General features: G+C 41.7%; 7 protein-coding genes across 16 annotated transcripts; 5 read left to right on the top strand and 2 right to left on the bottom strand.

The window, feature by feature from the left end:
- Window positions 1–729: 729 nt before the first annotated feature.
- LOC140543536 (ataxin-2-like protein) lies at window positions 730–13,348 on the top strand. Of its 6 annotated transcripts, none has more exons than XM_072666610.1 (24): window positions 730–833; window positions 1,333–1,525; window positions 2,169–2,205; window positions 2,529–2,585; window positions 2,689–2,760; window positions 3,209–3,404; window positions 4,096–4,217; window positions 4,301–4,392; window positions 5,016–5,246; window positions 5,335–5,690; window positions 6,009–6,095; window positions 6,495–6,623; window positions 6,739–6,816; window positions 6,956–7,020; window positions 7,150–7,526; window positions 7,684–7,753; window positions 7,866–8,003; window positions 8,106–8,169; window positions 8,285–8,487; window positions 8,629–8,767; window positions 10,249–10,358; window positions 11,249–11,425; window positions 11,747–11,924; window positions 12,584–13,348. In XM_072666610.1, exons 2-24 carry the CDS (start codon window positions 1,419–1,421, stop codon window positions 12,640–12,642), a joined length of 3,144 nt encoding a protein of 1,047 aa, XP_072522711.1. In that variant the 5' UTR covers window positions 730–833; window positions 1,333–1,418; the 3' UTR covers window positions 12,643–13,348. The 6 variants fall into 6 exon arrangements, with proteins under 6 accessions (XP_072522711.1, XP_072522714.1, XP_072522713.1 ...); XM_072666613.1 differs by having other exon boundaries at window positions 2,526–2,585; window positions 3,209–3,365; window positions 6,959–7,020; window positions 8,285–8,469; XM_072666612.1 differs by having other exon boundaries at window positions 2,526–2,585; window positions 3,209–3,365.
- Window positions 13,349–14,103: 755 nt separating this feature from the next.
- adprh (ADP-ribosylarginine hydrolase) lies at window positions 14,104–24,606 on the bottom strand. The gene is made up of 8 exons (XM_072666778.1): window positions 24,200–24,606; window positions 22,437–22,551; window positions 20,658–20,766; window positions 20,444–20,542; window positions 19,422–19,527; window positions 18,789–19,055; window positions 17,815–18,029; window positions 14,104–15,782 (listed from the first exon to the last, which is right to left on the bottom strand). Exons 1-8 carry the CDS (start codon window positions 24,205–24,207, stop codon window positions 15,634–15,636), a joined length of 1,068 nt encoding a protein of 355 aa, XP_072522879.1. The 5' UTR covers window positions 24,208–24,606; the 3' UTR covers window positions 14,104–15,633.
- Window positions 24,607–27,316: 2,710 nt separating this feature from the next.
- Window positions 27,317–37,876, bottom strand: LOC140543661 (ADP-ribosylhydrolase ARH1-like). Of its 2 annotated transcripts, XM_072666777.1 has the most exons (8): window positions 37,555–37,876; window positions 35,551–35,656; window positions 34,731–34,839; window positions 34,554–34,652; window positions 32,398–32,503; window positions 32,032–32,298; window positions 31,650–31,864; window positions 27,317–30,595 (listed from the first exon to the last, which is right to left on the bottom strand). In XM_072666777.1, the coding sequence occupies exons 1-8, from the start codon at window positions 37,560–37,562 to the stop codon at window positions 30,447–30,449; spliced, it is 1,059 nt and encodes a 352-aa protein (XP_072522878.1). In that variant the 5' UTR covers window positions 37,563–37,876; the 3' UTR covers window positions 27,317–30,446. The 2 variants fall into 2 exon arrangements, with proteins under 2 accessions (XP_072522878.1, XP_072522877.1); XM_072666776.1 differs by lacking the exon at window positions 37,555–37,876 and having other exon boundaries at window positions 35,551–36,002.
- Window positions 37,877–54,118: 16,242 nt separating this feature from the next.
- On the top strand, window positions 54,119–103,545 carry LOC140544525 (double C2-like domain-containing protein alpha). Of its 2 annotated transcripts, none has more exons than XM_072668125.1 (11): window positions 54,119–54,462; window positions 68,097–68,416; window positions 71,764–71,843; window positions 75,407–75,481; window positions 79,355–79,464; window positions 87,576–87,702; window positions 88,425–88,484; window positions 93,328–93,536; window positions 95,674–95,755; window positions 96,623–96,719; window positions 98,820–103,545. In XM_072668125.1, the coding sequence occupies exons 2-11, from the start codon at window positions 68,101–68,103 to the stop codon at window positions 98,954–98,956; spliced, it is 1,293 nt and encodes a 430-aa protein (XP_072524226.1). In that variant the 5' UTR covers window positions 54,119–54,462; window positions 68,097–68,100; the 3' UTR covers window positions 98,957–103,545. The 2 variants fall into 2 exon arrangements, with proteins under 2 accessions (XP_072524226.1, XP_072524227.1); XM_072668126.1 differs by lacking the exon at window positions 54,119–54,462 and adding an exon at window positions 64,396–64,424.
- Window positions 103,546–104,894: 1,349 nt separating this feature from the next.
- Window positions 104,895–108,621, top strand: LOC140544199 (uncharacterized). Its single transcript, XM_072667623.1, has 2 exons — window positions 104,895–105,108; window positions 106,422–108,621. Exons 1-2 carry the CDS (start codon window positions 104,922–104,924, stop codon window positions 107,156–107,158), a joined length of 924 nt encoding a protein of 307 aa, XP_072523724.1. The 5' UTR covers window positions 104,895–104,921; the 3' UTR covers window positions 107,159–108,621.
- A 1,138-nt stretch (window positions 108,622–109,759) lies between these two features.
- Window positions 109,760–114,938, top strand: LOC140544198 (uncharacterized). The gene is made up of 4 exons (XM_072667622.1): window positions 109,760–110,138; window positions 112,567–112,763; window positions 113,087–113,673; window positions 113,968–114,938. The coding sequence occupies exons 1-4, from the start codon at window positions 110,098–110,100 to the stop codon at window positions 114,238–114,240; spliced, it is 1,098 nt and encodes a 365-aa protein (XP_072523723.1). The 5' UTR covers window positions 109,760–110,097; the 3' UTR covers window positions 114,241–114,938.
- Window positions 114,939–116,322: 1,384 nt separating this feature from the next.
- On the top strand, window positions 116,323–122,046 carry LOC140543911 (sesquipedalian-1-like). Of its 3 annotated transcripts, none has more exons than XM_072667226.1 (5): window positions 116,323–116,767; window positions 117,098–117,214; window positions 117,549–117,693; window positions 119,447–119,750; window positions 120,557–122,046. In XM_072667226.1, the coding sequence occupies exons 3-5, from the start codon at window positions 117,613–117,615 to the stop codon at window positions 120,955–120,957; spliced, it is 786 nt and encodes a 261-aa protein (XP_072523327.1). In that variant the 5' UTR covers window positions 116,323–116,767; window positions 117,098–117,214; window positions 117,549–117,612; the 3' UTR covers window positions 120,958–122,046. The 3 variants fall into 3 exon arrangements, with proteins under 3 accessions (XP_072523327.1, XP_072523325.1, XP_072523326.1); XM_072667224.1 differs by having other exon boundaries at window positions 116,323–116,997; XM_072667225.1 differs by lacking the exon at window positions 116,323–116,767 and adding an exon at window positions 116,790–116,804.
- The last annotated feature ends 641 nt before the right edge of the window (window positions 122,047–122,687 follow it).

The raw sequence follows: 122,687 nt of genomic DNA, 5'->3' as shown, positions 1-122,687 counted from the left end.
AACAACGTTGTAAAAAATAAACATAAAGTATTAAAGGTGCTATTACTTTTGCACACACCACACTTATTTTTATATATGCACATTTTCTGAGCAAATAAATAGGTATGCTTTGTTATGTAGTTATGTAATTATGCATTAAAATGACAGAAGAGTGTTTTGTGTAGATGTAAACAAATGCAAAAATTATTATTATTATTATTTATTATTATATGGACTATATAATTGCCTATATAGACTAGCATTTGTCATATAAATAAATAAATGTCGTTGTATAATAATAATAATAATAATAATAATAATAATAATAATAATAATAACAATAATAATAATAATATTTTATATTTGTTTGGTAATACGTATATTTGTTTGGTGTTTATTATTCCTCCATTTTCACGCCTAAAACCAAGCGCTTCCCTTCCCTCGATCCTGGAGAATTAGCAGCCCCTGGGTTTCAGGTGCTGAACTGCAGGTAAAACTCCACCGAAAGAAGCAGTTATGTGAGTAACGAGTGTGTCGGAGTTGCACGTTACGTGGCGGGCGAGTTCACGTTGTACTTGAGTTGCGGATGTTTTACTGAACCGTCGTTAATTAACGATCATTCTTAATACCTAGTTAACGAAGTACTTAGCATTACGAAGCTTTTGGGAAGCTGACACCAGTTCGAATCAGTGAATCGGTTGGAGAGGTTTGTTCAAAAGAACCGATTCGTTTACGAGTCGGACATCACCAGTCTCGAGTCCTACCGGTGTAACGGCGGCGGACCGGGTTTGGTTTATTCTTGTTTTTATCGTTTTCTTTTGTCCTACAAGCTGAGGAGAGCTCGTACCCACAAGGTAAGGGTGTTGTTGAGACGGACGCCGTTATAGGTTAATTATAGACGGTCAGTTAAAGTGGAGAAATTCGCGCGGAGTGGACAGGTTAGCTTAGCATGCTATGGCGCTGTAGCGGAGTGAGTAGCGGGGTAAAGGGCTAATGAGGCGGGAACAGAGATTGGAAATAGTCGCTAAGGGTGATTTATATTTTTGATCGACCCGAAGAGCGTGTTTAAATGTCTGCTGGGGTTTGTACAGAAACACCGAGACACAGGGGGGGGGCGACAGTGGGGAATAATCGGAGCTTTGATTTAGCTAGGTTCAGTCGCGAAGGGGAGTGTGAGGGTCCGGGTGGATGAGGAGGAGTGTGAGGGGCTTCAGGTGGGAGAAGGAGCAGCTGTTTGCTTCTAAGGGAATGCGGATTAAATACCATGGCATGCATGGGGTGAATAGATGAAGGTGAACTGATGCTTGATTTGTTTGCCTCGGCCTGACGCTGTTTGTTTTTCCTCTTTTGCAGCTGTGAGTTCGGCTCTGCACCGCACCGTGGCCGCTCGGGCTCGTCTCTCCGCTCCGCCTGTGTGGATCTCTACCTCCCGCTCGCCCATGTTAAAGGCGCAGAGCGGCCCCGGCGGCCCAGGCGGCCGGAGACCGGCTAATGGGGCTCCCGGCCCCTCCGCGCCCGGCGCCGCCAACAGGACACCAGCCGGCAGGTGAGTGAGGGCGGGGCGGTAGCGGAGTCAGGAAAGTCCGCGGATTCACCCGCGCTGGACAGGCCTACCGGTGCACCGCGGGGTGGGCGGGGTTGCTCCAGAACTCTAGACCAATGAGAGCACTCAGGGTTTGATTGGCACAGCAGTCGACCAATCAGTGTGCGCAAGTAGCGTAGACGTAACCAATCTGCAAACTCAGCAGAAAGGGCGACGCTGTGACTGACGTCTTTTTAACCAATGCCGAGCAGCGCCGCACTTCGTGGAGGCAGGCCTTATTAGAGTTATTCGTTAATCGGCTCTCCGCGACATGTTCCGCTAGTGAGCGTTATTATGCGTTTGTGGTGTTTTTGTGTGAATTTAAACCGTCACGAGAGCCATTAAATGAGGACCATGTGATTTTAAAATGTAGCATTAAATATAATTTATTTGTAGCTAAGTAATTTAAAATTGATGTAAATTAATTTGCATCTTACTTTCCAGGTTTTGTGAATTTTCCACTATTGTATTTCATAACAGTGGAAATCTTTTCAGTCTTTATTTGTTAAACTACGGCTGTGCTAGTCTGTAATGGCTTTACCTAGCTAGGTTAGTGCTAGTTATTTGGTTTATCTTTGGATTAAATTTCTGATTTTGCTTCTGACAGGAATCGTTCTGTGAAAACTCCTCTCCACACTTCTCAGGTACTTCTCATCTCCTGTTGTAACTTGTCCTGTCAATAAATGAATAAACAAATAATTCATTATGTGAAAATGTGTTAAATATGTGGAAGTGGCAAGATATGGGTATTGATACTAGTACTACATACAGACATAGCTACTTTGATAGTTGACCCCCCACATAAAAATGTCAGTTATATAATTATAGTTCTATAATCTAGATGATAAGTATATATATTTTGTATGAAAAGATTAGATGTTTCGGGCCAAAAAAAAAATAGTGAGCATCCATCCTCTACCTGTCAGTTTCCTTCTTGTTTCTGACTGTGCTGTCGTCTCTTTAGCAGGTGTTTGAGGGGATCTACAACAACGCTCGCATGACCCACTTCCTCACGGCCGTCGTGGTGAGTAAGCGTGGTGAGAAGGTTGCCAGCACATTAACTCTGTCCCAAGGTTTTGTCCAAGCCTTTTTCAAACCGCTCTCTTCCTGTGTTCCGCCACCCGTAGGGCTCTACATGTGACGTCCGAGTGAAGAACGGCACTGTGTATGAGGGCATCTTCAAGACTCTCAGCTCAAGGGTCAGTACTAATGTGTCTGATCTTGCACACACCAGCTCTGTGCAGATAAGATGGGACACTCGTCCTGATGTGATCTGATGAGTATTGGATCGTAATTGCAGCACAATATAAGGTCTGAGCATTGTTATTGTAATGTGCACATGTGTTTTAAGTTGTTTTACCCCAGACTAATGTGGCTTACAAAAATGTGGACAACTGTTATGTTGTCCTTGGGGAACAAGTAGGAGTTTACAGAAAATTTAACAGAACTGAGCAGGGTACACCTGAGTACTTATTAAATACTCTCTGTATTAAATACTATTGTCTTAATTAAACAAGTTCTAAGATGAGCTTAGATATCATTATATTTCTAAAACAGCTCCCAGCCCGTCTCCTGCAGCAGTGCTAGTTTCTTGGTTGTTTTTAGGTGCACTGATGGGCTTGCCCTTGTGTTTCTGTTTCTCTGCAGTGTGAACTGGCGGTGGACGCTGTTCATAAGCGTTGCGAGGAGGACGGCTCTCCAGCTCTTCCGAGGAGAGAGGAGATCACGGACACCATGATCTTCAGCCCCGCAGACGTCATCACCATGACCTGCCGGGATGTGGACCTTAACTACGCTACCAGAGGTGGGGGAGGGGGGGTGCCAGGGACAAAACTAGAGCTAGGTAATCAGCAGATCCTTATTATCTTAGTTATAAAGTTATTTTAAATCTGATATATTTTCAGGTGACAATCAAGCGAAAGCTGTCTGTTTCAAAGTGTTGTGTTTTGACCAAATGGGGGGTTACATACACTGATGAGCCAAAATGATGACCACTCAGAATAATGTAACAGTGAGACATGTGAAGATGTGGGCTACTGAACAGTCGGTTCTCATAGTGTTGCATGTTGGAAAAATGGGCAGCATAAGTATCTGAACCACTTTGACGAGGGCCAAATTGTTATGGCTGGAGCATCTTGCAAACATCAGGGCTTGTGTAGTGCTCCTGGTTAGCATTTGTAAGTACCTTCCGACAGCGGTCTGTCTCCAGACTGTCGTCAGGCTGTGGGGCACCCAAGGCTCATTGATAGGCGAGGGCAATGAAGGTTATCCCATCTGGTCTGACCTGACGGAAAGGTACTGTGACACAAGTCTCAGAAATGTTTAATGATGCGAGGAATGTGTAACAACGCACCGTGCTGCACTCCCTTGCTGCAATGATGGCTACTGAACTGGACCTCTGCATATTTGGTTTTATGTTTTGGCTCATTTGTGTGTGTTACTATGTAATACCCTGTTAGGTCCTATGAGTTTACAGAAAGTCTTCATTCGAAGAACTGTTGATGTGCAATGATGTCTGTCTGTTTGTTTAACAGACACTTTCACTGATGTGGCTATCAGCTCCACCCGGGTGAATGGGGAACACAAAGAAAAAGTGCTGCAGAGATGGGATGGTGGTGATAGCAATGGAGAAAGCTACGACCTGGAGACGGATGCAGTGAGTGTTCTGTACACACGTGCACATGCTGTGTGTTCACTGATGCGCATGCATTCATTATGTCCGTGTTAATTGCCTTGCAGTCCAACGGCTGGGACGCAAACGAGATGTTCCGCTTTAATGAAGAAACCTATGGCGTCAAGTCCACCTACGACTCAAGCCTGTCCATGTACACGTAAGTGTGTGTTTGCGTGTGGCATTGGTTTCACAGCAACCAATAATTAGTCATTACGTTGACAGATTTTTTTGACTTGTCAGTTGTGTCAATCACGTTTGATGGTCTGGTGTGGGCTGCCTGTTACGCCCCGCACATCTGTCTTCTCTCTGATTAGTGGATCAGTCTTAGCAAATCAAGTTTTTCCTTATTTTTATTCTTTATTTCCTACTGTTCAAAATAGATTTTGTGTGTGTGTGTGTGTTGGGGGGGTGGTCATATTCAGGGAATACTTCATATGTTTTGAGTTCTGTCCGATCTGTATCTCATTGTCTCAGTATATACATGTATGCATTCTTGTGAACAGCAGTGGTTTTACATCACTGTGTTCATTAAAACATCTCCAGTTCTTTTCTCATGAGAGCCTAGTATTATTCATAGTTCTCATCCAACACCTGGTTTGGTAAATTGGCGTGTTGATTTTAAGTCAGGTGAGCTGGTGATGGAATTGGACACCTCCATGCTGGCTGGGGGCATCCAGAAGAAATCTGGAACCCAACTTTGTTCTTCAGACTAGCTCATTAAATCTCAGTTACTTACTTTATGCAGTTTTTGCAGTGACAACAATTCTTTCTCACGCCTAGGACTCCTCTGGAGCGGGGCAGTTCGGAGGGGTATAAGCAACGCGAGGCAAGAGCAGCACGGCTTGCAAATGAGATCGAGGCCAGTGTTCAATATCGACACCGGGTGGCGCTGGAGAATGATGAAGGGAGGAGCGAGGAGGAAAAATACAGCGCAGTGCTGCGGGATGGGGGCGAGAGAGAGGGCCCTCGGGAAAGAGAGAGGGGGCGGGATAGCCCCAGCAATGTAAACAGGTAAACAAACAAACAAAAAAAAAACTGAAGTATGCTAATGAAGTGTTACACTGTCTTTTAATAATTTTTTTTTTCTGTTTGTATTTAGGGAAGGGAAATATATCCCTCTGCCCCAGAGAGTGAGGGATATGGGTGGTCCAGGAGGTGGCGGCCGGGACCGTGGGGGTCGAGTTGGTGGCGGTTTCACTCAGAGTCGGCCCACACCTGCTGGCTCTGGCCCTAGGCCCCCTCTACCCTCAGCGGGACCACAGCCGGAGCGCAGCAGCCCCATGACCAACAGACCAGGGTTTTCCCCAAACACACACACCAATGCATCCTCACCACGAACCAGTGAAACTGTGGGCTCACCAAGCAGTCCAACAGCACCAGTCACGCACACCGCCATGCCGCACTCGCACTCCCTACCCCACTCCCTCTCTGACGCAGCAAGACCTGTCAATGGGGGTGAGTGGACCATTTTTCTCTAAATGTCCTTTTCTTTTATTATGCATAGTTTAATTCATTACTAAAAAATCTGGTTAACTAGACATTTTGGACATTTTATTTCAAGACAAATATACATAGTGCAGTTGATGCTCATTATAAACATGTAACATATAAAGATTTATTTAAATACCCCCTTGCAAGTGGCATCAGCAGCCAGCACAGTATGAGCATTTGTCTCTACAAGACTCCTCTTGAAGCTGCTTGACGGGATGTCAAGACTGTGTAAAGCTGCTAAAGAATCTAAAGCATAAAAATATTGTTTGTTTTATCCACCAGTATCTTCCAGAACGTCTCCCAAGGCCCAACGCCCCCTACCGGCCAACAGATCTGCTCGCACGTCCACCACCCACCTTCCTGCTACAGGTACTGCATGCCAGCTACCATACACACTGGATAATTGCTATCGATATGGTATGTAATCTTTAAGATAGGAACTACTGCTTTTGCTTTAAGGTTGAGTGACACATCCATAGTCTTATTACAGTATATTGTTCTAAATAAGTGATTATCAATATTATATACCTAGTGTATAATTTTAAGTTTGAATAGTATTAGAATGCTGAATAAAAAAGGCTAATGTGGTGTAATATACAAAAATTCAGTTGGTTAGAGCCCCTCTAGTACCCTCACTGCAACCACAACCTACATCCCAGCAGGTGTTTTAGTCCATCAAAGTAGCAGTTATTTAAATATGCATTCATTAAAAAAAATGTCCTTCCTTGTTTTTTAGTAGTCACCGCTTTCTTTTCACATTCTTTCCAGCCTCTCGCTCTCCCAAATCCGATCCTACACATGATTCCACCAGTCCTGCCGTTGCTTATATCGATGCCATGCCCGTTTCCATGGCTAAGCAGATGTCTGCAGGCCCAGCCCCTCTTTTCCCAGTTGATGGTGAGCATTAACTACATGGGGTTTAAATAAACAGTAATGTCATCCAGTCTGACAGACATGATGTCTAACCCCCTTGCCCTTGTGCTTCTTTTTAACTCTTTCTTCAATTCTACAGTGAATGAAATCCTGAGTGCTACAGGAAAGGACAAACCTGTGGAAATTCCTTTAAGCACAGAGGAAGCCAAGAGTAAAGGTGTGTGTTTGTGTGTGATTAAAGCCTGTCTGAAGATGTTTTGTAATTCATCACTGGCATGCCTTTCTGTTGTTTTGAGCAGCAGTCTGAACTCGAGCAGAATTCATCAGTTTCTTGTTTTATTGACTTATTTATTTAGCAGCCCCCTCAGCACAGCACAGATCGCAACTTGAGGAGCTTCGTAAATTTGGCAAGGAGTTCAGGGTGAGACAATTTTACAGTTGCCCCTTCTGCACACATGGAAAAACATTTGTCTGTCTAAAAGCTGTGATTCTCTTCTACCCAAGGAAATGGTTATCTAATGAGTATCTACCTCCTGTATGTTCTCTCTAGCTGCAGCCCAGCCCCAGTTCTCCAAGCTCTGCATCAGCCCCTGGTGCGACTCCCCTCAGCGCCGCCCACTCTGGATCCGTAAAACCTGCTCCACAAGCGCAGAGCCCTGCTGCTGAACCCAAACCCAGCCTGTCCCCCAATATCACTCCTAGCCTATCCCCTAACCTCATTCAAAACCTGACACCCAGCCCTCAGCCCCAGCCCCCTGCCCCTGCATCACCTGCAGAGGAACCATCTAAAGAGAGCACAGCCCAGTCTGTGCCGCCCACCGGAAGCCTTCCTCTTTTAGAAAGGCAGTCTGCAGGGACGCCCCAACCTGCTAGGACCCCGGGAGCGGAGGAGGCTAGAACAGAGTCCGCAGTGGAGGGTGTGACTGAGTGAGTTCTGGGTGGCGGGTGTGAAAGTGTGTGTTTGGCACAGAGTAAATGTATAAGGATGTACAAATGTTAATCCTAATGTGTGGTTTTGCACAAAGCTGGTACTTCCTTCCCTAAAATCTTTTTTTTTTTTTTTTTCTCTCTCTCTCCTCACAAGTCAAGTGAAGAAGTCTACTTTGAACCCTAATGCGAAGGAGTTCAATCCCAACAAACCACCCTTGGCCCTGGTAAGCAAGGCATGAGTTAAAAATTTGACAGCACAAACAAAACACTTGAATGTCATTTGCTCAGTTTTCATTAATTTTTCTTTCTCTTTCTCTTACTCTCTATCTGTCTCAGTCCAAACCCTCCACCGCCCCCACTCCTCCTCGTCCGACTCCTCAGAGCCCATCTGTGGTTCTGCAACATCCACCAGGACAAAACGCCATCTATAACCCATCGTACCTGAGCTACGTCTCTCAGATACATTCAGTACAGGTAACTGATGCCTTCTCGTGCACACAGTGAGGGGGGGAGAGGAGAGAAACCCCTGCCTTTTAGTACTCCGTATTGATGTATGTCTTTCTGTGTCTGCACCAGGCCCCTCAGATGTACCAGTACACCATGTCTACAGTCAACCAGGGCAAATATCGGCCTCCGAAAGGTATGGTACTGTCCTCTGTCTTTATGTACCATTTGGGAGCGATCGTGGATTAAGTATGTATTCCACGGTTCAATGTGTTACAATTTTATTCATGTTGTGTTCTGTTCATGTTCAGGTTCTGTTGTTCCCCATCCTCCCCGGTCAGACCATGGATCCTCAGCTCCTACTGTGCTTCATGCTGCTCCAAATGCAGCTGGAGCTTCACTGGTGGCCCCGCCATATCCACAGTCCTATCTGCAGTACAACCCTCAGCAATACAGCCAGCAGCAGGTCATACAGGCCATGACTCCGTATGGGCAGGTACTAGGAACTTTTCAGGCAAGGTCACAGGCAATGTAGATGCAGACTACATATATTGCATGCCAATGCTTATATTGAACAAAAAGTATTTGAGACATTTGTTGTTTGAAGTATTTCTGTACTTTCATGACCACAATTTCTCTCTTACTTTCTCTTTAGCCTATGTATTCAGTGCTGCAGAGTGGTGCCCGTATGTTGGGGCAGAGTGGAGGTCACCCTCAGACTCTTGGCCCACCAACAGGTCCTCAGTTCCCTGGACAAACTGAAGGCCCTCAAGGACCACAGCAAGGCTTGTATGGTGAGAAGTACACATGCACACAAAAACGTGTACCCCAGAAAAATCCTAGGACGGGCCCTGCAAGTATATGATGTCGGCAACCAAAAAAAGAGAATTGTGGGAGTTGAATTGGCAGCTATTCGTTTGATTGTTTCCAGTGATTAGGAACACTATTGTTAAACTGTTTGAGCTTGGCAAAGGACTGTTTACCTGAACTTTCTCTGCTGTTACTGTGTTTTGACTTGCTAGTTATGCTGTGGAGCTGTGAGGGAGATGAGAGAGCTGCACGTAGCCCACCCTTGCGCTAGTGACGCACAGTAATCTCGTGACGGGTGGATTTAAATCCATTCTGTTCAAGTGCCGAAAGTCTTAATAACTCCTTTGACTTGGGTCCCCCCACCCCAAGACATCTTATAATTCCGTCTTCTGCATCTCTGTGCCGCTACAGGCAAATCCGCTTAACTGCAACAATTACACATCGTATATGATGTGTAATTGGGTAATTAAAAATAGCACTAAAAAAGTGAAATGATTGTTTGCCCAGGCCTCTTTCTTGCCAAGTGTTTTCTCTCTGCGTAGTGTGTGAGCTTTGTTTGCGACTGGAGTTCAGCCTTGGGCGACTGCAGAATTATTGTTTCTGAGCACAGAGACGTTTAGAGAGAGTTTACAATTGTGTTGTAGCCTTAAGGCCGTCCTTCTGCAACACAATTCAAGTTGATTTTCGTGTCTTATTTTGTGACGGCCCACAAAGCTGTCGTGATTTCCAGCTACATTAGGTAAAGGTGCACATATTTGTCACTGTACAGTGTGCACTGTACAGCAAAATGTGTCCTCCGCATTTAACCCATCTGTGGTAGTGAACACACACACACACACACACACACACACACACACACACACACTAGTGAACTAGGGGCAGTGAGTACACACACACCCAGAGCGGTGGGCAGCCAACTGCCCAACAGTGGCAGCCTGCCAAACCCGGGAATCAAACCCACAACCCTGTTATCAATAGCCCGGCACTCTAACCGCTGAGCCACCGCTGCCCCTACATTGCCCCCCCCCCCCCCCCCCCCCCCCCCTTCTGTTGGAAATGTCACAAATGGGCCTCATGTATTGTTTAGGGTGTTCACATTCCTACATGTAGTTCATTTTAAAGAACCAAATTTAGCTCTGTTGAAATGAACATGTTTTTAAAGTTATCAGAGAACAACTCTGTTAGAACTAATGGTTTGTCTGAGTGCTCATTAAAATGGTATATTTACCTGATTTACCTAGAAGTACTTCGACCTGCTTCATGTTGTTTTTTTTTGTTGTTGTTTTTTTTTAATGCAAAAATTAATCCATTCATTTTTTTTTTGTACGGGTCTGTTTAGAGGGATGTAGGTAGGTTTCTTCTCCCCTTAGATGTACCCTACCAAAAACACAACTAATCAGATGAAAGTGTTGGTGAGAATGTGCTTGCTGATAGAATATTAAAATTCTTTCTCCCTCTCCTCCAGCTCCTCAGTCATTCCCTCATCATTCAGGATCTGTTCATCATCCTCAGCCATCGAGCACACCCACCGGCAACCAACCACCACCTCAGCACACAACACCCAGCCCTGGACAGGTAACACTCATGCATAAATACATTTTAGTCTTGTATGTGTAATTGTTCAGTGCATACAGACAGTTGAGTTTTATTTGCAGTAGAAAATGTTAGAGGGTGTAGCTGCTGATTTACAGCTTAAGAAAATGTTAAAGGGTATGGTGTTCACAGAACAGTCATTAGCTCTTCAAACCTTGAGTGTGAATAAGGTGGTAGTAATTTCAGGCTCCTACAGATGGCATTGCATGAGGATGATTTGACTACAAATACCTGCGGGATGTGTGACTGAACTCCTAGATTGAGATGAGGTGGTACAGTGCAGCAAAGCAGGTGTTAATATTTGGCAACAAGGAGTCAATCCCAGTCTACAGGAAATTCTTGTTGAAATTGTGGCAGAAAGACGGAACTGACAGAGATGGATGGAATGAGATGGAATACTCCTCAGGGAACTGCCACTCATTAACATATGGCACGCCATAGGCCTTTGCTCACTTCTGCTCAAGAATTCAGGAGAATGTTCGGTAGACTGGGATTTCTGCCATTGCTGGTCGGCCGAAAGACCGCGCGCTTCCATACACCTGCAAAATCAGCTGCTTCCTTTAACACTATGGCCTTTGGCACACCTAAATGCAGTCACTCCTTTTTGCCAATAATTATCGTCTGCCTTGCAACCCATTTCCACACATCCATTCACTGCACTGTACCACCTCTTCTCGATCTGTGAATCCTGTCACACATTCTTGTGCAGTGCCATCTGCTGGTGCCTGGACTCACTACCACTTTAAACATGCAGGGTGACAAAGTAACTTAAAGGCTTAGCAAAGTTTGATACTGTAAATGCTCACTTAAATTCTGAAATTATGAAGCTGTTAGTTGTACTCATTTCTTTTTCTGCCTCTTTGTCTTTTTAGACTCCTCAGTCTGGTCCTCAGTCTTTGTATCACTCAGCTCCGCTCTCAGCTCCAACTCCGCCAAACCTCCCCCCGGGTCACTCCTCCCCCCAGGCCTCTTACCCTCTGCAGGGTTACAGCCTGCACGGCCACCAGCCCATCACACACACCTACCCCACTCTAGGGCAGCTTGCACAGGTGCGACTTTCCATCAATCACTGGCATTTTTGGGCTTGACGTCATGTACTTTTAAGGGGCGAATATGTGAGAATATAGCTTAACATTAAAACAAAGGGAAGGACTAATAAGGACCTTTTTATAATGATCAGGTATGTTTTATTCATCAAGTGTGAGAATATTGGCCCCCTTGCAAACATTTAACTTTTGCCCCAAGGCAATCAGTTACAACTACCATTAAAATGTCCAAAATATTTAACCGTGTAAGGCTTAAACCTGAGCCTTGTGTTGAACTGTAACATATGCTTTGCAAATAGTTAACAATGTTTGTTTCTGTGTCAGGCTCATGTTCCGGGCCCCATGTCGGCTCCTCATCACTCAGGCAATCATGGCCCTCCACAGGTCGTCATGCTGCATGCCCCACCCCCCCAGGCCGGCCCTGGCTCAGCACCACAGCACCCACAACATGGCCCCCAGCAAGGACCTCCGCAGCACTTTGCATATATAGGACATCCTTCAGGTATGGTACATGAATGTGCACAAATGTACATCTGTGAACCTGTGGGACAGGTTTGTGCTGTAGTGAATGGTGTATAACTGGTGTGGTCTTTTAATCATGCTCATGGACCCACTTGATCCAACTAATCACCCCTCCTTGAGCCAATCAAAAACTTCTGAAAGAAGTAAAGGATTTGTGTTGGAGTCAAAACCTGTAGGGCACCACTGACGCAGTGTAGAATGGAGCAGCTGGAGTCATTACTGCCCTTAATGTTTGTTAAAAGACAATCACTGCACCTAAATAGGTTTTTTTTAACCATTCAATCAGCTGTATTTTTAGTTTCCCTGATTTTCTTATTGATTTTCCCTAATTGCTGGGTTGGTATCTATTATGTACAAAAGCAGTTACAAGCATTTCTTTTGCCTCAGAATTTCTTAGAAATATCTTATCTGATGACACTTTGACTTGTATTGAGAATGGAATCAAACAGTTGGATTTTGCACAGAGTGGATTGTTACACCCCTACTAAATGATCAAAGGGATCACATTCCTTAATGCCCCCTCAGGGAGACCATTAGTTTGCTTTGTTTATTTAGGAGACTCTTCATGTTCCTCATTCCCCTCAGATGATTAACGTGTGTGTGTGTGTGTGTGTGTGTGTGTGTGTGTTTATTCTGCAGCTGTACAGGTTCAGCCTCATCCTTCACAGCAGATATCATTCCATCCTCCAGGAAACTGATTATACTTTATGAACTGAAACTGAAAAACCTAAATTCCTGCGCCCACCTCCAGACGGACGAGGAGACATGGACACAGAGGGAAAGACAGAAGGAGAAAGGGTAATGGAAAAATGAAGCAAGACTGGTCCCCCTTTCTTCTTTTTCCTACTCTTTCACAAAGGACTGCCCAGTATGGCAGAATCTGCCATCAAGACATGGGGGGGGGGCGGGGGATGGGGGAACCTATAGAAAGGGGAGAAGGACGAAACCTATAATTGAAGTCCCTTTTTCTTTTCTTTTCTTTTTTTCTTTCTTTCTTTTTTTTTTTTTTGAGGACCCTCATTAAAGTTTTCTTTCTTTTTTTTCCATTAGATTTTATAAAAGACAGCATCATTTTAAATGAGAAGAACCCACAAATGCAGCCAGAAATAATTTTAGGTGGATGGTATCTTGAAGACCCTCTAGACTTAAATGACGTCTTTGGAAGTTGTGTCTGAAATAGCAAATAAAACCAGGATCTCCATGTTTGCAACGGAGGGCAAAAAAGGATGCTTCGATTGGGGGATAAATAACGTTTTACCTCTGCCCTGTAACTACCTGTTTACTCTCCTTTTCCACTTTATCCCTCCTTAACTAGGGAAAACAACAAAACACGGAACACAGTGAGGAGGAAAAAAAATAAAAAAAACCCAACAATGACCAAAAAAATAAAAGTTTTAAACTTCATATCGTTTATGCATTTTTTCTGCGGGTTTAATGATTTTACTTTATGTGGTATGCTGTATTTCTACCCAACAACATGCATAACATCCTGACATTGGCTTTAAATTATATTACAAGGAAATTACATCATTCGGATCCAAGCACTAGGCACCATAACATCCAGCAAAGCACAAATGATGGTTATGTTTCAAGACTGACCTCAGTTATAATTACATTTTTACTCATTTTAGACTGTGTGTGTTTTACCTTTTTATTTACCCCCTTGCGAACGTCCGCACTGCTGAGAGTAATGTCTCTTAATGCCGCTCGAAACTGGATTGGAATTAACATACCCGATAATACCCAATCCACTGGACCACCTTGGGACATCCCTAATTACAAGTGCTGACTTTCAATAGATTTACAAAATATTTTGTAACAAACTAGTTATTTAAAATGCTAACATAGCCTTCCATTTTGCAGTTAAGTCTCAAGCCATTAGCTGATAGGCTGGTAGTTTGTTTACATTTTGCCTTGAGGCTTAGACTTGTTATATAATGCATTAGCCTTTAAGCAATAATAAGTCTGAACAAAAATCTGAACAAAATCTAAAGTTCTCAGCTGGGTCACACCTGTTTTTTTTTTTTTTTACCCTTGATTTCCATGTTCCTATTTAAGCCACAACACCTGACTTTATTAACTTTCAGTGCATGCTCACTGAAATGCAAGAAAAATGACTACAAAGACTGTGATATTGGTATTTTATTTATTTATTTATTTTTTTTGGAGAGCCAAAAAGGACGTATTTTCATTAGAGCACAGCAGGGCTGCCACGAAGTGCTGACAGTTGGGATCAACAAACCCCAGCGGTGGTCAGTCACCCCGCTGTTCTGCATTTCAATAACTCCTTCCTGTGCTGAAAACATGCTAAATGGTCTTTAGCATGTTAAATTTGTTACTAACCAAACTCCAGATTTGAGGGCAAGTTTACCAATGTCACTTCACAGTAACTACAGAAATCTGTGTTAAATAGAAGCTAGGTGAAACATCATATGAAAATGATTAATCACCCCAGATGCGGCTGATCAGCGTTAGCATGTTAAAGATGTGTGCATTTTTAGCTTACAATAGCGGATTAGTAGGATTAACGGATAGCGGATTAACTACATAATTTATGACATTTGTCTGACACTAATTTTACATTTGAATCAGGTTACACAGGTAGGAGAATGTGGATTTCCCCAATGGCTTTTTGGTGCGCGTGCTTGCTTGCTTGGATGGGGAATCGAACCCTAGTCTGCTAGTAGAAGTGTTGTTATCTACAGTGCTACACCAACCGATATCAAAATTAGGCTAATGTTGCTAACAAACACTGCAAGAAGCAGAGTGTGTGTTTATGCATATGAGATTGGTGACCGGTGCAATGTTAGCCTAGTATCATATCTTCTTTTAACGTAAAGAAGAACGCAGTACAGGGCTGGGCCCAGGGATCACAAATTCGAATTGCAGCCATGCTGCTTTGCCATCAGCACTCTGCGTCAGTGAGAGCACAACTGGTAGATGGTGATGTAGACCAGCGATGTTGGCTGGTGCAGTGGAGCTGGGGCCCCTGTACTTACCCTGAGTGGTCGGCTATCTGGCAATGCCGCATCGGCAGCAGTTCGAAAAGAGGTGGGGTTGCTGGCTTTGCATGTATCGGAGGAGACGTGTTAAGTCCATTCTCCTAGTGTTGGGAGCCCTGCTAGTGTTAGGGGGGCGCTACAAACAAGTGGGTTAATTGGCAGTCCCAAAGTGGGAGAAAGACAAATTCAACAAAAAATGATATTACACAAAGAAAAACAATACATTCCGAGCATGTCTTGGCTGATCGACTGGATCTAGGGTCAGTGATCAGTCTAGTTCAGAAATAACTGGAATTAACATCATTTAATAAGCCTCAGTTGTGGCAGTGCATTACATTAAGTTAATTAAGCCCTGCACAATCTGGGTAATGCAATGCTACGATATCAGTACTTAAAAAGCTAACATTGTGTTTAATAATTACCAAATAATATACTGTGCGGCACGAATTATCATCAAAACAAAGGAACTAAGTCAATCGTCTGACTGACTAACCAATTCTACCAATTCTACTTTTCAGTTAAGACATTGTTGTCCTTCCTGTTCTTCATAGTTTAAAAGTAAATTCACTGTTTAGCCAAACCTTTAAACTTTTTGCAGTGTCCAGCTGGCTCATTCTTAACATGCCCTTTAATGAGACATGAGCAAACATGATCTCATGTTGTACAGAACATTTGAGGTTCTCTGCTTCAGTGTGACAGAGTGTAAAGTTTCTCCGCACTGCTCTCCAGTCGGTCCCTGTACTCCAGGCTACTGTAGTTACACTCGGGAACTCCCTCTGTTCCATACAGCAGCCCCCAACAGCAGCAGGCGATTACGGCAGTACTGTCACTGTCTCCTACACAGAAGAGAACGAAGATCTGGTCAAAACCTTTTACATTGCCTGGAAAGGCTACCCGCCAAGGAAGAAGACCCTGTTCCAAAGTTGGCACCTTCAAACTCAAGCTTTATGGTCAGGTCGACAAAGATCGATTTCGTTTGGGCGCAATGGACAGACATATGTTTGGTGGAGTAAAGGTGAGTCATTTAATACCAAGAACACTGTACGAACTATTACACGTGGTGGTGGTAGCATCATGCTGTTGGGATGTTTTCCGATTAGTGGTAGTGTATGGAATAAAGGAGGACAACCTTTTCAGCATGACCATAAATCACCTTACTTTGCAATTCACCAATAAAGTTGCCATTCAGATTTTGTGCTGCAGTTTTTTGTACTGGTAAATATTTTTATATGGCTCCAAATACTTTTTAATATTTCCTGCAAAATCAATTCTGTTTCCAAGCATGCAGATGTAGGAAGAGCTGAGTTCCCCAGCTATGATATATACATACGTGGACAAAATTGTTGGTTCCCCTCAGTTAATGAAAGAAAAACCCACAATGGTCACAGAAACAACTTGAATCTGACAAGTAATAATAAATATAAATTCTATGAAAATCTGACATTGATTTTGAACCATGCTTTGGTTCATGCAACAGAATTATTTAAAAAAATAAAATAAAAAAACTCATGAAACGATGATACAGAAATGATGGTACCCCTGAAAATAATGTGACCAAAGGGACATGTTAAATCAAGGTGTGTCCACTAATTAGCATCACAGGTGCCTACAATCTTGTAATCAGTCAGTGGGCCTACATATAGGGCTACAGGTAGTCACTGTGCTGTTTAGTGACATGGTGTGTACCACACTCAACATAGACCAGAGGAAGCGAAGGAAAGAGTTGCCTCAGGAGATTAGAAAGAAAATTATAGATAAGCATGTTAAAGGTAAAGGTTGTAAGACCATCTCCCAGCAGCTTGACGTTCTTGTGACTACAGTTCCACAAAGACGAATAATGCGAATGGTAAAGCTCAGAAAAACTTCTCAAGAGATTAAAGGTGAACTTCAAGCTCCAGGAACATCAGTGTCAGATCGCACCATCCATCGTTGTTTTGAGCCAAAGTGGACTTCATGGGAGACGACCAAGCAGGACACCATTGTTGAAAACAAATAATAAAAAAGCCAAACTAGAATTTGCCAAACTACATGTTGACAAGCCCCAAAGCTTCTGGGAGAATGTCATATGGACAGATGAGACAAAAATGGAACTTTTTGCCAAGGCACATCAGCTCTATGTTCACAGATGGAAAAATGAAGCATATCAAGAAAAGAACACTGTCCCTACTGTGAAACATGGAGGAGGCTCTGTTATGTTCTGGGGCTGCTTTGCTGCATCTGGCACAGGGTGTCTTGAATCTGTGCAGGGTACAATGAAATCTCAAGACTATCAAGGGATTCTAGAGAGAAATGTGCTGCCCAGTGTCAGAAAGCTTGGTCTCAGTCGCAGGTCATGGGTCTTGCAACTGGATAATGACCCAAAATACAGCTAAAAAAAACAAGAATGGCTAAGAAGAAAACATTGGACTAAAGTCTGAAGTGACCTTCTATGAGCCCTGACCTAAATCCTATTGAGCATCTTTGGAAGGAGCTAAGACATGCCATCTGGAAAAGGCACCCTTCAAACCTGAGACAACTATAGCAGTTTGCTTATGAGGAATGGGCCAAAATACCTGCTGAGAGGTGCAGAAGTCTTATTGACAGTTACAGAAATCATTTAATTGCCTCAAAAGATTGTGCAACAAAATATTAAGTTAAGGGTTCCATCATTTCTGACCAGGCCTGTTTCATGAGTTTATTTTTTTTAATAATTCTGTTGAAGCATGGTTGAAAAGCAATGTCTGACTTTCACTGGTTAATTTTCATAGCATTTTTATTTATTATTACTTTTGTCAGATTCAAGTTATTTCTGTGACCATTGTGGGATTTTCTTTCATTAACCGAGGGGTACCAACAGTTTTGTCCACATGTGTATTAGAGAACACTGACCTCCGTGGAATCCTGCTCGACTCATTAGCTCCTCCCAGTCTGAGCCCGCCCCAAGAAGGGCATCCAGTGCTATCATTGGTGCATCATGGCCACTGCGTCCTGCCCACCCAGAAAGACTGAAGCTCTTGTACACCTCATCACGCTCAGCCGGTCCATACTGGTCTGGCCAGTCCACTGGTCCGGTCCCTGATGCTAAACCCCTGAAATTGAGATACCTGACAGAAGAAAACAAGCACATTCTGTTAGATTCTTAAATTTTGTCAACCAACAGTCTTTTATTTATGAATGAATATTTTTTTGCTGCATAGCTTTTCTCTTCAGCTCTTCGGCTCCATCAGCAGCCAGAGCCTGAAAGAGCACAACTTGGCTCACTCTCTCCAGGTGGGTAGATGGTGCACTTTCTTCTCACATCTGTTCAGTGTGATGCCTGGCTGACACAGGCGTCTACCAGCCACTGCATCAGAGCTGGTTACCCAGCGCTTTCCTTTGAGCATGTGGTGATGTTGCATTGGTTTAAAAAGAAGCGGTGGCTGGTTGTGCATGTGTCAGAGGAGGTATGGTGAAAATTCCAGTATTTTATTTATTTATTTATTTTGGCCCATTTTTTTCAATACCGTGTAGCCCTACCAGCTAATTTTTTGGCGTACATATTAATTCATATTACATAGCATGTGGCAATAATTGGGGACCAAGCATTACATGCCTATATGGAGCGAGTAGAGCACAAATAATAGGCACTCTTCTAAGACTGGCTTCATTGGCACATGGCTTCTCAGAAGGTGATTTTTGGACATGACTTGACATTTTAGCTTCAGTCAGTCACTTTAGTCATGATGCTGCAAGACCCCACTGCAGGAGATTTTGTTACAGTTGTCTATTTAGGCCAGAATGTCTTTTTGGTGGGTAGAGGTACAGGTCGAGGTCAGTTCAGGTGGGTAACCTATTCAGGCATTCATCAGGAAGGCCTCACTCACCATTCCCATTTCTCAGTGAAGTATCCCCAGTCTCTCTCAGTCTCGTTCACGGCGTATCCCGCTGTTTTCACAAAATTCCTTGCTACTGGACACGCTTCCTTCACCAAGCCCAGTCCCCAGGTCGTGATCGGACGCCGCTGGACAGCGTAGGCTGTGAACAGTGCTGAAGCCACAGCACCTAAGAATCCTGTGGGATGTGGATGGGTCATTCTCCCCGTCTCCACTGCGACAGCCACCAGTGAGGAGAGCTGCTCAGGCCGAGGGTACCTGGCACACATAATGGGTGAGTCTTTTGACAGCAAGTTTGAAAGAGGGTAGCTGGAAGACTGATCTCTCTCTGGAGATGTTACAGTTAACTAATTATGGGCTTCCGAGTGGCACATCTAACCCCAGCAATGCCAGAGCCAACCGTGGTCAGGGATGACAATCACTTGGTGTGAGGCTAGCCGAAGTGACCATCTGTTAGCTGCCATAACAGAATTGGTAGGTAGTGTTCTCGCTTTTTTTTTTTTTTTGCAGTTGGCTGGCAGTTTAAAAAGGGTCAGAGGGTTGGTTTCCCCAAGCACTGGGTTGAAACAAATTTCAAAAACCTTCAAACTTCAAACAATGTAATAGCATGAAACTTGTCCTCACCTCAAACCAATGCACATGGACCTCATAGCGGCACCGCATCCTGTACCTTCTGGATTGTACGCCACTCTGTAGCCCCCTTCAGTACCTGGTTTTAACTGAGACACACCTATAAATAAAGAATACAATTACCCAGACTGTAACATGTAGAAAACACATTAACTAGGTTTCCATTGACTTGATGTGCATTTTGCACTTAAATAAAAGTATGCTTAGGAAATGTACACAAGTTTTGTATCCATTGACTACAGTGTTATTTAGACCAGACCAAGGTCCAAAGATGGATGAGAACAAAACGAAAAAAGTGTACTACTATTATACTACTACTATTTTTATTTCTTATTCAATACGATTATTTTACTTGAACTCTGCATGTACAGTACTAGTTTTTGTACTTTGTATTTAATTAGCAAAAATATGGGAAAAAGAAAAATTATTTGATGAGTGAGTGGTCCAGCGGAATAAAGTGCTGGCACTATGACTAGGATTGTTGTCCTGGTCATGCTGCTAGAGCACAATTGACCTTGCTCTTTCCAGGATGGGTAGATGGCTTTCTCTGCCCACATGACTCCAGTGCAGTGCTAGCCGGCAATGGCATCTGTTGGCTGGGGCATCAGAATGGGGCATACAACACTTTCCTTTCCCACTGGTTGCCTGGTGACGCTGCATCGGTGGTGGTTTGGAAAAGAAGCGATGGCTGGTTGTGTGCTATGTCTGATGAGGCATGTGTCAGTAGGCAGTGTCGGGTGCATTGCATGCGTTGGAGGGCGAGTATGCATGGAAATAAAACTTTAATTAATAAATATATAATTAAATATTTGCATATTTACTATTATTACTATTACCATTTGAAGATTTCATGACAAATGGACAAAAAGAAATGCTCAAATTAATTTATCTATTTTTTGGACCGACAAAATATATTTGTTATTTATTCATTGGCAAGATTATTTTTGGATATGCAAGGCTTGGATATACTGCTATGACATAATCCCTTACATAGAACTCCCCCTCACTGAGTTTACCCAGAATGCTGGAGGGTCCTGGCTTTCGTCCCTCCATGTCCTTCATCCCCTCCACATAACGGGAAGCCACTTCATGCAGAAGCTCCTCCCCTTCCTTTCCTACAAGAAAGCAAAGAGACTTACTTAATATTTTACCACAGAACAAGCTGAATTATTATTATTATTATTATTATTATTAACTGGTTTGTGCGATTTTTAACATATCTAAAGCTACCTGTTGCTAAAGCTTCCGCAGTGGCCAGGTGGAGGACGGTGTCGTCGCTGACTGGCCAGTCGGGCAGTTTAGCTATAATGTTCTTTAGGCCTCCGAGCTCTTGCAATTCCTGCAGTTATAACCAGCTTAAGTAAGTGCACTCAAACAGCTTTCACTGTCAGACCATACAAACTACACACACTGCAAATTCATACTGGAGTAAATCACTCCACAACTACCGGTCAGATTCATACAGGGTTAATTTCTCTCTATTATTATTACTGTCAGACTGCAACAACTACACACCACAGATTCATACTGGCTTAATCACACTGCAATTATTACTGTGAAACTGTACACACAAAAACACCACACACACTGCAGATTTATCGTGGATTGAAATGACTTCACAACTGTTCCTGTCAGACTATAAAACTGCACACACTGCAGATTCATACTGGATTAAAATCACATGTTCCCAGTGACCACTTGGGGAATTACAGAAACTACTACTCTGGTCAAATGAAGGCTTTAGAAATGGATTCATAATGGTTTGATTTGGATGAACTCAAATTTCCATGACAAAAGGCCCAAGATTAAATTTGAGACCCGCCAGCGCTGCATATCAGAAACAAGCTGTCATCCTAGAGCCCATTTTCACCCTCACACAATCTGCTCCTCACACCCATAGAGCCAGACTAAATCCAGGAGCTAGATACATTTTAGAAAACCCATGTATTTCATCTAACGTGGTTTTCAGCAGCCATAAACAAACGCTGTCTCTTATGATCCAAATATTAACTTGAGACTTCTGTGTAGCTCTCAAATGATCCTTTCCTTTTGGAGAGCTACACAATACGTTTAAGGACAGTCTTGAACACTTTCTCATTTTATTCAGGATGTGGAATTTTTACAAGCCAGACTGCTACTTCAAACAAATTGAAATATTTGATTCCAGTGGCGAACTGTTGCCTCAGGCTTGACACCTGTTGATCATAAGCCATGGGCATGGTCATGCATTCAAAGTAAGAGCTGATTCTGATATGAAGGGATGACACTAAACAGAGATGTCTGCTTGTATATATGGCAATACATAGTTTTCAAATCTATGATATACACTATATATAAAGTACTGGGACACCGGCTCATCCATTGTTTCTTCCTAAATCAAGGGTATTAAAAAAGTGTTTATCCTTTTTTAGTAACTGTCTCTAGCATTCAGGGAAAAAGGCTTTCTGCGTCGGATTTTATTGCTTTCGGAGAGAACCTTATTCCCACCTCATTCCTACCTCATTCCCAACTCCCCTGCTCATCCCAAAAGTACTGGATGGAGCACCCTCCATCATTTTAGAAAACACAGTTTCACTGCTCCACAGTTAAAATCTGGGCGCTGTATATCCCTCTAGCCCACGTCTGGCATCAGGTTCATGTTTATCTGCTCCAGAGAGTCCTATTCTATTGGCAGTACTTCTATACAGGGACGAGACAAGCTGTGTGTGTGTGCCCATTTGCAACATATGTGTCAGCAGTGGGTTACCAGATTCTGTGGGTTACCAGATTTTTTGCTCAGAATAATGCACACCAGTCCTGATGTGGAGTGATGGCACAAATGGACCGAAATAAGCTGTCAACAACAAGCGTTTCTCAGAAATCACTAAACTTACAAAGACAAACTTTGAATATTAAACGAAAGAGCAAACAAACAAGTATTCAAGTTGTAAACAGTAAACAAAAGGAAATGTGTTACAAAAGAACATGCATAAAGAGCCACCAGTCCATTAGTCTTAGTCTCAGACTGACCTGGTGTATGGCTGGGCCAGACTCGTTGTATTCCCAAAGCTGGTTCCTGTAGCCAAGAGCATCTCCAACACCACTCAGCAACATGCCAGCCTTGTAGTGCTCAAGAGACGCAGGGCTGGATTAAGGAAGAAGTATAGTTAAAGACAAAGAGCGCATACCCTACTGCAAAAAGTTTTTGTTTCTCATTATTGACAATTTCTTTTAATTATGAGAAAGTATCTTATGAGAAATTATCTTTAAAAATGCACAGTATCTGTATCTCAAAATGTCAGTTTTATGGCAGTATCATGTCTGTATAAGAATCTGCAGTGTTTAAATACTTATGAAAATACTACTGACACTGCTTAGTGACACTAATGTACTGTGATTGAAAATAATTTGATTAATTCAATCAGCTGCACCTAAGTCAAGTCTAAAAGATGTTCTAGGCTGTTTAACATTATCAGATATTTTCATATAATGACAATGTTCTCTCGTAATTGTGACATTTAATGACAACATCTAATAACGTGATACTTTCTTGTAATAATAAGATGCTCTGTCATCATTGCAAATGACATCTTACCATTGTGAGAGATTTCCTCGTAATTACATTATGCTCTGCCAAGATCAACTTACGACATGCCAATTTGTCGTATTGTGATGTGTCGCAATAATGAGAACCTTACGTCATAATTAAGCCATTTGTTTACAAAATATCTCATATTGAGATACTTGTAATCACAAGATGCTCTGTCATTATTACGTCCCTTTTACAACATATAACAGTGAGATGTAATTATGCAATGTGTCACTATAATGAGAACGACACTTTCTCGTAATTACAAGACGCTCTGTCAGAATTACAGAATTGTTATGAAATCTCAATATCGAGACACTTTCTTGTGATTACAAGATGTCTGTCATTTTCACATCTCATAATAACAAGAAAGGCTTTGAATTATGGTCTTTCATTACGTAATTTTCCCAACATCTAATACAGAGACTTTTCTGTAATTACATAATACTTCATAATCATGAGAAGTTACTTTCTTGTAATTACAAGACATTCAGTTATAATTACGTAATACTACGAAATATCTCGTGATATCGAGATACTTGTGATTACAAGATGCTCCGTCATTATTACATCATTTACGTGACTTTCGACTATTTACATAACGCGTCATAATAACGAGAACGTTACTTTCTTGTCATTACAATTTCTTCAGTCAGAATTATGTCATTTTTAATGACAATATTATAATAGTGAGCCACTTAATTACAGACCTTTTAAGAAATATCTTATGATATCGAGACTTACAATATGTTCCGTCATTATTACGTCATTGTTACGACGTATAATACTGACTTTCTAGTAATTTCATAATACTTCATAATAATGAGAATGTTACTTTATTGTCATTATAAGATGTTCAGCCAGAATTACATGTAATTTTTTATGACAAAACAGCTTATGATACTTTATCGTAATTACAAGATGTTCTACACCACATATTTCAGATTTTCGATAAAGTCGTTATGCAAATTGCACCGAAGGCCGACCAATCAGCAGCGTCGTAACTGCGCGCAGTTTAATATCCTCGCTAAGGCTGAACCAGCTGGACTTGGTGCGAATAACGGTACAAATAAATGATTTAATAAACCATTAAACACTGAGATATTGTTGTATTAAACAGTATGACACCTTTATGGAAGAAATCCGAGGGAAAACAAACTGCTTTTGGGCTCAATATGTGAATAAAACATGCTGACTAGCTCACCGAGCCATGCTTGGGTTTGTAGCCAGATTTAGCGTCCTGCCAGCCGGGGAGGCGGCGAAGGAAAGTGCCTCGGATCCAAACTCGCTCTTCCCTTCCCTCTTTAAATCTGTCAGTATTTCTTTAAAGTGGCTCCACTGGACGCCAGGGGTGAAGTGTGTGTGTGTGTGTGTCCTCGCCTTGGTCGTTTTAGCTCTGTTTGTCGTTATTTCGCCGCCCACCCTGTCGGCTCTTCAGTTAAATATAGACCGTTTTAGACTCCGGAGAAGCTGCCAGCTGCAAACGAAGACAAAACACGGAGATACTTTAGACTAATGAAGCTTATTTAGATGACAGGAAATTACACAGTAACTACTCAAGACGTTACTTCTGATAGCTGATAGCTAAAAATACAGAAATCAAATCTGCACAGCCCAGAGTTTTAAGCTAGTGGGAAACTTTCTGCGGGGTGTAAATGCGGACATGGCCGCTAGGTGGCGGTGTTAAGGCGTTGTAATTATTAAACTGGCGCAGCTTTGACAGTGTGACCTGTGCTTACTGTGTACCTCATTAGACACTCTTCCCTTTAGCTGTTCTAAAAGCTCTTCCTGAAACTGGATTTGACATTGTGTCCCAAGGCCTCTGCTGACAAATTCAAACTAAGACCAGCCATTTCTGGGAACTGGATTCATATGGTCAAGGTGGTTGAAAAGCTGCTGCTCTTTATCGATTTGGTGAGGTTAGTAGACTAACTTGACCAGCACTGATGGTTCTTGAAGTGGGCTTTAGGGATTTAGGGAGTCATTTGATGTACAATGACCACTACATCCACTCTGGGTGTACTGAAAACATTGACCGTATAGAAAAGAAGCCATAAATATGGTCACAGCAATCTGATTGCCACTATGGTTTTGTCCCCTTCCTCTGGGATCTCTGGCGAGCTTGTCATCTTGCTAGTGTACCAGCTTGGGTATGTTGCTTATGCTGTGTCAACCAACTTGGTCAATTAGGTTATTCTGGCTGACTAGATCAAGTCTATTGGACTTGTATCTACCTTTAAAACTGTTATGTCAATGTTAGATATGTCACTAAGGGGCAAACAGTAACCAGGATGTTATTGTTTTACTTGTTTTATTGTTTTGCTGTTCAATTCATATAGATTAAGTTTTTCATAATTGTGATCTATACAAAGTTTGCTCACACAACAGTATTACAGCCAGTCCGCCACAGAGGGCATTCATACTTGTGCACAAGATAGGGGGGATAGATTGTGTATCTGGCACTTGCTAGCTATGTGTTGAACTACACGCGTTGTCAAGGAGAGATGGCCGAGAAACACCCAGAAAGGAAAAGATCTTGTTGCTCTGATTCTGCTGGATAGGTGGAGAACAATGACTTTGGGGCTACACTTGTGTACAATTGTAACATTTGTAGCTAACCTAGCTGAAGCCAATTACTTGCACGTTGTATTGTGGTATGTGATTGTACAACATTTGTGAAGGGTTTTATGATCACAAATATCTAAAAAAAAGATGGTTGATTGGATGATATTTTTGTTGTTTGTTGTTTCTCATATAGTTCACAACAGTCACATCAGTAGTAGTCATAGATAGTTGATTAGTGATTCAATGTCCGTGAAAGAAGTCGTTGAAACAGCGTTGACAACCAGTTTTATGTCTCTGTTTTTCAACTTCTAGATGGACATATGGAATTCTTTAAAGAGAAGCAAGGGACTGAAAAGGCCGGTCAGGTGGGAAGATTTTGCCTGAAGATTTAGAAGTTGAAGGAGAGCATTGACGTCATATTAGATCTGTGTATAATCCTGACCACGAAGATCTCATAATGTTTTAAGGCCTTTTTTCATTTATTTAATCCTCTAGCAAAGACTTGGGCCCCCCCATCCATAAAGCTACAGTCACACCGACTGGGAATGAAATCGGCTGAGAAGGCACTAGTTCAACTGTGAAAAAACGTTTAGATTGGGAGGGACCTGTACCACGTGCCTCTACCAGAGCCGAGCTGTGGCACAGGGCCTTTGTGATCAGGTATGTTGCCAGATTTTTTTGGGTCCCATGAAAAGATATTACCCTGGGCCCCACAATTCTTCCCAAATACTCAATTAACACTCAATACTCAATTAGGGCCCCTTTCAGTCACAGGCCCTTAGAATCGGCCTGACTGCCCCAACTGTATGGCGCACCTGTTTGTGAGTGACAAATAGAGGTAATGGGAAAAGTACCGCTGAAAAGCCGCCACCAGTCTTTAGCGTAGGTTTCTCTTCCTTGCTGTGGCTTAACTCTCTAGTGACGCCCTTGCCTGAGGCTTTTTAGTCACTCGCTTGCCTTCGCAGGCATATGAACTTGAGACATCCTGTTCTCATCCGAAGGGTTGAATGCAGTCAGACAAGTGTTGTTCTCCTGGCAACCAGCAAACCCAGACCTCATCCATCAGATTGCGTGATTCGTCACTCCAAAGAACACGTCTCAGCTGCTCTAGAGTCCAGTAGTGTCGTGCTTTGCACCACTGCATCCAACGCTTTGCATTGCGCTTGGTGATGTAAGGCTTGGATGCAGCTGTTCAGCCATGGAAACCCATTCCATGAAGCTCTTTACGCACTGTTCTTGAGCCGTCTAGCTCAAAGCAAGGGCCACCCAGCACGCTTAGTGCAACTCCGATACTCCGATAGTGATTTTTACTCAAGATTAGCTGCACTCCGTTCAGTTAAACAACACTAAATTATGAATGAATTATCCTGCAGTGTTCTTGAACACTGAACATATCCACAATACGCTTAGAACAGTAAACTGTGCATCACAATGACATAGTCATAAAAAAGTAATACGGCCCACCCCTGCTTCACCCCAGCAGAGCCAGTGAGAGCAGACAACAGCAACGCTGAGGGAAACATGTGAGATGTGTGTTTACAGCATTTCTTGACCCATTATGTAGTAAAACCTAATTTTCAGCTGTCAGACACATGTGATGAAGTCAAATGCACAGTGTTTGCCACTGCTATGGTGTGAGCGTTTAGATATTGTGGTGGGTATTAATTTGTACTTTGATGGGATGGCTGTTACATTGTCTGTATTTCAAAATGCACACCAGGACACTGAAAATAGAATAATGGAAAGAAAGACACAATGCTGTTAGCAATTATTTAATTAAGGCAGTGCTGTTCTTGTAGAAAACCTTAGCACAGTGCTGTAGATTTTCATCAACAGGGCATCCAACTGCAAAGTCATAGTGTAATAGTAATTATAGGCAGGTTAGCGTGAACAGTGATACAGCATTTTCTGTAGTAGCGTAGACGTAGTAGGGATGTCACAATACCTACATTTGGATAGTCTGTACCAATGCAGCAAAAATTCTATGATACTTGACACAAATTTTTAGAAAAAAATAAACCAGTTCAATTTTAACATGAATGACTGTCCTCTATGTGGTCCAATAGGTTTCCGTATTTAATATCATGAACGTGTTCCGCCAGGTCCTATGTTTACAGTCCAGTATTTTTCTACCAGGTGCTATATGTACAGTTCTGTATGTGTTCAGCCAGTGCCCTGTATCTACTGTCTTGGTATTTCACCAGTGCCCCATATTCTTTTTGTGTCTAGTTCTATTTGACTAGTTCTATTGGATTACATACAGGACAGTACAAAACAGGTTTTCTTATATACCATCATGAATTTTGTCCACATGGTTCTATATCTGCTGCCGTGTATGTGTTCCACCAGGGTCTCAGTCTGCCATCCTAAATATTTTCCACCTGATTTTATATCTGTGGTCCTGCATGTGTTCCACCAGTGCCCTAAATCTACTGTTCTCTTTGTGTTCCACCAGTTTCTCAGTCTACCATTCTGAATGTGTTTCACCACGTCTTTTCTGAACTCATGTTATTGTCTTTCTATGAATTCATAAACAACAGTATAATTTCAGTTTCAGAACATTTCGATGAAACTCGCTCATCTCGAATTCTGTTTACAGATCTAGAGGACTGTCTTTGAGTTGTTTCCTCCTTACATTCCAATTGCTTGGTGACGCATTGGCATACTGAATCAACTCCCGATGTTATTCCACAAGTTGTTATAGTTACCATCCTCCTTCTTTGCCCTCTACATGTGTAGGATTATTTTGTTGCCCCATCAATTCCGTAGAAATCACATGTACAGTGGTATGAAAAAGTTTGGGCACCCCTGATCATTTTGATCCTTTATATATCATTAACTGTTTGGATCAGCAATTTCATGCAATTTCATGAAGTTTATAGGAATTACAGAAAGTGTGCAATAATTATTTAAACAAAATTAGGCTGGTGCATAAATTTAGGCACACTTGTTTTATTGATTTAAATACCTTTAGCACTAATTATTGAAACACAAAATTTGTTTTGTAAGCTCATTGACTCTTGACCTACATACACAGGTGAATTCAATTATGAGAAGGAGGTTAAGGTGGCCAATTGCAAGTTTTTCTCCTCTTTGTATCTTCTCTGAAAAGTGGCAACATGGGAGACTCAAAACAACTCACAAATGACCTGAAAACAGATTGTTCAACATCTTGGTTTAGGGGAACGATACAAAAAGCTATCTCAGAGATTTCAGCTGTCACTTTCCACTGTGAGGAACATGTTGAGGAAATGGAAGACCACAAACACAGTTCTAGTTAAGGCCCGAAGTGGCAGGCCAAGAAAAAACTCAGATAGGCAGAGGCAAAGGATGGTGAGAACAGTCATAGTCAACCCACAGACCAGCTCCGAAGACCTACAACATCATCTTGCTGCAGATGGTGTCACTGTACATCATTCAACTATTCAGTGCACTTTGCACAAGGAGAGGCTGTATGGGAGAGTAATGCAGAAGAAGCCTTTTCTGCGCACATGCCACAAATGTCGCTGGAGGTATGCTAATGCACATTTGAACAAGCCAGCTTCATTTTGGAATAAGGTGCTGTGGACCGATGAAACTAAAATGTAGTTATTTGGACATAACAAGGGGAGGTATTCATGGCGGAAAAAGAACACCACATTCCAAGACAAACACTTGCTACCCACAGTAAATTTGGGTGGTGGTTCCATCATGCTGTGGGGCTGTGTGGCCAGTGCAGGTACTGGGAATCTTGTTAAAGTTGAGGGTTGCATGGATTCCAGTCAATATCAGCAGATTCTTGATAACAGTGTTAAAGAATCAGTGACAAAGTTGAAGTTGAGCCAGGGCTGGATACTTCAACAAGACAACAACCCTAAGCACTGCTCAAAATCTACTAAGGCATTCATGCAGAGGAACAAGTACAACGTTCTGGAATGGCTATCTCAGTCCCCAGACCTGAATATTATTGAAAATCTGTGGTGTGGTTTAAAGCGGACTGTCCATGCTCGGAAACCATCAAACCTGACTGAACTGGAGATGTTTTGTAAAGAACAATGGTCCAAAATACCTTCACCCAGAATCCAGACTCTCATTGGAAGCTATAGGAAGCATTTAGAGGCTGTTACATTTACATTTACGGCATCTAGGGCCAGTGTAGTGTTAGGAGTCTTGCCCAAGGACTCTTATTGGTGTAGCGCAGCATAGTCACCCAGACCGGGAATCGAACCCTGGTCTCCCACATGGTGTTGTAACTCATTGGCAGGTAGTGGTGTTATCTGTTGCGCCACACCAACCAACCTGTTATTTCTGCAAAAGGAGGATCTACTAAATATTGATGTAATTTTTCTGTTGGGGTGCCCAAATTTATGCACCTGCCTAATTTCGTTTAAATATTTATTGCACACTTTCTGTAAATCCTATAAACTTAATTTCTCTTTTCAAATATCATTTTGTTCGTCTGCTCTATGATATATTTAACTGAAATTGCTGATCCGAACAACCAATGATTTATAAAGGAAAATCATCAAAATGATCAGGAGTGCCCAAAAATGTTCATACCACTGTATCTATGATGACTGTGGTAGTTTTGGTTCCTTTCAGTGCCCTAGAAAACTAGTACCATCCCTTTTATTTTTAGAATTTGGTATACTTCATACCAAAGTATGGGTTCTCATGGCATCCCTAGGACGTATACAGCATCTCATAATACAATCATATGTTGAAGGCATACTCGCAAATCTAAAAAAAAAATAACAAACAAAAAAAACCCACACATGCCAGTCAAGCCCTCCAGACAAAGGTACATTCTTATTAATATAAGTGAAGATTTATACTCAGTTATGTGCTACATGAAAATCAGTTCCAGGAGCCGGTGCTGAGTTCCAAGGCATGTTGGTTATCCAGTTTCAGTGCGACAGGTCATAAAGCTTTTTTGCGCTGTTCTCCAGTCTGTCCCTGTACTCCAGACTACTGTAGTTACACTCAGGAACTCCCTCTGTTCCGTACAGCAGCCCCCAACAGCAGCAGGCGATCACCGCAGTACTGTCGCTGTCTCCTGCACACAAAGGAAAGAGAGATAGTTATGTAACTCACCTTTCTGGTGCAGTGAAAAGCCTCATTTCGATCCCTCATAGACTTTAACAAAATTCTTTCACAGTTTGTAATGACCTTCATGACTCCAACCCTAAACTGGAAGTTACAATCCAGGCCTGCATTCATGCTGAACTTCTTCACCGCCATCTTCAAAAATGAATATCCTGTATGTGTTTCACCAGTGCTCTATATCTACTGTCCTCTTTGTGTTCCAACAAGTTCTATATATCTGCTTTATCTACTGTCCTGTATCTGATCCAAAAGATGTCCTGTTACCCTCATAAATGTGCTCCACCAGGTTCCATATTTACTGAGCAGTATTTTTTCCCAGTAGGTTCTATATCTACAGTCCTGTATGTGTGATCAATCAATCAATAAATAAATAAATATTTAATAATTTATTAAACTGTCAGTCTGACAATTACAAATGCTAAACTGCTCTCAATCAGGAAATAAGCTGGTTAGTCTTATTAGTCTGCTTACCACAGAATACATTCAGGTCTGGCTGACTGAAACCCCAATTATACATGTTTAGACGAGGAAGATTTGAGCAGCTGCTGCTGACAGGACAGAAAGCTGAATTTTAGGTTTTCCCCTCATAGTTATGGATCTGTAGATCACTCTCTAAGATAGCCTTTGCTTAACTACCTCAGCTACAGCTCCACCAAGTATCAGAGACAGCTCAGTGCAGCTGCTGTTGGTTAACTGCTGAGCTCCCGTCACAAGTTCTGATGCTAAAAACACCACAGCACAGGTTAGAGGATAAAACTTCATATCTGAGAGCATAAAGTCGAGTCAATGGTTCACTGTTTTCAGGCATATTGAATAAATCGGTTCATCCTTGCTCTGTTTTTCAATCAAACTTGGCATCGCTAAAATTGCAACTATGGTGGGCTTGTTTTTTTCCCACCTGTTTTAAAAGCATGACATCACCAGTCAGTGAGCTCCCATTATTATCCCAAATTATTCAGCTGTGATCTAAGAAATACACCAGAGCGACTGAGAAAATTGCTGACCTCCATGAAATGCCACTCTGTCCATTAGCTTCTCCCAGTCTGAGCCAGCCCCCAGAAGGGCATCCAGTGCTATCATTGGTGCATCATGGCCGCTGCTTCCTCCCCATCCACTCCAACTGAAGCTGTTATATTCTTCGTCTCGTTCAGCTGGCCCATACTGTTCAGGCCAGACCACTGGTCCGGTCCCTGATGACAAACCTCTCCGTTTCAGATACCTGGGAGAAAAAATATTATGGTGAGGTAAGCACTCATCTGGAGCTGAAGGTTTGGGAACAAATAGTGGTAATGATGTTGGACGATTAGTCCTGCCACTCCAACTCAGTTCCCCTACTCCACAGCCCAATGCCCAATGCATATTTGAGTAGGAAAAGGTGCTTCTCACCATTCCCATTTGTCAGTGAAGTATCCCCAGTCTCTCTCAGTCTTGCTCACGGCGTATCCTGCTGTTTTCACAAACTCCCTCGCTACTGGACACGCTTCCTTCACCAAGCCCAGCCCCCAGGTCATGATTGGACGCCGCTGGATGGCATAGGCCGCGAATAGCGCTGAGGCCACGCCGCCTAAGAAGCCGGTTGGATGATTGTGGGTCATTCTTCCCGCCTCCACAGCAACAGCCACTAGAGTTGACAGCTGCTCCGGTTTAGGGTACCTGGCAGAATGATCAGGATAGGTCTGTCATGAAAGCAACCAAAAATAAAAAAGGGACTTGGCTCATGGCTTATTTTATGGTAGTTACACTTCCTCTTACCTCAAGCCAATGCACATGGTCCTCATAGCAGCCCCACATCCTCCACTTCCTGGGTTATAGGGTATTCTGTAGCCGTCTTTATCCTCTGGCCTTAACTGTGATGCACCTATGGATAGATAGGTTATTCATATTTTTTCGCTCCTTCTCTGGCAAAGCTACAGCCATTTATGGCCAGCGGTCCAAGAGAGCATCATTGACATCACTTTCTGTATTTTCTCTCGGTGTATATATATTAAGTCAAGTCAAGTCAAGTGGGTTTTTATCGTCATTTCAACTACATACAGAGTACACAGTGAAACGAAACAACGTTCCTCCAGGACCATGGTGCAACATAGACAGTGCATACAAAACACAAGTGCAACACAAACAAGCGCGGACAGACAACACAACACAGTACAGACAGAGAATAATAAATAATTGGGGGTAGTGTGCAAATTATGCAGCGTGTAATAAATTTTGAGTCCAGTGAGGTAGTAAAGTTATTAGTGCAAATGCTTTGTGCAAACAATGCTTCCCATTTTATCTGGGGTAAATGGTTAGAGAGAGAGAGAGAGAGAGAGAGAGATGCATGTAACAGAAAAGACATCAGTTCAGAAGTTGAGTTGAGTTGAGAAGTCTGATGGCTTGGGGGAAGAAGCTGTTGCAGAGTCTGGTCGTGTTGGACCGGATGCTGCGGTACCTTCTTCTTGATGGCAGGAGGGAGAACAGTCTGTGTGAAGGGTGGGTGGAGTCATCCACAATGCTGTTTGCTTTGCGGATGCAGCGGGCAGTGTAAATGTCAATGACGGAGGGGAGAAAGACTCCGATGATCCTCTCAGCTGTCCTCACAATGCGTTGGAGGGTCTTGCGGTCAGAGGCTGTGCAGGTCCCAAACCAGGCAGTAATGCAGCTGCTTAGGATGCTCTCTATGGTCCCTCTATAGAAGAGGGTGAGGATGGGTGGAGGGAGACGGGCCTTTCTCAGCTTCCGGAGGTAGTAGAGACGCTGCTGGGCTTTCTTGGCTGTAGAGATGGTGTTCAGGGACCAGGTGAGGTTCTCCGCTAGGTGGACACCAAGGAACTTGGTGCTCTTAACGATCTCCACAGAGGAGCCGTTGCTGCTGAGTGGAGAGTGGTCTTGTCTTGTTTTCCTGAAGTCAACAACCATTTTCTTGGTCTTCTCTACATTCCAGTGAAGGTTGTTGACTGTACACCAGTCTGTCAGCTGCTGCACAATTTTTATTACTTTCTTCAAACTCAAAAGTTTAAATACATTAAATTAGTATTTGGTACCACTGTTCTTAAACTGTATGACTTGGGTCAAACATTTTTAGTATCCTTCCACAAGCTTCTCACAATAGTTGGCAGGAATAGTTGGCTCATTCCTCCTGACAGAACTGGTGTAACTGAGTGATGTTTGTAGGCAGCTCTGCTCACACATGCCTTTTCAGCTTTGCCCATAAATTTTCAATAGGCTTTGTGATGGCCACTCCACATTTGCAAACATTAATCTGGCTTTTTGTGTTTCTTTTGGAGTAATGGCTTCTTCCTGGCAGAGTGGCCTTTCAGCCCATGTGGATACAGTACTCGTTTCACTGTGGATAATGACACTCTTACCAGCTTCAGCCAGCATCTTCACAAGGTCTTTAGCTTTTGCTCTTGGGTCGATTTGGGCACATTCGTACCAAAGCACATTTGTCTCTAGGACACAGAACCTGTCTCCTTCCTGAGCGGTATGATGGCTGGATGTTCCCATCTTGTTTGTACTTGCATATAATTCTTTGTACAGATGAACGAGGCACCTTCAGGCATCTGGAAATTGCACCCATGAATGAGCCAGACTTGTGCAAGTCCACAATTCTCTTCCTGATCTCTTGGCCGATTTCTTTCGACCATGATGTTACACAAAGGAGCAGTGCGTTTCAGGTGTGCCTTCAAATATTTGTCTCTAATTAACTCAGAAGCTTCCAAAGACATGGCATCATCATAGGGTCTGTCCCAAATTGTTTAAAGGCACAGTAATCTTAGTGTATTTATTACTTTGAAGAAAACAATACAAATTTCCTTTAAAAAATTCATCTCATTATTCTGGTATTTAGCAAATACAAATTTTGGTAATCCTAATTGACCTAAAACGAAAAAAAAAAATGTCAGTGAGAAACTATTGTGTGTTCTCACCAGTAATGGTAGTGCCACCTGGTGCCCTCCCAGTCATGTCCCTCATGCCCTTCACATAATGGCGAGCCAATTCATGCAGAATCTGCTCCCCTTCTTTTCCTAGGAGAAAGCAACAGCAATATCAGCCTTTCCCACAGGATGAGCTGAAGAATTGATTAGCTGGTTTGGTAAAGATACCTGTTGCTAAAGCTTCAGCAGTGGCCAGGTGGAGAACGGTGTCATCACTGACTGGCCAGTCGGGCAGTTTAGCTGTGATGTTCTTCAGGCCTCCAAGATTTTTTACAGCCTACCAAATAAGATTTAAGAAAGATGTGATATTTTTCAGTACTGATTCAGCTTCCTTTATGTCCAACTGCAATTCCTTTAGTAGCAAACCCCCACTTTTACACTGCTTTCTAACAGTTGGAGTAAACTGAACTATAAAAGATCCAGTCTGCTAGTCAGAAGCAGGCTGTCATCATCCTGCCAGTCTATGTCTCCATGTGCCATCTGCACACATGTTGTGCCAGCAGCTAAATCTAGACACTGGATGAGAATCCACTGTTTGTGATGCTTTAACAGTGGCCAAGCCATCTAGTTTCTTCTAGGACGCTGTCATCAATCTTTTAGAATTCAGTACCCTTAGCGCTCAACACCCTTCCTACCAGTATTACACCAAAGAATTAGGGATGTAACAATACAGCATATCATATTACATTGAATTGCATTGTACATGCCTGAAATGCATAGTTCTATCATATGTCATGCTAGCATTTGGCTAGTATGATGGCTTGGGGCTAACATACTTTTGTTTCAATTATTGTACTCTAGTAAACTACAAAACTGACATTTTACACGATTAGCGTGATTATGGTGCTATTTTGCTAGTTAATATGCTAGCAGTAATGCATGAATAATGTAGCTATATACTTACTTGTTATATACTTACATGTTCATTGTTTATCAGAACTAGGGCTAGGTCACAGTTAATCAGAAATAATTTCACCAATACACTAACCTGGTGGATGGCTGGCCCGGAATATTCAAACTCCCACATGAAACCAATGGCATCTCCAGCACCACTTAGCAGCATTCCGGCTATGTAGTGCTTGAGAGTCGCAGAACTGGGCCAATAAGGAGAGTGTATTAGTTTCTTCTGAACATCTCGTAACATCTTGTAATTATAACTCCAGTACAGGCTACATTAATGTACTGCAGTGATCATGTAGGTATTCACCCCTCGTGACCCTTAATTGAATGTTTTTACTAATTGTCCAAATTTACCTTCTTTAATTTAGTGCTAGAGGTAAGAGGCTAATGTGGACAAATGAGTGTTGACTAAATTGTCTGTCCCCAGCAGTCAACTACATCAGTATCTATATCTGATCATAGGTGCATGTTAACAGAAAACCTTTGGGTGACCATTGAGTGTTTGTTAGCCTTGTAGTTCTAAGTACAATTTGTACACTAAACAGGTCTTGGCTGATCAACAACATGCATTTGAATTTTCACCAAACCATTCCTTTAGGCTGTGGATGCTTATAAGAACTGCTGTATTTAGCATGCAGTAGAACCACAGCATCTGGATGTGGACGTATATTTAGCATCCAGTAGAAGGTTCCATTACAGTTAGCATCTGAAGCAACTGCATTTTAGTGTAGTTTAGATGCACATTGACCGTAGTATTATCACAGTCACTTCGACTGCATTAGCACATTTTACACAGCTGCTTCTCAAATAATTCCCCACAGCCACAGTCTGGGTCTATTCTGCCTGTTTTTATCCGGCGGTACTGTCAGTTCCCATCACTGCCACCCACTCACCATCACAAAGCAGCTGTTATAATATGGTGTTTGAACATGCATTTCCCAACGCTTGCTCCTTCCTGCAAGTACAGAGGAACTATATCCTTCCTCTGTCTCTCTTGATGGCAGAACCCACCCTTTTGGCCCCCCCTTTACCATTAGCTGAGCTGAGCTGAGCTGCCAGAGACTGGCTTTTGATTGATCAATACCTCAGTGTCATTTAAAGCAATCATATGGGGAAATAACCATACAGATTTTCCCAGTTTACCTGAATCATAGTCTAAATGATTAGTACTACACAAACTGCATGCGAGTTGTGGATGTGCTAATGTGAGAATCATAGTTCAGGTTATTTTAATAAGCTCGAAAGACTCAGGCCTCACTCTCAGAGCCTGAAGATGTAGACCCCATATTTACTAGTTTTTAGATGTGTAGGGCCCAGGACCTCATGAATATAGCTTCACCACATCAGCACTGCTGGCGAGGCAGCAATGCTAATGCCACGAAAGGTATGTTACCACCTCAGTAGCGGCGAGGCTGGCAGTTTGCCAATTTCAAACAAGGGGACCCAAACCTCAGATTACATCTCCTCTCAGCATCACAGACATTTGTTAGCTTTGTGGCTACATGTAGTCCTTAGACTGTCTGGATTTGCACGTCATGACTTAGACTAGTTTTTTTTTACAGCACAAATATAGTCATTTTATTTACCATCCCAATCCACCAATGAACCTATACAAGTATATTTAAAACCATGTTTTTATCAGGGACCACCTTTCTGTAAAACACCCTCCACCATGAATGGTTTCATAACATGTATATATTTTCGGTAATAACTCTTATTGTGAGAGAGCTTTTGCTTAAGATGCCTTAAACACAGACTTTAGGCGTCTGGTTCTATTGACCACCACTCTAAACATGTTTCTCTAAAACAGGGCTTTGAAATGACTTGTGCATTGAGTCTATCATCATTTTAATCAGGGACCAATAGTGTAGAACACATTCGTCCCTAAAAATCCTTCCCTACCACACCCACAATAACAACAAGAATGTTCTGGTAATAATCAGATACAAGGCCTTGTTAGCCTCAAAAAACATGAACATGTACAGTACAAAACAAGTTACTGAAAGGAGTAACTCCAACAGTGTTATAGTGCATATTTAGTTACAAAAAGGCTCCAGAGCCCATGTGGAGTGCTAGCCCCAGGCCTGCTTACCTGTCCATGTTGAAAGTCCTTCTGGGGGTTGCCAGATTCTCATGCAGTAACAGATGAAAGCCTTTCCAGAATAGCACTTCAGCACAAGGTTCATAGATCAGAAGCTATCCTGTTCCGGTTGTGAAAGACAAAACAATGTGCTGTTGTTTCAGCAAGTCACCACTTCTTCACCGTCTGTCCAGCTGTAGGTTTGATCCTGAACATCTGTCTGGCCGGTTTGACAGAAGAGAACGTCTGCATTGCCTTTTAGCCTGCTATATTTCAGCAGACTTGTCGAAACAAGCATGAGGCCTACACGAGCTCACTGTTTACAAGCAGCCTTCCTTCATTTCCGTGAAGGGAAATATCCACCATATTCTCATGGGGGCGCCATTTCTCCCCTAATAAAAACAGACTCATTTATTTCCCCCAGCAGAAGCCAGAGTTTTTTGAGAACCATCATGTTCCAGAAATGTAGCAGCTATACAGCAGCAGCATGTGAGGTTACATTTACAACACACTTGCAGTTTCCTATAAGCAGAAACAGGCTTATTATGTCAGACAGTGTGGATGTCACAGCTCATTATGGTCTCAAAGGAACCTGGGCTGTTTACTACAAACCTCTACACACCAGCCACACAGCGTTCAAGTGCCAGGAACTACACTCAGATAGGAAGTGCACAGTGAAGAATTACCACAGGTTTTTGGCTTGTATCTCAGGTCTGAGATTGGTGACAGTCCAAGTCCAGTGTTTGTTAGCAGTGTTAGCGTAGCATCTCCTGTTCTAACCTAAAGAAGCCAACGTCACATACCAAACATATATTGGCTGATCGACTGCAGTAGCTTATGAGATATTGTTGATCTCCTTGTTTGCCGAACCATACTTTTAAATTTGCTTAAGCTTAAGTATATTGATGTGCCAAATTCTGAAGGAGTTTTTCTGGCCAGTGTCACCGTTTGTTTGCTCACTGGGGGTCTTAGATTTTTCATGTCTTTTTATGTTATTTATTTTTTTTCTGTCTGTTGTAAAAAGCACTAAATAAATAATTTGAACTGACTTGACTTGACTCCCCAAGGGCCCTCAAACTGTTATTGAATGCTATTAAAGTGATAAAGGATGCTGTATTTACCTGTATACTCAGAATTAAACCTGTTAGCTCGAGTTAGCCTGACTGTGTCGGAGTTAATCCTGTTAACTAGGGTTAGACTGTCTTAGCCGGAGTTAAACCTGTATCTAGAGTGGTCCTGTCTTAACCAGAGGTAAATTGGTTTGCTGAAGTTTTTTTGTTTTAGCCTGAATTAAACCTGTTAGCTAGGGTTAGTCTGTTTTAGCCAGAGCATTCAGTTGGTGTAGTTGAAGTTCTCAAAAATATTTCTGTAGTTTAGTCTGGCACATTCATACATACTTCTGCCTTTTTAGTTCCTCCCAGAGTCACTGATTGACTACTGTGTTATGTATGATTCATCTGATCCCACTAAAAATAGTGACAGATAGAAGTGAGATTAACCCTGTTACTTATTTAAACCCTGATCTCTCCTGCCTGCTCTACCATTAGGCCCAAAATGTTGTAATTGGTTAGATAGATAGATTGAAGTAGTGGTTTCTAATAAACTGGACAGTAGGTAGAAAGTGTACATTTACAATATATAGCAAAGTCTTATTACAGCCAATGTTTTTTTTTAATCATACATGAGGTAATGCGAATTCTAGAGGCTTTAGATATTCATAAATGCAAAATCATATCATCTACTCTTGACAGTTCACTCAGCAATGTCACAGGAAACTTATGAATATGCATTAATGCATTAAACAGGCAATGCTTACAGACATAGCAAACAACTTGACTGTACCAGCAGCTCCCGCTGACACTCAGTGGCAGCTCTCCAGAAGTCCCGCACTGCGCCCGGCTCCTGTTGGATGAAAAAGGCAGAACCGTGTTTGTTTGTGTTTTTATAAGCACTACATGAGAGGCGGGATGGCGAGGACGGATAATTGAGTTGGCTGGAAAAAAAATCACACATGAAATGTTTGGCCTCAAATGAGAACAATGCTGGACACTAGGTGGTGTGAGGACTTTTATTCCTCCTGCCAGCAAATCCACCCAGTATTCACCACACCAGCTGCGTATTCAAAAGGCACCTGAAACACATTAAAAACACTAGTTTGGTGAATAAAACACATTTACACAGTTTGAAACATTTGCCCCAAATGCAGTCAATCAGCAGAAACATGTTTGGTGTCTGAGGTTTGCTTGTTTAGTGCTGCACTGTAGCACTGTAGCAGCAAGACTAACATCGTCAACAAGTAGTAGAAGTTCATAAACCAGTGAGCCCAGTCTCACATCCCCATCATAAATTTTACTCCCCAAAGGACCCTCAGCCAGTTATTTAATACAGTTAAAGTGAAAAAGGATAGCCAGAATTAAACCTGTTAGCTAGAGTCTTAATCTGAATTTAACATGTTTGCTATAGTTGGCGTGTGGTAGCCTTAGTTAGCCTGCCTTTGTAGAGCTAGCTGGTCTTAATATTGTTAGAGTTGTAATCTATTAAGCCTGCGTCAGAACTGTTAGATATGATTAGTCTGTCTTTACCAGAGTTAATTCTGTTATCTGGTGTTTGCTTGTCCTTTTCTAGTTGGCCTGTGTTTGCCTGGGTTAAACCTGTTAGCTAGGGTTGTCTGGTTTTAGGCCAAGTTTAACCTTTTAGCTAGGGTTGTCCTGGGTATAACTGTGTAGATCTGATTTATGGTTGAACCATTGCCTTAACAAGACTCATGCTAACAAACACGAGGGGAAATGACCACAAGTGACTGCCTGTTCCTCTGACAAAGTGAAAATATACAGAGTTGATTGGTCAAGAACTTTCCTGCCAGCCCTACCACAAGGCCTAAAAAGGTCATGTGATTTATGTTCCCGGTGGTGCCCTGTCAGATAGATTGGCTTCTGTACTTGATGTGTTTGAGCTAATGGGGAATTTTTACAGTACAACTGTAAGAAGCTGTAAACTCTGCGCTTGCAGTATGATGTAATCTCAGATCCAAGAATGGGTAAACAAAAGCCTTTTCTCCACCATGTCAAGCTGCTGACCTGCACCTTTTTTTTTCTTGACATACTATCACTTCCATTTCATTCTTACTAGCCCTCATGTCCTTCCAGGCCTTTAGAGAAACCCCAGTCATCTTAGGGAGTGTCAGCCCCTTGGTATTGCGCCCTCCCCCGGGGCGATTCCAAGCCGCCGCCCACAGGCTTACATAATGACTTTTGTTGTGTTTCTGTTCTTGTTTTGATTCAATGACTCAGTGTCTTGATTCATGTTCATGTGTTTGGTTCAGTTCGTTTTGTTCACGTGTGTTTCTAGTTCATCACGTCTGGTTTAGTTAATGTGTTTCACCTGAGACTGGGGGTACTTAAGGAGCTCGGACACTGAGCTCCTTGCCGAGAATAGTTGGTTCAGAACCTCGAGGTAGGCCGAGAGGTTTGGTACACAGATCACGGTTTGTTTAGGCCAGCTTTGGTTCTTAGTTCTGGTCCTCAAGCGGACCATCGGTCGATCTTCGGATTTAGCGAGGCACTTTCGCTTGCTCCCTGGTTATACCCACGACTCTCGCTCCACGATGCGTAGTCAGGTTTGGTCGACCTAGCCATTTATGGTTCAGCAGCTGGTTCTCCATCTCTCTTCTCCCCTTTTGAGTAGTCTGCGCGGTTCGCACGCATCCTTAGTTTCCCCCATAGTCTCCCCAGGCACGGCCTGTAAGTTTTGTTTATATTCCCCCTGTTTCCCTACCCTGCTCACCCAGCTCAGCTCCCAGAGCCCCCTGGTCTCAGGTGTGCTTTGTGTTCGCCCTTTTGGTTGTCTAGTTTACGTTGCTTTCCTGTTTATGCCCATTAGTTTCTGCATTACTTGCTTTCGTTTGCTCTTTGTATTATCCCTCTTTGTGTTAATAAAGTACTTGCATTGGACCCATCTCTGCAAGTGTTCATCCCTCAGTGTCTGGTCTAACCAACCATGACAGGGAGCTACAAAAAGCATGGTTATATTTAATTGAATCATGCTTGTATCTGTAAGTAATGTAATACTACACTTAACATATAATTCTTAATAATATCCAACAGATTGTCCGAAGAAAAACACACTCGCGCAGCCTCGCTCTCGTGCCCAAAGTTCACTCTTTTCTGTGAGGAAAATGTACCTCGGCCTTTCTGTTGTATTAGACTGTTTAACACAAGGGTTAAATGTTTTATGTAGCCCAGATTACTGTCCATATCTGTGCGGTTCAATTCAAAGGCAAAGCTGAATCAGACCATGATTCATACAGCTGTTCTGATCCACGCAAATAAGTTAAATCTGAGAAATCAGCTAAAACTATGATGTTTAATCTACTAATTTCTGCACTGATATACCCAGTGCTCTCAAAGGCATCTACACGCAGTTAACCAACAGTGTTTAATATTGATTAATGTTGCCAATCAGTTCCACCAGTTAAATCAGTAAGTCCTGTGAGGTGTGGAATGCTGGGGCTTTCAGTGGTGCACATGTAACCAGTTAGGATAAACTGGTTAAAAGAATCTCACAGAAGACCTTGACCAGAGGCTTCAGTGGCTGAGCACAGGCTGTCCAACACTGGACAGTTGTGTGACTGGAATCCAGGCCCTGTTGCCCACTTCTGCTTCAGAGAGTCTTTGATGCTCAATGTCATATATTACTAACAATCCCATTAACGTCCAACCCCTTCCACACTCAGATGTATGTCCACTTCCAGATTGTGTGTACACTGTTAGGCAAACGTTTGGGGACCCTCGGTCAAATTTCTGTCACTGTGAGAAGTATTAGAAGGTGATCAGAACTGATCTCTGAAAATCATAGTTTCAGGCTCAGTGGTCAACAGTTTTCTGGATAAACTGGATAAAAGAATCTGACAGTAAAGCACAAACGGTTCCACTTCTGTCAGTCAAGAACAGAAAGCTGAGGTCGCAGTGGCTCAGCACAGGCTGTCCAACACTGAAGACTGTAGAAACGTAATCTGATCTGAGGAATCTTGGTTTCTGCTGAGACACACAGATGGTGTAATCCCAGTGGTGTGAAGAATATTTCTTGGCTCACTTTTGCGCCGTTAATGCCATTCATCAGTCATCGAGTTCTGAACTGACCATGTGTATCCCTGTCTGGACACAGTTTACTTAATGATTAGTGCAGCATAATGATGCACCATTTCCCAAAGTAAACCTCAGACAGTCAGTTCATTCAGTTCTTCAGTGGCCTTCCCAACCACCGGATGTAAATCCAGTAGAACATCTTTTTAAATGTTTTTTCTTACTTTATTAATTCTGTCAGTAAGCTAACTTTAACACTCAAGTCAGGGATCATTCATACACGATTGTCTCACCTCTGTGATTTTCCTCACTACTGTGAGAAAGGTGTTTTCTATAGACAAGCTTTTTTTCATGCCTTAGGCAGCTAGCACTCTTATAGCTCAGCTATTTAGGTGGAGGGCAGCGTAAATCTGCTGCAATGCCTGTATGACTCACATTTGTGTCTTAGAATACCCTAAGGCTTAGTTTTCAGATTGAAGAGTGTAGGTGAGTTTTATTTCTATAGCTGCTTAGAATTTTCAGATTTTCAGTGTTAATTCAGTGGTGGAAATGAATCATTCCATGAAATTAGTGCCATTTGAGCCAACAGCTTTTAATAAATAAGGCTAGGACATTACTAATAAGTGTCTCTGCAGTTTAAATGTATTCATTTAAAGCTTTTTAATAACCTAGCACATAAAAATCATGTTTCAGTGTATATTTTTTATAAATACAAGCATCCCTTTAGAGCAGGGATGGCCAATTCCAGTCCTGGAGGGCCAGATTCTGGCACAGTTTTGTGCTGTTCTTGCTCAATCACACCTCATTCAACTTGCCTGTTAATTGCAAGGTTTAGGGCTTACAGAGCAAGGATATTGGCAAACTATGCTGGACCCTGGCCCTGTTGCCCTCCCCTGCTTTACAGAGTCTTTGACGCTCAATGTCCTGTTAACATCCAACCCCTTCCACAATCCAAAGTATGCCAAAAGTCTGGGGACCTCTCATCAAAATTTCTGTTACTGTGAGTAGCTAAGCGAGAAGACGATAAACTGATCACCGAAAATCATAGTTTACAGCTCAGTGGTCTAATGCACTATGCACTGTGGCCCAGGGGTTGCGAGTTTGAATCATAAGGCTGGCTTTGCCATCAGCGGCTGGAGTTGGCCGTGCTCTCTCTGGGTTGGGAGAAAATGGGACAATGGGAAAATCTGACAAAGAAATGTATAAACAATTTAAATCAGGTGTTTTATTTTTGGCAGCTCAAAAGATCAGATCTCTGAGACCTTTTGCCAAGGTCGCAGTTACGGATGTCCCGACCAAGTTGTTTTGCCCCCTCGAATCTGAGTCTCTTAATGATTGTAGCCATTCAGCTTTTAGATTTGCCCCCATTCACTTTCCCAGGTTTGGGTATTTTGAGAGTGTATATATAATCAGTAAAGACTGTTGCAAAATAGTTTTGGGATTTGGGATTTGGCCAGTTTTACTCTGTTTCGGTTCGGCTGGATATTCTTTTGAAGTAGTAACAACTAGGGCTGCCACTAATGACTGCTTTTCTATCAATTCATATATCAATTGTTTTGTTGATTAATCTAAACAATTATTTTCCTCCAAACAAATGGAGCATTTAAAATTCATTTTTTACTGTAAACAAAGGTTTACATATTAAAGTACAACAAGAACTTCAGCAGAACAGTCAGCAGTGCAGTGGGGTATTTATACCCCTTATTATAGTGTATATGATAAGGGACAAAGAATATGTAAAAGAATTGTACTTAAAATAATGGCTGAAATTAAAAAAATATATATATGTTTTATATCCAGTTAACCCCAAAGCATACAAAAAATCACACTGGCACCTTCAATAAACGTAAATACACCAGATTGTGGTCTTAATGTGTCTCTTGTCACGTATTCACTGAAAATTCTAAGGCAGACGAAATGATCACTACAGTGGATTTACAGTGCTTCCCTACCAATGGTTAATAATGGCTGGTTCAGACATGGTGCTGTTGTATGCGTTTGAAACCCAGTGTACAAACCCCCTTTTCAGGTTCTCTCATGGGTGTGTTTTGGGTCTTTGGAAACTCATTTCGCAAGTTGGACCTCATGGAGCAGTTCTGTAATGGTTGTTAGGAAAAGCATTTGTTATTTCAGATGCTTCAAAAACTAGAGTCATGAAAAAATTTAACGTTAATGTCATTGGGCCCTAGATTCAGCAGTGTTCGACGTTCACAGATTGTTAGTTCCTTGTACAAATTCTCATTGTTCAAGTATGTCAACATGAAAATATATATTTTTATTCTAGGGCCCTTAGAACTGAGCTTTAACAAGGCCTTGACTTTTTAGAGAAAAAAGAGCAGTGAACACAGGCAAACAAGAAAACGCCAGCAAGCATCATTAGCGAGCTTGTTTATCAACCGCACCGTGAGGACACTCAGCAGTACTGATTTCAGCAATTAGCTTAATATGTGAAACCCATACTCAAGCTCAAATGAATGTCACATCTAAGCTAAAAATGTCATCATCAGAGTCTGTGGTGTTCAAGTATAAACCAGTATAAATCAGGAGTGATTGAAGTGCATTCTTGTAAATGTCAGGATAGATGTTATATAAAATTGTATTTTCTGAGGCTCTGTAAAATCAAATGTTGGCAAAGCACCAGTCCATCATATGGTGCAGCTCCATGCGTATGCTTGAATATAAATGTGCTGTGTGACCTATGAAACATAACTTAAACGTAAGGAAATTAACTAAAAAAAGCTGTTTACTGAAATGACAGAGGCCCAGGTATTGAGCCCTGGGGCACTCCATGTTCGCTCAAACACATTTGTTCTGTTGGTAAAAGTGAGCAGGGAACAAGATAATGTTGGGTAAAATGCTTAATCACTCTCTTGGTGGGTGTAATGCAGCGCTATTTTGAGGGACATTAATAACTCTCAGTAACAGTAACAACTAGCAGGGCTCCACCCAAAAGGATTAGTAGTACAACTCTAAGAACAAAATTGTATCCTGCTGATATTGCTTTGTGCTATAATCCGTGTAGTGGTAGCATTTTCACTCACTACTTTTACCCTCAGCTGAGAGGAAATTGGTTTAGATGGTCACATGTTATAAACTGAAAGCTGCTGAAACACCAGTGGGACTCAAGTCTAGCAGGTTTTACATCATGAAAAAGCCCCTGCTCCAAAATCGATACCTTCAAGCTTGACGGATGTTTACAGCTCATCACAGGCTCAAAGAAAAAGACTTATGGAGGAACATTTGAATGATCTGATGAAACAAAGATGTTTGGAGTAGGAGATGAAAGTGAGGCATTCAACCCCTAATACCCTGTACTAACTACAGTGTGTGCAGGATTATTAGGCAAGTTGTTTTCGAAAGGATTCTTTTTATTATTGAACAACTATGCTCTCAATCAACCCAAAAGACTCATGAATATCAAAGCTTAATATTTTTGGAAGTTGGAGTGGGATTTGGCTTAGGAGGATACCTGTTTGTGTAGGTAACTATTACTGTGCTAGTACTGTGTGTACTGTTTTCCCTCCCTGTAGAGCTCACATTTTATGAGGGACCACAGGTTCTCTATGGGGTTCAGATCAGGTGAACAAGGGGGCCCTTACTGGCCAGCCACGCTGTGGAGTATTTGGATGCATGTGATGGAGCATTGTCCTGCATGAAAATCATGTTTTTCTTGAACGATACCGACTTCTTTCTGTACCACTGCTTGAAGAAGGTGTCTTCCAGAAACTGGCAGTAAGTCTGGGAGTTGAGCTTCACTCCATCCTCAACCCGAAAAGGTCCCACAAGTTCATCTTTGATGATACCAGCCCATACCAGTACCCCACCTCCACCTTGCTGGAGTCGGAGTGGAGCTCTCTGCCCTTTACTGATCCAGCCTCGGGCCCATCCATCTGGCCCATCAAGAGTCACTCGCATTTCATTAGTCCATAAAACCTTAGAAAAATCAGTCTTTAAGATTTTTTTAAGACTCTATTTGCCATGAAATGCTTGATTGTTCGGTGATCACGCTTCAAAAGTTTGGCCATTTCAAGACTGCTGCATCCCTCTGCAAGACATCTCACAATTTTTGACTTTTCAGAGACCGTCAAATCTCTCTTCTGACCCATTTTGCCAAAGGAAAGGAAGTTGCCTAATAATTAAGCACACCTTATATAGGGTGTTGATGTCATTAGACCACACCCCTTCTCATTACAGAGACGCACATCACCTGATTTACCTGATTGGTAGTTGGCTTTCAAGCCTATAGAGCTTGGAGTAGGACAACATGTATAAAAAGGATGATGTGATCAAAATACTCATTTGCCTAATAATTCTGCACACAGTGTATTAAGCATGATGGTGGAAGCATCATGCACTGGGGCTGTTGTGCTGTAGATAGACTGGAACAGGTACATTGCACAAAGTGGACGGAAGAATGAAGGAGAAGGACTACCTCAGAATTACTCAGCATAACGTCAGCAAACAATCAGCTAGAGGCTTGAAGCTTGGACACAGTTGGGTGTCCAACAGGACAGTGACCCCAGGCATGGACTGTGCTTAATTAACAGCTGAGTCTGTGCCAGGAAACCAACCAATTTAATTAAAGTGAAAAGTGGTAGAAAAGTGGTGAAAAATCCAACCAGAATTCTGCCCAAAGCTTGTTGATGGCTACCAAAAGCATCTGGTCAAGGGGACATTCAACCAAGTATAATTAATGTCTGTGCATTAATGTGTGTCAAAATCCGTAGCAATGGCATGTCGACTTAACATCGCTGGACCCTGCATTAGCAGCAGGACAGCTGTCGGCCTTGTTCTGCAATCGCTATCATGCCCAGCATTGCTATCGCAGCTTTAGCATCACTACTGGTTAATGGTTCGAGTCCATTACCAGGCAGGGCCACATGCTACATAAAACAGAAAGTAGTTCATTTTATACCACAGAACGTTGTCGTTCTGTCCCAGAAAAAGAAAATAATTTAATGACATTATGCTAAAACCAAGCTTTACGACTCTACTTTGCTATATTACCTAAAGTTTTATCCTCCTGTTTTCTCAGAGAGCGCAGCTGAGCCTGTTTTGTGGATAAGCTTCTGAGTGATTGCAAGTCGAGGAAGTTTGACACTTTTGACCATTAAACTGAAAGAAAGATGAGCTCCTTCTCATCCGCTGAAACTTTTTAATGTCGGACTGTTTCCCACAAACAGAAATGGACCCTCAAACATAACTCCCCCAGCTCCTCACCCTACCAGGCCTCTGCAGCCTTGATATCGATGATTTTTAGAGGTTCCTACCAGTTGCCTAGCAACTAGGCCAAGGATTACTGTATGCGGTATGTAGAATTAGCACGGATATTTAGGGTTTCTTCAGTTCACAAAACATGTACAAGAATTTCATTGGTCAGTTTCTTATAAGGTGATGTCAGTCAAAAAAACTGTACCTCACCTTGGTTTTGACTGCATGATCTTGCAGATAAAATCAGCTTAGACTGTGCACCATGGGCCTTTTTGTACATGATGAATGTCACAGATTTGTTTGAATTGGAATGTTATTGTAGAAATAGTGTCAAATCTTTTTTGCTTCTCATAACTTTTCTTTGATTCATTTTACACCTGCTCACTTTCATGTTACTAGTATCTGGATTGTATTCTGATTAGAATTTAGTCCCATGCGTTTTACACTGGGGAGTAAAATTCAGTCAGTGTCTGACTAAAATCTATATGTTGTGTTGGACGGAACATGCAAAGTTGTTTACTGCATGGCAATTATTACTGGTGTTTTCATCCATCTTGGAGAGATGGATGTCTCAGACCACCTCCTGAAGTATATTAAGTGATAGAATTTGTACCTGGTTTAAATGCCTCTTGTGTGCATTTACACTTATCCAGATAAAATCCTGATCTTCAAGACAGGTCTTTGTTTTTTAAAATGTCGGTGAAAAGAAAATCAAACATTTTCAGTGTGGTCTCAAATGTTTGGCTCTTGGATTTGACCATTTAACCACCCAGATGAATACCTCTCAAAGTACAATTTTGGAGACCTGTATTAGATTTCATACACTACTACAATAACCTATTTTTTCTGAAACAAACTGAAACAAATGGACAAAACAAAGAAATGACTGAATCCTTTTAATAAAATGTACACTTTTGACCAGGGGCTGATCCAGGCATATTTTAATGGATCGGGCATTGGCTATTTTAATTCCAATCCAGTTCTTTGTTTTAACCACAGTGTTCAGAGAATCATGTTGTCCTCAAAGCGCCATTAACAAACTAATTAAACAAATTAAAGACAGAGTCTTCAGTCTGCGGAACTAAATCAATCAGTCCAGAATGTCTCATTATAGAGATTATAAAGAGATTTTATTGAACAAATTAATAAGCATCTAAACTGTGTGGCTGGATTATGTACACAAACACAAAAATCAGATTGGGTCAGTATCAGCTAATACTCAGCAGCAAGTGACTCAGATTAGATTAGGAAATTGTTATTTTTGGCTCCTCAAAGTACCAATATATAGATAACAGCCAGAACATGCTACAGACATTTGTGTTTTTTCAGTGGAATTATTGTTTAGAAAGTTCTTCCCACCCACAAAATGCCTTGTTTTCATTTCCATAGTTTTGAGGTTGTGGTGTATTTGAAATCTTCCTGATGCTTTCGACAGTTTAGCTTTTGTTACATTGGTGGGACACTGATATTGCTTATTCCCCTTATTGTTTATTTGTTTTTGTTGTTGTTTTTGTTTTTTTTACGAAACAGAACTTGATCCTAAGATTTCATTAGTCATTAATGTGCATGGACACATTAGCTGGTTGATTTTGAATTTAAAGAGCACTACAATGAGCGACATCAGCTGAAGTTATAGGATAGGATTTAATGGAATAGTTCAGAATCACTGAACCATCGATCCGTCTAGACATGTTTGGTATCTGGTATGTGCTTCATTAGTTTACAATAAGAGATTCTAAGCTAACGTTGCTAACAAACACTGGACTTTCAACAATGTCATGTCTGTAACTACACGCCTACAAACTGCTCTCAATACGCCTCTCAATCCTTCATTTACTTGATGCAGACAAATTAATGTGGTTTTGATCACAGCTCACTTGCTTGCATGCTATACAGATGATGGAAGTGCCAATTTTAGCCTCAAGTCTGTGTGAATCAGATATCAGAGCACTCTTTTCTTCCATGATGTTACGTATTTCCCATCTGCAAGTGGGAAATCATTTTGGGCAGGACAGGATTTTATCCATTGGAATTGGGTTGGATTTGGAAAAGAGGAAATTCAAAACAGACAAAGAAGTCTGAGCTGGATACTAGTTTGCAGTCAACCCAGGAGTACTGGTCACCCCCTGCGATAACACATCAGCACTTGCTCTGGATGAGGGAAATGAAATACTGATGGGTGGTGGAGCAGGAAGAGTGCTTATGTCCCTGGCATTAGATCAGCATCGCTACCCAGGCATTAGCTTCCCTACTGTGGCGTTAGGCCTCACCCAGCGTCGCTACCACGGAAAACATATACTAATATGGTGTGATTTCCACACTTTACAGTCAAAAGTTTTAGAAAATGCATATTTTTCCAGGTTAATAAAAAAAACAAATTAGATTACAGATGTGTTACAGACTTGTTTTAAATGCCATAACCCATAATATTGTGTAATATGACCAAGGGCATGAAATTACAAGGTAAAATAAATAAAGGTCTGTATTTGCAGAAATGAGATTGGTGACACTGCAGTGTTTCTTAGCAATGTTAGACTAGCATCTCCCATTCTAAACTAAAGCACACATCAGACATCAAATATGTCTTAGTTGATCGATTGCGTCTGGGGTCAGTGATCAATCATGTTCACGTGTTCACCAGGAGGTTACATTTACCAGATAATTATGTTTTGGAGAAGACCCGTTCTTCACCCTCCTAGTGTGGGGACATTGCTAGTGCAAGAGGTAGTTCACATGAACAGAGATTAGGTTATTGACCTTCCAAAATGGGGTAAAATTGGAAAAAAAAAGATATGATGAAAAATTTATTAAAAAAATATATACAGAAAAGAGAAATTGCTGCAATATACGTCAATATACATCTCGTAAACCTGTGTATTATCTGGAATCCCGAGTCATCCACAAAATGAAATATTGTGTTATTGAAATAATATTCATGAAATAATAGAGTTTAAAAACTGAATAAAAAACTATGGAAAAGCTAAAAGTTCAACCTCACTGGCTGTTCCAGTGCAAACAAGCAGGTTTTTCTCAGTTTCTGACACGACTGTAACACAGCAGAACACTTCAGTTTAGTGGCTCAATTTCTAAAAATAAAAAAGTTGCTGTATTTTGAGTCCCCCCTTTTCCAAGAGGAACATAGTGAGTGAATACAGATTATAGTGTCCCCAGTTCTTGTATTCTGTCTCTAATCTAATCTAATCTCTAATGCTGGCATTTGCTCATAATGTGTTTCATGAGGGCGATGAAAGTATAGGAATGCCACAATTCCACTCTTCTCTGGTTTTCTTCTCTCTCTCTCTCTCTCTCTCTCTCTCTCTCTCTCTCTCTCTCTCTCACACACACACACACACAGACATACATACTTCATGTCAGCTTGCTCTCTGCCCCGGGATGCTGAATATATTCCTTTGAATTGGGACACAATGCGGATGATGTCATTACCGGCATTAATTAGTGACAACTAATAGAATTTTATAGTGATTAAGGCCTCATTTCACGCTCATTATGCTGCCATAAAGAATCACACTGGACCTCATTAAACTAATACCGAGTAAAATTAGTGCATTATCCGTTGTGGCGCCTAATTCATCACATTAATTCACTGTTATTTTCTGCCTCTCTCTCTCTCTCTTTCTTTCTTTCTTTCTCTCTTGTATTTCCTCTCCATCACCCATGTCTTGTTAAAGTGTTGGCAGCAAGCCAAATGGGTTTATAGTGAAAGCTTGCAAAGCCATAACAAACAAGCGATGGTAGCTGATCATTAGCACTGTACCAACTGCATTTCTAAATTAGCATAGCTTTAAAGGGCTAATCTGGCCAACATGAAAAATGTACACTGTGAAAAGAACACAGCAGTTAGCTGGCAGCAATTAGCTAGTACGTTGCTGTAGTAAATTTCACATCACTGTATTTGTGATTGTCATTTTATCACAGCAAATATTATCCTACTTCAAAAGGCATTACTACATATATTTTAACACTGTCAATTAAGAACGGTAAAATGGTTATGCATTGAAAAATGAAGACAAAAAAGAATAATTTATTGTAGCACTTTTTTAAATGTTTTAATTGAAATAAACAGGTACTGAATACATTTAGTTTTAGCTAGCAAGAGAAAAACAAGTGACGAGCTGCACCAAATGGAGCTAGCTAGTGCAACCTCGCTAGTGCACCAACACACATAGCTAACAGGCTATACAGATGGGCACACACACACACACACGTTTATCCAGTATTGTTACACCTACACCAAACTAATGTCAACAATGTCGCCAGATACCTATTCAATTAAAATGTAATGTGCAAATCATTTTTTTGTAATGCTGTGTATTAGCTATGAAAGTGTACTAGCTAAAGAAGGTGCGTGTCTTTATTGTTTCTTTCACAGTGCATCTGAAAGACTGGGGTGTCCATTTCTGCTACTTATCATCAAACGTACTGCTTTCTGTGTTTATGAACAGTTATGGAGGATGTAAAGTCTGCGTGACAATAAACACTATTATCTGAGCTGGAAAATGTAAGATGTTACTGCATTTGAGTGAAATTTGTGTGTGATTTTTCACTAAACTATTCCTTTGTTGTTCAATCCTTTGTCTCGAGTGTCTTGCCCAGCATTGCTACCGCGGTGTTGGCATTGCTACCGTGCCAGCCTTGTCGAGCATTGCTACCATGCCCAGCATTGCTAACGCAGCGTTGGCATGTCTAATGTGTCAACCATTGACCGTGCCCAGCATCACTTCAACAGCTGTCACAAGCCATGTCGATGAGGTGCTGGGTCTGTCACATCTCAACACTAGTAAATTTTATTATTAGAGACCTATTATTTTGGTCCCTATTATTTTGGTCCCAAACTCCCCAGTGTTGAAATGCCATTGACCATTCTGTGCAGCCAATGGTGGCACGGCAAAACTAGGCTTGCCTGTTTTTTCTTGTTTTGACACATTAATAACTGTAGACACTTGCAGTGTTGCCTGTTGAGTGTCAGCTTCTGAATTTGTCTGTGTGTGTGTGTGTGTGTGTGTGTTTGGCCACTACCAGAAGGCCAGTCTTTTGGGCAGCATGCAAAAGCCCCGCTTATCCAGAGCGACCGCAATCCGTCACAGCTGGAGCTGCCGGAGGAATGCGCTTCATGGCCCGACGAACGTCCGAAACGTGTCGAGTTTTAATCCCTACGCCAGCTCCGAGCAGGGCGCTGACAGAGCACTGGAATGACCCTCGGGTGGAGAGAGAGAGAGCGCGTGGGCGTCCGATGGCAAAGAGATGCAAACAAAAGCGCTCAGACTGGTGTGTGTTTGTGTGTGTGTGTGTGTGTGTGTATGTGTGTGTGTGTATGGAAGGGAAAGATAAGAAAGACATAGTATCCTGAAAGAAAGCTGTGAGCATGGTGAGAAATACCACGATGGAGTCTGGCGCTCAGACTAGAGTGTTACTGATGGTACTGTTTGGTTAAAAAAAAATCTTTCTGTCTTTCTCACCTAGTCAGTCAAGGTATATTTTTGCGCTGGAGCTACAATGCTACTAATTAAGCTAGTGACCAATTAAAGCTTGTGCCCTGATTTTAAATGAAGCAGTCAAGATGTGCTTCCAGCTGGGTGATGTGTGATGAAACCCTGGGTCCGGTAATTCATGTGGACATTAATTTGACACGTGCCACCCAAACTTAAACATCACTGTGGACCAGCTACATCCCTTCATGACAAAGCTGATCTCTGATGACACTGGATGAGAGCTATCTACCCAACTGCAGAGAGCAAGGCCAACTATGCTCTCTCAGGCTCCGGCTGCAGCGCCTTAGTCCGCTAGACCACTCAGAGCCCACTACCCAAATGTCATTTTTGGTCATGCCGCCAACTGGTAACTGTTGTACATTACCTTGAAGCACCAGCGCAAAACCAAAGTAGCAAGAGTGCCTGAGCTGATCCGCTACATTCAGGGGAAAAGGCGGCAACTGTGTACACTTGATCAGTCAGGAGAATTATCCCTTTTAATTTGCCAGTGTCAGTCTACAGTGTGTGTTTATGAGAGTGAAGCTGAAAGACGGTGCACGACCGTGTTAGTCTCACAGTGCTGCAGTGGGCGAGAGAGCAAAGGGGGAGGGAGGAAGAGAGAGAGTGAGTGAGTGAGAGAGGGACGGGGAGAGGAAAAACAAGGAAAGAGAGATAATCGCAGTCATAACATCAGATGCATCACATACACTCTCCAGGAATCTCTCTCCACTCTTGAGACGGCCCCTTTTGCCCCCCCCCCCCCCACACACACACACACCTCTTTTGCTCCTCCCCCTCTTTTCACTTGCACTTTTAATTTCTTATAGCTGGTCGTTCATCTCTTTCCTCAGTATCTCTTGCTCTCTCCAACATCTCTTCATGTTTAGCTCCACCTGAATTATAGATGCTGAAGCTGGGTGAAGGCTGCGTAGAGGCGACCACAGCTTTACATCTTTATCTCTCTCTCTCTCTCTCTCTCTCTCTCTCTCTCTCTCTCTCTTGCGCTTGCTCGCTCTCTTTCTTGCTCACTCATCCCTCTCTCGCATTCCGCTTCCCTTCTTCCCACCTGTTAATCCCCGTCCGTCTTGGGCAGGATTCTGGCCGTTTATGAGAACTTTTACGCTCGGGCTATCACACAGGTAAGAGCAGACCCTCTTGTGCATTTCAGGCTTGGCTTTATTGCTTAGATTTTCTTTTTGCCCTGTGCTTTTTAACTGTTAAAGGGGACTGAGATTCTTTGAAATGTGAACAGTCATTCAGCGTGGGGGTTTGCTGTGAAATTCATTGTAGAGAATTGTATCAACTGAGCAAAATGCATATTTTATTTACAATCTAAACCCACCGGTGAACCAACACGTGTCTTTTGAATTTCATGTATGATGACAAAAGACAAATCTTAAAAAAAAAATTCTTTGCGGACTATTTTGGCGACAACACCCTGCATGTATCCTTACGCCATGGATGAATGTAAAATATTTTTAATGCGTTGTTCAATCTTGTCAAACCTAATGTAAAACTGTGCCTTATGCATGAATCAGTGAATTCATTTAGTGTAATGACTCTCTCTGCAAGGGAGCTTTTAGAGGCACTAAACTCTTCAGACGTCTGGTTTCATTCACCACCAGCATGAGCAATTCTTGCTCTGAGTTTCTCTAGAACTGAGCATTTCACACTAAAGCCACCCTGAATGATTTTGTTTACATCTTAACCATTTATTTATGCAGCACTTTTAAAACAACAGTGGAATTCCCCTTAACCTGATATGACTCTCTGTTTAGCAGTGGTTAATTTGAATGTTAAAAAAGGGCAGTTCAGATGGAATAATTTAACATTTTTGGTTACCGTTTGATTGTTGATAAAGAAATGAAGTTTCACTTTTAGTGAAAAGAGAGATTTTGTCATTAGTATCATAAATAAATAAATAAATAAATCTTGATGCAACAATATGCTTACAGTCAGCACAGTGCAATAACCTGACTAAGTATGTGTGTGTATTTGTGTAGGACCATTTGAATCAATATAGTGTGTGCTCAATCGTACTGGCAGAACTACATCATTTACTACAGTAATCATAGGATACATTTCATGTTGTTATTATTCATTATTTATTTATTTTTTGTAATACTATATCTTATTGTGTAGTATTTCTATTTATTTATTTATTTTTTATATAGTTTTGGTTAAACCCTGCTGCATATGGGACTGCGTAGCCACAGACCAGACCAGTGCCCATGCTAACCCCTGTCCACCATTAAAAACACATACATTAGAAACTCAGCTGGCCCTTGGAGCAATGGATAAACCTAGCAAGGTCCAACAACTTCTTTAGATGGCCGGGTATGTGGACGTAGCCCGGTACAAAGGCAGTCTGGTACATGTGTGCCACTTACCTGCGGGATATGTTGGAACATGCCCACCCCATGCTATATCTTACAGCAACTTAAGGCATTTTCACATCAAAGCTTTTTTTTTCTGGACGCAAGTCCGTTTTCTCCACAAGTTCGGTAGGTCAAGTGTGAAAGCTGTTTTCAAGCCTGGGAGCAGCCCAGAGCACCAATCTGCAGTCCTCCCACCAAGTGGACTAGGAGAACGGCTCCTTGTTTGCAGGTGTCCCTGCACAGTGAAACGCCATGACTCCAGGAAGAGCTGTTCTTCACTGGCTGAGTATTTGTATCTAAGAAAAATAAGGAAAAGCAATAAACGGATGAACCTACGCCTTACCGTTTCATAGAAATTCCTGCCAAGAAGTGACGGTTCGAATTGAGTTCTTCTGTATGAAAGCAAACCAGTGATAATGAGCCCCGCCCCTCAAACAAGCCCAGAATCGGTCCTCTTGTAGAGTGACCTGTTTTAGAGGACTGGAGGACCAATGGCACACCATTGAAAAGTAGAATTCCCAATAATATCAATATTATTTGGAATAACAAATGCATTCTCACAAATTTGAAAGGGAATGTGATCAGGAGGAGAGAGTAGAACTCAAGGTTCCGTCAATACGGCAAGCCGGCCAGTCGGCCTAAAGCAGCAAAGCATCCCTAAACTATAAGCCCTGTTGATGCAACCAGAACCTAAGGTTTTCTGCTGGTATCGGCCCTGTAACATTACTGGGTGCTAAACTGGTGACTGGTGTCTCTTGCCAGTTTCCTCTTTCTTTGTCCATTTGGGGCGTCCGGCACACCTGTCTTGCGTCTCCGGACTTCAGAGCTCTGTTTCTTCACCTGTTTTCCTGCCCGTCACCTTCAATAAGCTCCTTCATTGTTGTTCGTCACGCTAGCATGTGTTGTTTGGTCAGCAACTTCCCCATGCGGTCAGTCATGGTCTTGTACACCAACCTACTTAAACAAACACACACACATATACACACACACACACACATACATGCCCACACACATACACACTTGAGTCATGTGTATAATTAGGAGCAAAACGCACCACAACCAGGCTCTACGGGCGTATTTGTCTCTCGCTCTCTTTCTCGCAGTTGTCTTCTAAAAATACTGCTGCATAATTGGCAGGGCTGATGTGGCGGTTGTAGATGAGTGAGACTTTAGCTGTTATGAGGGGAAATATTGCAAACTACATCAGCGGCAATATTTGCAAATTACAGTCGGAAGGTTTTTCCTGAATGGAGGAACTGAACTGTATGATTAGCAGCGTTCAGGAGGAATGTAAAGCAGTATCTATGGTTCAGCTGATTACAATAGAGACAGGTGTGGATAGATTAGCTAAAACTAGTCAACAAAAGATGATCGTTGCACAAAGAACTTTAGTGAATAGATGGGCAAAACATGAAATGTCAATGTCACGTTAATAATAATAATAATAATAATAATAATATTAATTGAATTGAAAAGTGCAGGTTCTAAAGAAAATGTACATTGTGTGAGCAGCTTAAATGGTTCCCACTTTTAGGCATTTTATTGATACATGGTTGCTATAACATCCCAGGTGGTTTCTGGAGTGTGGTTGCTAGATTGGTGCTGTAGTGTTGCTTAGCGATCGGTATTATATTGCTAGATGCTTGCTATGATTTCCCTGGTGGTTGCTTTGGTGTTGCTAAGTAGGTGCTAGAGCGTTGCTCAGGGGTTACTATAGAGTTGCTTAGTGAGTGCTGGGATGTTGCTATGTGGTTACCATGATATCCCAGGTGGCTGATGAAGGGTTTTTTGGTAGTTACTACGTGGTTGCCATTATATTGCTAGATGCTTGCTGTGATTTTCCTATTGGTTGCTATGTTGTTGCTAAGTGGTCGCTATAGAGTTGCTTAGTGGGTGTTGGTGCGTTGCTATGTGGTTGCTATGATATCCCAGGTGGCTGATGCGGGGTTGTTTTGGTGACTATGGGGTTGCTATTATGTTGCTAGATGGTTGCTATGATATAACCAGGTGGTTTCTAGGGTGTTACTGTGGTGCTGCTCGGCAGTTGCTATTATATTACTAAATGGCTGCTATGATATCTCAGGTGGTTGCTATGGTGTTGCCAAGTGGTTGTTAGATGGGTGTTATAGTGTTGCTAGGTGGTTGCTATGTGGTATCTATAGAGGATGCTAAGTGATTGTTAAATGGTTGCTATATCTCGTTACATGGTTGCTGTATCTAGGGTGTTGCTAAGTGGTTGTTAAATGGTTCCTATGGAGTTGCTTAGTGATTGCTGGGGTGTTGCTTTGCTATGGTTTTCCAGGTTGCTGCTGTGGTGTTTTTTGTTGCTAGGTGGTTACTATTATATTGCTAGCTGAGCGCTTGCTTTAGAAGAGGGGTGTCCACAAACATTTGGACTTTGTACATATTGAGTTTTAAGTCTTCATGCTGCCTCAACTCTGGAATCTTATGTTGCAGATCCTTCGTCCACTTCCACTCCACTGCCCTAATTGTAGATTATCCAGGGATTAGTTTGGAAGCACAGCTGTAACGCAAAAAGTCTACTCAAGTCAAGTCAAATTTATTTGTATAGCGCTTTTTACAACTGTTGTCATCACAAAGCAGCTTTACATAATTAGTAAAAGACAGAAACAAAAAAAGAAATAAAAGGAAGGCGACTCTGCGAAGAGTCTAACAGGTGATGAAGATGCTGAACGAGCGTTGTGCAATAAAAAAGGGAGAGATTATAAGAGACTAAATAAGCGTGTAGAGGGAAGCGACGCAGCAAGGAGGATGAGTGGAATCAGAAATGACTAAGAGAGGCAGAGGGGTGATTGTTTACATTCCTCCATTTTTTCACAAGAAAAGGTTTGTTGGGATGGTTTTGTCACATGAGACGCTTAATAAACCAAGCATTTTTGAGGTGGTGGTCAGTGTTGAGTACTTGTGCTACAGACTGCCATTCAGACTGCATTAGCATCACTGTGATGGTTACCATCTTTAGTAACCATGACACTCATTATGATTATGGTGATACGAAATAACTTCTTAAATAAATCCTGTAGTTTTGAGATTTCTTTTTTTGAGAGTGTTGCCTCTGAATAAAAACTGGTAGACACCAGCAGAGCAACGCTATGAACGCTAAGGCTTTCTTTAGACTGCAGGCCAAATCTAATTTGTTGTGTAGATCAGATTTGTAGACTAAGTACAAACAGCTAAATCAGATTTATACTGACACCTGATAGTGAGATGTGGAGTTGGGTTACTAAGTTGTAACCTGACTTGTAGCATAGCATGAGGTAGCTCAGTCAAGATAATAAGCCATACTCTGTTTTAGTAATTCATGGAAATGACATAATGAAGCCGTACACCAATTTAGTAAGACATGGGGACGAGGTCATTAAGCCATGACATAGTAAAGTATAGGAATGAGAACTTTTATTCTATAAAGTTTTATTCTGACTAGGTAAGGCACTGGAACGAGCTCATTAAGGCAGAACTCATCTTAATAAAGCATTAGAACAATAATAAGGAGAATTCGACCCTTCCTCTCTAGAGAATGCCGCCCAGGTGCTCGTTCAGTCTCTCGTCACTTCAAGGCTTGACTACTGCAACTCTCTTCTGGCTGGTCTTCTGGCGCACCATCAGGCCTCTGCAACTCATCCAGAATGCAGCGGCACGGGTCGTCTTTAACCTTTCTAAATTCAGCCACTTCATTCACTCCACTGCTGCATTCTCTCTTCACTAGCTTCCTGTAGCCTGCTCATCAGATTCGAAACCCTGAGGCTGGCCTACAAAGCCAAGAACGGACCAGCCCCTCCGTACTTGATGGCAATGGTCAAAAGCCCAAGAGCCCTTTGAGCTTCAAGTACGGCTCGGCTCAACCCGCCATCCTCCAAAATCCATGGAAGACAAGTGTCCAGGCTTTTGGTTCCACCAAAGTGGTGGAACGAGCTTCCCCTGGGTTTCCGAACGGCCGAGTCGCTCGCTGTCTTCAAACGCAGACTGGAGACCCTCCTCTTCCGAGAATACTGGGGCGAATAGCAGAGTGAGCTCCTTATACTTAGAGGTATCTTTGAATTATTAGTCTATTCAAACTAGCTGAGTTTATTCTTAAATGTAAATGTAATAAGACATGGGAATGAGAAAATCAGGCTGTATCCCAACCTACCAAGGCATGAGAACGAGATCATAATTAACCTATTGTCTGACATAGGGGCCTGCTAGCCTGTTAGCCAACTTTACTTTTCTTACCAGCTTGTCTGTTCTAGAAATGTTGTAGTCTATAAGAAGTGATGTTCTCTAGTCTGTGTACTCACATTTCCATTATTACTTTGGCCACCAGTGAGATCAAGCGAGCAAAGGCGACGGCAATCTGAACACATAGTCTAGGAGCCTGTTTACATCTGGCACCAAATTTTTGGTGAAACACCTCCAAGGCACATTGTGATCGGATTACGATCGGATCACTGAAACCACATTCAGAGGTGGTCAGGGGCGGATCTGATGCACATTTAAGATCAGTGTAAACAGAATGTGTTTTTGGCAAACGGAAATGCTGTGGATCTTGACTTCTCTCTCAGAAATGATGGACAAATCCACTTCGTACCTCATAGTCTAGCGAGTCTAAGCGAAGTGATGATTGGAAGGGATACATAGTCACCTTGCCAGCTTCCCCCATTTTGGACAAAAGATTAAGTGATACCATATCAGTTAACGTATGGCTAATTACCTTGAGACACTGTTATCTTTCTCAATGGGCTCTATGTAGTGAGCCTGATAAATGGTCCACGGTTGATGGTTCTGAAATGTCCAGACTGCCTCATGCATGTGTAATTATGTAGAGCCATTCCACAGAGGCAGGATTTGCAGACCATAAAAACAACGAACTTTCGAGGTAATTGAGGGCAAGTGACCCTGGACGTTGTTGTGCTTCCAATCAAGTCAAGGCTTTAAACACACTATTTGTGGTATTGTCCTTCCAAGGTTTTCGAAGGTCAGAAAGAAATTAAGACACCTCCATTAGTCGTAATGGAGGTGTCTTAATTGTTTGCACTGTAAGTCTTTTCCCCCATCTGCTGAAAAAAGCATAATGTTTTTTTTTTTCCTTGCTGTGCCTCGTTCACTTGTCACAGCAATCGCTTACAGGGATACTACCTGCTCCAAGTAATTTGTTGAAAGTCTTTTCATTCAAGCTTTTAGTCACCATCTGTTCTTCCATCCCTTCCCCAAAAGTACAGCCGGCTCAATATGACCGCTAATGAGTCAAAATATTACTTTTAGAGTTAGCCTCTAGAGCTAGCCTCTAGAGCTAGTCTCTGCGTGAACCAGCAAGAACATCTTCAAGACAAAGTGGCTGTCAGACAGCTACAGTGTTCCATTTGCAGACGCCCTCACTTTACCATGGAAAGTGGCAAGAAAAACTCATACTTGTGACTAGCCTGTTGTGACTCCCTTGATCGAGACCGATTTAATTTTTTCCCGAACAGTCAGGTCAATCATTGCTTGCAAACCATGTCAGCTAATACTTTTTTCTCAAAAGAGCCAGTTCACACGGACATGATGACATACTAGGTCAGAGCAGATAGCCGTGTGCATTGTCCTGCCCTTTTGACCTCTGCCAGATTTACCAGCGTTGACTGACCCACAAGACTCCGTCTGTGTCCAGCTCTGTAACTGACTGAGATTCACACTGACAAGCTGCTAACGGGGCTTCCTCTCACTGTTGATGAGTGCAGTATGTACAGAAGGCGAATGCAGTTATCGGCTGAGACCACTCAAGGATGGCCTCTGGAATTTGCAATAAGCCACAGGCCTGCTCAGTCTGACCTGTGTAAGAAACAGGACACTAATGTGTGTGAGGAGATTCCCTTATTGCCCATGGAATACAACTACAATTCTTTGTGAACAAGCAAAGGAAACCTTCTAGAGAAAGGTGTTCAGGCCTACAAGTCAACCTTTTTCCATTTGCCCTATGATTGGGTTCCTTCCACCTTCACTGTCTAGATACGCCTACCAATTAGTGAAGACAGCCTTGCCAATGGGAAGTTGTGAAGTAGCCATACATGAGCCTAAGGTCACCATGCCCAATGCCAAACATCAGCTTTAGAGATTTAAAGCTCCTAGCATGGAGCTAGACTGCTAAACAGTGGGACTTCTTGTGTTCTCTGGAGTGATGAAGCTTCGCACATTATTTTATTTATTTATTTATCAGGGTCAGGGTTTGTCCCTCACTAGAGCTGACCTTTCAGTCAATATTCCGTAAATGACAGTATGTCTCTCAGGACTTCTCAGGGTTTCTTCCATGGGATCTGAGCAGTCAGCTTCTAATGTGACTCAACATCCATCTTTATTTCTATTCATTCATCAAACCCACCAATTAGTCTTTCCACAACATACAGCGCATCCCAATAAGGCAGAATTGTCGACCTTCAATAGTTCTGAAGTTACAGAATGCTACAGAACTGCAGCAGCCCTCATTCTAAGACAGCGCACTCTGGGCAAACCAGTACAGGAAAGGGTTAAATGACAAAAAATCTATTCCTTTACGGTACTGTGTTCAGTTATTTGGTAGAGGACAATATAGTGAAAACATACTTGTCAGCCCTTGCTACACTTTAGATGAAGCAAGTTTAATTGTGATTCTACATGTTCTGAGAGGAGCCAGCCTGGATCCAGCTGGCTGTGCCACACATTAAGCCCTGTCTCTAGCAATTGTTGTAAATCTTCTGTGTAGAGAAGCCCTTGTTACCTTTTCCCACCAGTGAGATCCTCCTTTTCAGACCAGAGGTTTTTGTCTGTTACACAGTTTGGGACCAGATGAGCTGTTCCCTGCTGCGACCGGCACTCTTCAGGGTGCCAGTGCCCTCTCCACAACAGATCTATGTCAGCTGAAATAGAGCTGAGGCCTCATTAATAATAAAGTCCATTCACAGACTTGGGCATAAAATGGAAGTTGAGTTCTGATTTCAGACATTTGCTTAAAACGAGGGTTCAATTCCCCTTCATTTGCTTCGAGTTGTTTAGCAACCTCAAGTATTGCTAACTTGCTAAGAGTCATGGACCACAAAAGCAAGCCTGTTTACTTCAAGGGAAGTTCTACAGATTTTTATAAATTGTGATTGTGTCAGTGGTGTAGATGTAAGCGAAGCCATTGAATGGTTTTGTGTAGTTGTGGATTGGACATTTGCATGCACTTTTGCATAATTTTCTTTTTACATTTCTTGGGGTATTGTTATCATTACTATTATTGAGTTTCTCTGTGATTTTAGTCCCGTCTGAATGTACCGTCCATCAATTGTTTTAGGACAGTACATTTCTTTGCCTTTTACTTTCTGCAAAACGTGCCATAAAACAACCTCAGGTTATATTAATCCCATGCGAATCAACATGTTGGTAAATGTTCTGTCAGATCCAGTGAAAAAGAAGCTTTTGAGACTTTTCCCAAGTATGGAGGCGCTCGGGGAAGCATTTAATTTGGTTGTGAATGGCACAAATGTCGTTAAAGTCTGTGCAAAACCTCAGTCAAATCCAAATGACTCCTCAACACTGATGGCACATCCATGTTTTTTGGAGGTAACAGCAGTGTGTAAATTGAAAAGCTCAGCACTCCCCACTCAGCCATTTATGCCAAGATTCCTTATCCCATATAAATCGGTCATCAATTTTACAGACATCCTGTAGTAAATTGACATTACTCTACCTCCCCATGTAAAACACCCCGTCCGACAGAGAAGTTGAACCCTTTAAGAACTAAGCCTAGTATTGGCTGTAATAGCAGCCACTGCAGCCACTATCAGGCTATATAACGTTGTAGGGATACACTACCCCGCGGTGTCCAGTGTTATCCACAAAGGGCCGGTGTGGCTGCATGAAGCTGGATTTGTATACACCATACAACAGACAGTATATATTCAACTCTGTGCAGGGATGACTTCTAGCTTAGAGGGTACAACTGCGTAAATTGAATTTTTGATGAAGTAGACACCTCAGACAACTCACTGGAGAGCCACTGATGGCAGAAATTATGTCCCCTCTCCCCCCCTAAGGGCTGAACCTTGAAGTGTTGTTAGAACAGAATATTTTTATGCACTGTATAATAAATTACTCATGACCTAACGAAGCCTTTCAGAGCAATCTTAAATATGCAAAGTCGACCCGGGGGCCAATTTGGTCTAAGTTGGGCAAACGAACAACCGTAATTTCGTCAATAACCGTAATTTGAAAGTAAAACTAGGTGAAGCTCCTTACTCAGCTAGGTGAGTTACCATACTCAGCGAACATGCACCTGTGGGGCAAATCCACACAAAATACCTGCAGGCCCAATGTGGGCGAGCTAATCAATGAAATAATCAATTAACATGCAGACTCTCCATCTGTGTGCCTTAAGGCTCAGTACTGGGCCCGCTTCTCTTCTACCTTTGTACTTGCTCTCCTGGCTGTATAATATCTTATTTTTTTCCTACCACCGTTATGCCAATGACACTCAACTAATAGTTCCACATCCTGGAACTCTGGATGGCCAGTTATCGATTTCAGCTCAGTTTAAACTTGACTCAGTCATGCAAGTTCTTTGCCTACAGCATTTCAAGAACTCAACCATTGCTCTGTAAGAAGTCCACCTAGTTGTATGTTCAGTTGTCATCTCAAGACTTGGAGCTATCTGGCGAGTCCTCCTCTCTGTACCACCGTCTTTCAGCTGATCCAGAATGCAGCAGCATGACTGTGCTGTGCTGTGGAGACAGGTATGGAGCATTGATCAAACATTTAACACATCAGAATAGCAAGGAATCAGGAAGTCGAGGCCTTTCAAGGTTGTTGTCAAATAGAGACTGATAACGGAATATAAAGTAATCACTGAACATGCTGTGTTTACTAAGCTGCTCTTAGGGACATTACATAGTCTGACTGTTATGTTTAAAATGAATAAAATCGTAGTCTACTACTCTGTGCATCCTCGTCCAGGAGAGTAATACTGGACGTGTGGTTTGTTGAGGACGCTGCGCCTTTCAGACGGATTGGCAAGACATCATGGTCCAGTCTGCCAAAGCCACTGAAATCATATCCACTGTAAATCCTGGGCTTGTGGAACAAGTGTGTAAATGGCTTATGAAAAGGATCATATGAAGATATTTATCATCACACACACCCACGCACAGATGTTTTTTCTTTTTTTCTTTTTCCTGGTTGACTCCCCATTGCCTGGAACGATGCATTATGCATAATGCTGCAGAAAATGTCTGTAAAATGTAAATGCGCATGGAGCACACCACCCAGTTCCCACAGTGATGGGCATTAGGAACATGTGGGAGTTCATTATACCTGAATACAAAGCACACCAACTTCTCCCCATTTTGAGGGAACACAACAACCCTACTCGGTGTGTAACAAGTGCCAGCAGACTAATTCGTAGATTCAGGTTAATTAAGATAGTAAGATATCTTTCTACCTGACTTTGTCCCATCTGTCTCTCCTTAAGCAAACCTGGGGCCTGTTTCGATACTGTTGTATACAGAAGTGTGTCGTACTGCCAGAGTCCCTGCAATCCCACTCTGCAATAACTTATTTTGGAGACGTGACATAAGGTGTATTCTTTTTTTTATTATTATTTTATACTTTTGTTGGATCAGCAGTGCTAGCTAGTTGGTACATAACATTAGCTAGCTATTCTAAAGAAAGAATGGCTGCTGTTACCTCACCTCAGCTTGTCTTGTATTTAACTATTTAACCAATATGGCCAACTGTTGTGAACACTCAGCCTTGGAGCTGAAGGATGCTGAACTGAACTGATGCTCAATGAATGAGAGCGGTTGCCATTACAATACTTAAAGACAACTACTCATCATATTTTCCCTCCATGAAACACATGTTAATGCTCAGTAGTGCACATAGATGCTCCTTTAATATATTTGATTTAAAATACATCAATTTTCTATGGGCATGTATGCATCTGCAACAGGCAGCCTAGTGCATCCCAACATTTTTCAACATTTTAATAGAACATATTGTCATTATGGCATTATGGCTAAATTTTATTATGCCGTTGTTTTGGGGAGGTGGGGTAGTGCACTATAGGCCCCTGTGGCGCGGCCTAAGCTTTCGGTCATTGTTTTCCTTACGTTACTTTCACCTTAATACTTTAAGTAGTTTCTAAAACCAGTACTTTTACACTTGTGGAAAAAGCTTAATGATACTTTAACTTCTATAGAAGTCTTTTAAACTAGTATCTACACTTCTACTTGAGCAATGAATGTGAATACTTTTGACACCTTTTAATGTGTAATTTGCAGGTATGAGGGAGTCGCTGTTAGTATGCGGGAGATGGGATGGAGGTGGGGTGTGTTATACGAGTGACCACTCACAGCAGAACTTATATACAAACATTTCAACGCAAAACCTTTTTTTAGACACCTAAAACCGCAGTGCATCGACAATTATTTGATCTACTAATATGTCACAGAACAGTAATAAGCCAACTACCTAGCTGCATAGCATAACTGTTGTTGTTAACAAATGAGCAGGCTAAGCTAGTTTTGCAAGTGTGTTTCTCTGATAATACTCCAAGGCCAATTTCAAGTTCAGTGTTTTACAGAAGAAGTCACAGCAACACTGAACCGACATAGAAAGTAAAGGAAGTTACTGAATGGCCCAGTTAGTAACCATTACAGTTAGTCCATTAGTGGTCAGTTGGTGTCAGTTATGTAACGAGTTGATGCATTGTTTACATAAAGACTGAGGACACCCCACCTCTCTAGTTCAGCTTTAAAAACAGGAAGCTAAGTAGTATCATCCCATGTTTGTCACCATATATTTAGTCTGTTAACACCACTACAGTAATGCTGAAGGAATGCCTGTAACACGTGCCCAAGCCCCAAGAGCTATGGAATGTGGAAGGGCTGGTGTGAACGATGAGCAATGCTAAAATAAAAACAAAAAAAAAAGAGGAGCTAGAGGCTGGCACTGCGCCTCACGCCTGCATAAAAAAGCCTTGGAACAATGCCTCTCTCTTTTGTCTCAGGACACACAAAAACACACACACAATGAGAGAGACTAACTCACCAGAAGGAAAACAGATTGATAAATGGCGTGGGAATGGTCATCTGACAGACAGACTGGCTAACAGAAATTAGCATTACTGCAGATGTGGTCATTTCTGGTATAGACAGAAATAATTGGCAGAATTGGTTGTGTTGTCCCTTCTAGCTTGACAGTGTTCTATTTTTTTTTTTACCATATTTCACACTCATACTTGCGGGGAAGGCCATTGGTTCACTAATTTGCTTATTGTGGTGCAGCTTCGTACTTTGGGGCTGAACTGATTACTGTATCTTACAGAAGTGTAGGTTATATTTTTGATTGTTTTGTTGCATGAAATGGTCAGTCAACATGATGGAGTTTAGTATATAGTATATTGTTGCTGTATCTCCATTTTTACTCCATTTTTAATTTTCTCCATGGTTTGAACCCTGTAGCTGCTCTGTTCATTGTCTTAATAATTCTGGATGAATGGACCAATAGAAATGCACTAAATTGCTTAGAGTAAACTGTTGTAAGGTATAAAAAACAGTGTAGTGAACACTGTTGAACAATTGTTGCATTTATTGATTACAATTATTGCTTGAGGTTAGTTTTGAGGTTAGACTGTTAGAACAGGACTTTTTATGAGATGCTGCTCTTACTCAGCTGCTCCATCATGTTATAGTCCACTGTCCATACAGAGCAGTGCTTCTCATTGGTTAAGAGAAATTTGTTTCACAACCAATGAGAAGCACTGCTCTTTATAGGCAGTGGAACATAACATGACCGAGTGGCTGAGGAACCGCTGTCGGTGTTGCTACGATGCACCTGACAGAGGTGGGAGATTTATAAAGCTTAGTACGCCGCTAAACAGAGAACATGAAAATGACCCCCAATGACCTGCAGTCAGAATGACCCACCACCCAAATATTACCTGCTCTATGGTGGTCTTGTGAGGTCCTGACCATTGAAGAACTGGGTGAAGGGAGGATAAAAAAGTATGCAGAGAAACAGATGGACTGCAGTCTGAAATTATAGAACTAGAGTGCTCCTTTATGGCGGTGTGGTTATAATATTGTAGGATGCCTGTGTATGATTAAATTTTTAGCACAAATCCTAGCATTTCAGCATTCACTCATCACTGATTTGGTTAAAAAATGTGGTGTACAATGTATTTGTAATGTAATGTAATGTTTGCTAACTAGCAAGCTGGCTGAGAAAAGTAATGAACCTGTATAAGCAGTCATACTACATAGATTTCGCTGTAACAGGTCAGTAGCGCTATAAAGCTAACCGGATAACTCTGATAACAAGAACAGATTCCCTCTAGTCAAGTTCATTTAATAACCTGCCAGTGGACTGTTATGTTGGCTAATATCCTTCTCTGTCTGCTTTTGCAGCTAGATGACGGTACAGAAAGGCAAGCGAATGACCATCTCCATCCAGGAGCACATGGCTATCAACGTCTGCCCGGGCCCCATTCGGCCAATCAGACAAATATCTGCCTACTTTCCTCGCCTCTCCCCTACATCCTCCTTTTCGGATTCGCTGTCGCCCAACCAGCTGGCGGCAACATCCCCTGCTGGAGGAGGGAGCGCCGCAGGAGGGGGGCTCCTGTCCCCCCTGTCTCCGGGGGCAACCGGAGGTGGAGGGACGCTGTCCGTAATGAGTAGCATGGACACATCCATTGAGATCGACAGCTGTGACAGCGATGACAACAGTGAGTTGCACATGCTGGGTACTAGTGCTCCTGAGGGGCTTGTCTCAAAGCACCACATGCAAAAGTGACCATTTCTTTGTGGAAAACTGAGGGAGTGAGTCTGACTGGTTGCACGCACCACATTTGGGAAGAGTGCCATGTTATGTGATCTGTATTGCCACATTGCTGTGTGTCCAGGTGATGTTGGACTACAGCACTACTTCAGCTCATGAAGTGCTTGAGAATTAGGTGATGATGTTTTGAAAATGCGAGAAACTCTTATACCAAGACCGCAGACCGCAGTCAAGGAACGCTTTAGTAAAAAGAGGTCAAACACTGTACTTGTGTGTTCCTAAACATGTTTGACGAAGGCCAGAGAATTTGCAGACTAAACTGCCCCTAATAATATCTTCCAAGTTGCTCAGACACTAGAGGGTGCTGCCAGGAGTTTAAAAAAAAAATGGGCCCTCGTGGAGGTTTGGTGCAAAATTGAATTTGGTCATTTGGTCATTTTGAAACAGATTAATTCACTTTCTTTCTCACCCCAGAACAGCATGAAAAACATCATTATAAACTTCATAAACAACGCTTGCATCAGTAAGCAACGGTATATCATTGTATGTCATCTCCCTTTTGATAAAATAAATAAATAAACAAATTCATTTTAAAAATGAGAAAGCTATGCATGAGATGAACCTGTTTTGAACTACATATCTAGCTAATGATTGTTATAGTTGTAGATTAATCTGCTGGTCATTTCCTCCATTGATTGACTGAGAATAGGAACCTCTGTTCGGTTGAATTTTTATTTAATTCACTTGTATACAATATGATAACCATCAATTTTCATACTATGATACACCTAACAACAGTATTCTGTTAAGTACTCCCCTTCTTTTGTGTTTTTAATTATTCATCCTCATCATCATCAGCTTTCCAAAATTGAAAGCAGTTCATGCATTAATTGTAAGAGACTATTTTACATTAACAACGGTTAATGTTTCATTCACTATTGACTGAGGGATCTCTTGTCGGCACCCTCTAGTGTTTTGCAGTCTGTGTTTGGTGCAGGAGGAATAATAAGTGACCAAACCTTTAGTAAACTGATTACAAACTAGAAAGCTTGGTTGGATTGCCGGTTGTCCTGTGAACTTGAGGTTAGTTTTGAGGTTAGACTGTTAGAACAGGACTTTTTATGAGATGCTGCTCTTTCTCAGCTTTCTCATGTTATAGTCCACTGTCCATACAGAGCAGTGCTTCTCATTGGTTAAGAGAAATTTGTTTCACAACCAATGAGAAGCACAGCTCTTTATGGGCAGTGGAACATAACATGACTGAGTGGCTGAGGAACCGCTGTCGGTGTTGCTACGATGCACCTGACAGAGGTGGGAGATTTATAAAGCTTAGTACGCCGCTAAACAGAGAACATGAAAATGACCCCCAATGACCTGCAGTAAGAATAACCCACCACCCAAATAATACCTGCTCTATGGTGGTCCTGTGAGGTCCTGACCATTGAAGAACTGGGTGAAGGGAGGATAAAAAAGTATGCAGAGAAACAGATGGACTGCAGTCTGAAATTATAGAACTAGAGTGCTCCTTTATGGCGGTGTGGTTATAATATTGTAGGATGCCTGTGTATGATTACATTTTTAGCACTAATCCTTGCATTTCAGCATTCACTCATCACTGATTTGGTTAAAAAATGTGGTGTACAATGTATTTTGGTTGTTGTTAGCTGTGTTTGCTAGCAAGCTGGCTGAGAAAAGTAATGAACCTGTATAAGCATTAATCCATGTATTAATTGTAAGAGACCATTTTACATTAACAATGATAAATGCTTAGCTTCTTTTATCACTATTGACTGAGGGCTCTCTTGTCGGCGCCCTCTAGTGTTTTGCAGTGCTTTGCAGCCTGTTTGGTGCAGGAGGAATAATAAGTAACCAAACTTTTTGGAAACTAATTACAAACTAGAAAGCTTGGCGTTTCACTGGGATTTGCTCAAGGGTGCATATACCCCTAGAAGTAGCAGAGGGTCTGCAGTGACGTCACGTTCCCGCAGAAACACGACCCTTTAAGTGGAAGTGGGAAATCTTTCTGCAAGAGGGCTGCAGCATTTATTAGGGAAAACAGCCAAACTGGAAAAAAGCAGGTGAAATATCCTTTACTATACAACGGACAGTTCCGGTCAAACAATCTGATTGGGTTACAATTTACACAATATATGCACATGAATGACCACCTCACAACATCTCTGAATTCCATATTAATGCACCACTGTTTTAAACCCAGTCAGTTAGCTACAGAGTGTTACAAATGGAAACTTCTGAGGTAAAAGTGTAACGTTTACTGTTACTGCTTAACGTTAACTACCAGAGTTTACACTGACTGTTGAAGGAATGGTTATTGTTAATATTACTTACAAATATATTAGTTGAATACTCAAGTCATACATTTTTTTTGTTGTTGCTGTATTTATCAATTATCCCCAAACAGTGCGAAACCACGGGAGGAATACAGTGCTACAAACAAACAAACAACTGAATATACACAAACATATTTTGTTTACGGAGCGGCTACGCTACATTGATAGCTATCGATGCTAGCTAGCTAAACTTTCACCCTCATGTGCTTACTGCTAATGGACTATATTGTGTGGTGGAACAATAGATTATTATAAATGTTTTTAAAATAAATACATTTATGAATTAAAATTTGGTTTATTTTAGCATATTTTATGTTGCCCACCATTTTAGAAAAGCAGTAGGCCACCAAAACAATACCCTTTCCTGTGATAAAACCACAGTAATGCCTTTTGTATATTATTTCTTTATTCTACAACCAAGACTTGAACATGACATAAATTGTACATTTCTGACCTTCCTAATGATGTGATTGGCTCATGGACCCATCTTTCAATCGATGGTCATGAAAAAATGCCAAACACAGAGAAAAGAAGGTTATTCTAAATGGAATTTAGCTATTGGGATCACATACCATTGGGCCACTTGAGCTAGCCAGGTACACCTGACCATCCAAATCCAACCATCCCCTCGGCCTTAGCATGTGTCCAAAGACTTTTAAATAAGCCATATTTTTTCATTGTCGTTTTATAATAATAAATGTATTGACTGATTAGATTAGTGGTTCCCATCTGTGGTCCAGGAGTACCTTGCCATGCATATTTTATTTTCCCTGCTCTGATATAGTTAAATTAATCAGCTTATTAACAAGCCTCTCCTTAGCTGAAGTGGATTCGTTAGAACAGAAAAACACTAAATGTGTCAGACAAGGGTCCTCCAGAACCAGAGTGGGGAACTGAATTAGACAGCCTGTTAATTCCTGACTGCTTTGGTTTTCTGTTGCAGCTTCTCTAGGCACGCTGGAGTTTGACCTGCTCTATGAGTCAGCCACAAGTTCTCTACATTGCACCGTTCTGAAAGCCAAGGTAACACCATAGCTCCTGATTTCTACTGATTTCTCTACTTACAGAAATCAATTTCCATAGCAGTACAGTCAATGCAAGACGTTTGTGGTGATTTTAGGCTGAATCCTGGGCATAATTACATCTTCAGTGGAGAATCTTCAATGGGATCTATAATCTATCTGTCAACAAGGGTCTGTAGTCAATCTGGTTCTGCGGTCAATCTGGTTCTGCGGTCAAACTGGCTCTATAGTCCACCTGATTTTATTGTCAGTTTGGCCCTGTTGTCTACTAGAATGTATATTCAGTCAGATTTACCTGTTATGATAGTACTGGTCCATCTGGTTTTAGGGTCAATCAGGTATTGTAGTCCCTCTGATTCTATGTTAAATCTGGATCTTGTCTGCTTGGATGTGTATTCAATCTAGGACTGTAGTTCACCTGTTTATATAGGCAGTGTGGATTTGTATCTAATCTGATTTTGTGATGTATTTGGGAGTCAGTTCAGCCGGTTCTAAGGTCAGTCTTAGTCTTTAGTCCTGCTGGTTCTGTGTTAATATGGGTCAGTAGTCCATCTGCTTCTGTGATCAGTCTAAGTCTACAAACCATCTGTCTCTATTGTGAAAAAATGTGCTTCTGAGATTAGCCTGGGTATATGGTCTTTCTGGCAGGGGGGCTGCCAGGGATTTTTGGCCCCATGAAAACGTATTATACTGGGCCCCACAACTCTAATAATTCTGCCAAAATACTCAGTTATTACATTTGTTTGGCCCCTGTCAGTCACAGACCTTTGAAACCTCCCATACCCCCCCCCCCCCCATACTGTGCCCCTGCTTCCTGATTCTATGATAACTGTACGTCTATAGTCCATGTTGTTGAGTAGTCTGTAGTCCACCTGAATCTATGATCACTTTGGGTCTGTATTATAGTCCATTTAGTTCTGTGGTCAGTCTGGGTCTATAGATCATTGGTTACTGTGATTGCCAATATGGATCTATGGTCAGTTTAGTTAAATTGGTAAATCTGGATGTATAGTCCAGCTACGTCTATAGTAAGTTTGGGTCTGTTGGGTCTCTACTTGGGTGTAGTTTACCTGTTGATGTAGTCAGTATGGATCTCAGTCCATCCAGTTCTAAGGTCAATAGTATTTAGTCCTTAAATTAATCTGGGTCAGTAGTCCATCTGCTTTTGTGATCAGTCTAGGTCTACAATCCATCTGTCTCTATTTTCAGTGGTATATATGCTTCTTAGATCGGCCTGAATTTATAGTCTTTCTGGTTCTGTGGGACTGCAGTGTAGTGATTTAATCTTGGTCAATCTTGGTCTATAGTCCATCTGGTTCTAAAGTCAGTGTGGGTCAGTGTGCACATCAGTCAGCTTGGGTCTGTAGTCTACCTGGATCAATAGTTAGTCTGGGTCTGGAGTTCCTTTGATTCTATGGTCAAAAGTCAGTCTGCTTCTATGATCTGTCTTGGTCTATCTGGGGTAAATCTGGGGCTGTAGTTTACCTGTAGTTTATCTTTTTTACATTGGTTACAGTTTTGGCTCATTAATTTCTCATTTATTAATATATGATTTATAATGTGTACAAACTTAAAAAGCAATCCACAGTGATGCAGTACAGGTTCTGGAGTAAGTCAGGTTGTATTAGGCAGTAGAAGCTTAATACATGGTGACAAAACAAATGTAAACAATGAATCTGAGCCATTAAATTCAAATTGACAGCATGAAGTCTAGAGTCCTTGTTCCAGCGTCTCTGTCAAACAAGGGAAATTTCTGCTAAATCCAGTGAGTTCTCTGAGCACCGCCTCATTTCATCGAGACGGGGAGAGAATTTAAACGATAACCTGCCATTATTAAAATACATTACAGAGGACACCTACAGTGCTTGGGTACCAGGCAGGTATGTAATTTGATTTCTGGTGCGCACAAAAAAAAATCACGTTGTTTTTGTCACTGTGTCTGAGCCGCCTGGTTTATAGCTGGGGAATTGAATGTGGTGTCATGTGACAGTTAGGAAGTTAATAATTACTCTCTATTGACCTTGAGTATCAGCTATGAATGTAACGGGAGATGAGCTGGACTGTATTGGACGTATTCTCCTCTGTGAGGCTCTGGCACAGCTGTTTTCCAATCATTCTCCATTGCAGACGGGCTATTGATTCCAGACCTCGGGGGCTGGCCTCAGCTGAGGCTTTGTTAGGCACTCTGCGGCTGCAGAATCACTTGCCGTCATTTGTAATTCACCAGTCATAAGCTTGGACACACTGACTCCAGCTTTACTGGAATACACAGCGTTCCAAATTATTATGTAATTGATACTTTTCTCTAACTTTCCTAAATGGTCATCATCAAAGTGAAATTAAAGTCAATTAAAACCTCCCAATGATAACAGCATTTTTGCTGTTCCAAATTATTAGGCACAACAGCGTTTAAAACATTTTATAGAAACCGAAGAACTGATAATGGTAATTTGTTGAATTTGCAGCATTAAGAGTTGAGTATTGGTGCTTGGAACGGTTTTAGAGTCTTAGCTTCACAAAAGCAGTGGAATGTGTGAAATTGAAATTGGTCAGTTCCACACAAACCCTAGACAAATGCACAAATCCACCAATTACAGATGAGAGACAGATGACAGACACACAAATCCACCAGTTAGACACAGCAAGAGGCAGAGAAGAGTATCTCGCTGAAAGCCTCGTAACTTCTGATGTGAGTCATAAATGATCTGATAATAAGATGCAATGGAAAGGGTATTAATAAAAACAAAAATGTTGATGCAAGTGTGTGACTGCTTCGGCATGCAGTAGGCATAGCTGTGGAACTGGCACGAAAGATGATGTACAGTCACAAAATCAGCCGGTGTGCTAATGCCTCGATCACCATGCTAACACTGTACTGATGTACAATACCAGTGGTGCACAAGGCCCATAGCTGACATGCCAGTGCTGCAAAAGCAATGATGGACAAGGCCTGTAGCCGGCATGCTAACGCTACAGTCGCGATGTTGGACGAGGCCCATAGGCGACTCAAGTATAGATCTAAAGTATACTTTAGATCTCTACACCATTCAGCCCTCAATCGAATGGTTCTTTTGCCCCAAGTACAGTTAGGTAACTGTGCTGAGAAAACGGGGCTCAGCCCAGTTTGTAAGCGTTCCATGCCGAACCATGTCAGTGTGGGGAAAAAGCCTGCTAAACGGTTCTACCTGCAGTAGAAAAGAAGCCTTTGACATCCTGGGCCAATAGGAAGTGGGGATAGGTGTGGGGGGCCAACATTCACAGCTGAGGTGACCTTGAGCAAGACACCTAACTTCCAATTGCTCCCTGGGTGCTGTGGTGGCTGCCCACCCCAGTACTGCCTCAAACCAGTAGTGTGATTGTGTGTGTTCACTGCCACAGATGGGTTAAATGCGGAGGTCAAAATCCATCGTACTGCTGTGTAGTGTGTGTAAAGTGTGTTTCTAATTCTATACTGTATTTTTGCCCCTGATGCCCATCCTTGTGTTCATAGTGGCCCAGTCTCTCTCTCTCTCTCTCTCTCTCTCTCTCTCTCTCTCACTCTCTCTTTCTCTGTTTCTATTACAGGGTCTGAAGCCCATGGACTTCAATGGCTTGGCCGACCCTTATGTGAAGCTACACCTGCTCCCTGGAGCCTGCAAGGTCTGCTCTAATTCCTTTCCTCCCTTCACGTTCCCCGTCCTCGCCCACTGAGCCGCTAAGCTGACCATGACAGTCTGATACTGTTATTTACATTCACAAGTCACCTCAGGACAAAAAGCGAGCTAGAGCGCGCGGGAGAGAAAGAGAGAGAGAGTTTCTGCTCTAATAGATAAATGCATGCATGGTTTCCCCCCTCAAAGAAACGGTGCCGTCTTATCTTCATCCTACTTTTACAGAGGGAAGAAATGACTGCATGCTGCCTGTGGTCCTCCCTGAAAGGTGGTTAAAGGCAAAACGTGTTCAGTGTCACCAGCTGGGGGCTTCAGTGGTGTTGTGAGTGGGAGAGCAGTACAGTCAGTTAGGTCAAAAGAGTTTGACTGCTTCGTTTTATCAGTGAGCACTTTATTAGGAATACTGTACTAATAGAGCCTCCTTTGCTCTTAAAACAGCCTGAGTGCTTTGTGGTCATTAAGGAATGCTGCACATGGTCAGCAACAATACAAGGCAGGTTGGGTCTATGGATTCATGCTGTTGCTGGAGCCAAATTCTGACCCATCGGTAACCATCAGTGTTCCTCAGCAGAATTCCAGAGACTACGTTTCTTCAGTCTTGTGCTGAGCCACTGCAGCCTCAGCTTTCTGTTCTTGGTTGACAGAAGTGGAACCCGATGTGGTCTTCTGTAGTCCATCCTCCTCAAGGTTGAACGTGTTTTTTTTGTGTGCATTTTGAGATGCTGCTCTGCTCACCATAATTGTGCGGAGTGAATGTCTTGAGTTACTGTAGCCTTTCTGTCAGATCCAACCAGTCTGGATATTCTCCATTGACCTCTCTCAACAACATACTGGCTCCGTCTGCAAAACTGTTGCTGTCTGGATGTGTTCATTACACCATTCTGAATAATCCCATAAAATCAACAGTTCTAGAAATACTTAGACCAGCCCATCTGACACCAATAATGCTGCACTTAAAATGATAGAGATCAGATTTTGTCCCAGTTCTGATGGTTGATGAGAACGTTATCTGAAGCTGTTGGTCCATGTCTGTATGATTTTATGCATTGTATTGCTACTACATTATTGGCTGAGTAGGTAACTGCATGACTGAGTTCCTAATAAAGTGCTTAATGAGTGTATATGTACAATTTACCCTTACACAGCTCTTTACATGCTGCAGAAAGGGATATTTTAGCAAATCTGGTTTAAACATCTAATATTTTTTCTTTCGAGTTTTTCATGTTTCACAATTTTTCTTTCCAATCAACCGTAATATGAGAGACAAACATCTGGTGTGAAAAGTGTCTCAAACACAGTCAGAGCCGAATAACCACAGATATTATGTTAAGTTATTCTATATACATATATAGTTCTTATAAGTAAATATGTCATATATATGACGGGATGAGGAGGGTATAACAAAGTATAACAAAGTATGTACAAACTCACTCAGAGCCCATTTCTACCTTTAGGAATGGAATGGGCATGGAACCTATCTGGAACCCACCCCCATTTACCGAATGCAATGTGAAAATGGCACCGGTTTTGTCAAATGACTCAACAGCCTCAAAGACATTTGCTGTGGAAACAGCTTTCTCGGTGTTCAACATGCCTAATGAAGGCTCTCATTCCACCTGGCTCGCCAGATGGGGGATGAGACCCACCCACAGGGCTTTTTTTTTAGGATAGTGACACCACACTCTGCGAAAAGCATCACATCCACACATCTCCAAAAAAAAAAAGGCAAGTAGGTGGCTTTTGGATATGTGCTCTCGAGGCTTTGACTGACACGTTTCCTGGAGTTTGTCTCATTAATATCACACAAAAATACACTTGCATCCCACATACGGCCAACCCAGTTTGCTGGCTTAGGCAATGCGTTAGTTGCTGCTAGCACGGAAGAGGGGCAACAAGTCACACTTATTGGTTTTGGCATGTCTGTCACAGTCCTGTTAGAACTGATAATAATAAATGGGTTAGAAAGAGGTCAGGGTTCCTGTTTCAGTTCAATCTGTAGCACACATGGCTGTAGTTTTAATCTGCACAATCGCTGCTGTTGCTATTTATTTATTTATTTATTTTAATTACGAGTGTTAATAGTTGGTCTTATTGCCAATGGTGTGTCTAGAGGAGTCCCCCTCAGAAATCTGATCTGCCACAATGGGTGCCCTTTTCACTGGCGTTGGTAACTGTAATCCTGTGCATACATTTTTCTTTGTGATTTTTCTGATTTTTAAAATTGTGACAGCAGCAAAATCATTAGGATTTTTAATTGAAAATTTTGAGAATGAGATGCAGTTTATGGCTTTGTCTACTCTCGCACTCACAACGATATGTATATGTATATGAGATGCATTGAAGGTCAATTGGTGTTAACCCCCTGGAGTGTATAAAGGCATTTTCTTGGTGTTTGCGTATATGCCTACATTCACTTCTGTATAAGAAAATACCCACGTAAATAATCTGACCCTAAATCTGAGAAATTAAAGTCTGATTTTAGAAATTTATATTTCCTGTGAAAACATTTGTTTACTCATGTGGACGAATTGTTTTGGTGCTTGAAACAGGTTTCTCAAAAGCAGTGGAATGTTTGAATCAAATAGTATAGCAATAATACAGCGAGAGTGTCCATTGGTCAGTTTCACAGTTACACAGATCCATGGTCGGACACACGAAACCAATTACAGATGAACGTCTGATGACAGACACACGAATTCTCTAGGTAGACGCAGTGAGAAACAGAAGACTTACATAATGCTTTGTAACTCCGGATCTGAGTTACGTATGATCTGGCGATAAGATGCAATGGAAAGGCTGGAATCTACAGATTCAGAAAAGGGAACTGTATTTCTGCACTGCCCTGTTTCATAATTGTAATGAACACGCTGTAGGATGTGAATTTTAATAAAAATACATTTTAATGAAATATGGCTAGTATATGGTGGTTTTGCCCACTGACCACTGTGAAAATATGTGAAGTAGAGGCTAAAAACGTATGTTTTGGTTCCCGGTTTGGGCAACACACCACAGTACACCAGTAAGAGTTATTGGGCAAGACTCCTAATGCTACAATCTCCTACCAGTGTAACATGAATCATATAGTCTGGATAAGAGCATCTGCCAACTGCTTTAAAATGTAAACGCTTTGAATCCTGGACGGGGGCAGTGGTGGCTCAGCGGTTAGAGCTCCGGGGCTGTTGATGACAGGGTTGTGGGTTTGATACCCGGGCTCTGCAAGCTGCCACTGTTGGCCCTTCACCCTCTCTGCTCCCTGGGTGCTGGGGTTTGCTGTCCACTGCTCTGGATGTGTGTGTGTGTGTTCACTACCACAGATGGGTCAAATGCAGAGGACACATTTCACTGTACATAGTAGAGTGACAAATACTTTGCACCGTTACCTTTTTTTTTTTTTACTCATTCACCATTGGGCAGTTCTAAAGGATATCTAATTCAGGGTAGCTCACCAGGCACCAAGGCAGCCTGGAAATAGTGGAAATTGTTTTTGTAAAATTTTACTTGTTAACTTGTACCCTGTCCAGAGGGTATTTCTGCCTTGTGGCCAATAATTCCAGGTGGGCTCCAGACCCACCACAACCAAAAGGAGAGGATAAGAAGAATAATGGATGGATTGTATGTATTACATATTGTTGAAGTGCTTTTCACTGTAAATACTAATGCTCTGCAACTATTTTAGTCAGACTCCACCCAAAATTTGGTCTTGAAAATTGGTCTGGAGAAAACTAAAAATGCAAAATAAAAATGAATGTTTTTCATTGGACAACAGCGATATTAAGTTTTGCTGTAGGTTTTCTGTAAAACCTGAAATTCTTACTTTGCAGCATCAGTAATGTCAATAATCTGTCAATGTTTCTCCATCCAGGCCAATAAACTGAAGACTAAGATTGTGAAGAACACCCTAAATCCTGTCTGGAATGAGACTCTTACCTACTGTGGCATCACAGAAGAGGACATGTATAGAAAAACACTCAGGTAGTCTTTTATCTTTCAATTTTAAGCTATTTACTTCTGATTTACACTGTGTGTTTCATTATTTAAGACTTCCAGAGAGCCAGAGTATCGAAACCCTTCCCCTAATTTCTCTGGATAGGACATTTTGCTTTGTGTTCAGCTAGCTAGCGGCTCAGGCAAACAGTCGCTGCTAAAAAAGAAGAACTCTCTACTTTCTACGTCATAAGGAGTGGATGCCCTTTCTTTTCAGCAGTAGTACAAATTAAGCTTCTGTTTCTAAATCGCTTGCTCAGTGTTAATCTTGGACCTGCAACTGTAAGAAAGCTAAATGGGAAATGTCACAACCAAAGTGAAGGTGCTAGATTTGCTGGTGCTTGTTACTTTTTTGTACTAGGATATCTATGTATATTATTCAAGGAACAACATGTTAGCTTAGCCTGGTAGCTGTCTGGTTCAGACAAGACACAGGTGTAATTTTAGGCATGGTATTCATTTTTGAAATAGGATTAACACTGTGTCTGCTAACCCACAGCAGCCCCCATTAATAACTTGGCATTAGAACGTGGACTCCCCCTCTGTGCCCAATCTTGGAGCCTTAGCATTATTTCCAAAGTGCTCCTTCAGCCAGATTCCATCAGCCAAATTCCATCAGCCCTCTTTGACTTCACAGGAAATCTGAGATGTCTTGTGGCTCATTTGGATCATGGCCATAAGCAGGCATGGCTGGCCCATTTACCCCTGCCTGCCCATTTATCAGGAAGACGCTGCTGGAGAGGTCTTTGATCACTGCGACCAAGTTGCCAAGCCTCTGTAAAAGCCCTTTGCCCAGCAATTGCTGATCCCACCATGGTCTCAGCAGGTGTGTACAATAACATCTCCAATGCTGAAGGACCCTCTTCCTCCACTGTTCTTATTAATAGTTCCAGAAAAGCTTAGACTGGTGACCAGACATTTCACAGCAAGGCCTTATATATATTTGGCAACTCCCTTTTTCTATGACCTTGCTGCCCATTCTCCTGAAAGTCAAGACTCTAGCTCAACGTGATTAGTTAGACCACCTCCTTTTCAGGCCTTCCTCTGTTCTTACGCCACCCAGATAATCTTTTTCCAAAAACCAGCGGAGTCTGGCACCGTGTCTCACTGGTGGCTCCAAGATGGCTAGTGTGCTGCATAGTTGACCATCAGAAAATGAGTGACCTTCCTTCACAACTTGGAAACAGTGTGGCATCCTAATCTCTGCTCACCTTCAACTGTGGGTGCAGCTGCTGGAACAGATGTGTTCCACTGGTGGCTGTTGTGATTCCTTATATTCCTGCCAATGGATTACTTTCCAGAAGAACACTTTGACCTTGTTCTGAAGTTACTGCAGTGTTTTATCTCAAGACACCAGTGCCAAAGAGAAAATGGAACCCTCCGCTTTATAATACATCACCTTAAGAGAGATGTTCAGGGCTCATCCCTATTGTCATCACCTGGAATAACATCTCCCCAGACCTACCAGGCGCTCTTTACTCCTTGCTGCTGTTTCCGAATTTGGAATATCTAAGGTTAGCTGAAGCCATTGACCTTTGTAACAACTTAAATAATTGGAACTAGTTTACAGTTTAAGTCCACTCTCAATTCTCACAAATCTGTTACTCACAGTCTAGGTTTAGGTAGGAACTGAATTGAGGGCTTGTCCAAGATTTGAATCCAGAGTTTCAACTCAGGACCTCTCGCACTTTAAGCAAGAATCATATCCATAGAGCAAACCCTAGACTGGTTTGTCACACACCATAGCCAGGGTAACCATTCCTCTGGATTGACCAAACCAGCACCTTGTTTTTTTAACATCACCTGACCAACTTAAATTCACCTCTCGAACGTGCTTCATACCCATGTTACAGAAGTGGCTACTCACAGCGTAAGGGAATTAGAGTGATGATGAGAGTGGGCTCTCTCCCCAGACCCTCTGCCGGACCAAACACCAGACACTCGATGTGACTGTTTATTGTTAATCAATGGAAGAAACATAGCTTCAGGGGTGAGCATATGCCTAAACAACAAACAAAACCAACCACAGAAAACATAACTAACCACATGCTATAGCAATGTAAAGGCATCAACCTCTCCAAGATGCGTTTGATAACCAAAACCCCTCCTAACATTGGTAATAATTGTGGCACACGAGCGAATTTGCCTATTTCGTCCCACACAGTGATTGAATTTTAGTCTGACTAACCGGAAACGCTTTCAACTATCGACTGTAAATGCACTGTAAATGGCATGGTGGTTGGTGTGGCGCAACAGATAACACCACCACCTGCCATTGAGTTACAACAACACCATGTGGGAGACCAGGGTTCGATTTCCGGTCTGGGTGACTATGCTGCGCTACACCAATAAGAGTCCTTGGGCAAGACTCCTAACACCGCATTGGCCCTACTCCGTAATACGAGTAACCTTGTAAGTCGCTCTGGATAAGATAATAAATGTAAATGTAAATGGCTAGCGCTCTACAACCCAGATACTAGTCACATGGTGTGACCAGGTGTAAACAGGGTGAAAGATGGACAAAACTCCCTGCCAAAACCATGGAGAAAAGGGTAGACAAAACAAAAAGGCACTCACTCCCAACTTAGTCCCTAGAATTGTATGACTTGTGTGAAGCTAGCAAGCTAACAGAGTTGAAATGTGTAGTGCCAGGTTGATCTCAGCAGGATGTTCAAAGACAACCCAGTTTGACGTACAGTACTTGACGTTTTTCTTCTCAGTGGAGTAGCAGGTGTGTCTTTGTTTGCTCTCGTTGTTAATCCCTGGAAGCTCTGCATCTGCTGGGCAGGAATAAGGAGTTTGCAGTCTTTCAGAATCAACTTGACACCACAGGGGTCAATATGGCATCCAATAAGCATTCTTAAGGTTATATTCTGGTCTCCCGCATCAGTCGTCCTTTGTCGTCTGCATGTCACTGTGTTTTAGCTTTACCGCCTGGCCTTCTGTTCTTCGCGGTTAGGACTGGGGGTATATAAAGACTTATAAAGGCCTATTTTATGAGCTATCATTCAAGTAATTTCAATATCGTATTGTCACATTGTACCCTGTACAATATTGTTTTTTGCTGTTGGCGCTGCGTCATTATGACTGGCAAGGCAAAACCAACAAACTCTCGCTAACGGTCCGTATTATGTGTGTTCAGTCAACCTCAAATGTCCTCAAAAACATTATTTTCATGGCCTCCTGTGTTCTATAATATTGAAATTGTCAAACCTGATATATTGCACATGACCCAAATGTCTGAAAATACTGATATTGTTTGGCCTTATTACCCAGCCCTACCTGCAGCGTTCCTCTATGACTGTTTACTGTCAGCACATTCTCTCTGTTCCACTCTCTCTCTCTCTCTGTCTCTTCCAGCTGTAGTGACAGATTGAGGTCACAGTTACTTCTGGGGGGCATTTAATTTCACTGACCCTTGGAGAGGTTGTGAGTAGTGTGTGAATATGTGTATGTGAGTGTGAAAGGGAAAGAAAAAGAGGGTGGTGGGTGTTGGTCTTCCCAGGCTAAGTTAGACAGCCTAAGGCAGGTGAGAACTCATATTAACCTCCGCGGAAATACACAGATAGCACACATTAAGCAAAGGCAGGGAGTAAGAATTGTGTGCAAGAATTGTGTGTGTTTGAATTTAGTACAGACAGGCCTAATATTTGATTAGGTCAATGTTTAGACACATGATTCCGGTAGTCAACCTTCACAATTTGAGCTAGGCAATGGTAAAACTAAGGGCTGTGATCATTTCTATTAGCGGCCATATTGGATTCTAGTAGTATGTTTCAGCTAGATTTAAGACAGTCTAGATTATACATTAAGTTAGTGTTCCTCATCCATAAATCAATTGACTTCCTAGCTTTTCATTTCAACTACCTAGCACTTGAACTGGAAACTGGCTCCTTAAAGTTTTTAAACCTTTTTACGAAGCCTTTTCTGGCAACAGATAAAATGACGGCTGCTTGTGAAACTCTTCTGTTGGCAAATTCTGCTCAGAACGAGCTGATCTGCATACAAATTGCCATAAACTTCACTTGGTCTGAAATTGATCCCTGGCTGCTTTAAAGCATTCCGCATTAACTGACAAACACACATATACAGACTTCACTCTGGCGTTTCTCGATAACTCTGCTGTCTTTTGGGAAATTTCCGCCATCACCCCGATAGGTGAATAGTCATTTACTTTCAAGTAAAGATTAAGCTCCTTAATCCTGCCGCCCTTCTAGGCTCATCACTCATTATTATTCCCCCCTCTTTCTCCCCTCCATTCCTCTTCATCTTAAGTGAGTGTGCGGCCAGATTCCCGTTTTCCACTGGGATGACAGGGTGATGCACAGTAAATTACCGGCCGGTCCTTAAGCGACTATCGAGTCATGCTGTTTCCCGGGGCAACGCTCGTCTGGCATAGCGCGCATGCTTTCACGTGGCCAGAGAGTTCCGGAGGCCGGTGACAGGACCCAATTTTGCCTCTGTGCTCCCAGTCCTCCAAACAGAAAGAGCGAGAGAGGGAGGAATAAAAAGAAAGAAAAAAAAGAGAGAGACTGCCGGAACAAAGAAGATCCTGACGCAGTCAGAATTCAGGACCCTCAGAAATAGGCCTCCTTTTCTTGCTCTGTTCGTCTTCTGCTCTGCTGTGTTCTCTACTATAACCTGTACATTGCTCTCCCGTAATGTGCCTCTGTTCACTTTCTGAGGGCTAGAGAGCCCTGCTGGTGACATCCATGCTTAATAAAAAAAATAATATGTGACTTACTAAGGCATGGGAATGAGTAACTTTTTGCCTCACTAAGTGGTGGCCATGATTTAATTATCTTGTTCTCACAACCTTATTATGTCGTCTTTTTGCCTCACTAAGTAAAGCCTCTGACTAAATTATCTTTTTTTTTTGTTGCCATGAAATATTTTTTTTTGGTTTCCACAGCTTATTTATCTCTTTACTTCACTAATTATCATGTTCCTATAACTTAATTATTTCATCTCTTTGCATTAGTGAGTTGTGATAATTACTTTTTTTTTATCTTGTTCCCACAGTAGCCATGACTTAATTATCTTGTTTTTTTGCCTGACTAACAGGTAGCCATGACTTAATTATCTTCTTTCTTTGCCTCACTAACAGGTAGCCATGACTTAATTATCTTCTTTCTTTGCCTCACTAACAGGTAGCCACGACTTAATTATCTTGTTTCTTTGCCTCACTAACAGGTAGCCATGACTTAATTATCTTCTTTCTTTGCCTCACTAACAGGTAGCCATGACTTAATTATCTTGTTTCTTACAGAGCCTCTAAGAACTACACTGGTAGCATATTCTTCCCTGTGAAAAACTAGTTCCAAATTGTAAAAAAGTATTACACACAGTTTTTTTTTCCATGGACCTTGTTAGCAAATGTTACATTGACACCTGGTGGAATAAGCAGAGGGGAAGTGTGTCACTTGGTTGCAGTGTGGTGCAGTGACCTTACGGTTTCCTTTTTTTTCTTTTCACTTCCTTTCTGTTTTTCTTTTTTCTACTATTAAAACTTCTTCCTTAAATGACACGTACAGTGCAAGCGACATGACACTAGCTATATAAGCCAGAAAGGTGGTTGTCATAACAACAACAGCTAGCATTAAGCCACAGTTTAAAATGCAAACTAGAAATACAATCAACAGAAGGAGATGTTAATTTGTAACTTGAAAGCCACACAGTCTTTTTGTCTCACTAAGGTGTGGCCATGACTTAACGATCTCATTTCTTTGCTTCCCTAAGTGGTGCCCATGACTTAACTTGTTTCTGTGTCTTACTTAGTCAATTATCTTGTTCCTACAGCTTAATTATCTCATCTCTTTGCCCCACTAAGTAGTTGTCCATGACTTGATTATTTTGTTCCCACAACTTTATCTTGTTTCTTCGCATCTAGAATTAATTGTTATTTCCTTATTGTGGCTATCACTTAATTATTTTATTAACATGGTTTTTTTTTCTTATTGCCATGCTTATTATGCATTTTTTATTTGATTATCTTATTCCTATCTTGTCCTATCCTATTTGGTTATCCTAATAACTACACTGGTAGCGTATTCTACCTTGTAAAAACAGTAATATGCAGATATTCAGATACAAAGTTTTTCTGTTCAGTTTCAGAGCATTTTCATGAACCATGCAAGCAAATGTTACATTGACTGCCTATTTCTTTTCAGATAGGGGAAGTGTGTCGGTTGGTTACAGTGTGGTACAGTGACCTCACACTACATCTCTCTCATAACTACATCACTGTCATATTTACCATCAGTTTCATAGGCCCCAAAATAGAACCCTGTGAGACTCCACAATATATGCTAAACCAAACAGTTACTAAATTATTCCCAATAGTTTTTGCATTATAGTAATAATAGTTGAACAATAAACCCAATTAGTATAGAGTTAGTATAGAGTATAGAGTCCAATGTATAATTTATAAAAACTTATAAAAACAAATAAATGAACTAAAATTAATTCATGGTGGAGGGATACTTTTTGTTACATAGTAACATAGACAACATCGTAAAAGAATAATCATTTTTATTTATTTATTTATTTTTAGGATTTGCCTCTATTTTACTGTCATCAACATGATACCTGTAGGTTTACTGCTGGGTTTGGGTAGTAAAAAGAATGGCTATATTTTATTCAGTTCAGCTTCTGGCTTAACCCTGGAAGAGCACACTTGGCTGTTTCTTTTTGGAAGGCTTTGATAGTTACTCAGTGATCTTCTTCCAAGAGATTGACCTTTACGTAGATGTTTACTGGACCAAACCTTGATCAGTTAAGGCCTTCTGAAAACACTAGCTGTTGTCCCTGTTAAAGGCTCCAAATACGACCAGTCCAGTCACTGATCTAGGTTTCTACTGAAGGTTCCCAGCTTAAACTGGAGCAGAATGGAACATTGCTCTAATGCTTTGAGCTACATTACGGTCCTCAAGCGCAGTAAAACACTGTGAGACTGGAACAATGAACTAATAATTTGACTTTTAATTCCAATTAAATTCTCCTTGGCCCAGAAGGACCTGGCGGCTGGCCATTGGTTAAGAGGACAACCTGATGTCTCTTTCTGAATAAATAATGTCTTTAATTCGTGTCACCCCAGCAGCACAAAGCAGTGCTGAATGAGTAATTACCACAACCTCATTCATTCCTGATTAGCCGGTGGCTTAAGGCTCTGTTAGCAGAACACAATGTGAATAGCATCATATAGTAGTTCCTTTATTAAACAGGGCTTAAGGACTTAAGAAGAGTCCTCAATCTCCCCACCAGAGGATAGAGATCCAGTCAACCTGTGTCCAATGCGATCTGTATTAAACCGCAGTTACACTGGACTATTACAGTTTGCGTTGCTTTGCAGAGTGAGCATGACTAGGTTAGCAAGCTGGCTAACTTGGCTAATTGGCAGTAGCAAAAGAGAGACAAAAGGTCTCATGCTCATGTGGGCCTCACATGGGTGGAACATGGGCTAGGTGGTTTTCAGGTGTGCATGGGCTCTAAGTGGGTTTGTACACGTTGCTGTGTTACTGGGACACAGTTGGCCTTCCCAAACAGGCTCCCCCCTGTTACAGCCCACGTCCCATCTAGCGCCAATGTGGAACCTGAAGACAAAACTTTCTGGTTCCCAGTTGGGCTGCCTGTACAGGCCTCACATGGACATTTGGTGGCTTTAATTGGTAAAGAACCTTTACATCTTGTACTCAGAAATGGTTCCTTATGGACCCCCTAAAATTGCTTTGGCCACCAATAAACAGTCAATAAACGGTTTAGCTCCAGCACTAAACTACAGAAGCAGAATTTGGACATCACACATCATGTCTTGGCTAATCGGGACATCTGGGGGCAGTGGAAATTTGTGCAAATCAGATTTTACGCCCCCCAAACATTGCCTTAATGAAGTCGCTGGAATGACTAGCGGTGCATATGCATTGACTCACAGCTTGGCCTCTGTACCACTATATGATTATCATATATGCCCAGTATTTCTGCGTATGACCGAATTCATTTCTTCATGACCTGGAATAATATTGTTTGTGCAAATGTGCCTCTCCCCCTCTGACTCTTGCGCTCTCTCCCTCCCTCGTGCCCTCTGTCCGTCTATCTCTCAGGGTGTCCGTCTGTGATGAGGACAAGCTGACGCATAACGAGTTCATTGGGGAGTCGAGGGTGGCCCTGCGTCGAGTGAAGCCCAACCAACCCAAGCACTTCAACGTCTGCCTGGAACACCCGCCCCCTGTGAGTGCGTTCTTGTGTGTTTTGGTCCGGAATATGGACATGTACGGTGCCCAGGAGGCTGACAAAGCAAATTATTCAGCTACTCCCCTGTTTATGAACTTAACGAAGGTGCAGACAGAGGAATCCACAAAGAGACTGAGGAAGGGGCAGCAAGCAGCTTCAAAGTGAATCGATTTCTCTGTATCAATCCCAATTAGGAATGGCGAGTCAGCAGCACAGCCTCTTGCAGGACTTCTTCCTAGAATGCTAAGAGGGGCTGTTGCTAATGATAAATTAAAGTCAGTGGGGATAGGTTAGCATTGTGCAAATGGGTCATGCTAGCTAGTCCCCACTACTTCTTTACATGTGAGTGAAGTACTCTTTGAAAGCCAGGTGTGTAAATGAATGAAGGCTAACGGGCAATAGTTAGCTTAGCACAAATCATGCTAACTAGTCGCCTCTTCTATTTATTTATTTGCAAAGCTAGCAATTTTCAGTGATGATCCCCCACTGCTAGGTTTCAAACAACTGCTAGTTTTGGAGAACTAGTTAGCATTGTGTAAACGAATTCTCTTGCTGTATTTATAGTGACCTCAACTTTTTGCTAATGATGCATGAAAGGAGCGCTAATGGGAACTATCCAGTGTTGTATAGATTAGTCATGCTACACTAATTTTCACCTATTTTTAGCAATATTAGCATTTGTGACACTGTTTTAAACTAACAGTATCTTTGTCTTTCAGCTGGCATCTCCCACTGCTATGAGCACAGCACTCAGAGGCATCTCTTGCTATCTTAGAGAGGTATATTTCTTTGTTTTCTGCCTGTTCCGCTGGCTCTAAATTATGCTACCAATTCACCAATTATTTTTTTCATTAATGCTCAACTTTGTCATGCCCATGCTCTCTCTACCACTGAATATTTAACTAAAGGGAGAGAAAGCCAGTTTGGTCTTTTTGAGGATGGCAGTTGTGCCCCCCTTTCATGTCACTCCCTCATTACCGGACCATTTGACACAGCCAAGAGAACCAGTTCAGCAGATCACTTCCTGAGACCTGCTAATTAACCAAATGAGGCCAGGACGAAAGCGCTTGACAACTGGAACCGGAAAAGAGAATAAAAAGAAGAGAGAGGGAAGGAGGTTTGTCTTAAATGAGTGCAGATTTCTTGGAGTGGCAAGAAGGTTTAACAGTGCAGTGATCAGGAGGGCAGTAGAGTTCATTTGAGGACCTTCTTCCACTAAGTGATTACCTTTGTTTTTTTTTCTTGGTGGAGAATTCTCTGGGAGATTAAAGAGGGTAAGGATGAGCAGCCAAAAAAAATTGTTCTTCGTTTAGAGAGAACTGGTCGAACAATCCACTGGTCCTGGTGGATTTAAAAAATCCCTATTGAAGTCAACAATTCTGGCAACAGTGAGCAGGATGTTGTTGCAGGGTGTTGGGTGATGTCACACGTGTAACTGGCGTCTCACGTACCGCTTAAAATAACGTGCCGCTGGAAAGCTATAAATACATGCGGCTGTATGTACAAATCTGCCTATGGTCACGAGTGACTCACTCTCTGTTGGTCTCTTTTCCTCTGGATTTTGTCTCTCGCTTTTTACTCATCTTCCCACTCACATACCCCCTCAGTCTTCTACCCTCCCCTCCATCTGCTATCCAGCCGTCTTCCCTTACTGTGGCCTGGTGGCAGCTTGTCATTAGTAGGCTACGTAACCGGTTCATTATGGAATGACGTGGAAGCACTTTTAGCTGCTTGTTGAGCTCTGTTGTAGATTAGGTGAGGGGGAAAAGGCACACAACAGACACCACCATTCTTGAGACAGAGCCAATCTAACGTGTGTGATGGTTGTTGGGAGACTCGAGAATGTTCTTCCATCGTTCACATTGATTTTATATTTGTTGGTTGCTGTAGTTCACTTTAGTTCAAGGCTAGATATAACGATTCTGGAAGAGGGGTAAAGGCCTACCTGCCTTTTTCCACAAGTGTTTTTGTGACACATATCTTTTTATATTCCACAATGAATCTCTTTATATTTTTCATCATTTTTACACTCCTTTGGGTGCAATACTGGATCAACTGAGAACATTGACACGCATGCTTTGATTGCAGCATTCACCGTCATACACAAAAATCTCAAGGGTTTCCGAGTGGCTCAGCAGACTAACTAAACTGGTAGTGATGTTAGACGAGCCTTGTAGCCGGGATGTGCAAACGCAGCTATAGCAAAGTTGGACGAGTCCCGTAGCAAAGTTGATGCTAAGCTTTATGATGCTACAGTGCACTGAAGTGTACTTGTCGGCCGACTTATGATCAGTGCACTTGAAGAGGCTAAAATGGACTTACAGATACAGTCTCTTGTACTTATTAGAGACAGACTCCACCATTTTCTGTACTGGAAATATAAAGACCCAGGATCTTGCAGCACAAAGATAAGCAGATCCCTACTCCATTTTTGCCATTATGCCCTCCCGCTGAACTGTTCTGTGGCCCCTAAGTACGGTCAGCTAACCAAGCTGAGAAAACCTGCCTCCGTCCGGTTTGTATGCATCCATCGGAATGGTGCTGATTTGCTTTTGGGCCAAGTTCTACTTTCTTTCGCAGGTGCACACTATGTGTCAAATGTAATAGAATGACGAAGCTCAAATATGAACAGTGTTCCTCGAAGCGCTGTTCCCAGCCTGAATTCCAAATGGCAGAGGGCAACACTGAATAGCTTTTCTGTTTTGAGAATGGCTTTATTCTGCCTAACTTGTTCATACCATAGTTTGAACAAGTCCTCTGTGTTGTCCCCTATGTTACCTTCCGTCAGCGAGCTGAACTCTAACTGGGCCTGACATCATTGGTTTATGTATGAGACACCCAAGGGACTTGTTGGACAGAAAGAAATTGCTTTGGCACCTTCTGTAAAAGTACTTAAGTGAATTAATTTTAGTGACTCCACACAGCGAGGGACAGAGAGGCTAATGCAGGTAGAATGTACCAGAACACACACACAAAAAAAGAAGACAGCTGTCCCGGGAACGGTTGGTGGATGCTTAAAGTCTCCAGCACTCCTCAGCAAATAGAAAACCACTATTGATGATGCTGGCTTTGTGCCACGTATCTCCTGGGCACATCCACCGTAGACAGATTCCCCCACATCTTCCGTGAATTCCATTCAGAATACCAAGCAGACGCAACAGCAGCAAGGCGCAGCTACATACGGTCGAGCTTTATTGTTATTCATGTATTCCAGCACCTAACTATTCAGATTTTATGAGCTCAATTCCAGAAATTCAAATCATCTCTCCCAAGGTAACAACCTGTGGTGCACTGCGGTGCAGGACTCGTTATGTCAAATTTAAAACAGATGGGAATTCATCAGAGTGACACATCAGCACAGAACTACAGAGAGTCTTGCTGCCTAAGAAGCATTTCCCACTGTGGGGAAAATGAATCATTAGCATCTATACAGCTGAAACAAAGAGACGTTCAAAGAGAGTCGTTCATAGTCGTCACACTGACAAATTCCTGGAATTTTCCAGAGGTCTGAAAGTACAAAGGTGTCGGCTCTGACCTGAACATCATTAGTTTCGAATTAGACTTGAACCTGAGCCTTATGACTTGATAGGACTTGAGGCAAAGTGTAAACAATATGAAGAGGCATCTGTCTGGTGCATGGCTGTTTACTGTACACTGTAGGCTTCATACTGTACACAGTATACAAGGGTGTATTACATTTTACACCAATGACTGTAGAAAACATGAACAGCGCAACATCGGCTAGCAACTCAGCTGGCTGATTGCAGTATGATGTGTAGCTCCAACCATCCCCATGTTTTTTTGTTCTGTTTAGATTTTTTGCTTTACATTTACCCAGTTTTCCTCCCCAGTTTTAGACTTAGCTTTTAGCCAACCCATTTGTTAGTTCTTTGCCGACTCTGGGAGAGTGAGGACTGACATGGCTCTTCCAGGACATACACAACCAGCCACCACCTCTTTCAAGCTGCCGCCAATGCAACATAACTGGGTCAATCAACGCACTCGGGCGAAAGCACCATGTACTCAGCTCTGATACAACGGCTAGCAGATGCCTGTGCCAGGAAACAAGAAAGAGAGCGAGAGAAAGCGAGCCATCCACTTGACCAGTTGTGATCTCTCAGGCCCCAACTGCTGATGGCAGGCAGATCTCTGTATGGTACAATGGCAGAACAGCTCGTTTTCAATCTTTCTTTTTAAGTTTTCTCTCAGAAATCAGTATCTTTAGAAAACAGGGTTACATTTAGGAATGAAATGATTGACAGTTTTTGCTGAAATAGACCTGCATGATGCCCTTTTTGTTCATCACAGTTGTAGTGGAACTTACATTAGCTGCACTTTTCCTGTTGGAACATTTCACTTACCGGAAAAATTGGGAATCCAGGGGGGAAATGGGCTCTGCTTATGTGCTGTAAGCTCATAAGACAGGCGCTCTGAGACATGCTAGGTCTAGAAGAAGGGGGTGGGTCTACCAAATGAGTAGGCGGGTCTGGCGCCACCTCTACTGTGTCTACCGCCCGGACTCTGGATGCAAATTTGACAACATGGCGAACAGTTTTGGCTTCAGCAGAAAATAATATAATTGTTTTTTTTACACAATCACTTACTTTTCAGGTACAGTGGCATTCAAACGTTTAGACACCCCAGTCAAGGTTTCTGTTACTGTTAATAGTGAAATGAACAGAAGATGAACTGCTATCCAAAAGGCGTAACGTTCTAGATGAAAAAGAATGTTTGGGCAAACCAAGAGATTTAAGCTCTCAGGTAACCAAAAGTCTTACCAAAGTCTTAGACTTTAAGTAATCTTTGATGCTCACAAAGCAAGAGACGGCTATAGGTAGCCATTTCCTCAGTTTGTAATGAAATTACGAAATAGCCTTTAACAGTATTGTGGAGGCCAAGTTGAGGTGTAGAAGGATGTGATTTGAAAACACATCCTGTGTTAGCGTGATGAATGGATTCCGGTAAATTCTGGAAACAAACATCACACCATCTGTAAAAGAGCAGAAGATGAAGAGGATGAGCTTCTACAGCAGGATAATGATCCAAAACAGACTGCAAAACTAGAAGACCTGTGCTGGAAGAATATGAGAAAATGAACTGCTATCGATGCAACCAACCGTGCACCAGGCAACTAACATGTTCAGAGGAAAGAGCTGGGTCCCCAGACCTAATGCATTGGCTAGCAGACACATATGCCAGCAAGCATTGACACTGACACATTGAAGTGATGAGGGGAGATACTGACGTGATGTGGGGAAAGAGAGAGCTATCTACCCACCCAGAGAGAGCGAGACTAATTGTGCTCTCTTGGGCTTTGGCTGCTGATGGCAGGCAGCATGACCTGGAATTTGAACTACTGATTTCACAGGTCATAGTGAAAAAGTGTTATAACAGGTGTTCCCATGCATGACTTGATGATTGTCATGGTGATTTGTGACTATTTACATTTCTACACCCTATTTAAATATCAATAATAGCACTCAGTGATATGTATATGAGAATTTCAAATTGCATACAGTATGGCCACGTTATCACCATGAACAGCTACATTATGACACTGTAAATTATGTTGGGTTTGTGCAGCTACTGCCGCATCTGAGGTTTGATTGTGTGTTATGGCAGTGGGAGTCGGAGCAGCAGCGGAGTTTGGAAGAGCGGGGCCGTTTGCTCCTATGTCTACAGTTCCTTCCCCCAGCCCAGAACCATGAGGGTGGAGAGGTCCCAGCGGAAGCCAAGGAGAGATCCAAGGGCGGCCTGTGCGTGGGCGTTCGGCGCTGCGCTCACCTGGCCGCCATGGACGTCAACGGCTTCTCTGACCCCTATGTCAAAACGTGAGTGCAGTAAGCAATGCAGTTGACCTTGTTTTCAGATCGAAGGCACCTTATAGTAACTCACTCACTGCCATTTTACAAGGGGGAGTTATTAGCCAAAAGTTAGGACAAAAGTTTTGGGATGTCTAAGCATTACACCTGCAAGAGCTTTTATGTTCTACAGGACATCCTATTTTAAATCCATAGGCATTAATATGGAGTTGGTCCCTCTTAGCTTTAACAGCTTGGAACTTTGCAGTTATTGACTCAGCAACGTTTATGCACTATGCTCAGTGCAACTCTGCTCTGTAAATTTACGTGGTCTGACACTTGGTGGCCGAGTTGCTGTGGTTCCCAAACGCTTCCACTTTTCAATAATACCACTCACGGTTCATGGTGGAATATCCAGGAGGAAAGAAATTTTACCAGCTGACCTGTTGTCTGCCCAAAGCTTGCTGCAAATTTCCAAAATACTTCCAAAAAAATCAGCACTATCCCAGATAACATGTCCATATGGGGCCTGTATGGGTAGCCCAATTGGGAACCAGAATGTTTTGTCCATGGGTTCAGTGTTGGCCCCACATACAGGCAGGATGGGATAAACATGGACTCCATCTGGGTTGTACACTGCTTATGGGGCCAAGATGGAATCCATGTGGGAATAGGGTTTACTGTAACAATGGGGCCCATTTGGGAAGCCCAGCAGTATCAACACAATCCCACTCAGAGCCCATGCCCACCTGGTCCCAATACCTTCCAGCTGAGGCTCACATGAGCATGTTAGCAGGGATGCAAATTCCTTTCCATGCTCAGCAGTGTTCACTTGATCAGAATCACCACTGGGAGATGTGCAGATGACCACAGACAAAAAGCTCAGTGATTGAAATGGACGAGTTGAGCCTCACAGTTAAATTCCTGGGTGTTCTTGTTGACTTTCCAACCACTACAGAGCCTGGTTTTCACACTTGGAGGGCCTGGAGGGCCATGGTTTAGCAGATTCCTTTTTACAGCTCGCTTGATTCCAACAGGCTGATTTTTGATTCCTCATGCTTTGGTTCCTCTCAGTGGTTCTTCCGTATTCTTTTTTAATGGTGCTTCTCCTTCTGAACTTTGGTGTTTTTTCATGATTTTAGGGACTTTTTCCTAATATTGTACCCCTTATCGATGCTTATTAGAAACCCGGAAAGCAGCTTTAGGATGAATAATGAGTTATGTGAACAAAAAACAGAACTAAAGGACCTGTCCATTCATTCCTGGCCAGGGTTGTGGTTGGTCAGAAGCCCACCTGTAATCATTGGGTATGAGGCAGAATTACCCCCGGACAGGGCGCCAGTCCATTACAGGATTTAAGGGATTGTAATTTGACCTATTCATTAAAAAAGTAGTCAATCCTAACTGGCCCTGTTGTATTGTTTTTGTCATGTTTGATGTCAGATGTGTGTATGTGTGTGTGTGAGAGAGAGTGAGTGAGTGTGAGGGGAGAGTGATAAGTCTTGACAGATAAGAGGGAAAAGTGGGTCTCCTGCTATATTTACTTTAATGCCACCGATGTCCTAAAGCTCAGCATCACAGCCATCATTTCATTCACTCCCTTTTCTTTCCTGTTTGACTTTCCTCTTTTTCATCAGCCCCCCCCCCCCCCTTTCCTTTATCGCATCTTGCTTTTCTTTCGCTCCTTTTTCTTTTTTTCGTCATCACTTGTGTGTGTGTATGTGACTTTTCCTCGTCTTCCTCACTTCTCGTTGATTTCCTCAGCCTTTTTCTTTTGGCTTCATTTTGCTTCTCTCTTTTTTCCTTACTCTGTTTGCATATGTTCTTTTTTGCCTACACACACATGCGCACACATACACACACACATACATATATACACACAAAACCCGTTATTTCCCTGTGGGCATATAACAAATATGGCAGCCACTCTTTTTCGGTCGCACACACACTCAGCTTTCATACACACACACATGCGAGCACACATACACACACATATGAGACACTCTCTGCTTTGCTGTGTGTGTGGTATGTGAGGTATGCGTAGGCATGCACTGCATTAAAAGACAAAAAAGAAAAAAGAAGAAATGGGGGGCCATTTAAATAAGAGGCTTTGAATGTGCATTATTAACTGAATCTCTCTCTCTCACTCTCATTCTCTCGCTCGCAGATACCTCAAACCAGACGTGAAGAAGAAATCGAAACACAAGACGGCTGTTATTAAAAAAACACTGAACCCGGAGTTTAATGAGGTATGTGTGTGTACATGTGTGCTTGTATTTCCCTCTTTGGGGGTCCAAAACCTCCTTATCCTGAACATTTAGTGGTTGTGGGGACATTTGGTTGCTCTGTATAAACACTATAGCTGGGTGATAAGATATAAATATTATATCACAATATTTCAAGACTTTTTCATTAAACGTCATATTCTTTACGTCTATTCAAATACTCTCCCTTACTAGTAATTTTCATACAGAAAGTGCTGCACATCATTCAATTAACCAGATAAATTATGTATGCATAAATAAGTATAGTGTTTATCAATTACTAAATTAACTAAATTGATCATGATATGATAAAATATTGAATTGATCAAATTGAAACACCACACAATTGAAAGAATGGATCGAATTGAGAGACCACTGGACTGTACTGAATGAAATTCTGAACTGTGTGAATAATTATAGCCTTAGATGCTTTGTTAGAGATGTGAGGCTGATGGGGGTAAAAAAATATCCCCACCAATTAGCATTTGTGGAAAACACCTCACAGAGTCAGGAACGCATACCAGTGTGTGTATGTATATGTCTGTGTCTGTGTGTGCAAGTGTGTTTTAATGTGTTATTGTGTTCACGCTTGCGTGCACTCAAGAGTCGCATGTGTTTTCATTAGTGCTTTGCATTCTGCATGTGCCTACAAGGGTCACTACTGTTTAAATGTCAAGTGCTGGGAAAGGTCCTTTAGGTGGATAAAACTGGGTCAGAATGACATACTATTACAGGAACATCACGTTTCTGTCATGGGCTGAACTGTAATAATGCGTGGTTTACACCTAAATGCCAAATCTTGAACGAGAGTATATTTGCATCTTTGTCTTTTTGCCTTCACTTTTCCTGCAGGAGTTTTTCTATGAGATTACATTCAACGAGCTGGCCACCAAGACCCTGGAGGTTACAGTATGGGACTACGATCTAGGGAAGTCCAATGATTTCATCGGTAATTAGCGTTACTGCTAAACCTGTAATACACATCCATTACTTGCTGGTAAAAGGTTACATCTATTGATTTATATATCCATCTGTTAGGGATGTAACAGTATGACTCAAAGTTCAGTGCACATAGTCTCACGGGGAATGCATGGTAATGCGGAACCGAAGTTGTCACGCCTTCAAAGCTCCTTCTTTTGGCTCCTTGCTCACTTCGCCTATCCACTTCACTTTCGTTTGCGTGTTCACATGGATGGCCTTCAACGTTCAAGGCTGTCGCAGAGTAATAAGCATTCAATAACAACACACACACTCACATTTTCATATAATCCTTGTGCTGCGGTACATTCCGCATTTTGCAGGGACAGTTGAGAAGACCAAAAGGCAGATTAGGCTAAGGGTGGTAAAACAAATAGCCAAAAGAGGGCATCCCAAAGTATGTATCCCCCTGAATGTATGCCCTCCCCCTTGGAGGCACCGTACACAGCACAGAGTGTGACTTCAGATGGAGTGGAGTGTTAGTAAGGAGGGAGCAGGTGGACGCTTGCACGCGTGAGAAGTGCATCGAGTGTTGTGCGACATGCAGTAACACACCAGTGAACCAGTACTGACAGTAAGAGTGATCCAACCCAGTTTAAACACAGCACTGGGGGCTTCCGAGTGGTCTAGCAGGACTAAGGTACTGCCACTACGATCCCAGGATTGCCGGTTCGAATCCTGCGTTTTGTTGCTTGCCATCAGCAGCCAGCATCAGAGAGAGCACAATAGACATTGCTGTCTCAAGGGTGGGTTAATGGTACTTCCTCCCCACATCATTTAGCTATCAGGCTAAATTAGCATAACAGCTAAGTCACATGTCTGCCTCCTTCGTTACCATAAGAAATGTGAATGTGAATGCAAAAAATCTTAATTTGAATTGAGTTATTATGTAACATGTATTGTTGATCTGAAACTGAATTCTGAATTTTAGGGTTTGTAGGAGAGCAGTGTAGAATATTCAGGGTGCATTTACAATACCCCACCTTCACAATAATGATAACTTAGTGTGACTACACCACCTTGGGGATTCCACCCAAAATCTAGCTAATCCTAACTAAATTCAAACAGACCGTTTTGCCAGACCATCATTGGCTGCACATAATCCTCAATGGCATTTCATCAATGGGGACCAAAATATGTGCTCTTTATTGTGAAAAAGGTTCTGTGGTATAAAATGACCTTGTTTCATGTAGCATTACCTGTGACCCTGCCTGGTAAAGGACTCAAGCCATGCCCTCAGAGCCTTAAGATACACCACAGACCACAGATTTACTAGTGTTTAGATGTGAAGCACCCAGAACCTCATAACCATAAACATGGCATGTGACCAGTTGTGCAGTTGCAATGCTGGTGAGGCTGGCGCACACACACATTAATGCCTCAGTATGTTACATTTCAAGCATGGAGACCCAACCTCAGCTTACCTAAGATTACATCTCTTCTTGGCAGCACAGATACTTGTTAGCTTTCTGGCAAAATGTAGTCCTCAGACCGTCAGTACAGGAAAATGTCTTTTCTAGGTAGACAAGAAGTCCTTGCATGTGTGTTTCAACAAGGTTCATCAGTCAGTCACTCATCCATTTACAAGTCAGTAAGCAAAATTGCTTGCTTAGTAGCTTATGGCACATGGTAATGTTAGCTAACTTACATGCAGTGTCATTGCAATGCTCAGGTGTGTTACCATGCTAGTATATATAATTCCTATCTGAAGCTGTATTGATAACAGAGATTTATTTCTCCTGACTAGAGATAACTTAAATTCTTACAGCATTGCTAGCTAGCAGCGTTAACCTTGTAGCTACTATAGCAAAAAGTGAGCTCAGGAATTTACAACTCCCTTACTCTGTTCTGAGGATTATGCTACAAAGTGAACTGGTCAGTTAACTCCCAGCCTCTCAGCATTCCAGTCCTTTTGGAATGGGTTAACGGAAGAACGTCTGCCTCATTTTTACCACATGCTTAGTGAGAGCCAGTCAGTCTGAGGCTTTGAATAGATGGCTGATTACATGTGTGCACATCACCGTCCCGCCGGAGCAAAGTGATAATTACACGTTTCCTTCTCTCCGTCCAGGGGGTGTTTCTCTGGGCTGTCATTCGCAGGGCGACGCCCTCCAGCACTGGATAGACTGTCTGAAGAACAAGGGCACGAAGGTGGAGCGCTGGCACACACTGACCAACGACCTGCCCGGATCCAGCTTCCAGGAGTGAAAGAGCCGAAGTTGCAGGCCCACCACCCCCCCTAAACCGGCTGGCCTGTTTCATTAACGCTGGTTCGTCTCCAGCTGAATGGTCATTCACGTCCAATTAGCAACAGATGAGTGTTGGTGACTAGGGTGCAGCTACGCTGTATGAGTTCCGCTTGTAGGAGCGTGCCAGAATCGTTTCCCACGTGGAGAAACTTCTTCTGGGAACAGTTTCCATTATGTTTCTTCAAAAGCATTCAAATCTTTTTAATCTCTGGGTTTTATTCACAGCTAGGCTTTTTATATCTGTTCCGCTTCACCACCTTGTTCCATTTCGCAACGGCACACGCCTCCGAAATGCAATTAGCTATTGTTTTTATGAGGGTTAGTGGAACTGATGCATAATCTAGAGTGGTTTATTCTCGGGTTTATTGTATTATACCCAACGTACGCAAATAAGTTTTAAATCAGGGCAGCTTTGGGAAGTAATAGGTTTAAAATGCCATCATATTTTGGTTTCAGTGCAATAATTTTGTGTTGCAATAAGGCACAGCCCAGTTTTTGACGATGCTTCCTACAAATTCCTACAGAAGTGGTCTTAACTTGAAACGTGCTGTTTTAAGAAATCGCAATCAAACTGCTTGCTGCTGATGTTGTGAATTATGGTAATTCTTCATTTAAAGGGGAATTCCACTGAGGTTTCAACATCTGTATAATCATCCAGTCATCCAGAGTGGGGGTTTGGTGCAAAATTGTGGTTGGATTTAGAGAAACTTACCAAGTCAAGATTTCTGTAAAGTGTTACAAGGGGTCGCCCTGACTACATTCCAAACCTACCAGTGAACCTACCAGCACAATGTGTCTTCTGAGATTTATATAAAATATATAGCTATGATTACACTCTTAAAAATGAGGGTGCCACAAATGGTTCTTAGAGCAAATCCAGCTCTATCCTGCTTTTAATACAGATATGAGGGTGAATCAGCCTTAAATTGGTAATAAGAACCTTTATCAACTGATGGTTCTTTTTTTTTGTCTAGTTTATTAATTAATTGAGTTTTTTTCTCAATTTGGTACTGTCAGTTAACCCTCTTGTTTGTAGTTCTCCCTAGCACTAGCAATGCCCCAGACACTAGGAGGGAAAGGACGTCTCCTCCCATATATGTAAAGCCAGCCACCACCACCAATGTGACATTGCCTGGGAGTCAACACACTTGGAGGATAGCGCTGGGTCCCCAGCTCCACTGCACCAGAATGATGTGGAAAGAAGGTGCCATATATCCACCCAGAGAGAGCACGGCCAGTTGTGCTCTCTTGGGTTCTGACGCTGATGGCAAAGTGACATGGCGCAACCCTGGGCCATAGCAGTAGCAGATCCACTTGGAGTCTGTTCCTTAGATGTTTAAACCCAGGGTTTTTCCACACTCTATTACAAACATGATTCTTTTTTTGAATCAATAGTGATTCCTCTACAGCATCACTCAAAGAACCCTTTGAAGCACCTTTATTTTTGGTGTGTACCATAGCATATAATTGACATCATTTTCATACTTATTAGACTGTTTAGTGGCACCCCCAGATCAGATCACTGCTCCCACCATGTTAGAAAGGTCTCCAGTAAGAATAACTGTACTGGTTTGAAATGTGGCCTCAAACCGTGCTGTCAGTTATGCTAAATGTGTCTAACTCATAATTGTTAGCAACAAAGCTATGTAGAACATAATCACTTTCATAGGCTGTTGTAAACACTATGAGAGCTTAGCTTCAGTTTAGCTAGTGGCAGTTATCGGGGTCCAAGCACCGTGCACCATTAAGAAGCCAGGAAAGCACAAGTGGTAAGCAAAGATTTTTGAATGGCATCTGTTTGAAATACAATTCAGGATCTCAAAAAAGGCCTTGTACACATGGATCTTCTGACCTAGGTATAGTAAGCGACATAGTTTGAACTGCGTGAATTTAATAACTAATATAATAAATAAACAATTCCTACGTGCTAAGTTTCAAAGGAACAGAGCGTTTCACACCAAACCCACTCTGAATAACTGTGTTTACATCTCAACCATTCACTTATAGTCAAATGCTGAAATATCAGTGGAAAGCTCCTTTAATAGGGAAACGTCTTTGCTAATGGTCTGTTTGTGTGTTGTTTAGCATGCTCAATGTGTTGATATGGCTCTACTTTTTCCTCTATGTTTCTCTAATGAAATGCGACCTTCACCTTTGGGTGTCCGAGGAGTTTGAAAAGTATGCCATCGTCTGTCGATGAACCACTGGTGCTCCATGAGCAGCTCACTACTGCCACACTGGGGAGATTGTAAGGCATTACAGAAGCAATCCAGCATTCTGTCTTTCTGCAATCACCATATCAGTCTCTGGTTATTAAAGGTGCACTCCATGATTTTAATGGAACCAAGCGATGACCATGCAACAAAATTGCCTGAATAACCTGAATAAATGAATGGAAAGTGGAATGTATAAACAGGGCCAGTTGACCTCAGTTTTGGGTCAAGGCTGAAATACAGTAAATACAGTTATCACATATTTTGTAGATTTTTTAAGTAAAAAAAGACTCTTTGTTTAGCATGAGTTGGCTATGATAAAACATTTCTATCCTGATGGGGGAGTGGACTCTTCAGGGAGGACTGTGCCCCTTATACACCAGGTGCGAGGGGTCACTGAAAGGCATTAAGTAAAAGATATGCTGTGGCATTTGAAGTCACCATCATCACCATTTAGGGTTGATGTGTTGGACAAGACTTTTCTACCACCGTTATGAGGGAATATCTTGAGGAAAGACATCCAGCACAGTTCTTGAGAATGAATTGACTGAAGCTGTTCTAGCAACCCATGGTGGCCCAACAGCATACTAAAACACTTTATGTAGGTCTTAACTTAAATTTGTCACCTGTTATAATGAAAAGCCATTCATGTGATTGTGTTTAAAGCTTGGCCTGGGGTCCTTTTACAAACGTGACTTACATTGTTTAGATCACTTGGGTTGTCATCACTCACTGTCATCATAAGAAAGCTTTGTGTTTCAGTCTTTATTTGTGAGAGAATGGAAAGAACATCCTTAAAGAGACAGTCTGGCCTAAAACTAGCAATTACCATGTTGAAATATTCAGTAGCTCAGCATTGCATCCCTCTGACCCATTAGTTTGCCAGAATTCCTCATTTTCTTTCATTTGTTTTTGTCCATTAGTGTTTCCTCACTACAATCCTCAACATGCATCACCACCCCCATGTAGAAAAGAAAATATAAACTGCTAGCATAGCCGCTAATGTAGAGGCTTATAAATACAGCTTTATAATGTTAGCTTTTTTTGCATTAGCTAGCTTGCGTATCCTTCCCAAAGTGCTTGTAGTTTTTTTATGAATCCCTCCCACCTTCAGGATACATCATCAGAAGGTTTTTTTCTAAACATTGCTCCATTGCTCCTATGGCAATGTTGTAGGAGTTTAGCGGGCATGTTTTCAGCAGATGTAGCAGTAGTTATTTTTCATTGTGGCAGGAGCGTCCCTTTAACTTCACTCTACATCAGAGTATGCTATTCTGACTCATTTCTATTAGTCTGTTCATTCTGAAATGTTCAGCACCTGAAAGGTTCAAACCCATTGCAAGTTTTTGATATGGCGGACCCTATACATCCCTCAAAAGTGGTAACTTTAAAATCACAGAGTGCATCTTTAACTTGGCTAACAATTCTGCTGTGTTCCAATTAATCTGTTAAAAATATAACCCATTTCAGATATACACCAAACAGCCAGAACATTAAAATTACCTGCCTAATATTGAGTAGGACCTTTTTGTATTGTTCTGGTCCATCAAGGCATGGACTCCACAAGACCTCTGGATGTGTCCAGCAGAACTGTCCTGTAAGTTCTGAGGTGGGGCCTCCATGAGCAGCAGTGAGCCTTTGGTGTCCATAACCCTGTCGCCAGTTCACCAGATATCCCTCCTTTAAGCATTTTTGGTAGGTACTGACAACTGCATAGCAGGAGCACCCCACAAGACCTGCCTGATATTTTGGAGATGTTCTGACCCAGTTGTCTAGAACATCACAGTTTGGTTCTTATCAAAGTGGCTCAGATTCTTACGCTGGCCCATGTTTCCTGCTTCCAACACATCACCTTTATAAACTGATGGTTCACTTGCTGCCTAATTGATCCACCCCTTGACAGATGCCATTGGAATCAGATAAAGGTATTCACTTCAATTTGGCAGTGGTTTTAATGTTACAGCTGATCTGTGTATATGTTTATATATAGCCTATGAAGTTTGTACACTGATACATCTATTGTATTATTTGTTTTATTGGCTGTTTCAATAGTTTTTACTATTTATTTATTGTTATATCTGTTTATTTGTTTATTCTCCAAAGTGTTTACTTTGTGAGCGGAGCATGCTGTTGCTAATTAATGCATGTTTCATAACTGGAATAACAACAAATGTTTGTATGTTTTTATGCTGTTGCAGTCCGTCTTTCAAATAATGTGAAACAATATGATGCATTTAGTGCATTTCTGTAAACTGGTTGTTTGTCGCTGTGCCTGGAATGATGCATGAATGTTTTCCAATGTGGATTTGTTCTGTCACCTTTCATTTTAAAGACTTTTCTTGATAATAAATTGTTATTTGCTTTAAATGAGTGCGGTATTGTCTAAGTAAATATTGTTCTTCCATGTATAAGCATTAGCATAAGTGCTAACATTTACCTACAGATTTTGACAAGTGTAAAATAGCCTATTTCAGATGAATGTTGAAGGTACATAGACTGTTTCTTCAAAATATTTCTGGCTTTCTGGAAGTGTAAATGAGCTTTACAATAACAGAACAAGAACAAAAAGAAACAAATACAAAAATTATTTACCAAAAATACATTTTAGTTCTTGTACTATACCTAAAGTATGTATACATACCAATAAATAGACATAAATCACCAGTTTTATTTTGTAATAAAAATTCCTCATCAGGAGAAATTAATCAAATCTTTTGTATGATTGCAAAATTTTGTATTTTGTAATGGCAAAAATGTTTTTAATGTGTTTTTGTATTTTGTCTCCTAACACCATATACAGTTCTTTTGTGCAAATATTAAGGCTTTATGTTGATGCTTTGCTGAAAATGTTAGGGGTGTTACTAAAACACGAAAAAAGTGTCCATGTGCATTACAAAAAACATTACAATGTTTGCAGATAGTGGACTAAAGGAACGTATAGCTTCATATTTTATGACACTTTTAAAATAAATAAGGATGAGTATTTGCCCATTATATCTACAATAAATTGCATGACTTTTATTATACAATGTTATTTGGAAATGAACAACAGAAAACAAGGTTTTAATTTATTACATTTATTTATTAACTTTAAAATGATAGACTCTCCAAAAAAATAAGCACACAATGTTAACATAATTATAACCATGACAAACTAAGCTAAAATCTATTTTTGGCATTAAGTTAGGACATCAATAATATTCCGAATATTATATTCAGCACAATATACATTTGTTTCCTTGTCAGCAGGCTTAATCGTTTTCGTTCCCTAAACTAAAATATATTTCTAAAAAACTTTTTCTTTAGTTCTTGTGCTTCTGTAAATTTGTATGCGGACATTTCGCACGTGTGATTAAATTCATACTAATTTAAAGCTGTTATGAGAATACAGAACCACTTTCAATATGTACAGCTATAGAGATCTGTATTTGGTTAAGACTTTTATTATGAAATTTAACAACCCTGTCAAACGGAAACGAATAGGTCAAACTCATTTAACTATTTTTACTTTGTTTCGTTTTTATTTCGTTTCTCTTTCTTTTTTCATTTCAAGCATCGTCTTATTTCTGTCTCTGACAGCACGCGCTTTTTGTGTTATGTGAAATATTAAGACCGACGTTCTGTTGACGCTCGCTCGCTGCCCTCGTGCGGTGACGCGCTGCACATAGCAGTGTGATGTCACGCCGAGGCAGAGCCACCGGGGAGCGCGCGATGTGGGGCTCGGAGCTGCGTGCGCGGGTGAACGCGCTGCTGAGCGCCGCGGTGCACGAGGTGCTAGAGGCGGTGAAGGAGACGGTGACCGAATATGAGGAGCAGCGGAGCCGCACGGAGCGCGAGAACGAGGCGCTACGGAGGAGAGTGCGCGAGCTGCAGGATCAGCTGCGCCGAGACAACTCGGGTGGGCGGAGCCTCAACACGGTCGCACTGACGCGTCACAGTCAGGGTCTCGCGATACCGGAGAGCAGCGTCGATATCGCCAGTTATAGCGCAGTTCTCGATGTACGGTCTCTGTCGCGCACAAACGTCGTATCTCCAAAATAGCGGTTTTACAGGAAACGGGGGAAAATTAACTATTAATGGAAGTCAATGTAAAAAAATATTTTAAAGCATTTCTAGTGAATGGTCCATTCATCATGAAATTTTGACCCAATGTAAAAAAAAAAATAAAAATGCCAGGTTAATTATTATTATTTAATTAATATTATATGTAAATCATAAAATGCAAAACTGGAGGTTAATTTGTTGCATGACAGCGACAATATACGAGTATACTGCCCGGGGAGCAGAGAGGGTAAAGGGCCTTGCTCAAGGGCCTTGCTCAAGGGCCCAACAGGGCCCAACAGGGCCCAACCAACAGTGGCAGCTTGCCGAGCCCGGGAATTGAACCCACAACCCTGTTATCGATATCCCGACGCTCTAACCGCTGAGCCACCACTGCCCCTACGAGTGTAGGCTTTAGACCAACCATGAATATTAGAAAAAAAAATAATATAGTAAGAATATATACTGCGCAAAAGTCTTCCCAGGGAGAAAGGTTTATGGGTAGTTCCATGATAGTTCCATGTTAGTGATTCACTTATAATAAATGAACTAATATATACAATACTGTGCAAAGGCTGTAGTGCCCTGTGAAATATAGATTTATTTATTTAGTAAATTGGTAAACATTACAAACTTGGTTCTTTATGGAAATGAAAGTGGTTCTTCTGTGGCATCACGCAAAGAACCATTTGAAGCACCTTTATTATCAGTCATTGTACAACCCTGTTGTGTAATTATAAGCTAAAAATAATGGTCCCTTTTCCTCTGCAAGGCCAAACAGTTCTGATCCTGGTTTTCTCAGCAGAGAAACTGGCGGAGACTGTGTCTTGGTCTGAGGAGCCTAACACACTAAAGCCTTCAGCACTGATGTTAGTTGCTCCTATTTTGTGTGTTGATTAATTCTAGGATAAAACACTTAACCCTGCTCAACCCTGTTCCACAAAGGCTGCCATAACAATAAATCTGCACAAGCTTTACATTGGGCCTTGACACAGATCAACACATTAACATGACTGAAAGGCAGCGTAGTATACAGTCAGTCAGAAGTCCAGAGGAGACCTTCTTTATATGAAAATATGCTGGAGTCATAGTGGTCCACTGTAAATCCGTACCTTTCCCCAGTGTCTAACCCCCTGTTACTTTCCGTTTTCCCCTCCATTGACCCCTTAGTTGCCCAGCTCATCACTTCCATGCCCACAACCTCCTCTGGCCACGAGGATCCGTCCACATCGAGGTGCAGTCGAAGACCTGACGCGATGGTCTCAGTAGTGGAGGACAAGCTACCCCTCAAGGAGGAACCTTCAGCCGACTCTCGGCAGGGTTTGTGTCCTGCTGAAATAAAAACTGAAATGGAGCAGTCAGACTATCCTGCCACGGAGCAGTCCATGCTTCAGAATAGCTTTTGTAGTATGGGCTCCTCCATGGATTCAAACTTCCATGTGGCCCAGAGTGAGGTTCCTCCAGATCTCCCGCCCACTGAGGTGGATTTCCCGGCAATGGCTCAGTGCATGAGTGCGGAGGCTCTCAATGCTTTTGTAGAACCTTTCCCTTACGAAGACGACCCAGGCCTGGCGCTGGACTCTAGCTGGAGACAGCGGACGGGCCAACAGGATCAAGAGGAACGCCACAGCTGCCTTGTGTGCGGAAAGACTTTCAGTCGAATCGGGAACCTCCGCAGCCACCAGAGGTGCCACACCGGAGAGAAACCCTACACCTGTCTCCACTGCGGCCGGCGCTTCAGCCACAGCGGGAACCTCCAGAAACACAAAAGGGTCCACACGGGGGAAAGACCGTACCGCTGCCTACAGTGCAGCAAGACATTCTGTCAGTCCAGCCACTTGAAGAAACATCAGATGATCCACGCAGATCGGCAGATGCTTGTAGGGAGGACAGAGATGGAACTCTGAAGGAATGTCTTGCTTGCTGTGCTGGTTTTGATGGAACTACCCCAGTTCTCCATCTTCAGTATTTATAGTTCCAACAATGCAGGAACAGCGTTCAGTGTTTAAAGTGCATTCTGCATGGCTTGGGACTGCAGTGGTATCTACAGTATCTTTGTCAACCTTCCCTTACAAAAACATATTCTGTGAACAGTAGGGCTGGCCCGAACAATGTAAACACTCAAGTATTGGTTTATGTTAGTCTACAATTTTTTATGTAGTATTCAGGGGGTTGTCTTTGTAAAGTGACAGATATGTAAGCTTCAGATAGAAAACTGTTATTGGTAACATATTGTCGCCGTCACACAAAAACCTTGTATTTCCAAAAATATAAACTTTATAGAAGAAGTAAAAAAATGAATGTATTTGTAATTGTGTTCTTGGGCTGTGACCGAAATCGATCCCTACTCCCTTCTTAGTATTGACGCTATATAGGGAGGCACTATTTATCACTGAACAGTGATAAAACCACAAGTAAATCTTCTGACCCTTTCACATCAACGTACTGCACCAGTCGGGAATGGCTGAGAATTCTGAATCAGTAAAAGCATTGTGCTGTTCACGGAATAATCGTTCACCATTCAGTTGCTGAGCAACCTAAACCAACTGTTAACCAACTACATAGGAAAATATCTGACATTCACTAGGTACGGATGCTTGTTACTAGTAACTGTGATTGCTCATAACTATCACTTATATTAGCAAATGTTGGCGGCTCCAGTTCATTCTGCGGTCTGTAATCCCCCCAAAGTCACGTTAGTGCCTAAAGTCAATAGTGCCCTTATAAATAGGTTAATTGGAAGCCATTTCAGTCACAGTCTTTTTAGAGCATTTCTATTGGTCCATTCATCATAAAATTGAAAATGAGGAACAACAGTCAGATTTGTATTATGTCAAAAAGTAAAAAACTGGACAGTTCACACATCACCTTACATCACAGTGATGCAACACACTGCAGCTCTTCCCAGTCAGCTGTTGAACCAAATCAATAAGGGAGGAACAAGGAAGGAAGGAAAACGTGCAGAAATATTAGGAAAAGCTGGTGTAACATGAAACACAATAAATTTAAATATGGGGATACAGAAAATGTTTAGGCATATGCACTGCCACTATAGCATAGTTTAACAATACATCGTTTCCCCTACTGGATATATCTGGATATATAAAAAAAAAAACTTTTCAAATTTATGGTTTATTATGAAATCCAACATAACATTGTTTTAAAGGACGGTTTTGAGAATGAGTAAAACACATCATTTGAAGCCTGTAAAATGGTGTTCAGACCAGCCCTACTGAACGGATAGATTAAAAAAATGGAAGACTTTTATTTTGTATTATATTTCCTTTTAAGGAATGGACTCAAAAAGCTTAATCTTCAAAACTGGAACTGTCTTATTTATCAATAGAAAAATAAATAACACTTATCTCCATCTGCCAATGCCCCAGATATATTCTCACAGATTTTTTTTTGTTGTTTTTGTTGTTTTTTTTTCATTTAAATCACGGTTCACACTTTTGGAACAGTCAAGCAAATATAAACACTACGCCCAGATTGCAGGAAGTGCCCAAGAAAAACTGAATTATCAGAAAAACGCATTAAAAAGTGATGGGTCCACGCATGCACAGAGGACATGTGCAAAAATTTTGAGAGTAGTAAAATGATCAGTTATCTATACTACCCACGTCAGATAGTCTAAACTGGTCTTTGATGGTCAAGGTGTTTGAAAAGCTGGTCATTCAGGTGAAAACACGATTATTGGTTAACCTGCTGGTCAGACAGACTTGTTGGTCTGTCTGCATGAACAACTGGCCGTCAAGCTGGTCATACTGGTAGACTAGCTTGGTAAACCAGTTTGGACAGGGTGGTCACAATGATAGACCAGCTACACCATCAAACCCATATATAAACATATAAAAACATACTCCATACTGATCAAGAGCTAAGATGACCGACCAGTATAAGCTGGCCAGGCAGTTTCTTCAGCATGGGTATGTTCTCAGCTTTTTGTTAGCCTCTTTGCCAGGTACCTGTTGGATGACTGGTCTGTCATTGCATATTTTTGAAGTGAAATGTGTTACACTTCATTACATTACATTACATACAACAAATCAGATTTTTAATAAGCCATTATTGACTTTAACAGTGCAAGAATACGTTACAATTTATTGTAAGAATCCATCTATAGTATAACAGAACAACAGTGGGAGAGATCACCAGCTCTACTTGAGCTATGTCAATATGAGCAAAAAAAAAAAAACATGAGCAAAAAAAGATACACATATCTTACACATTTATATTTTGTTTGCATAAACTGTACACTTCTCCTCATAGATATGTAAATGCATTGAGCTGTGTGGTCAATACACATTATCATACACTATCCGTACACTGTTGCACTGATCTAAATAAATATTGTTTTAACATAATTAGCTAATAACATACAGATGTTACACTATTTACATATACTTGTGTGTCCAGTATATTCAATATGTGGACATACCAGCACAGCTGCCCCTGCTCCTCGGGGACTTTTAATTTGAAATCGACGACACGCCCGGATGTAAATAAGGGGAACTAAGCAGCGACAAAAGAATTTCTAATGAAATTCCTCTTTTTTGAAGTTCCTCTTTCCTTTAAACTGCAGCTGACAGCGCATCTCAACCTGAAAATACAGCAAATAAGTGAATATGAACACGTTTATAATTTAATTCATCGTTATCCTTAGAACGTGCGAGGCTCTGGGCTACGTTTTCCTCCTCTCGCGGAGCTGACGGTCTCTGCAGCTGCGCGGTTGTTTGTTTGTTTGTTTGTTTGTTTGTTTGTTTACTGCAGCGTTGTGACCGATTCACTTTTAATAGCGTGTGTAAATTAGGTTAGAGTGTTATCAGGACAAAATCGGTTCACAATGTCCACGACGACGTTGGGGAAGAGCCAGACATTCTCTCGGTAATATATTTTGTTTATTATTATTATTATTGATATATATTTTTTCTGCATTGGTGAGTAATGTATCATGTACTTCTTGTATGTATGCAGTTATTCAACGTTTTATTCAACGATTTTAACAATGTAATTGCTTTGGCAAGCTGTTGCTATTGGAAATCTAGTAGTCAGTCAGTTAATACAGAAGTTAGACAGCTAGGTAAAGTAATTGAGTCCAATCAAGCTGACATCTTGTTAATGGATATCCAATAGGCCTTTATCCCTAAGGCACAATAGGATCTCCTGGAGGGCAACATGCAACATGCCTTTCTGTGCAATAGTGTAATAGTATAGTATATTTCTTTTGGACCGTTTTGGGTCCATATGGGCCTCCGGGGTAAAGCTGCATAATGCATGACATGAGACTAGACATGAGAAAGTAGTTTAGTTTACCTATGGTGGTTACTTAGGATCTCATGACTGATGCTGCTCATTTGCAGACCATAATTAGCTTGCTTGCTTGATTGACACCACCTTTGTTTGATATCAGACCACAAATTATTATTCATACACACTGTGACTCATTTTGGAAATCCCGAGCTACTCCACTTCTACCTTGTATTGTGGTGTGAAGACTGTACTTTACTTAAACTCTGGACTCATGCCTGGTATTCATTTTAAAATACTGAATACGAATAGAAAAAAAAAAGAAAAGAAAAAAAAGAGAGCTGGTATGCTGGTCAAGTAACTCAACTGTGGTAAGTCAACGGCTAACAAGCACCAGACCAGCATAGGCCACCTTAAACTGGTCATTCAGAGTGATAAAAATAAATCTAAAATACATATCATTTTAATATCACCACTAGTTCTGATGTCTAAAGTTGTGAGTGTTCTCCCTGTCTGTCAAGAACAAGGCATTTGCTAGTTAAATAGCCCTAAATGGTCAGCCTGTGAGAAGCAGTTAATTCGTTGAAGCTGCCCTGTAAAGGGAAACAGGAAGTAGTGGTCATATGACATGCAGGATAAGGAACTGAAACAGGAGCCAGGTTAATGGGGGGTTTGGCCACTTCCCCTTCTTCCCATCTTATCAAAAACACGACTGTAAAACCCGATCTGATCCACAAGTAATGTCGGCGAATGGAGCTAAGCCACTTTATTACTTTATAAAAATAGATAAAAACTGTCCAGGATCATTTTATTTTTCAACAGCAAACAAGAAGCGCTAATTGGCAAACTTATCAGAAGTTGTTACTCACTGCAGCATAAAAAATATCTAATTTATTTCTGTATAAAAGTGGTTGAATCTTCACAAATTCAGATTTTGCGTAGAAGTTTAATAGGAATCGATTAATTTTAGACTTTCTTAACAGTGCCCTCTAGTGTCTGACTGCTCTGTTAAATTTGTGTTGTGCGCTCTGTTGTGTAAATGTTCTGCCTGTGCATCTGTGTCCGTGTGTGGTGTGAATTGAGTGGTGTGACCCCTCAATTTGGGTTTCCCCACTTGATCATAAAGCACCCACCACTCTTGACTGTTAGACTTTTACCTTGTAGAACTTGAACTTGTCAGTCTGCTTTACTGCCAAGCCAACATGCTCCTGTGAGGCACACATGGGTGGGACGTGGGCTAGGTGGGTTCCAAATGGGCATGGCCTCTAAATGGGTTTATATATGGTTTACTGGGACCCAGGTGAGCTTCTCAAATGGGCCTCATTGTTACAACCCGCCTTAATCTCACATGCGTCCCATTTAGGCCCCATGTGCAGTGTACATCCCATGTTTAACCCCTCCTGGTCCCATAACTGACCCTAGTGGTCATCCATATGTGGGGCCAACATGGAACCCGAGGACTAAACCTTCTGGTTCCCAGTTGAGCTATTCACACAGGCCCCACATGGGTATGCTGTCATGGTGGGTTTTGGTGCCACTTACTTCCTCAATCCATAGCAGAGTCACGTTTTGGTAACACTTACCTTTACAGTTTGAAAGAGTTCCATAGTAATGTAACGGTTGAGATGTAAATAAAGCCATTTAGAGTGGGGTTTGGTGGGGAAGTGGTTCATTGTAGAGGAAACTTACTAAATGAGGTTCCTTTACATTGGTGGTGATGGCTTTGCTAAGACAACAGCCTTCGCTAATATGTGTTTTATTTATTATACACTTTTATGACCCAACAGTTGCAGATCTTGTGGCAATGTTTTCCTTGAGGACTATTTTGCCAAACTGTTACCAGCATGTACCTTATCACCACAAATGTTTAAAAGCCTTCAACATCATCGTCAAACAGTGTCTCCAGCCACAGACAGCGGGTTTACAACCCTGTAAGAACTTTCTGTAATGGCACCTCAAGAGGCTTCGGACACCTGGTTCCATTCACCACCACTGTAAACAATTCTAATTAGATACTGAGTAGATCGTAATACTCTCTCTCTTTTTTTTAATTTCATTAAATCAGCAATAATGTGTCAAAACTTGAGCGCTTGAACACCCGGGTTAGCAAGCTGCTAACAGTGGCGGTGCACGAGGTTCTGGAGGTGGTGAGGGAGACCGTGTCAGAGTACCAGGAGAAAACGGCACGGACACAGAGGGAGAACGAGAGACTGCGGCTTAAGTTACGGGATGCACTTGAGCAACTGGAGAAAGAGAGAGAAGGTGAGAGTGGAAAGTTCCTCATGTAAAGTGTTCAAGGGCAATGTTTTTCTGTAAAATATGTTTTCTGTAATATGAAATAAAATGTAGGTATGCACTTTATAATTTAAGACGTTATGTAAAAATGTAATTTTATCCGAAAATATATTATTGATCGACAAAATACGTGTTTGAATTATTGAGCAGCAGCCAATCAGAACATAAGACAAAACCCTCTGAGAGCACAGTTGCAAGTAAACCTGTGCAGTGCACCCCCTAGTGTTAAAAATTTGCTAACAGTTCGTTATGTATGAATCCGTCATTTCCTTTCATTTTCATCTTTGCAGAGTCCCGACGTGGCTCCACCTCTCTGTCAGTCAATACCCTATCCACTCAGACTCGCCGCACACCTGGCCCAGATGTGTCTTGTCTGAGGCAGGAATCTACATCTGCTCCGATGGAGGATCCAGCTGTTAAAATGGAAGCGAGAACCCCTGCTGCAGAAGCGGAGACAGTATGTGACCTGAGAGTCGCACTAACATTAGCCGACATGTGTGCGTCAGAAGCGGAGCACGACAAAAACGAGGATTTGCAAACCTCTGATTCCTCACCCACAGACTGCATTCAGACCATAGTTGTGGAAGACATTAAAACTGAATCTGCCACTACGGAACACTCTTCACCAGAACAGCAGATGCCCCAGGTTGGGTTTGATGATGTTGCTGAGGATCTTAGCGACCCAGCAGCCGGACAAGAACTCATTGGCACAAGCACTTACGGCATTCTCTTCACCCAGTCACACCTCAGTACACCCGGTAGGAGTGCGGTGACGGGAAGAGGCACGAAGTTGGCCACAGAAGGGACCAATCGTGGACTCACAGAAGGGTCAAAGACTCTGCTTGGACCACGGGGCATTGAGAGGCATGGTTGCCGGGTAAGGATGCCCCTGATTGCTTTCTTATTAGCATAGCAAAGAAACGTGTCTGAGGCTGGATAATTTGTAAGATTAACACAAAATAAATAATTAGCAATGGGCCTAGAACAGACCCTTGAGGCACACGTTAAATATTGGAGGTGATAAACGTTAATTTCTTAATAACATAATTATTCTGTAGTAAAATAATCAGATAAAATCATGGTATGATTTGAATCCTAAAGAATCTGAAACGTCTTATTCAATCATTTCGAGATTTTGAGAAATCCTAATGATCTTTGTTCCTGCCACCAGATTTGTGGAAAGACGTTCAGCCGCGTAGGAAACCTTCGTATCCATGAGCGGTGTCACACAGGAGAAAAGCCGCACTGCTGCCCTGTCTGTGGACGTTGCTTCATCCAAGCCGGTGACCTGAAGAAACACAAGAGAGTTCACACTGGAGAGAAGCCCTACTACTGTCTCCAGTGTGGCAAAAGCTTCAGCAGGAGGGAAAACCTCAAGAGGCATCAGAAAATACACTTGGGAGAGAGTTTACATCACCAGCGTCTGTGGATGGAACCTCAGTAGGGTCGGGCAAATTGTCCCGAATTTCATATTGCAATATATTTCACTGGCATTACAGTATTTTACTGTATTTTCACAGTGTCGTTTTGCTGTGCGGCTTACATCAGAAATTCTGTCCGCAAAACGTACAGATCAATCAAGAAGAAAAACAGCTGCATTGCAGAGTACTGTTACATCATGTTGGGGGTTGGGGGGGTCATGCGTTGCATTAAGTGTATATTGCAAATTAATTCATACTTTTATAATGAGCATCTTTTAATGTTAATATGTAAACCATTAATGAAGGTATTACATAAATCAATACTGGAGCATGGATCAATACTGGCAGTGCTTCTCTACAGGGGCTAGACAAGCTGTATGTGTGTTGTGTGTTTGCATTGGCAAATTTGTGTCTGCAATAGCTGCAACTTAAAGGAGCTGAATGCATTCATTAGAATGGGGTGTCCACAAACATTTGGACATATAGTGTATAAAAAGATACCCATAATAGACGATCTAAACATCTGCAGTGAAGAACTTTCTTATTATGGAAAACGGTCACAGTTGAACACCGATAATACAGGCGGTGGTTTTAAGATGAGTTGATTGATTTTTATTGATTCTTTTTGTCTTTTCTCACAGTGTGATACATGATTGCACCAAATGCTTCTAATGGATTTTACTGTACTTTTGTTCACCAAATAAACAATCATCCAACACAGTATTACTATACTCTAAATGATCTAAGATATTTAGAGCTCACTTTGAGGTTGATCAAGTTTAGGTAAGTTTTGTACAGCTGCAAATCGATTCCCAAAAGAGTCGATTACCCATTTGTTGCAGTCTAAACCAGGGATGGGGAACTGACCGCTGGAGTCCAGCACTGTCTTGTTGATTTAAGCCGGACAGTACATAAACTCCAGGACTCCGTATTTCAGAGACTGAAGTTCCACAGTCCTGGACTAGAGTGTGCTGTATGCCCACATTTGCAGAGGCCATAAGTTACGGGTTTGATTATCAAGTTTGGTGTGTTCTGCCCATGTCCTTAGGTATTTTGATGTCTTGCAACTCCCAAAAGCATGTTAGGTCAACTGGCCGTGCTAAAGTGCCCATGGGTGTGTCCATGCAATGGGCTGCAGCCCTGTCCAGGGGGTATTTCAGCTGCATTGTAGAGTACTGTTACATCATGTTGGGGGTTGGGGGGTCCTGCGTCGCGTTAAGTTTATATTGCAAATTAATTCATACTTTTATAATGAGCATCATTTAATGTTAATATGTAAACCATTAATTAATAAATCAATACTGGAGCATGGATCAATACTGGTATCTAAAAATACCCATCCCCAACCTTTAGGGATTAACCCCTTGAACAAGTGTTTTAACATTCATAAGACATTTACATGGATTATCCTGATGAGGAGTGTTTTATGCATATTTGTAAGGAGAGATATTCGCTACATTAACCCTGATCCAATTCCGATCCTACCTTAAAAAATATTTTACCCCCATTTACGGCACTGCTGTAGAGGCGGCATATACTGTATGGACAAAAGTATTGGGACACCTGCTCAATTGCTGTTTCTTTTGAAATCAAGGTATATTAAAAACAAGTTTATCATGTTTTGAGTTGGAATGGTCTCTACTGTCCAGGGAAGGCTGTCTATTAGATTTTAGAGGAGCCTTGCTGTAAGGAATTTGTCGAGAGCATTCAGTGACAATAATGTTAGTGAGGTCTGGATGTTGGATGATCACCACCCCACTTATTCCCAACTCCCCAACTCATTCCAGAAGTATTGGGATGAGCACCATTGATAATTCCAGAGAACACCATTCCACTTCTTCACAACCCAATGCTTTATATCCCTCTAGGCCCACACCTGGCTTCAACTGGTCTTCCACTGGTTGTAAGCCTGTACTGCTGTCTTCTGCTATTGTAGCCTATCCTCCTCAAGGCTGGACATGGTGTTGAGCTTCTCTGCTCAACACAAATGTACAGAGTGGTCTTCTTAGTTACTGACTGTCAGCTCAAACCTGGACGTTCTCTGTTGACGTCTCTCAACAACAAGGTGGTTCCATCAGCAGAACTGTTGTTCACTGGATGGATTTCTTCATTACACCATGTTCACTAAACTCTAGTGAGGAGATCTCAAGAGATCCGCAGTCCTAGAGTAACTAAAACCAGTAGCAACAATCATGCCTGGCCTGAAGCTGCTGGCCTGTATCTGTATTGTTTTATGCACTGCTGAAACACAATTGTCTACTTAAGTGTGTGTGTGTGTGTGTGTGTGTGTGTAATGTGCAACATTAAGAGTAGGTAGGGGAGGTGGTTTGTGACCCCATGTACCCTTCTCCCCTCCCTTTTCAGGAAATCACCTAAAGCAGGCTGGCCAAAGTCCACCTCCACGCTACAGGCTGAGCGCTGCCCTGCTTCCCTTCGCTCTGATTGGTCAGCTGTATAATCAGAAGCACGCTGGAACGCAAAATATCCAATCACAGCACAGGAGAGGCGGGACCTGACGGAAACCAAGTGGGAAAAGTAAACCATCCGCAGGTGAATGTGGAGTGGAGTGCGGTGGAGATTTTATTCGGTGGGCTTTTTTTTTAGGTGTGTATTATAATTATTTAGTAGAGAGAAAGTATACTAAGAGTATAAATGTAGAAGCTAAAATGAGAAAAAAGGCTGCGTTCATTAAGTACACATAACCGTAACGCCCACCATCATTCACATTAATATAAACAGTCTACCTGCACATTTGCCATTAGTAAAACTAAAGCTAACAGGTAAAACCGACACTGCGCTTTTAAGCGACCGGGGCGGGAGTTTGGCAGTAATGTTACATGTGTAAGTTATTAATATATATAATTCAGTCATATGTGTCAGAGTGCTGTTAAATAAACGTGCCTTCAGGCCGATTGACGTTTCTGAGAGCAGCAGCAACAGTGAGGCTTTGCGGAAGTGGAGAGCATTGAGACGCTGTGTGTTGACAGACCAGCTTTGGTAAGCAAATACACCACTTTAAATACCACACTTTTAAACGAATTTGTCAGATTAAGGTCTATTTTCATTTTATTTCGAGAAATAAGGGTCCTCGATGTTACTTTTCACCCATTCAAACCTTCAGTTTCGACAGTCAATCATCACCTCTAAATGTCGACAGTGGGCGTGTGGAGCTCTGATGTGACAGCAGTCTGTTTACTGTCTTTACACAACTTTTACAACTTTATATTCTTTAATAATCCACTTTTATAGCTTCAGTCTTCTCTAGACGTGTGTGGAACGGGAGTGAAGCTGGTATATCATATTTTTTGTGGTCCTCTCACTCTGATGCCAGATGTTCGCTACCACAGACCATAGTTCTGGTCTTTGGATGAAGAAGCATATGGTGTGGCCCAGTGATGAAGATCCATGGAAAAATCCTGAATCACTACCTGTCCTGTAGTGCACCTGTGGTTAAGGAGGGCTACCTGTACAAAAAGGTGGGCTAAAGACAGATACACAGTGTCAAAAAGTTAGAAGACATGGTCCAGTTTCCATCCAGGTGTTAAAGCTCCCATATTTATTTTGTGAGATCACGAAATAGATATATTTATGTATATCCATTAATTCAGCTTTTCAGTCTGGGCCCTAGTTAAATGAGGTGCAACGCAGGGCAGCCAATCAGGAGTCATGTCAGAAATATGAGTCTTAACTGAAGATACAAAAACACTCAGTTTAAATTTGTAGTAACATCTGCTCTTCTGAAAATGCTTTACACTAAATGTTGTAACTTTGCTGTGATGCTTTGATTGAACTTAAATACAGAAGAGCATCAAAAAGGTCAGGCCCTGATCCCAAAGGGTCATTACTCCATCACTCCAGAGAACACAGTTCTACGACTCCTCCTTTGTGTGCAGCAATGAGTGCACCTTATTTGACTAATTTACTAAGGTGTGTCTGGATACTTTTAGTGGCCCTTGCCATGGTATGCAGGCCCTTGATCAGCCAGCTGACCCAGTCTGTGTTTGATGACCAATCGGTACTCTAATACCTCAGGCAGTACTGTTAGCGCCAGTACAACTCTTTAAAGCCTCACTGGTTCTTTGCTTTAAAAAAAAACAAAGAGGGTTTCTAATGTTAATAAATAATACAAATTATTTGTATTTATTCTAATGTTTTACAGCTGTTTTACATAAAAAGCTTTGTGCACAGTGATATATTTTACATTACTGATTAGGATCAGTTAAAACTTTCTGAAATGAACAATGCTGGAATACCTCCTCAAAACCATTGTTGTAAACCCATTAAAAAATAATTACATTTCTGGAACAGCTCAAGTTATACGCCTGTAGTAAAGAGTGAAAGCAGCAACACTTGACTGGAAAATTCCACACCTTTATTTATAACCAATGCATTTCAGCACATAGGCCTTCGCCAGGGTTACATGGAATGGGGATTTCATTGTTGCAATGACCAATAAAATGGCTCCAACACCCATGTCTTTATATGAACCAACCAATAAAAAGCTTACATTTCTAAAATAACTAACTTTCAGCTGATGCTTAGTTCCAACAGACAGATCGACATAAAAGAAAAGACACTTAAAACACCTAAACCAGAAGGGGATAAGGTTCTGAGATTGAAAACAAAATTCCAAAAGGTTTCTTTTTACTTCTAATGGTCAAGGCTGAATATGCTTAATACCTAGACAATAAAATAAAGAAGTAAGGGTAAGCAGCTTCTTTAAAATGGCCTGTGATTGGGTTTTGTTGGATCCTTTCTAACATTTCTCCATTGATGCAGTTTGTAATAGATGTTAGATATTTAATAAGAACAAAATGTACACACTTTTCTTACTCAACCTGGTACCCAGCTGTGATTACATCAGCTAGCAGACACCTATGCTAGCATCACACTGAAGTGATGTGGGGAGCGAACGAGAGAAAGATAGACATCTACCCACCTGGAGAGAGCAAGGCCAGTTGAGCTCTCCCATTTTAACAACATTGTCTTTGATGATAATGTTAGAATCAATATATCGGGCTAAAATAAAAACACATTTAGACTGACACCAGTCTGACCTCTGTAAATACATACCCAAATTCTAAAATAAAAAAAAAATAAAACATTAAATAATATATTGTATAAACAAGCTGGAAACCTTTTTTTTTTTTTTTTAATGAACATACAGGTAGTTATCCTACTTTAGTCAGATCTTAACCAGACTGTGTGTTCTGTCTGATCTCCACTCAGGGCGAAGTGAACACATCCTACCAGAAGCGCTGGGTCACCCTCAAAGGAAACCTCCTGTTTTATCAGGACCGCCCGAAGGACAAGGAGGTTTTAGGGGTCATTGTGTTGGAGGGCTGCTCTGTACAGCTGTGCGAGTCTGACGAGCAGTTTGCCTTCTCGCTGGTGTTCAGTGAGGCTGGTCTCCGCACATACAAGTTCTCGGCCGAGAATCAGGCCAGCCAGGAGGGCTGGGTTAAGGCCATCCACTCAGCACATCACAACTTCCTCTCCATCCTCCTGCAGGACCTGCGTCAGCAGTATTTTGGTAAGACCGAGTGAGCCTGAGTAGCTGCTGGAGTTTGGAAACAATATTTGGACTACATTTGGGCTAACATTTAATATCTAGGATGAAGCTCTAATAACACTTAATTTCCAGAATGACATTCAAATAACATTAATATGAATTAGAATAAAAATTAATATGTGGAGTAAGTTAACAATAAATGAATACCCACAATTAAGTTTTAAGAAACTAATATCCAGAATGCTTGTATTTTAAAAGTAATAATAAAGCCTCAAAGCTAAAAATGATTCAAAATAGATAATTATAATATAATGATTATATTATATAATCATTTAATTGTATCATAAATTTATATTTAAAAACAAATTATAAAATATTACCAAATATTTTAGGTATTCATTTTGTTTAGTTATCTAATTACTTATTTTAAAAAAATATTAGGTAAAATGGAAAAAAGTATACTATATAATAATACTAATGATAATACTAGAACAATGTAATGCCTTATTATTATAATTTATGTATTTTATGACTTTATTCTGAAGATTTTGTTCATCTGGCCTAATAAACTTTGAAACCAGTCAAGTTGTATAAACAAAATTGTCTACATTTTTCTGTAGCCAATTTGGTATATATAAATGTAACCATTTAAGTGTTGTTTGTATCTTTAATGAAAATGGTCTTGCACTTCTATTCTGCAGTTCGGTACTTAATCAGTTTTAAATTTGGTACATTGTGGCAAATACTGTGTATAGTGATGACATTTGGCCAGCCCAACTAAAAATGTGGTTAGCATAAGTTTACCTGTTGGTGTTCTTGTCTTACAGATGCAGCAAAAGCGGCAGGTGTTGACCCGGTGGACTGTTCGCGTCTTATGAAGGAGACCATGGCTGATTCTCAGAAGGTGTATCTTGCTTCTGTTTTTTATGCTGCACCAGTAATGAAAGGACTGGAGGGTCAAGGAAACAACCAGCTGCTTCAGGTCCCACCCACCGCCGCCAAGCATGTTGGCAAGCGCTCTCCTAAACTCTGGCCCAAACGACACGCCCACGTCACGCCTGTTAATGGCCCGACTCCACCCCTCGGGGAGTGGTCGGAGCCCACAATGGACTTTAGCAAAATGCATGAGGAGTTTGGAAAGGAGGTCAGGCGACTGGTGGCCGATTGGCGGAGGAGGGGGGAGGAAATGATGGCTTTGCAGGAGGAGAATTTGATTGATTTTGATTGATAGGATGTTTGAAGTTTGAAATTTGCATTTTTAGTTTTGCACTGGAGCTATGAGGCTAACCTGTAATGTAGCTAAAAAGTAATGGAAGCCTATACCCAATTAACATCACTCTAACTGCATGCGTAAATTGTCACACACTTGATCTCAAAAACCACGTATGTGGTGCCTTGATACTGTATATACTTAAATAACACAATTAAATAAGCATGTCTGTTAGAGCTTAACAACTCTGCCATTTGTGGCCAGTGTGTGATGATGTAAGCATGCAGTTTGCACCGTGCAAATTAGTTGGATAGGTTTCCTTTACTTGTTAGCTTAGCATCTTCTTTAGAATGGGAGGTGCTGGGCTAACACTACCAATAAATACGGGATGACTGGATCTCATCTCTGTAAATATACGCCCAACATCTTCATTTATTTTCTTCAAAAACACTGTCAACAAGCTATGCATATAAGCTAGCTTTGTAGTTCCGGTGCTAAACTACAAAGGCAAACTTGGCTAAATGTAATCTATGGAATCTGTTAAAAAATTATGTAAACTTAATTAATCTATTGCTTTGAAAGCTGAAAGGAAAATACCAAACACTGTTATGAAGGTATTTTTGTGGAGCTAAACTGGCTTTTTAACGGACACGGTCCATCAAACGATCAGGGGGCATTTTATTTGGCATAACTGAAGGAACAGTCCTAACTTGGCAACAAAGCCAAGGTCCACATTGCTAAACCATTGTTTGGATATCAGCACTCATTAGCATTTAAACCTTTTAGTTGTTTTATAAAGTAAGTGTAATGTTCTTTAAACGAAGGCCACAAATGTCCCCAAACTTTTCATGGGCGCTGTAGATTTAGGACCCTTTTTACAAATGCTGGAACTAAACAGAGGGGTTGTTGTTGTAGGATACACTGAATGGCAATGTTTGTGAATCATTAGTGTGCAATGTTTTGTTTGATGTCATAAATTAATTATTTTGTAATATTTAATACCTTACTGTGCAAGAAGGCAAGTGTAACAAGGCAAGTGTATTTCTTGCTTTTATTAACACAATGTATGTTTGTTATAATACCTGATAAAGTGCATTATATAATGTATTATAGTGTCATATTGCTCAGTTGAGTTGTTTACTTAATGTAATTCATTTTGGTTGGCTAGTGCTAAGAAAGGTGAACCAGCAACTGGAAGGTCATAAGTTGAATCCCACGAGCAAGGCGGTTGCCCCCCACTGCCCCAGATGGCAATGTGTTGTTTCCAGACTGGTAATCAATTTAGCATGCAAGTTGACACATAAATTGTGACTTGAAGTTGTGTTAAGTTTGTTTATTTAGCCGGGAAGCTATGAGGCTAATAAGAAGAAGCTTATACCTCACCCATTACCCACGTACATGCATGCATGTACATAAAGCCTCACCATTTGCAGTTAAAACCTGCACAGGCTTCAAGATGGAGTTGCCTAATGTGTTTAGCTAAGTTAATGTGCTTACTTCTGTTTATGCTTATATATATCTCAGTGAGTCACAAAGTGTCAAAACCCACATCAGTAAGTTTATTTCAGATGTATGGGCACCTCCACATGGTTTGCACAGTGCTAATGAAGAGGCCATTATCCCCCATTATTTGTTTACATGGCTCCAGTACATCATGTACGCTAAAATGAGCTCGGCTGGTGAATTGTTAGCCGCTGACAGTGAAAAATTCTCAGTAATGTGTGGCAGATAAGTTCTGCCTTCTTGTG

This window comes from Salminus brasiliensis, chromosome 22, assembly GCF_030463535.1.
Source record: "Salminus brasiliensis chromosome 22, fSalBra1.hap2, whole genome shotgun sequence".
NCBI classification, from domain to species: domain Eukaryota; kingdom Metazoa; phylum Chordata; class Actinopteri; order Characiformes; family Bryconidae; genus Salminus; species Salminus brasiliensis.
Note: the sequence above shows the minus strand (reverse complement) of the source record. Positions and strands in the feature narration are given on the sequence as shown.

Excerpts from the sequence above, each read along its gene's own strand:
- LOC140543536 (XM_072666608.1), top strand. The coding sequence starts at position 1,419 with ATGTTAAAGGCGCAGAGCGGCCCCGGCGGCCCAGGCGGCCGGAGACCG. Across the intron at positions 7,021-7,149 it reads AATTTGGCAAGGAGTTCAGG|CTGCAGCCCAGCCCCAGTTC; the intron begins GTGAGACAATTT and ends TGTTCTCTCTAG. Across the intron at positions 7,527-7,683 it reads GCAGTGGAGGGTGTGACTGA|TCAAGTGAAGAAGTCTACTT; the intron begins GTGAGTTCTGGG and ends TCTCCTCACAAG.
- LOC140544525 (XM_072668125.1), top strand. The coding sequence starts at position 68,101 with ATGACGGTACAGAAAGGCAAGCGAATGACCATCTCCATCCAGGAGCAC. Across the intron at positions 87,703-88,424 it reads GCCTGGAACACCCGCCCCCT|CTGGCATCTCCCACTGCTAT; the intron begins GTGAGTGCGTTC and ends TTTGTCTTTCAG. Across the intron at positions 88,485-93,327 it reads TCTCTTGCTATCTTAGAGAG|TGGGAGTCGGAGCAGCAGCG; the intron begins GTATATTTCTTT and ends GTGTTATGGCAG.
- LOC140544198 (XM_072667622.1), top strand. The coding sequence starts at position 110,098 with ATGTCCACGACGACGTTGGGGAAGAGCCAGACATTCTCTCG. Across the intron at positions 110,139-112,566 it reads AAGAGCCAGACATTCTCTCG|CAATAATGTGTCAAAACTTG; the intron begins GTAATATATTTT and ends TCATTAAATCAG. Across the intron at positions 113,674-113,967 it reads TTGAGAGGCATGGTTGCCGG|ATTTGTGGAAAGACGTTCAG; the intron begins GTAAGGATGCCC and ends TCCTGCCACCAG.
- LOC140543661 (XM_072666776.1), bottom strand. The coding sequence starts at position 35,706 with ATGTTACGAGATGTTCAGAAGAAACTAATACACTCTCCTTATTGGCCC. Across the intron at positions 34,653-34,730 it reads TGCTGAAGCTTTAGCAACAG|GAAAAGAAGGGGAGCAGATT; the intron begins GTATCTTTACCA and ends GCTTTCTCCTAG. Across the intron at positions 32,504-34,553 it reads AGGTGGCACTACCATTACTG|GTGCATCACAGTTAAGGCCA; the intron begins GTGAGAACACAC and ends ATCTATCCATAG.
- LOC140544199 (XM_072667623.1), top strand. The coding sequence starts at position 104,922 with ATGTGGGGCTCGGAGCTGCGTGCGCGGGTGAACGCGCTGCTGAGCGCC. Across the intron at positions 105,109-106,421 it reads GCTGCGCCGAGACAACTCGG|TTGCCCAGCTCATCACTTCC; the intron begins GTGGGCGGAGCC and ends TTGACCCCTTAG.
- LOC140543911 (XM_072667226.1), top strand. The coding sequence starts at position 117,613 with ATGAAGATCCATGGAAAAATCCTGAATCACTACCTGTCCTGTAGTGCA. Across the intron at positions 117,694-119,446 it reads AGGGCTACCTGTACAAAAAG|GGCGAAGTGAACACATCCTA; the intron begins GTGGGCTAAAGA and ends ATCTCCACTCAG. Across the intron at positions 119,751-120,556 it reads CCTGCGTCAGCAGTATTTTG|ATGCAGCAAAAGCGGCAGGT; the intron begins GTAAGACCGAGT and ends CTTGTCTTACAG.
- adprh (XM_072666778.1), bottom strand. Across the intron at positions 18,030-18,788 it reads TTCACTGAGAAATGGGAATG|GTATCTCAATTTCAGGGGTT; the intron begins GTGAGTGAGGCC and ends TTCTTCTGTCAG. Across the intron at positions 15,783-17,814 it reads TCGAGCAGGATTCCACGGAG|GAGACAGTGACAGTACTGCC; the intron begins GTCAGTGTTCTC and ends TCTTCTGTGTAG.